General features: G+C 36.2%; 10 protein-coding genes and 4 pseudogenes across 12 annotated transcripts; 9 read left to right on the top strand and 5 right to left on the bottom strand.

Moving 5' to 3' along the window:
* Positions 1–417: 417 nt before the first annotated feature.
* Positions 418–6,719, top strand: LOC143598176 (NAD-dependent malic enzyme, mitochondrial-like; annotated as a pseudogene).
* A 2,201-nt stretch (positions 6,720–8,920) lies between these two features.
* Positions 8,921–15,266, top strand: LOC143598177 (phragmoplastin DRP1E-like). Its single transcript, XM_077076466.1, has 15 exons — positions 8,921–9,061; positions 10,149–10,212; positions 10,322–10,429; positions 10,619–10,720; positions 10,875–10,925; positions 11,012–11,073; positions 12,173–12,263; positions 12,346–12,410; positions 12,520–12,714; positions 12,810–12,929; positions 13,017–13,087; positions 13,202–13,427; positions 13,511–13,561; positions 14,126–14,599; positions 14,937–15,266. Exons 1-15 carry the CDS (start codon positions 8,921–8,923, stop codon positions 15,063–15,065), a joined length of 1,950 nt encoding a protein of 649 aa, XP_076932581.1. The 3' UTR covers positions 15,066–15,266.
* A 10,346-nt stretch (positions 15,267–25,612) lies between these two features.
* Positions 25,613–29,326, top strand: LOC143598170 (protein DETOXIFICATION 24-like). The gene is made up of 8 exons (XM_077076460.1): positions 25,613–25,869; positions 26,679–27,220; positions 27,544–27,630; positions 28,222–28,278; positions 28,379–28,617; positions 28,794–28,912; positions 28,989–29,075; positions 29,158–29,326. The coding sequence occupies exons 1-8, from the start codon at positions 25,621–25,623 to the stop codon at positions 29,218–29,220; spliced, it is 1,443 nt and encodes a 480-aa protein (XP_076932575.1). The 5' UTR covers positions 25,613–25,620; the 3' UTR covers positions 29,221–29,326.
* A 5,073-nt stretch (positions 29,327–34,399) lies between these two features.
* On the bottom strand, positions 34,400–41,008 carry LOC143598164 (3-hydroxyisobutyryl-CoA hydrolase 1-like; annotated as a pseudogene). The gene is made up of 14 exons (XR_013147063.1): positions 40,991–41,008; positions 40,308–40,388; positions 39,307–39,375; positions 39,150–39,201; positions 38,409–38,488; positions 38,242–38,325; positions 38,084–38,168; positions 37,300–37,385; positions 37,064–37,188; positions 36,864–36,924; positions 36,641–36,739; positions 36,099–36,200; positions 35,886–35,926; positions 34,400–34,638 (listed from the first exon to the last, which is right to left on the bottom strand). The product of XR_013147063.1 is annotated as a 3-hydroxyisobutyryl-CoA hydrolase 1-like (transcript).
* Positions 41,009–52,438: 11,430 nt separating this feature from the next.
* LOC143598165 (benzoate carboxyl methyltransferase-like) lies at positions 52,439–64,171 on the top strand. Its single transcript, XM_077076454.1, has 4 exons — positions 52,439–52,737; positions 57,925–58,084; positions 59,140–59,391; positions 63,854–64,171. The coding sequence occupies exons 1-4, from the start codon at positions 52,439–52,441 to the stop codon at positions 64,037–64,039; spliced, it is 897 nt and encodes a 298-aa protein (XP_076932569.1). The 3' UTR covers positions 64,040–64,171.
* A 6,331-nt stretch (positions 64,172–70,502) lies between these two features.
* LOC143598166 (uncharacterized) lies at positions 70,503–71,825 on the top strand. The gene is made up of 3 exons (XM_077076456.1): positions 70,503–71,222; positions 71,612–71,732; positions 71,797–71,825. The coding sequence occupies exons 1-3, from the start codon at positions 70,503–70,505 to the stop codon at positions 71,823–71,825; spliced, it is 870 nt and encodes a 289-aa protein (XP_076932571.1).
* A 2,007-nt stretch (positions 71,826–73,832) lies between these two features.
* Positions 73,833–74,360, bottom strand: LOC143598171 (22.7 kDa class IV heat shock protein-like). The gene has a single exon (XM_077076461.1). The coding sequence runs from the start codon at positions 74,358–74,360 to the stop codon at positions 73,833–73,835; it is 528 nt and encodes a 175-aa protein (XP_076932576.1).
* Positions 74,361–81,553: 7,193 nt separating this feature from the next.
* LOC143598167 (uncharacterized) lies at positions 81,554–84,269 on the top strand. Its single transcript, XM_077076457.1, has 2 exons — positions 81,554–81,874; positions 84,198–84,269. The coding sequence occupies exons 1-2, from the start codon at positions 81,554–81,556 to the stop codon at positions 84,261–84,263; spliced, it is 387 nt and encodes a 128-aa protein (XP_076932572.1). The 3' UTR covers positions 84,264–84,269.
* A 4,809-nt stretch (positions 84,270–89,078) lies between these two features.
* On the bottom strand, positions 89,079–92,113 carry LOC143598172 (uncharacterized). Its single transcript, XM_077076462.1, has 4 exons — positions 91,794–92,113; positions 89,736–89,894; positions 89,546–89,654; positions 89,079–89,438 (listed from the first exon to the last, which is right to left on the bottom strand). Exons 1-4 carry the CDS (start codon positions 92,076–92,078, stop codon positions 89,212–89,214), a joined length of 780 nt encoding a protein of 259 aa, XP_076932577.1. The 5' UTR covers positions 92,079–92,113; the 3' UTR covers positions 89,079–89,211.
* A 1,209-nt stretch (positions 92,114–93,322) lies between these two features.
* Positions 93,323–94,022, top strand: LOC143598174 (putative germin-like protein 9-2). Its single transcript, XM_077076463.1, has one exon. It carries the CDS (start codon positions 93,351–93,353, stop codon positions 93,966–93,968), a length of 618 nt encoding a protein of 205 aa, XP_076932578.1. The 5' UTR covers positions 93,323–93,350; the 3' UTR covers positions 93,969–94,022.
* Positions 94,023–97,135: 3,113 nt separating this feature from the next.
* Positions 97,136–97,798, top strand: LOC143598175 (putative germin-like protein 9-2). The gene has a single exon (XM_077076464.1). The coding sequence runs from the start codon at positions 97,174–97,176 to the stop codon at positions 97,795–97,797; it is 624 nt and encodes a 207-aa protein (XP_076932579.1). The 5' UTR covers positions 97,136–97,173; the 3' UTR covers position 97,798.
* A 697-nt stretch (positions 97,799–98,495) lies between these two features.
* LOC143598178 (putative helicase CHR10) lies at positions 98,496–102,465 on the bottom strand (annotated as a pseudogene). The gene is made up of 12 exons (XR_013147064.1): positions 101,721–102,465; positions 101,470–101,629; positions 101,255–101,386; positions 101,022–101,184; positions 100,806–100,944; positions 100,624–100,741; positions 100,340–100,537; positions 100,045–100,248; positions 99,170–99,927; positions 98,942–99,087; positions 98,690–98,851; positions 98,496–98,614 (listed from the first exon to the last, which is right to left on the bottom strand). The product of XR_013147064.1 is annotated as a putative helicase CHR10 (transcript).
* A 15,812-nt stretch (positions 102,466–118,277) lies between these two features.
* Positions 118,278–122,612, top strand: LOC143598168 (uncharacterized). Its single transcript, XM_077076458.1, has 9 exons — positions 118,278–119,397; positions 119,772–119,859; positions 120,173–120,251; positions 120,400–120,526; positions 120,758–120,831; positions 121,523–121,626; positions 121,780–121,867; positions 122,050–122,148; positions 122,309–122,612. Exons 1-9 carry the CDS (start codon positions 118,278–118,280, stop codon positions 122,402–122,404), a joined length of 1,875 nt encoding a protein of 624 aa, XP_076932573.1. The 3' UTR covers positions 122,405–122,612.
* An 840-nt stretch (positions 122,613–123,452) lies between these two features.
* On the bottom strand, positions 123,453–125,445 carry LOC143598169 (uncharacterized; annotated as a pseudogene).
* Between the last annotated feature and the right edge of the window lie 1,599 nt (positions 125,446–127,044).

A 127,044-nucleotide genomic window follows, 5' to 3' on the forward strand; every position in this document is an offset into this window, starting at 1 on the left:
ATTTTCATGTTAGTTTTGCAATGAAGTATAATAAAAGCTAAGGTCAATCGCTTTAGATTGCTTGCTTGCTTTTGAGGCAACCTATTTTAACACATGATTAGTTATGTATTCCATTATCTAGAGTTGAAACAAAAAACAAAGTGAAACTATTAATTTTAATATGAAGGATAAAGTTACAAATAACATTACAAATATTGTATACAAAGAAATATTTAGAGATTTACGACTCTTCAACTTTTTATTTTCATATTATGTATTGTATAATTTATTCGATCATATATTATATCTTTATATATATTGAACATACTTTTTATATTTCAAGTTGTGTTATTATTTAATAATTTTATTTATTCTAACCCGTGTTTTACACGGGTACCTAATCTAGTATTAAATAAATAGGCGTCATGTGTCTGACAGGGTTCCCTTAACAAATTTACTGACTTGATTCCGTCAAAATAATATAATAAAATTTACAGCGACAGACGTGAAGAATATCGAGTTAAATGCTCGTGACGGGGATACAGTTTCTTTGGCCAAGTGGCGAATACTTAATCGGCTACATGACAGAAACGAAACTATGTACTATAAAGTGAGTGACTCGTAAAAAGTTATTTAAGGGAATATTAGACACACACAAGGTTCTTTTCGGGCCTGTGACCGTTAACATTATATCTACGTTACGACAGATTCTTATAAACAACATAAAGGAATACGCCCCGGTAGTGTACACTCCAACAGTAGGACTTGTTTGCCAGAAATACAGCGGATTGTTTAGAAGACCACGAGGGATGTATTTTAGCGCTGCTGATCGTGGCGAAATGATGGCCATGGTTTACAACTGGCCTTCTGAACAAGTATGCAAATTTTAAATACCTACTTTTTTATTATTATTATTTTTTTGTATAAATTTTTATTAAACTGAAAAGTAGTGATTATATCGAAACAGAAGGCAAGCGGGCAACAAGTTGCGCCGCTCCCTTTAAAATATTTTTATTTTGTAATAATAATATTTTATACTTTGACAGGTTGATATGATAGTTGTCACTGATGGAAGCCGAATAATGGGCCTTGGCGATCTAGGAGTTCAAGGGATCGGTATTGCAATAGGAAAAGTGGATCTATATGTTGCTGCAGCTGGAATAAATCCGCAGCGAGTAACATTTATCACATTATCCATTCCAAGATTTTGTGTGATCGTCTGTCACCGACTTTGTTTCTTTTAATAGGTGCTTCCTGTCATGATTGATGTCGGGACCAATAACGAGACGCTTCTTAAAGACCCCTTGTGTAAGGTTCTTATATTATTCTAGAATTTATATAGCATTTATAACTTATGAATATTTTTTTGTAGATTTGGGATTGCAAGAACACCGGCTTGAAGGTGACGAGTATGTATCCATTATTGATGAATTTATGGAGGCTGTGTTCAATCGTTGGCCCCACGTGATCGTGCAGGTATTAATGCCTGCAGTTAGGTTCAAAGGTTCTAGATGTGATGGTCTGATAAGTTGATAACATTTAGTTGTTTTCACATTCATTGGTTTAGTAATGAATGTTCCATGAAGATGCTTATCGCGTGCGATTTTATTATTTTAGTTTGAAAACTTTCAAGGCAAGTGGGCCTCGAAGTTACTGCATCGGTATAGGAATACTTACCGAATGTTCAATGACAACGTCCAGGTGAACACCTAGCACTTTTTAGGGAGAGTTTCCAACAAAAATCACCTTTAACTTGAAAACTCGTGAAAATATGTAGATTTTGCGGAAGTGCACATATGCATCTCATACAGGGTAAATATATGTAGATTACGAGCTACATATATGTACTTTCACAAGCTACACATTTTTTTAATTTCCTTTTTATTTTGGTAAAGTTTAGTAACATATAAAAACACAATGATAAATTTGAAATTAAAAAAAATAATGTCTAAAAGCAGGGCTGGCAATTGGCCATTGGGTACCTGCTTGATACGATAAGACCTATTTAGCAAAAAAAAAAAATACACTATACAATTTTTTATACTTTTTTAAACATATTTAAAATTAGGAGGCTAGAGTTTACCATTTCTCCTTCTTGATACATGTTGTTACATGAGACATATAACTGTCACGCTCAAACCACCAAAGCGAAGTGTTAAACGAGTCGTTTTCATGTTTGACACTAAAAGTGGTTTTCACAAGTTTTCAAGTATTATTAGTAATGCTATTATTATTTGTTAATCTAGTTTCATTATTTATTAATGTTTAGGGAACAGCAGGAATAGCAGTTGCTGGTCTTCTGGGAGCTGTACGAGCACAAGATAAGACGTTGATCGATTTCCCTAAGCAAAATATTGTCGTTGCGGGTGCCGGAAGGTATGATATTTGATGTATATATTTGAATCATTGAATTCCCATAATTATTCTTTTTGTTGCTTTTGTTTTTATTTTGTTATTTCTTATTTAGCCATAATATTCTGCAAGTGCAGTGAAGGACTTGGGCTGCTGAAGGCAGCCAGACGAACAATGGCACGAATATCGGGAAATAATAAACATGCTTTCGAGAGTGCAAGGAGTCAGTTCTGGGTAGTTGATGTCAATGTATGTATGCCATTTAATCATTCATTGATCCATCAAGCATCATACATATTACATGTGGCAATTTTGATCCATTTACATCAAAACATATCAACTTGGGGTGTGTTTTATCTTTTATCGGGTCAAACTGGTTGACATTATTTGAGAGTAAAGTAGCAAACTGCGGTTTTCATCTTTGCGGTTTGTCCAAATCGGCGGTTTTAGTCAAATAGTTTCAAATTTGCGATTTTCGTCTCTGTGGCTTCATTTCACTCACAATTAAACCTGAATTCATCAACCCGTTAAGTCTGGTTGTTAAACCCATCAACATGCCCCTCACGTGAGGGGCAGCTTTATCCTTTTTCTCCCCAAATAACCCCAGTCTTAATTCGCAAGCCCCCTCACCTGAGGGGCTTGGGTGTATTTGGGGGGAATTTGGAAAAAAGGACAAAACCCCCCCTCACATGCGCTGATGAGTTTAACGACCAGACTTAATGGGATTAGTGAATTCGGGTTTAATTGCAAGTTAAATAAAACCACAAAAACGAAAATCACAAATTTATAACTATTGGACTAAAACCGCATATTTGTACAAACCATAGATACGTCACTCTTTATTTGAAAAGTCGTTAATGCTGTTTCATTAAGAAAAAGTTGATATTTTACTATAATCATATTTAACACATTAATTATTTAAAAAACATAAAAGTGCTCACGGATCATACAGGGCCTGATCACAGAAGAGCGTAATAATATCGACGACGATATCAAGTCATTTGCAAAGAAGAGCAAAGAGATTAAGCGGCGAGGACTCAGTGAAGGAGCAAGTTTATTAGAAGTGGTGCGTATCACATATAATATATATGCATACGCACACGCACTTGTTTTTATTCCACTATATGTGCACAATTTATTGATAAGATATTGGATATTTTGTGGTACTCAGGTGCAGGAAGTGAAGCCTGATGTACTCGTCGGGTTGTCTGCAGTCGGTGGCTTGTTTACTAATGAGGTATAATCTTATATCTACTTTTCGGTTTTTTGTTTCGTTTTGGTCGGTTTGTTCAGTTTTGTTTCAGTTGGGTTCCAGTTTTTTAGTTTCGTCTTGATTAATTTTTCAGGTTCTGATCAATTCGGTTCAGCTTTGGTTTTTTGTTTCGTTTTCGTCGACTTTTCGGCTTCAATTCGTTTCTCGGGTTTTTTTTTTTATTTTTTATTTTTGTAACGAGGACAACAAAGGAAAGGTTTTAGTTTTTTACTTTTTTTGTTTTTGATTTATATTTTGAGTTATGATTTTTTTATTAATTTTTTTGTTTTTTTTCTTTGGAGGGGTTTTTGATCTTAATAAAAAACCCTCAAAAAAATTCAATAAAAAAAACCATAAATCAAAATATAAATCAAAAATGAAAAAAAAAACAAAAACGTTTCCTCCGTTGTCCTCATTAAAAAAAAAACACCCGACCTGAAACCTGTTTTGACCCATTCCGACCCGGCCCATTCTGACCCAACCTGTTGACCCTAACCCGTTCCAACCCGAGCCAAAACAACCGTTTTTTTAATTGACCAAATCCAGCCCTAACCCGTTTCGACTCTAACCCGTTCCAACCCATGACCCGTTTCGACTCAACCCATTTGCCACCCTTAGTATTTAATAACTAAAAGTCTAAAACACGTTATGAGGTATAACTGTATAAGTACAACATTCCATTTATAATTTCATTTATTTATTTTTGCGTAGGTATTGGACGCGTTGAAAGGTTCGACTTCAAGCAGACCGGCAATATTTGCACTGTCAAATCCCACAACAAAAGGTATGTTTAAAAGTTAAAACCATTAATCAACATGACCTGTATTATGAGCTTTTAATGTTTCAAAATTTTGTTACATGACAGTTGAATGCAGCCCTGAAGACGCATTTTCTATTGTGGGTAAACACATTATATATGCAAGTGGAAGCCCGTTTAAGGATGTGGATCTTGGTCTGTTTTCTAACCTTTTTCTGATTTAAATTTCATCATTTTAATTTCTGCATGTTGTAACACGAAAACTTGATTGCAGGAAACGGAGAGATTGGATACTGCAACCAGGGAAACAATATGTATCTCTTTCCCGGGTCAGTTCATGATATCTCCAGTCACTATTTATAAAAGTGCTTTTTTTTATTGCTTTAACTACTATTTATCTGACTAAATCTTGAACTGCAGCATTGGTCTTGGTACCCTGCTGTCTGGTGCGAGAATAATCTCAGACGGCATGTTGCAGGCTGCAGCCGAGTGGTAACTTTCTTGTTGGTCTGTTTTGTTAATTATACTTTGTTTTGATGTGCTAATTTGGTAACTATAAGGGGTGGCAAATGTTACCCATTGGGTTGAATGGGATGTAATAAAATGCATATAATGGGTCAGGATGGGTCAAACTAAAAAAAGAAAATGATTGAAATGGGTCAAAACGGGTTGACATTTCTTGAGTTTTTTTTTAATGGAACGAGAAAAACGGAGGAAACTTTTTAGTTTTTTTTAGTTTTTGATTTATATTTCGAGTTATGATTTTTTAATTTTTTTTTTAATATTTTAATGAGGGGTTTCTGAAATCTCAACCCATTTTGACCCATTTCAAAAACCCCTCATTAAAAAATTTTAAAAAAAATAATTAAAAAATCATAACTCGAAATATAAATAAAAAACTAAAAAAGTAAAAAAACTAAAAAGTTTCCTCCGTTTTTCTCGTTTCATTAAAAAAAAAAACTCAAGAAATGTCAACCCGTTTCAGTCCTTTTCTTTTTTTAGTTTGACCCATTCTGACCCATTATATATATTTTATTACAACCTATTCAACCCATGGGTCACATTTGCCACCCCTAGTAATTATGGACGGTCGAACCGGTTAAATTGTCAGTTTATCGAAATGACATTTTTTAATTTTCATAAATTTTTATTGCATTTCACACTCCAAAAATGCTTAATAACACTGTTGTCAAACCTGCAGCCTAGCTGAGTATATGACTGAGGTTCACAAAGGAATTATATACCCTCCGATATCAAGGTACGAAGTTATGAACTCTAAACAAACGGGACCTTATTTTGTATAAAGACAGTTATGATATACATTATACAATATGTCACATTTGCACTTCAGAATACGCGATATAACAAAAGCTGTAGCTGCTGCTGTGATTAAGGAAGCAGTAGAAGAGCACCTAGCAGAAGGATATCGCGAAATGAGCTATCGCGATCTCAAGAGGCTAAATAAGGTATCTTAAATTTTTGTGTGTAATCATTTCAATATTATTATAATAATGATCTAAATTTCTGAAGGCCTGCAATCCTTTTTGACTGTTTAAAATAAGTAATGCATGCTGGCATGGTGCATTGCAGCATTGGTATTTATGTTTAAAAATATTACTATATTATTATTATTATTATTATTAGGTATATTAGTTTTTATTAATCCCAACTATCGTCTTTTGGTCACTACCGGTCCCAACTAACGAACTTGCCACGGTCCCAGCTTTTAACGTATTTGTTCCTAACGGTCTGCAACTAACAGAATCCTAACGTCGTTAGTTTCAAGTCGCCGGAAAAACGTTTTTTACCGGAAAACTCAATTTTTCCCCGAAAACTCAACAGTTTCGTCCCAAACATCTTGGTAACTTTGTACCGGACCTTTAGGAACCTTTTTCTAGTAAAAGCCCCAATTATTGAGGTCGCCGGAAACCCTAGAACCATCGTCGGAATCGGTTGATGGTGCTCAAGTGGTGGTAGTTGGTTGGCGGTGAGTCAATTGGTGGTGGTTGCAGTGTTCAGGTGATGTTTTTCGACAACAAATTTGGCTTTTCCGGCAAAAACGTTTTTCCAACGACCTGAAACTAACGGCATTAGGATTCTGTTAGTCCCGCACCATTAGGAACAAATACGTTAAAAGTTGGGACTGTCTGCAGCCAATTCATTAGTTGGGATCGACAGTAACCAAAAGGCAATAGTTGGGATTAATAAAAACAATATACCTTATTATTATTATTATTAAGTACACAACTAACATAAGTACTTAACTATATATTTGCCATTATATGATGTGATTTAATTTTTCAGGAGGAAATTCTTTTGCATGTTGAGAACAATATGTGGCAGCCTGATTACCCAACATTGATATACAAGAATGATTAAACATTAAACACTACATCAATCCACAACACAATAGAAAACAAACTGGAAATAAAAGCCGGTGAATTTTGTATCATTAGTCTGAAACCGGTTGCAGGATGCATAGAAAACAGCCCGGTTGGTTCCATGACGTTTCTTCGCAACGATAGTCATACTTCCTTGGGTATGATTTACTAGTAATTTACATTTTTCGTGCATATGAAATAATCTGACAAACGGGTTTGGTAACGGGTCAAAATAAATAACGTTTTGTACGGGTCGTATGAGGTTGGATTGATATGAAATACTTTGTCTACAATTAATATTTCTTTAATAAACAAATAGCTTTCATTTTGAGCTATTTATCATTTTATTTGTTAACCCATTAGAGATAAAATATAACCTGAATTGACCTGATGCACAGTCTCATATTATATTATTTCTATTTTAAAAGTTTCATAATTTATGATATCGGTCTTTTTTAACGCAGCAATGGATGAGCATTCGAACACAATCTTCAAGGCGCTAGAGAGTAAAGACATTCCTTTGATTGTATTTTAAGATGCATTTTTAATGTAAAACTTCTATCTAAATGAAAGTTATGCCTTTTACAAGGTTCAATTTATGTTTGAAATGATATAATGGTTAACCATGGCTTCTACTTTGAAAAAAAATTATTTCTTATATCTTTATTAAGTGTAATTATTTTGATTTTAAAAATGCTCACTTGTTTAGTACGTTATTATTGTCATACATGTATACGAGTTGTAAAAGACGTTACCTGTTCTTTTTTACTCTTCAAGGATCGGGTTTTTGTTACTAAGCTTTTAATATCATGAATTTGGTCTAGATATGATAATTACTAACATTACCGGAAATGACACGAAAATACTTAGGTTTTGGTTTATCGTTTATAACTAACTAATTAAAGAAAAATACAAGCAACATTATATATGTTTGAACTTTGTGTTGCATACCTATACATTTAATAATTTATTATTATTTTTTTATGTATAATACGTTATAACTTTTTTTTAGAACGACGTCTTTCTTTTTGTGTTTAGGTTGTTGCATTCTCTAATTTGAAAAGCTCCGTTGCCCTGCTCTGGCCAGACTATGTTGTCTTAACTGGACCCACACTTCAGAGTTTGGCTTGAGCGTTCTCTTGAGAAACCATAATGCCGGTTGTCACTTGGCAGTGCTGTTCCGCCACAGCATAACTCTCTGACGTAACACATGGTGGGACGGAAACTCAGGTGGGCTAGGGATCTGAATTGATATCCTCTCAAGGTCTAGCTAAAAATTTAATTGTCAATATCCACCCAAAATGACACAAGTGAGAATCGAACTTAAGTATTCGCTGAAGAATCTAAGTCTTCCTGCCACTAGGCCACAAGAAAGATATATTATACCCGATCAAAACTCGAACCCGACCCTCAGCAAAACCGATAAAAACTCAGTAAAATCGGCAAAACCAGGTAAAAAGTTTGACCATATCTAAATCAGTTCCTACCTTATCTGATTCTTGACTTTATTGACCAAACAAAAAACTAGTTCATACCCGATTCTGGTTTCTTAAAAACTCCTTTGCCAACCTCTACATCAATGTTTTCATAACCGGATCAGATAGCGAACCGGACAAGAGGTTCACCGGTTCAACCGGTTGAACAACTTTTCTCCTAAAAACGATTAAGGCTGAAAAATAAATTTTTTTAAAAAAAATATATCTTTTTTCATAATAATCCGGTTCAATCGGTCCGATTTCAGAGTTAGACCGGTGAACCGGTTCAAACCAGCCGGTTTTCTAAAAACCGAACGATCTACATACAACCGAATCCCGGTGAGCTGCCCCGATCCGGTCTCAATTATATTTCTCTACATCTTATTAAGTCCTAAAATGAAATTATATAAAAGGTGGACCCACCCGACCCGAGCCTATGCCAATTCAAATTCAAAAAATATTCCAACCATTCGGAGTCGGTATCCAACCCAACCCAAATAATATAAAATAAAAAGAGTAAAAATTTTATTTCAAAACCCCCAAAAACACACACACTTCCAATTCCAATTCCAATTCCAATTCCAATTCCAGTCATACATACCTTTTGTATTCGATTCCATTCCATCACGACCAATTCTCCTTCAATATCTCTCTCTCTAGATTTCATCAACACAATTAAAATCTTATAGATCTCATCTATCTCTCTCTCCTAGGGTTTCCGATTATGGCGACTATGCAGAGCTTGATCGGTATGGTCAACCGTATACAACGAGCTTGTACTGCTCTCGGTGACTACGGCGGCGGCGACTCTAGCTTCGCTTCGCTTTGGGATGCTCTTCCGTCCGTTGCCGTTGTCGGCGGTCAGGTATATTATTCTCTCTGATCTCGTTTATTCGTAATTATTGTTTAATTTTAGTTATCGATACTGTTATACAGGTGCTTTTGTTTCAGTATGTGAAATTATAGATTGAAATTGTTCGATCCGGTTGATTGAGTTTAATTAGGCTTTAGTTAGGTTTAGCTATCGGTTGTCTAGTTGTTTTTGCTGAGGATAGAGGTTTGATAGCTAAACGTTAGGCTGTGAAGTTAGTAAACGAATGAACGTGAGCAAAGTGTTTTGTTGATTTAGTTGAACGGACGGAGATAGGCATATGTTTTGTTGGTTCATTTATGTTTGTGAACGTGAACGTCAGTTTATGTTTGTTTATTTATTTATGAAGTTAGTAAACGAACGGACGTGAACAGAAGGTTTTGTTTAATTAGAAGGATGGAGATAGACACGTTTTGTCCGTTCGATTATGTTCGTGAACATGAATGTCTGTTTATGTTAGTTTGTTTTTGTTTGTTTTTATTTTAATAAATATATAGGTAGTTATGCTTAAGTAAATATAAACGTAAAAGGGGCTTGTGATGGATTAGACTTGTTTGTTTCATCGTTTGTGTTCACTAATGCTAACTTATGTGTTTGGTTAATTAATAATTATGTTCATTGGTGTTCGTTTGTGTTTGTTCAATTATGCTTGTTTAAGTTTGTTTGTTTATGTTCAATTTTGTTTGTTTACGTTCACGAACTTTTCGTTTAGGTTTTAAACAAAGACATGAACATATCCATTTTCTTAATGAATGAACATGAACAAAACAATTTGTTTTATTATACGCTTGTCTTCGTGCTTGGGTAAAGTTAAATGTTTGTGTTCGTTAGGTTCGTTTACAGGCTTATTGACAACGGAAGATGATAACATGTTATACTGTGACACTTGAGAGACTGTAAATTTAGCAGTATTAATGAAGAAAGCATAAGTGAAAGTGATTTATTTAGGAAAATTGGATATGAAACTTTTGTTCGAGTTTAAGTTGTTTTTATAACCAAGTGTAGCTCATTTATGTAGTTTTATATTATCTAATTGTTTTGTGTTTACTTGTATATTAATCTGCAATTGACCTGATACTAGAGTTCTGGAAAGTCTTCGGTGTTGGAGAGTATTGTGGGGAGAGATTTTCTTCCTAGAGGATCTGGTTAGTTGTTTACTTCACATTTTGTATACGTTTTATTGTTTTAATGGTCTTATTATTAACTTTGTCGTGTTCATTGATGCATTTAATCAGTATTTTGTATCTGTTTTAGGGATTGTTACAAGGCGTCCCTTGGTGTTGCAGTTACACCAGACAGAAGGCAGGCAAGAAGAGTATGCTGAATTTGGTCATTTGCCGCGCAAGCGTTTCACTGATTTTGGTATGTTACTGATATGGATTATTATTTTTTCTAAATATGATTGTGTAAACATGTTCTGTGCATTGTCATTAGCTTGCCATGTTCTTCACTATCACTTTTTTTTAAAGACAGTATTATACTTTAATGTCTTCTGCATGTTTTTTATGTTAGTTTGAGATGCTGATGCGTTATTATTTAACCTTATTGCAGCTTTGGTACGTAAAGAAATTCAAGATGAAACAGACAGAATTACAGGGAAGACAAAGCAAATCTCTCCGATCCCAATTCATCTCAGTATATACTCGCCAGATGGTGCGTTTGTTAAATATACATTATGTGGGCTTGTACTAGTATTTTTCATTTGTTTTAACCTTTTCAAGCGCTTATCCTGAGCCAACCACTGGTTTTGGCATATTTGTTTTTTTAATAATGCTAATGTTTCAACGATCTTTCCCTATTCTTCCAGTTGTTAACCTGACCTTAGTTGATTTACCTGGGTTGACGAAAGTTGCTGTTGGTATGTTCTCTCTATCTTTTTTTGTAATTATTGGATTATATGGTTGCACCGAGCCTCATCTGATATGAAATGCACTTTATTTTCAGAGGGACAGTCTGAAACTATAGTCGAAGATATTGAAAATATGGTTCGGCTTTACGTTGAGAAGGTATGGCTAATTTATGATTTATATGTGACAAGTATTACTGGTTCTTTCTTTTATACATCTATGTGGATGCTTCTTTGAGTACAATGAGTCTAATTTTGCTTTGTGTCAGTTGCATGAAGATATATATACATATATATATATATATATATATAGGGGAGGGATATTTTGAGAACCATGTTGAGTTTTAAGAACTTAAGAACTCAATTCTAGGCCACACATTTAATTAAATGGATTGGAATATGTGGTTGAGATTAAATCTGGCAAAAAAGTCAAAGTAGGAGAGAGAATAAACATGTAAGTGGTTACACTAACTTTTACGTCCGTTAAACATGTGTAAAAAGTCGACTCGGTGCGTAAAAAATTCTGTAATTTTTTTACGAGTATGTAACTTACATATATTACGCATGTGTAAAAAAAATTCGAAAAAAAAATCGTTACACTGAGTTCTTTCAAGTTCTTAAAACTCAAAGTGGTTCTTAATTGACATCTCCCCTATATATATATATATATATATCCTATATATATATATATAGTTAACTAATTATATGTAATCAATGTGGTGTTGTAGTTGTAGTTGATGATATCATTGTAATCAATTCAGTGCTCATGAAGCAATTATCTTTTCAAAGGAATATGTGTCATCTGGTGTGCAGAATGACCAATATTCAGTTATATAGATTAAAGCTTGTGCAAGATATGTACATTAGGTGGATGATTAGTGATACTCTCATATGTCTTCCTTTATTTCTTTTTCTTTTTTTAGGGTTTTGTGAAGTTTGAATAAACTTGTCTGGTATATCAAGTAACTAGATATTTGCTAATATAGTAATATGAACAATCATGGATAATGATTAATATATAAATAACTGCCGTTTTGTTTCAATTGATTTTTTGACTGATATTTGATGTTGTACAAATGTTGAAATTGACCCTTAAAGAGTTAGTGATGTAAACTATGGACTGAAATCAGAGTTATTAATTTTATTCAGTGGTTACTAATAGGCATATGCGTAAATTAACATAAGAAGTTAAAAAAACTTGCGAAAAAGGAAGTGGCATTATTTTTGGAATGGAAGAAGTAATCAATTGTTTTTTACAGCCAAACTCTATCATACTAGCAATATCTCCTGCTAATCAAGATATTGCGACATCTGACGCAATTAAACTTGCCAAGGAAGTGGACCCTTCAGGTATTTTTTTAATTCACTGCTGGTAGAAAAGTCTGTTTTTCATAATTTTCTTTTCATTTTGTGTGTTTCTTAACTTGATTAGGTGAACGGACCTTTGGTGTGCTGACAAAGCTTGATCTGATGGACAAAGGAACTAATGCTTTGGATGTGAGTTATTATCACTCTGAATTATATTTTTAACTTTTTGAGTTTATTGTCGAATTAAAAGTTTGTTTCACTTAATGTGGTTCTGATGTTGATATTCTTTTTATATAAGGTTCTTGAAGGCAGAGCTTATCGTCTACAACATCCTTGGGTTGGGATTGTGAACAGATCCCAAGCTGATATCAACAAAAATACTGATATGATGTACGCAAGGCGAAGGGAGCGTGAATACTTTGCTACAAGTCCTGACTATGGTCATTTGGCCCATAAAATGGGTTCAGAGTATTTGGCAAAACTTCTATCTCAGGTATACTTCACTGATATTCAGTCTATGATCTTTTTCACTAGATGGTGAAATTGTAATATTTGTAACTAGAGATCATAATCCTTTCTTTTTTGTAGCATTTGGAAAAAGTAATCAAATCAAAAATACCAAGTATTACTTCCATGATCAACAAAGGTATTGAGGAGATGGAAGCTGAGTTGGACCGTCTTGGTAGGCCAATTGCAGTAGATGCAGGGGTTAGTAGCTTTTTAACATGCGATTGATTAACATTATAGTAGCGTAATATACTTTTTTTTAAATTCTTTTTAACTGCTTTATTTCAGGCACAATTGTACACCATCTTGGAACTTTGTCGTGCTTTTGACAAAATATTCAAGGAGCATCTAGATGGAGGGTAGGCATAGTTATTAACTTCAAGTTTGGCCAAATATTGGTCAATATGGGTTATTTTTATGCATAATATATGTAAGTTTGCATTTGATTGAATTAGTGTTGAGTGTTATCTCAGGCGGCCTGGAGGTGACAAAATTTATGGAGTGTTTGACAACCAGCTTCCTGCTGCTGTGAGGAAACTTCCATTTGATAGACACCTTTCTCTACAAAATGTTAGGAGAATTGTTTCAGAGGCAGATGGTTACCAGCCTCACTTAATTGCTCCTGAGCAAGGTTACCGACGCCTTATCGAGGGCTCATTGAATTATTTCAGAGGACCTGCTGAAGCTTCCGTTGATGCAGTAACTAACTTTTTTTAACCTCAGATTTTATATATTTTAATGTTAACGTTGAACTACACTACTTATTCTGGAACATTCTGTAGGTACATTTTGTCCTGAAAGAACTTGTTAGGAAGTCAATTGGAGAAACTGAGGTCAGACATAACAAGCTTATTATTTATTGTTGTTGGTTATTATTGGTTTTGGTAAAACACTAGTTGCATTCTTCTTAAGAGGTGGCGAAATGGACATGTTAATATTTATGTTTTTAATGAATAAATACTTTGCCGAATATGATTGCAATTTATGTAAAATATTTCAATAATAATCTAATTTTTGTTATAACAATGATTTAGGAGGCATTATGCTGTAAACGAAGCGAACAAACACAAACAGAGCATAACTTTTAACCGAACACACGATTGAACAAGCAATTGTCACATTCTTGTTTGTGTTTGTTCACTAACAAAATGAGTGTGTTTGTTTACGTTCTTTCGTTAATGGCATATTGAATGAACATAACTAAATATAGATGAAAGGACATAACATGAACACCAATTACTGAACGTCTGTTCGTTTGCAGGACAACTCTAAGAATACTCTGGGCAACTTTTGAGTCGCTTTTTAGCTAATGTTTTCACTTTAAAATGAATTGTAAATTGCCACTTTTTAAGTCTTGTTTAAAAGGTGACAATCTTTTAATTCTTTGGTCGTAACAGGAGTTGAGGCGGTTTCTGCAATCTGCTCTTGCTGCAGCTGCTGGTGAATCACTGGAAAAATTTCGTGACGAAAGTAAGAAGACGGTTGTTCGTTTGGTGGAAATGGAATCTTCATACTTAACTGTCGACTTCTTCCGCAAACTACCTCAAGAAATTGGGCAAGTAGGACCTGCTGGCGCTCCCCCACCGGGTCCGGGAGATCGGCGGGCCTCATCTGCAGACCGTAAAAACCCACCTCCACCACCTCCAGAGCGTGGAATTCCCGCTGCAGATCGTGCAAATGCAGTTGACCCGTTAGGGGACCGTTATGCAGATAATCATTTCAGGAGGATAGGTTCAAATGTGTCTTCTTATATTGGTATGGTGTCAGATACACTCAGGAGCACGATTCCGAAGGCGGTTGTTTATTGCCAAGTTAAAGAAGCCAAGCAGAATTTACTCAATTACTTCTACACCCAAATTGGGAAAAAGGAGGTATTATTGTTTTACATCTATAACTTTTAATAATCCTAGTGAGCACTTGTGTAAATGCGTTTGATTTGAAACTCGGGTTATATATATATATATGTTGTTACAGACTAGGCCTCGTTATTAACTTTTACTTTTTAATTATTGGAGTTCATAAATAATTATATGAATGGTAATAATCTATTTAAGAAAGCAAATTAGGAGGTTTTATTCATTCGACCCGTTAGTTATAATGGGCCAAAAAGGTCGATCTGTATCACACACGATTGTTTTTTTGTTTTTGTTTTTTTTAAATTCATCTTTGTTTATGAAGCTTAACTATGCAAAATGTTTTTTTTTTCAGGGTAAACAGCTTGCAGAATTACTAGACGAAGACCCAACTTTAATGTCAAAGAGACAAGATATTGCAAAAAGGCTCGAATTATACAAGGTGTCGAGGGACGAGATTGAAGCGGTATCATGGGTACGCTGATTATGATGTTAGGGGGAGGGGTAAAAACCGGTTCTTAATTTTTGTTGGTCATTGTTTCACACTTATTATTCTTGCGTTGGGTTTGGGTATGCGACGGTTGATTCTGTATTTCGTTTAGACTTAAGAGTATGTGTAGTAGATCTATAGAAACGTTATCATTTCCTGATCCATTGGTTGAATGTGTCAGGGGAGTTATACGAAATTGGTTTGTTGGAGTTCGCGGTGTAGCGACGTTAAAAACCTTTAGTTTAGTTTCTACCTGTTTTGTTGTTGACTGTTTTGGAGTTTTATGAACTCCATGAATAGCTCAGAGGTAGTGATGGACACCTTTGATCTCAACGTCTCTTAGCCATTAATGATAATAGGAACGAAAGGCGGGTCGGTGCAAGAGGGAAATGTTTAGGTCCGTTTGACCCATTTGGATCCTTTCTGATATTAAAAGGTCCACAACAAAGTTATCAGTGCTTTGGTTTTACCAGCCATGCAAGGGTAATATGGTCAATTGGGTGTAATCATTAATTAAACTTAGCAAATCGCAAGCATGTTGAGGTCCATGACTCTGCTCCACGATATACTTTTTACCAACCATGCAAGGGCAATATGGTCAACTTAGCAGCATGTGATGTGTCACTTCCAAAACTAACCTGGTTAGTTTTGGGTTAAAAGCTGTCATTTTGCCAAGGAGGTAAAATGGAAATTTTGTTTAACTTATATCTTAACATTTCCGGTCATTACCTATCTCTGATCTCCAAAGGCTCCGAACCAAGCCACCACCACCGCTTGTTCATGTTTATTTGTCAAGCTTACACCTTATGTAGCTTGCCAGAAACGCATGGGTCGCCAGAGGCAGCTTTTGATGTCACTGGTTGTCTGAAATGATAAATAATGGTGGTAGTGATACGCAGGGCTGTCTCTGAGAATCCCTTAATGTTTTAGGGTTTGGCACGAGTAGAAAAACAGGCTCTTAAAATCGTGTTCTCAATTATAGGTAATTTGACAATTTTACCAATATTGTTGTCTTTCAAAAGCCCAAAACAATCAAACAATAATAAACATGTTATCAAAATGATTCATATAAAACATAAATGAAATTTTTTTCTATATAAAAAAGGAAACAATAGTTGTGAGAATTGAACTCATGACCTTTGTTTCCATAGTTTAGAACATTTTTCATTCAACCAAATAGTTATTTTGTGCACTTTTGTGTTAAAACAAAATTAAATATAAAATATAAATTGTATTTTTTAATAATTATGGGCCTCTCGCAAAGCGGGCCTGGGTCTGTCGCCTAGAGATGTTCAAAACGGTTTGGGACTAGGAACCGGAACCGGTTCCTAACCGGTTCCTATATTCAAAACCCCCTTTAAAACCGGTTCCAGGCTCGAACCGGTTAGGGAACCGAACCGGTTCTCCAACCCTCGGACCCCTAACCTATGGAACCGGTTCTTACCGGTTCCTAAACCGGTTCCTGTACCGTAACCGGTCAAAATAGCATTTTTTTGACCCCAACGGTCAAAAAAAACGGCCAAAAAAAACGGTTAGGAACCGGTTCCGGTTCGGTTCCGGTTCCTACCCGCCCACACTCAGAAATGCAAGAACCGGTCACGGATCATCGGGTTGAATCAGATAGGGTCCGGTTCCTACAAAAAACGGGTAGGAACCGGTTCGGTTCTGGTTTGGTTCCACCGGTTCGGTTCCAGGAACCGGTTTTTTTTTGATCGTCTCTACCGTCGCCCTCCCCGCCCTCCCCTTGGGCCGGGCCTGGTGATACGTCTCTGGCGACTAAAAAGGTTGCCAATGAATGTTTCAGGTGAGTTGATGGAGTGTAGTAAGTTCACCAAATAAAAGTGAACCGATGGCGGCGGCGGCGATGGCTTGTTTCTGGAGACTGGAGATGTGTAAGGAGTGGAGATGACGGTTAAGGGTGCAAAAAGGGTAGTGTGGTGGTAGAAATGTTCGCTCGAAAACTTGCAACTCGTCAGATGTGGTGTTAAACAAAATTTCCATTTTACCATATCAACTTCACATAATGACACTTTTTACCCCAAAACTAACTAGGTTAGTGCTTAGTTAGTTTAGGAAGTGACATAGGAAAACAAGTTTAAAGTATGGGGTGTAGGTGACCAACTCGTTAGGTGGTCAACTAATTAACTATTGTTACTAAAAAGAAAAAAAGAAGAGTCGCTTTTACATTAATTGACTAGTGCAAAGATGAATGAACATGAATAAGGTAGATACAGAAAGAAAGTTGATGCATATACACTAATTAAAAAGTAAAGTTTAACACGGATGTGACTTGTGAGCAAATTATGTGCATATTGAGAAAGTGCATAAATGCATAAACATAGATGCACACACGTAAATATGGTGGGTTTTCTAGTTATGTAATTTAATTTCTTCTAATTTATAAACCTTATTTATTTTCTTATATTTATATAAGTCTCAAAACATTTTATTTGACCAATTAAGAGATAGTATCTGAATCATTTTTGAAACTTACAAGGCTTTATAAACCATAAATAGATGTTTTTTTAATAAACCAAACACGATTAACCTTGATTGATTCAAATGTGTCATATCCATAGAATCATTAAAGAGAATACCAAACAACCCCTGAAGCAACTAAAAATTAATTAAGATGAGCATGATAAAAGCCTAAGTCTACAAGTTGTACTTGTATTAACAAGCTAAGTTGCGATGAAGAACAACCAAAAGATGGTAAAACATCCGCTGACAACGAGGCACGATTGTTGTATTTAAAAAAGAGCCAAAAAAAAAAAAACCGGTTTCAAGTTTCCAATCATAAAAAAAGTATTAGATTAGTTTGTCAAACTGTAAATCATAAAAGAAATAAATCTCAAACCAACCTAACAAATTGATTTAAAGTTTAATAAGTTCAATCTTGTAACGATTTAAGAGATCTTTTTAAAGAGTCTTATCGTTTTTCGGTGGAGATAGGAAACTCTTCATGGTAGGGTGACAAATTGAGGTTGCATGGGTTTTGGCGATTCCACCATACGAGATGACGGAATTGAGGTGTGACTTCGCAAAGAGATCCTACTTGGCATTTGGCAAGTCTTATTTGGTCAAATACCTAGCGAAAAAACTTCTATCTTCTTTTTATTACTGTATTTCTAAACAAGTTCATGAAAAAAAGTTTCAAAGTTTTTGACGATAAAACTAAATGATTTGCAAGATTAAGATTGCTTCATCAAATAGAGAATCTCATCCAAGTTTACCACATGTCCACTCGGGACTACAAAATTTAAGTTTCTACTCAAATGGCAAATCCACCATCTCGTAAAGACACTGACAGACTCTCTCAAAATGCCACCTCATCATTAGCCAATTCCATCAACGGTGATTTCTGAATCACCATAATCATTTCAGCAACAATGTGCACCCCAAAAAAGGTAAAAACCATATGAGTTTGCAACTTCGCATATTATCATTTTCAGAACTCTTAAATTTATATATGTATAAATATATACTCTCTCCGTCCTTTATTATATCTCATGGGACCCAAAACGTACAAATTAATAAAAATCTTATCATTTTATTTTATAAGCTTTAAAATGACAATAATGTCCTCCAAGTTTAATGACAATAATGAGCTTTAAAATGACAATAATAGTAAGAACAAAACTGGAAATTGAATTTATATGCATAGAAATGACATTTAAATTGGGACAACCAAAAATGGAAAGATGGATATTTAAATGAGACGGAGGGAGTGTGTGTGTGTATATATATATATATAAGTATAGTTTGAAAACCCTCTTAAAACTTAAGAACCATGTTGAGTTTTAAGAACTTAAGAACTCAATTCTAGGCCACACATTTAATTAAATAGATTGGAATATGTGATTGAGATTAAATCTGACACAAAAAGTCAAAGTATGAGAGAGAATAAAGATGTAAGTGGTTACACTAACTTTTACGTCCGTCACACATGTGTAAAAAGTTGACTCGGTGCATAAAAAATTCTGTAATTTTTTACGTGTATGTAACCTACATATATTACGCATGTGTAAAAAAAATTCGAAAAAAAATCGTTACACTGAGTTCTTTCGAGTTCTTAAAACTCAAAGGGGTTCTTAATTGAAATCTCCCATACATATATATATATATATATATATATATACATATACATATATATATATATATATATACATATACATATATATATATATATATATATATATATATATATATGTTTTAGTTCAGGAGAGAAATGAGATTACTGCGAGAAATACGAGAAATGAATATGAGCCACTATTTTATTTTAGGTTTTAAATATTTAAAAATAAATGAAAAAATATAAATGCAACAATAAATGTATTTTCACTCTTCAATTAATATAACCATAATAAATTACTCTTTGATTGATATACATAACTAATTTAACTGTAATAATTAAAAAGATAAAAACACTAATTTAGTTTTATATATAATTTATTTACCCCCTCTTCATTTATCCAACAAAAATACAATTTAGTCATATAATATTATTTTTTTATTAAAAACAATTTATTAGCATATATCAACACGTAATTTTTAGCAATAAATATCAAAACATAATATTTTTTTTCAATTGATATATTTAGAAAAATTATTGTGATAAATAATAATAAAAAATATCATGCAAATGTGTCCATTAAATATAAACAATAAATATACAAACTACACAAAATTATATAACCTCCACTTGTTAATGTATAAATAAATTGTATTTGTTTAGGATAAAATTTTTGAGTGTAGGTTATATGTTTTCGTGTGTAGGTTATACGTTTTCGTTTGCGTGTGTAGTTTATTGATGCTGAATTTTGTGTGTCGGTTATATGTTTTTCCTATGTAGGTTATATGTTTTCTTATTATTATAACAAGTGTAGGTTATATGTTTTTGTGTAGCTTGTGTACTTTTTTGTTGATATTTAATGCAAACACGTGCAAGATAGTTTTTTGTACCATTTATCGCAGTGTAACTACGTGTTGATAGATATAAATATATTGAGTTGGAAGAAATTGGTTTTGAATAGAAAGAAATTTTAATGCATGAATAAATTGTATTTGTGTAGGACAAAAATTTAAGAGAGAAAAAATAAGTTATAAAAATAAATAAATTCTTAATATTTTCCAATTATAATAATTTGATTAGTTATATTAATTGAAGAGAGAACATACATTAATACTTTTTTCATTTATCTTTAAGCATTTAAAATATAAAATAAAACTAGTGGATCATATTCATTTCTTGCGATAATTTCATTTCTCTCATGAACCATCCCCTATGTGTGTGTGTGTGTGTGTGTGTGTGTATAAAGGGTTCTACTAGGGACAACCCGACGCCCCCTATAGGCCCCGTATAGGGGCATTGAGGCTATATGGGCCCTATACGCTCCTTATAGCCCTATACGGATCGCATTAATGGGTTTTTTTAGCAAAATGGGCCGGTGTCCATAGAATTCCCTATATAAAACCTCTTTTCGAAACAAACTTTAGTTACATGGGCTAAAGTGACAACTTACCATAATCCAAGGACTAAAGCATGCATCATAAATTCATAATTATGGTATTGTAATGAACATAACGAAAACCGAAAGAATTCGCGTAGACTCACAGCTTCCACACCGGGGACTGACAACGTTCGGGTTTTACCTACACAGAGTTTAGCAACCGTGCCACCCCATTGATCCACCTCATTTTTTTTGTTTTTCAGCTCCGTACCATAACGAAAGTAGATGAAACCGACGAATTCGTGTCGAGCTATCGCCTCAAAGCCTGAAACTGACACCGCTTGATTTTACCGCCGTCCGGGTAAAATACTAGTTTTATACATAAATTTTTCAATCTTCTTCGATTTTGACTGAACAACGATTAATCGAAGACCATCGATTAATCATCGCATATGTATACGCGATTGTTGACAAGTATGCTTAAAGCATTCCCAGCCCATTCCTGTCATATATCCATATATATAATATATATCATATAATTACGCTAAAAATCACTGTATTTCTCTCTCTCTCTCCTATTCAAATAAATAATATTTTTTATACCTTTATCATTATATTTGATCTCTCTCCTTCATTCACAACAACTTTCAGAAAATATTGAAAAATTATGCAACATGAACAGTGAAAATCCAAATTTACCTTTCCCATATAACATTTTCCCTCTCATGTATTCACAACCTATAGAGTTAATGCGATAAAAAATCGGATAGCGGTTAAGGGCCGCTATTTGAGATATAGCTTATCGTAGTGGATAGCTGTGAGAAAACAGTAATTTTAATATCATGCATCATATATATATATATATATTAATAGTAATATTAAAAGTAAAAAGCACAAAAGTATCAATAACTGAAACATGATTCAATCATAAGCATTGAAATCTTCTCTCGAGTTTACATCAACCAAGGAATCACTATATTACTCATAACCATGATTCAATCAAAACTAGTTATAAACAAATAAAAGATCAAATTTAAAATTTGACCTATTTTGGTTTTTTCTTAATTTAGCCCAAATATACCAATCTTGAAAATCGGTGCTATGACCGTTGTTATGAATAAAAAATCGGTCAAGTAACGGCCAGTAGCGCCGCTAATAGCGGTTCCGCTATTATGAACCGCTATTGGCACAACTATTTTGTAAAAGTCTGCTATCCGCTATCCCACTGTTATTGACTGCGTAGCTCACAACTACTCATAAGCATAACAATATATCATATAGTTTACAAATCCCCCTCATATATTTTTAAGTAACTGGTCGAGAATGCTCTTATAGGGCCTAAAGTTATAATTTACCATAACCCAAAGGACTCATGCATGCATCATCATAAATAAGTTCAATATTCACACACACCCACCTATCTAATAAATATCCACCCTTGTCACTCATTTCCGGCCGACTCAACACCGTGACGCCAGCATTCCCACTTCCATCACTATTTCTTCACTCTGCTTCCACTAAGTGACGTCATCATCCACCACCGGAAATCATACTTCCCATACGTAAGCCTCTATTTATATCTACACAATATACTTGCCGATACTAATTACTTGCTAGACGTTAAAATCGAATACGCATGCATTGAATGATATGTCCATGTGCTGTGGAGAATTGAAATGCAATTGCAGGTTTACGTGACGATACACTGATAATAACTGATTGCTAGTTTATGCATTTGTTAAATGATATACATTCTTCGGTAGGTATTGGTATTCGTTTTGCTTGTATTTCGGTGTTCCTACCGCTCTTCGGTTTCGGTATTTTGAATGGTACCGGTTTACAATCAGTATCGGTATTCGTTTTTCATGTTTTTGGTGTTTGAGGTATCGACACGGTTCAGTTTCGGTGTTTTTAATGGTACCGGTATCAATATTCGTTTTTCATATTTTTGGTATGGATACCTTTCGATTTTGGTATTTTTAGTGGTACCGGTACCGATCGAAGACAGTCAGTTCTGTTATCGGTTTTGTGTTTTTCGGTATTGCTACTCTTTGGTTTTGGTATATTAAATGGTACCGGTTTACAATCACTACGGGTATTTGTTTTTCGTATTTTTGGTGTCGACGTGTCCACATTGTCCGGTTTCAGTATTTTTATTTGTATCGGTATCAGTATTGGTTTTCATATTTTCGGTATCGATACCATGCAATTTCGGTATTTTAGTGGTACTGGTACTGACTGAACACAATCACTTCCAATATCACTATTCATTTTTCATATTTTCATATTTTCGGTATCGATATCATGCAATTTTGGTATTTTTAGTGGTACCCGGTACCGACCAAACACAATCAGTTCCAATATCACTATTCATTTTTCATATTTTCGGTATCGATACCATACAATTTCAGTATTTTTAGTGGTACTGGTACTGACCGAACACAATAAGTTTCGGTATCAGTACTCATTTTTCATGTTTTATGTATTGATACCGTTCGGTTTCGATATTTTCAATGATACGGGTGTGTCCGGCACCAAACTGATAAAATCAGTTACGTATTCGGTAGTAGTATTTTTCGTGTAGGATACACACGAGTTGAATTTACCGGTTTAATACGAAGTTTATAATCCGATATTTTGAAGGACGGTAGGTGTGGAGTGTGAGTTGGTGCAATATAAGTTTGTTAGATGTACAAGTGAAGTTGCATAGGGTACAAGTAAAGATATGGGATCTTTGTTTCCGCTATTTTTGGGAGTTTTGTTAGGATAGAGACTGATGATGAGTGAGAGAGAGTAAATAGCAAAATAAAGATGATGATGAGTAGGAGTCTGTTGTAAAACAACAGTCTTACACGTGACCCCTTAATAAATTGCTAACAACCAAACTTATTAATAAATATTATATATTTAAGATTTAAGATAAGATTTTGTTTTTCTTTTTTTAAATCTTTATCATGTATTTTAAATATTTAATAAAAATTAATTATTAAGTTAGTCTAAAAGTTATGGTAACATATTATTTTTTAATATACTTTTATTCTAGACCAGTTTAAAGATTTTGATATAGCTAGTGATGGGGGAATAATCATTAGTTTGGTCTAGTGGTAAATATGGTCTTGCTTGAGACATACTTAAAAGGGGAAAGTAAATACGGTGCTGTTAGCTGTTTAAGCTTACACGAAAAACCAATCAAAACTACGTAGTTTTGATTAAAAGCCTATCATTTTAACTAAAATCCCTTCCATATTTACAATGATTCCGGAAATGAAGGTTACAACATGTCAACTCTTTTGATTATAACTTTATAAGGTTTGTTTGGGATTTCCATCCCAAAAATCAAGTATCTCAAGGTTTGTTAAAGAGGAATTAAATTGGCTATTATGATCTAAAACTACAAGTTTTGCAGGTTTTGAAGATGAAGTGTGTTTTCTTTTTTAAATTTGTTTGTCATTGTTTATAATTGAAGTACTCTATATGACATCATAATTGAGAATAATACATTAATACAGAACCTAAAGTTGGAAAGAAAAAAAAAACAAAACTTAAGTAATCCAAGAAATCAAAAGCTACCGATGTGATAAGAAAAGTTTGCAGATTTTAAATGAGGTTGTTGTGTTTTTATTTTTTAAATTTTATTTTTCATTCTTCTGTTATTTAAATTATATATAACCTCATTGTAATTAATACATAACTTAAAATTTTTAAAGAAAAAAAATTAACTACTCCATGAGTACGAGCAAGATCCAAGAGTTTGAAAGCTAACTTATGTGTTTTGTGGTGAAATTTGAGATTCGTAAATAAAGATTTTTGTTAAAAAGGGAAGGTATTTTAGTTAAAATGATAGGCTTTTAATCAAAACTACGTAGTTTTAATTTGTTTTTCGTGTAAGCTTACACGACTAACAGCACCGTATTCACTTTCTCCATGGTTGGATTACGAAGATATAATATGCTTAGACAGTTAAACGAGGTCAAAATTGCGTATTTAAAAGTATCTACAAGGAAATACTCTACTTAGTTAAATCATTAACTCTTTCATTGAGAAGTGTGGCTGGACTAGCCTCACTTAGCAATCCGAGCGGATCCAGCTCTGGCTCTAGATTGGCTCAAGCTTGGCTTGTAAAAAGCTTGAGTCAACTTATTTTTCCAAATTAACTTTTATTACACGCAAGTGGAGTTTATAATAATTTATAAATAGATTCAATGCAAGAGAAACAAACGAACCAACGAACTAAGATTAACGTAAAAATTGGTCTATAATCTAGGTTATCACCTATAAACTTTTAAAATTGGGCTTAATTTAATGAGCTAAAAAGCGCATTTACCTTGGCACGAGCTCGATTCGTTTACAATCAGGGTGTGAAAACCGGACCAGTCATAACCAGTCTTCCCACGATCGCTTTTAAGTGAATTAGTAAAAACGGTGGAAAACCACCTATGTTTGCCTTCCCTTAGCATTGCATTTAGGGTGTGGGTTTAATCCTGATCTTGTTAGTTCGTTAAAGATTAGTTAAACTTTGTTAAGAAACTTACTTAGTTAGTATACTTAGGGCCTAAACTGTGACTAGTAAGTAGTTTGTGTTAAATACATCGCATCGTTTGGGAACAGTCTCCACGATTCAAACTAGAAATCAATAAATAAAATTCGTTCTTATCATTTGTTCGATTGTTTTATATTCATTGATCCAATCAAAGGGGCCTTTATAAAGATTTTAAAACATACTGGTAGACCTATAGAATAAAAACATGCTGGCTGGATATTGATGGTAGACCAATGGGAATTTTTGTTCATTCTGTTTTGGCCTGCTATTTGTCATTTATAAAAGTTGTAATGACAAGTATATCAGCCTATAGACAATTTTGTATTTTTTTTCTCTAATAAACATGTATGTAGAGTCTGATGTTAATGATCAGGTACTAGAATGTTTTAGTTAACTTTCAAGTAATAACTTTACTTGATCAGTCATCGTTTGCGTGATTAAAGTCTTATAAAACTTTGATCTAGTCTAGTAACATTTTTAGTTAATCTAAAAACAAAGGCAACATTACTTTGAGATCCAAACAGTTATAATCCTTGTATGATCAGTTTAAACAACAATCATGGAAGATAGAATTCAAACCAAGTTACTTAGACGCGAAGAAGAAGAGGAGGAAGGAGACTTGAAAGAGAGGATATGGGACGAATCAAGAAAGATATGGAGGGTCGCGTTGCCAGGTGTCATATCAAGAGTATGCGCATTTGGTACCATTGTTGTTACACAGTCATTTATCGGCCATATAAGTGACATGGATCTTGCTGCCTATGCACTTGTTCAAACGCTCAGTGTCCGCTTTGTCAACGGAATCCTCGTAAGTTCCTTATTTTAGTTGTTTAATCATTAATGTTTAAGCTAAGTTGAGCTAGTTACACCTTTTGTGGGACCCACATGGGAATATCCCAAATTAGGGGTGTGAACTTCGGACACGACCCACACCTAACATGCAATTCATGGGCTTGAGTTTTGTATAAATGGCTTCGAGTCAGTTTTCGGTCGACCCTCCCCCCCCCCCCCCCAAAAAAAAAACGTTTAGCTAAGCGGATTTATAGGTTGCCCGCTTGACCCTTTTTTATTTTTATTTTTTATAAAAATGCGTTTTATGTAATAAATTAAATTGAAACTAAATAGAAAACTAGATTTTAGAATTAAAACGTAACCGTTTTATATAAATTTATATTTTTGTTGTAAACTTGTAAATTTACAGTACTAATATATGAAAACAAGAAAAAACAAAAACTTTTGGGTCGTGCTCAGTTAACCTCGCAAATATGCATGTGTTGTTTGGGTTCATGTGCCTTACACTATTTTCTGGTTTGAGTTCTGTGCCGGGCTGGACTCGCAAAGCCGCAAACACAACCATTTAAAATCGTTATCCTACTTGAGTCAAACTGAAGGAATTTGTAAAATGGGCCAAATTTATTGTAAATCAACCAAAGTGTGGTTTTAATGCATAGAAACTCAATACTCCTACATCCTTGCAATACAAATTTTGATTATCATCAAAGTAACGAGTTCATGTAATCATATATTAATCTATTAATTATTATATAGACTATAGTTCTTTTGGGGCAAAAACTACCATGTTTGACCGGAATTTACATGACCCGTTGTAATATACAGTTGGGAATGTCGAGTGCAACCGAAACTCTTTGTGGCCAAGCCTTTGGAGCTGGTCAACACCACATGATGGGAATCTACTTGCAAAGATCATGGATCGTTGACTTACTGACTTTAACCGTCTTACTCCCGATTTTCATCTTCACTACACAAATCTTCAAACTTCTAGGCGAAGACGAGGCAGTAGCAAATACCAGTGGTTCCATCTCTCTATGGTTCATCCCTTTTGTCTACAACTTTGTCTTCAGTTTAACCATACAAATGTACCTGCAAGCACAGTTAAAAAACATGGTGATCGCATGGCTTTCGATCTTCCAATTCGTGATCCACATTCCTTTGTCTTTGCTTCTTGTGTATAAGCTGAACCTTGGAGTTGCTGGTGCAATGATTGCACTGTCCATGTCATCATGGTTTCTTGTGATTGGAGAGTTCATTTACATATTTGGCGGTTGGTGTCCTTATTCTTGGAAAGGATTCACAGTTGTTGCATTTAAAGATCTGTTTCCGGTTGTGAAGCTTTCCATATCTTCTGGTGTGATGGTCTGGTAAGCAAGCCACAAACTTTTCTCAAATATGTGATTTATTTTGTAAAAAGTTAAAAACTTAGCAACCTTTTACATATTCTGGTAAGCAAGCCACAAACTTTTACCAAATATTTGATTTTTTTGTTTGATAAAAACTTAGCAACCTTTCTTATATTCTAGTAAGCAAGCCACAAACTTTTCCTAAACATGTGATTTTTTTTTTGTTTAATAAAAACTTAGCAACCTATTATGTTCTGGTAAGAAAGCCACAAACTTTTCTCACATATGTGATTTTTTTTGTTTAGTAGAAACTTAGAAACCTTTTATATATGCTGTGTATGTAGCTTGGAGTTATGGTACTATGCTGTGCTGGTCTTGCTTGCGGGTTGCATGGCAGATGCAGAGGTTGCTATATCTGCGTTCTCCATATGGTATTAAATCTTTTTGGTAGTTTTTATATGGAATTAGTTAGGGGTGTGCATAAAACTGAGCAAAACAAAAAAACCGACATGGGACAAAAAATGATAGTTAGGTTTTATGTTTTTGTAAAAACCGAACTTACATGGTTTTATGTTTTCGTAAAAACCGAACTTACCATTCGGTTTTGGTTTTGCATGTAATAAAAACCGAAAAAACCAAACCGATTTCCATTTTTTTATTTTTTATTTTAAGTATATTATAAGAATTTAATAAATATTTTATTTTGCTCGAATATGTTAGCTCAAATGTATAATTATCAATTAGTTATTAGTTAACAAAATGGTTTAGGCCCAAATTCATTATTTTGGGCTAAATTTTTTTTTGCTCCATAATTTTCAAACTGAAATGGCAACCAAACTGAACCCAATCGGAAAACCGTAAAACCAAAATAACCGAAAACAAATGGGTTACAATATATCCGAAACCAAAGTTTTGGTTTTTGGTTCGGTTTTAGCTTGAAAGCTACCCAAACCGAACTGTGCACACCCCTGATTTCAGTTCTGTCTTTTCTGAGAAATTGCCAAATTGTTGATACTTTGCAGCCTGAACATAAATGCATGGGAGTTCATGATCAGCCTCGGTTTCTTAGGTGCTGCATGGTAAATGTACAGCCAAAATCTTTCATAAATATCGTTTCATTTCATGATTTATCATTAACATTACATGGGGTTTTGCTATTTATTATGTCGTGTTGTGCAGCGTTCGCATTGCAAATGAATTAGGAAGAGGAAACGCGAAAGCAGCAAAGTTCTCGATTAAAGTCTTGTTAGGGACTTCTATTGCAATTGGAGTGTTTTTCTTTGTTCTCTGCTTGATATTTGGAAGAAAAATTGCCTACATGTTCACTAATGATGAAAGAGTAGCCAATACAGTATCGGACCTTTCATTTCTGCTTTCCTTTTCGGTTTTACTCAATAGCATTTATCCTGTTCTCTCAGGTAACTCTTTCGACCCATTTACTTTTAAATGAGTTGATTTACATTATTTATTTTCACACATGCCGTGCAACCTTTTCCACATATCATATGGGCCGTAGGTGTCTTAATGGTGTTTGTATACAATGACCCTATAAAGAATGCTTGTGAATCTAATATATAAATGTTGTTGTGATCAGGGGTGGCGGTTGGAGCCGGAATGCAGGCTACTGTAGCAATCGTTAACCTCGTCTGCTTCTATGTAATTGGTATTCCAATAGGAGCATTGCTCGGTTACTTGACCGACCTTCAAGTAAAGGTATACAATCTTCAGATGCAATTTCTTTTCAAGCGTTCTTAGTTGCTTCAGTTATGAAACGCGGGTTACTTGACAGGGAATATGGATTGGAATGATCGGTGGTGTTGTGACACAGACGATTGCACTTGTATACATGGCATGGGCAACCGACTGGGATGATCAGGTAAATATGTTGTGACGTTGTGTCTATTTACATTTTCTAATATTGTGGACAAACAAACATATGATTTGCTTGGGTGTTGTAGGTTAGGAAGGCTTCGGAACGGTTAAATTGGTTTTATGTGAAGTCCTCTGAAAATCCAGAGTAAGTGCATATTATGTGTTCTAGGGGACTTTGGTATTTGATATCAAGGGATTTTGTAGTTATTTGAGTATGAGCATTATGTTCTAATAATGCAGGACTGTTTTTTTTATATCTTTGTACTTATTATTAGTTTTCTAATTGTAGTTTCTTCAAAGATTTATTATCCCTATATATCGAGTTTTTATTGTAATTCATGCTAATCATTATTCGAGGCATTAACCGCAAAGTATGATAGCTGCCTGGTAAACCAGACACCCAATCGCTTGATAAGGAGCTGCACTAGAGCCGTTGTTATAGGGCCTGAGAAGATGCATGTCGATTGTTGCTGCCAAATCATCAAGAATCCCCCGACGGGGTATTGTTGCTCAAGAATCACTTATCAAACACGTAACGTCCGTGTCAAAGCTAATAATACACATCCCAAATGTCTAGTTGATAGTTCACTCACTTCGATCATCCACTTGATGTGACTAATCCTGATATTCTTTCCCGATATAAACCGTACGTGTTAATGGGGCACGATTACTAGATGAATAAGCCGAAGTTAAGCTATCCGAGGCCAAAAAAGAAAATTATGTTATGTTAAATACTTAAATGATAAACTCCGTCAATGTAAGGTAGTGTTTAGTTTATGAGTATGGGTATACGTTGTGGACGCACGATGAGGAGATCGTCATCGAATTCCAAGTAGGCAAATGTAATTTTTGATATCGGACACAACGCAATAATTTTGTAATTTTTTATATTGGGATGCAAACGAATTGTGTAGTGATTAGGATTGAAATTTTGTGAAGGGGATCGAGATGGACAGGAGCACCGCCCCCATTGCCATCGGCACCATCCCAAAATGGCGTCCCGATGCCACTTTGTTATACCGTTAGTCGAATCTCTTATCGAATATCAGTAGTCACGAGAGAACAAATTTAATGCTAACTAAATAAAGTGTATCATCTTATCAGTTAAAATCGAGTTACATAGAATTTATAATCCATAAGACTTTATGTTTGTGATCAAAAGAACATCAAATGTTACTACTTATTAAACTAGGTTGGTAAGAGTAGTGTTTAGGTGACATTAGTATTAGCATCATTTTTTTTGAACGGTTACATACCCATTTATTTCTATTCCTAAACTACTTGAAAAAAATCTATTCCCATTCCAAAGTTGAACCATCGTCTTCACTCCCAAAGGCAAGAACCTTTACAACCCAACCAAAGCTGGAATGGCGCATAGTATTAGCATTTGAGGTGGAAAAATAAACCGGCTAACAGAACCAACCCAAAAATCAAACCTAAACCGAATCGGTTTGGAAGCGATTGAAACCGTAGGTTTGAAACCGGTTTGTAGTTTTCTCTACCAAAACTGGTTCCAAACCGGTTAACCGAACGAAACCGGCCAAAGTAGGGCAAAAACCGGTCAAAACCCGAACTGAAAGCGATCAAAACCTGAACCGAAACCGATCATGACCTGACCAAAAAACCAGTTTCAACCTAAACCAATTTTAAGTTTTAAACCGGTTTATACACCTCTAATTAACATCATGATCAGAACAACCCACATGGTTGACTTTTAAAATAAACACATACCACCAGATATAAAAGAAAAAAAAGGGAAAATCATCAATATAACCAATTGACCAAACATTTTAACAAAAATGAACATGAACTCTATCATTTTACAAGTTTATTTCATCAATAGCATAAAATGTCCAATTCTCGTTGATGTGGAGAGGAAAAAAAGTAAAATTCTTGCCAAAAAAACCCATAATAATAATATTTTATTACATTTTCGTCTGAGACACAATATAATATGACAAATTCTCTCTCTAGAGAGAAAGTACGTGCCATATCAGAAAGAAATTATAGAATATTCTTGCCCAAACGAGAATTTGAAAAGATTCATTTTCATAATAATAGGTGATTAGCCAGCATAACCTTAATTTTCCAAAAAAATAAAAATAAAAATAAAAATAATAATACCATACAAAATTAGAAAATAAAATTTACTTCGTTCCAGCTAAAAGTCTAAAACATAACCAGGTGAGTCACTCACAGCTGAGTCAAAGTCAAACATGATAACCTTCACCGGAGCAGCCAGTTTTCCGGTCACAAATTCAAGCAACGGTGCACCACTACCACCGGACCCACCACCACCACCACCTCAAACACCTTTGCTATCAGTCCCAAAGCCATCTTGGATTGTTAAAACACAGGTAACACTTTCTTAATTAATCATCTATTCTCATACTTTCTTCTTTTGTTGTTGTTGGTTAATAAATAGTTTTAAGACCAAATCAAGTTGGATACTTTTGGTTTATCTCGGGTGGGTCGGCTTCCTCTGGTTTGAGATTTCTAAATCTTGAACCGAAACCCGACCCTAATCTCCCACGGTTTTTCGGGTTTGGGTTTTATCAGTTGGGTTAATTAGGTTTCGAGTATTTTTTTTAGAACGACGACTTTCTTGTGTTTAGAAGCCCCGGTTGCCTATTCTGGCCAAACTATGTTGTCTTAACCGGGGGATTTAGAGTTTGGATTGGGCGTTCATCTAGGAAACCATATAGCCGGCTGCCACTTGACATTCGTGGTGCCACGGCAAGATTAGAACCCTCTGGCGTAACACATGGTGGGACGAAAACACGAGTGGGCTTGGGATTCGAACTGCCAACCTTGATCTAGAAAACTAAAAAAAATATATAAATATTAAATATTTGGCTGAATGTTGAGACTTGAGAGCAAAGATGGATACAATCGAACAAAACCTGTAGAATCGAACGAACTTGAAATCGATTGAACAAAAACATGTAGGATTTTTGTTGACAAGCAATTTAAAAGTGTGAAATTTGTGGCATTAGTTGAATAAATAAGCAATTAGAATTCGATGGAATACCAATCGAAGAGTCGAATGAATCTGTGATGGAATACTAAACAAATGAACGCGCACTATTGGCAGGGCTGCCTTCGAGAATCGCGAAAAATTTTTGGGCTGAAGGCGAAAAAAATCCGGGCCTTAAATTAGATGAGTAATTGGGTTTAAACATTAAGAATACATATTTTTTTTTTCAAAAAAAAATATATATAATTTAAATAAAAATAAAAGTTCGGGCCTATCGGAGTGTGGGGCCAGGGTCCGTCGACCACCCGGCCCTGCCTCATAGCTGGCTCTGACTATTGGGTATAAAACGCAGAATGGGGTTTTCGGGTTGACCCGAAACCCATAAACGAGTAACCAGCAACCGAACCGAATTAGAGCGGCTGGGTTCTGTTAGCGTGAGTTCCGGTTCCGGTTGCGGTTCCATGGATACGACTACTTTCGGGTTCGGGTTAACAGTTTCTCGGGTCGGGTTTAGGGTTGCTGATTAAAGTGACAGGCCTAGTTAAAATATTATATTTTTTTTCCAGTTTCTTGTAGGATTTCAACAAATTTAGCTCAAACAGTGCTTGTGTTTTGTTGGTGTTTTTTTTTCTATTTAATTATTATGATTTGATTATATATACTGTGTGAGTGATTTTAAAGAATAATCAGTATTTAAAATTACTCTCTTCATTTGGCAGTCTAATGTTAGATTAGAGAAAAGACCGAAACCAGAACCTTCATGCGTCGTTTGCAGAGGCAGTGGCAGAGTCGATTGTTTTGATTGTTCCGGAAAAGGTCACCCTTTCACTCTATTCAAGTTTTATAAACCGGTTAGATATTAACATAAATGCTAAAAATGAAACGTGTCAAAAGTCGCTAAACGTGTTTATCATTTGAGTTTGTGCGGTCGTGGATTTTGATCCCTGGAAACGAAAAATAAGTTTTGAAGTGGTCCAAGTTAGTGGTGTAAACGGGCCAAGCCGAAGCTCAACTAGGCTTGAGCTCAGCTTACTAGAGCCTGGGCTCGACTTGTTTCGAGCTCTATTTCTAAATCTCAAGCTTGGCTTGTTAACGATTTTTTTTATCAATTTATGCACATATTTAATTTTTTCTTATATATATTTTGATTATAATTTTTATGTATAAAGTAATTATTATAGTTATTCTATAATTATATGTTAAAGTATCTAAATATATATTAAATTAAGTTAAATAAAGAATATGCTTGTTTAGGCTAGTGAGCTAGCTTGATAAGCGAAACTCGGGCTTGGGACCAGGCTCGTTTATTATAACAAGCTTATTTTTAGGCTCGGGCTCACTTAAGCTCAGTTCGATTCAAGCTTTTAGTGAGCTGATCTCGAGTGGCTCACGACTGGCTTGGCTTGAGTTAGGTCGGAAGAATGGTGTTGACTTAGCAATGCTACCGAATGGCGAGTGGCCAAAATGGTGAGGTATCCCCTAACCTCGCGTTTTTTTCAAATATGTGCAAACCGAGGAATATCAAGTAACATTTTGGTGTAGGTGCAAGACTTGTGGTGGTAGCGGGCTTGCTTACTGTTCGCGTTGTCTTGGGACGGGAGAATATCGGTATTTAATGGGTTTTCAATTCATGAAAAAAGATGAAGCTGAAGGTCGAGAAAATATGAAGGTTTGTGATGTGCTACGAGCTCGCAAAAGTGCAGAAGATTTTCTCCCGAATGATGAAATATCTTAAATGGACATGTCGAAAATGTACATCGTTTAAGGCTTCGACTCTGGTGAGTTGATTATCAAAAGCTATATGTATACATTTGATTCTTTTAGGTTGGTAATTGTTACTAGGTTTGGCATCGTTGCATCATTGCTAACTGAATTAGAGCATTCACATTGGAATCCTTTTTCATATGCATATAATATAACTAAAAGAAACGTCTTTATCCAGAAAATTTGAGCATCTTTTTAAAAGTCTCCGATATCTAATCCCTCGTATCTATCTCTATTCAATTAATTATCTCTATTCAATTAATTAATATATATATATATTCTTGTTACATTTTCTTTCTTTTTTTCACTCACAAAAAATATATGAAATAAATATATGAAGTGTATAGTAATTCATATTTTATATGGAATCAATATTTAAGCAATATATCTATATCATATCATATTTTAGAAAATTCTAAAATATTGGATGAGTTCAAAATTTGATAAAAACCTTAAAATTTTAAGGATGGGAATGATATATGAATTGCAATCATTAATCAACAATTTAAACCATATTATAAACTTATTATCGGTTATTACAATGAGGTGATCAAACGCAGTTCCAAACATGCCTCTAGAGAGATCATAAACTTATTATTGGTTATTACACATAAGTTGTAAACCGGATTATTCTTTTGGCACCAATCATCGTAAGTATGAAGCCACTAAGGTACAACACAAGTTTATCTCACAGCTTAGAAATTGCATATGAAGTTAAGTTTGGCCTAGCAGGGAGTTTGAGGTCTTGCCAATCTTGATCATCTAGTGGTGCAAAGTAATAGTCAACCATCTCGTCGCTAACAAGCTCGAGTTTTGAAGGTTCCCACTAAATCAAGAAACCGAAACAAAGAAAATGTCAATTGCGGTGTCATTAAATCGAAAGTTTATATTGTTATCGTAATAATATAGTTTTGTAATCATATTTAAAAGGACTATTGGTTTTTATTGGTCCCAAGTATTTCATTTTTTACGGCGCTGGTCCCAGCTATCACTTTAACTGCCAACGGTCCCAACTTTCACACATGTGTCTGCCACCAGTCCACGACTAACCGAGTACTAACTCCGTTATGTTTTAGCTGACGTGTCCATCCTACGTGTTAAAAAACGTTGACGTGGCTGCCTGCGTGTATATTAATAACAAAAAACCCAATTTATAATAATAATAGAAACCTGCAAAATATGTGTCTATCTCTTAAACTCATCTCCGACCTAGCTAGTACCACCACATCGGCCCCAACCACCATTAGCCTCTGTCACTACCACCACCACCACCGGCATCCGTCACTACCATCACCGCCAATCAATCAATTAACGATATTGGTAAGAAGAAGGTGTATCGATGGTATGGTGGCAGCTCCGGCGAGTACAAAAGTTAGCCTCCTGAACAACTCACCGTCCCCTAATTAACACACTAGTTAAGCTAAGGTAGGTTACCTGCCTGAACTTCTTCACCGGCGGTGCGTTCACCGAAACCTGAGAGAATTTCCAGTCCACCGGTGGCGGCGGTGGACTCGATATGTGAGGTGGTTGTTGGCCGATCATCGGAATCGCTAAGTGGTGGTGGTAGGTGGATTAGGTAGAGAGAGTTTAGAGAGAGAGAGAGAGGATAGAGTTTACAACAGTGGTTGGCGGCCAGTGACGATTGGCAGTGGTAGTGTCGTCGGCTGATGGTGGTTTGGGGCTTGGTGCAGATGTGTGGTATGAATCTTGAAGATAGCAAAGTTGAATTATTATTATTATTATTATTAAATTCACTGATGGTTTTAATTTAAGATTTTTTGTTATTAATATACACGCAGGCAGCCACGTCAACGTTTTTTAACACGTAGGATGGACACGTCAGCTAAAACATAACGGAGTTAGTACTCGGTTAGTCGTGGACTGGTGGCAGACACATGTGTGAAAGTTGGGACCGTTGGCAGTTAAAGTGATAGTTGGGACCAGCGCCGGCAAAAATGAAATACTTGGGACCAATAAAAACCAATAGTCCTATTTAAAACAACATATCTGAACCCATTTTGACCTCTCACACAACCCGTTTGACACACTCATATTTCCATTACTATGTTTTACCTTTGGATTCAAGCTTTGTCAGTCAGCAATGACCTATATCCCTGCAATAGAAAGAGTTACCGTGCCATTTATTTTGTCAAGGTCATTAAGATATATGGTTAATAATCAAATACTTTGAAACTTTTTAGTGGAATAAATAATAATCAATCATCGTAATCAATAAATCTCATAAATAACAAAACTATGGAATAAATAAAAGTTATAAATCAGTACCTCAAAAAAATCCTTGGAGTATACTGCTTGCATCCCTTTACAAGTTATTCTGTATTCACGGATAAGACATTGAGCCACACCTTGAAATCTCCCTTCTCTAATCTGCACATCAAAACTTCAGAAATTCATAAAATTTTCTTTAATTTTAACCATAAGAAATTGAGAAAATTTATATCCGCACGCTATAGACGATTTGTCCCAACTGTCATACTTGCGTTCACCATTTGAGCCCCGCTTATAGACTCAATGATGTTTCCTCTCTCTCTCTCTCTCTCTCTCTTTGCAAATTTGATTTATTAATTTCTTTTTCTATATTGAAAACACATTTTTTTAAGTAATTGACGCAGTTTTTAAGACGATTACTTCCAATATTTTAAAATATAGCTCGACGTGCCATGTTTAGACTTACCGCATAAAAAGGGGTTAGACGTAATGGGTTCAACATTCAACAATATATCATCTATTTTTAAGATTATTTTGTCTATTATTCTATCTTCCACCCTGCGACAATATTTAAAATGAAGGGAACAGTAAATAATTACAGAGCGAAGAGTAATTTTGAGACCCGTTGGTGATGCTTTCTTTAGGGCCTTGATAGTCCACAAGATCCAATCATCCATATTTCTATTAGCCTCTTTCTGCTAGCAAGGGTGGACAAGTTTTATCACAAAAATTTAAAGAATAACCGATTTTTACAAAAGAACAAAAGTTTAACTTCATGCAAAAATGCATGAAACATGTACACTTCACGTTCTTGGAACTTACAAGTGCAGAGATAATCTCTTCAATAGATCTTCGAGAGAAACACCTGTCGATGGTTTTTAACCTGCGGCATAGGGTAACAAAACTCATCAGCTTTCAAGGGGTGACACAATGGTAACTGTTAGCAGTCTATTGTGGGGTCCAGTAAATTCATCATGAGTTTTCATGGTTAACATAAAATATCTCAACTCAAAATGAGATACCGTAAATATTGACTATTTTCTTTCAACTTAGGATTTTTGTTCGAGAAGTCATGTATAATATTATCGATAATTTCTGGATCCCTCGTGTTTGCTTTGCATAATGCATCTTCTAATGAGGATAACTTCTGTGTATAGACAAAATACATACATGTCACTAATCAGTCATGCTTTAGTAACATATTTAAGCTAAAGAGATGAAGGAAGACATAAATCTTGAATAACAAAACCGAACGAACCTCCAACGGGACAAAGTGTGTTGCAAGACCACATACAAGCATTTCAGCACCATCCAATCTCGCACCCGTAAGACCCACATATTCTCCTGCCATCATATCAACTTAATAATCGAAATATCGCCCAACATTCAACTAAAAAGAACATTACATTGTTATTTTGTTGGTTTATTGGTTTTTATTAATCCCAAATATTGCTTTTTGGTCACTGTCGGTCCCAACTAATGAATTGACTACTGATGGCCCCAACTTTTAACGTATTTGTTCCTAATGGTCCGTGACTAACAGAATCCTAACGCCGTAAGTTTCAGGTCATCGGAAAAACGTTTTTGGCCGGAAAAGACAAATTTGTTGCTGGAAAACACCACCTGAACACCGCAACCACCACCAATTGACTCATTGCCAACCAACTACCATCAACCGATTCCGACGACAGTTCTAGGGTTTCCAGCGACCTCAATAATCGGGGCTTTTACTAGAAAAAGGTTGCTAAATGTCCGACACAAAGTTACCAAGATGTTTGGGACGAAAATGTTGAGTTTTCGGGAAAAATATTGAGTTTTCCGACCAAAAACGTTTTTCCGGCGACCTGAAACTAACGACGTTAGTATTCTATTAGTCGCAGACTGTTATGAACAAATACGTTAAAAGTTGGGACCGTCAGCAGCCAATTCGTTAGTTGGGACTGGTAGTGACCAAAAGACGATAGTTGGGATTAATAAAAACCAATGTACCTATTTTGTTTTATGTAAGAGTGTAAGACACAATGAGAGTAAGAAATATTTACCAAAGAATCCAGGTAGTCTTGATAAGAAATAAGAGGCACCTACATCCGGGAATGACCCTAATGCAGTCTCTGGCATTGCAAAAACCTGCAAAATCATACTATCCAATTTGTTAACCGTGAAAAAGAACGTGGTCACTCTTATGAACAAATATACGTACCGTATTATCAGTAACAACTCGAAATCTACCTTGCAATGAAATGCCTGCACCGCCTCCCATAACAAGTCCTCTAAGGAGTGATACCTTCAAGTATATATGTACGCAAAGACTATTATACATAAATATGAACTTTGTGGTAAATGCAAGATTTTACTACTTCGTGTTACCTGGATTTTGGTGTAAGTTGCACTCAGATAATTCAATGTATATGCTGTTTGGAAAAAACTTTCACGTTGTTTCGAGCTAGCTGATACAGTTATAAAATAAAATTTTCATTAGAAAACAACAAAGCATCATCATGCAAGTAATAAGTTGTATTTATACTTGTGGTATCGTTTTTACCCAACTTGATTAAGATGAAACCCGAAGGTAGTATTTGGTTAAGTAATTGGGATAAATAATTTTTCAACCGGCTAACCCTATTAACTTTAGTGTACATAAAAAAACGTCAATTTTACGTACATAATCAATAAAAAAAGTCTAGTTTTCCATCCATCTGTTATGTTTTTGTTGTATGTATGCATGTATGATGTTTTTTTATCTGAATATGATGATTTGACGTTTTCTTTTTAGTTTATACTATTGGTTTATACGCTTTGGTTGGCAATATGCTTATTATATCTGTACTACATGAGTTTGAACGAAAGATCATATTGTGAGTTTTTATATTTGACATTTTGTGCTTATTATTTAATGAATACCATGCTAAGTTAAATTGTAAAGTAAGCATTCCAACTTGTACTTATAAACTTGATTACCGATTAACCCAGCCCAAATATACTCGAAACCATAAACCCTAAACCAATTAACCGGACTCTTATATGGGTTGGTTAACGGGTAGGAATCCTATAACATAAAACTCGAAAAACTCAAAACCCGATTTAAAATCCGACAACCCCACTTTATACCATTAATAACAGCTGGAATATCACCACCAACGCTAAACGCCTTTCCTTCACCCTGCATCCAAATTTTGGTGTAAGCCTTAATAAAAAAGATGAATTACGAAAAAAAATTAATATACTTCTGCCTTTACATATATATTTTGTTGGGATGAGAAAGTACCTTAACAATTATCAGCTTGACACTAGGATCCTCTTCATAGGCACGAAAGAGTTCCAAGAGCCGAGATTCCTAGAATGATATAGATAAGTTATCATGTTTACCTTTCATTCATGCAACTTTAATTCAGTGTCACAAACTTTATTCACACTAGAGTAAAATATATACGGAGTATTTAGACTTTCTTGTGCTAGAACTTTAGCTAGTAAGCACAAAAGCTATACATGCGTTTTTGAAAAGATTCTTCTCAAACCAAGTGTTAGGGGTTGGGTGTGTGTGCGTGTGTTTTCTTTTCTTTTTTTTTTTGGAAGGAGGGGGGGGGGGGGGGGGGGGGGGCCATCAGCCTTTCAAATCACAACACTCCCTTTATTAGACCAAGGCGCCACACCTTCCCTCCATCTAGCCATCTGGTAACGTCCAAGGGACTAAAAAATGGTGTCCACCCCCATTTCGGCTAATCATTTTTTTTAACAACTAACCAAACCACAACACTCTTGTTAGTCTTAGCGTAGTGGGGTTGTGGGTTTTAGGGCGATGTTCGACTACCCCACCCACCCACCCCACGATAGGGGGTGTGGGGTTGACATAATTTTTGTCACCGGTTGGGTTAAAAAGAAAAATATTATTTTATTAAAAGGACTAATAGACCGGGGGGGGGGGGGGGGGGATTTTGGACTACAACACCACTACCCCTTAAAAGATGAAAATAGTCTCTCTACTGACGTGGTGTCACATGTCGAAAACTCCCCTATTTTGTAACCCTCCACTACACATAGCCTTAGAGAGATGGTTAGTAAAAATCCACTGCCAACATGGGAGTGACGGGATGCTTTAATAAGCCCCTCCACAACACATAGCCTTAGAGAGATGGTTAGTAAAAATCCACTACCAACATGGGAGTGACGGGATGCTTTAATAAGCCCCTCCACAACACATACTCTCATTACTGATAGAAAACTATGGCGGTAACTAACACCTTTAATGCATTCCATATCATATTTTACCATTTCAAAGGAAAGAGCGTTTAGTTGCTTAGGCCTGTTTAATTTGATGGTTCTAACGTTTGAGCTCTCTGTAACCAATATCTGGAATATAAAGAGTTATAAATAATTAATCACTAATTCCAAAGATAATTAAATCATCACTCGTCAAGCTATTAAAAGTTAATCCTGTAGCACTTATGAATTAACTGGTCACCATCATGTGTGCACATACATGCATGCTGCTAATGCATATACATACATGCATACAAACATATAGATGATAGATGTATATACATGTATAACTGTATAAGGGGAGGATGATTTAATGGTTTTTAGGAGCTGCACACGGGAGTATCACAAACAATTCACAACATGGAGTATATATATGGGCATAATGGAACTTGGATGCTACATTTCTTCTCTTCATAATCAGATTACGGTTAATGATTTAATAGTTTTTAAATGGTTCTCACACGATCCGAATCATATATATACATATATATATATAATATTTAAAGAATTGTTACTACTATTTCTTATTCGTAAAATTATTTTGAGATTTGGAAATCCGGAGTGTTACAACTACAATGAAGAACTTTAATCAGCGATTAAAATCAATTTTAGTTCTATTGATCTAGATAGAATTAAACTAATAACAATGTGCAATTTCGTTATATAAAAACCCAAATATATAAAAACAGTACCTGACTTGTTAGCGTCATGATCATCAACGATTAGTGTTAGCAAAACAAAAAAAATATTAAAGAGGAACTTATATAGCAACTTTTGTTTTGCTTTATGTGAATATAGGTTTTCCATTTTTGGGATGCCATATTTATGGAACCCGTGGTGGTATCATATTGACCAAAAATGACTTTTCTTTTTGAATCCAGACTCCAAATATTTGTGAAATATATATATTGAAAAACATTCAACAAAATACATGTGGAATGATAATCTAACTTTAATTTTTTCTCCTATTTTCTAATCTCCACTCTCCTTAATCCATGGGTTATGGGTTTAATTGATATGACCCATTAGTTGTAACATATAAGAAAAAAAAGTATTTAATGTAATTTAAATAACAATAACTTTACTAACTCATTGCATCTAATTTACTATTAGATATAGGGAATTTGACCATAATTTCTAAAAAAAAGCACATAACCCGTTGAATATCTATAATAAGTTTAAAATTAAACATTGAATTATTAAATTAGTTAAATACTGATTTACAAACCATTATCGTATAATAATTAATGACATATGTTTATAATAGATATTTAGTTATGTGTGTACTTCAAATTTCGTTGAATAAATACAATATTTATAATCTTACAATTTGTAAGATACTATTTAACTTACATTCATATTGATCATAAAAATCATCTTTAATACTGTTAGGTACCAATAATTGATTTTATATCATCTTAAAACATTATTTCAATCTTAAGAAAATGTAAAATTTAAATATGTGACGTTTGAAGTGTGTGTGGTTATATTAAAATTAATCTATAAATTCAAAAGAAAATCCCTGTATTACATATGATTAAATACCTAAATTTCGACCATTTGACAAATCCCGTGTAATACACGGGTTCAAAAGCTAGTTAATAATAAATCAAAATTACATACACTTTGACACATCAAATTAGCTGCAATTAAGCTGTTTACAATATCATTAATCCCTCACTAATAACCAACCGTAAGGCAAATTGAATTAAAATAATCATATCTTTTCTATATTGGCCAATGATAATCTCGTCTGAGTTATTTACCACCAGTAGTCGCATCTTTTTCATTTTTTTGTTTATGGTCCCCTGTTAAAATAGGTAACGACGTTAGTATAATGCTGATGTGGCTTGATGTGTTGGCAATTAAAAATCCCACCTGGCTAAAATCTTGATTATATGACTTTATTAATTTTGGGGTTCTATGCTCTAAATTTTGTTGCAGACGTAAAATTAGGGCTACATCCACATAATATAGCTAAAGGCAATAATAATAATAATAATAAGCTACATCACATGCCAACACATCAAATCACGTCAGCATTATACTAACGTCGTTAGCTTTTTTTTAACGAGGGATCATAAACCAAAAAAAATTAAGAAAGGTGGGACTACTGATGGGAAATAACTTAGGTGAGATTATTATTGGTCAATATAGAAAAAGTAGGATTATTTTAATCCAATTTGCCTAACCGTAAAACCGATAAACAATCCAAGAATTCAACTAGTCATCAAAACCTAGGTAACTTTGGGATGTTTAGCCAACAATCATGATCAAGAATGAAACAAAAATAATATAGATATTACGATTCATTGGAAAAAAAATAGCTAAGCTACTATCCTACTTGATTAAATTCATTCACGTGTATGTGTGCTTGCTTGCTTGTTATTTGTACGGCTCAAAATTAATAGGAATGCTAGCTTGCTTGCTTCTTTCGCTAATGTTGCTTTCTTCTCAAACGGCCTTGCTTGAGTAGTGATCCAAATCTTCATGACCTCCTCTTAATGATGACAACAACGGGTTAAAAAATAATCAAAATTGTCATGGCCCTCTTTTATCTTTAACCTACAAGTTACTCTCATCACGGTTAGTGACGGATCTAGACATAAATCTCAGGGGTAACGTTTAAATTTTGTTTTTTTAACCGTATTTCGTACATTGTAAACGAAACAAAAACATATTTCAATGGTTGCGATTGCAGCCGGTAAAACCAACGTTAGCTTCAATATTCGACGAATCAAAGGAAAAGTGATCATACGCTTTTCGGTTTTCACTCTTACATGAGCAAAGTCACACATTCCACTCAATTTTGCAAATTTATCATCTTCCTTTGAAGTGTGCTAAAAGGTCATACGATCACCCGAAATACACCATCTTTCTTCATTACTAAAATCATTCAGATACATTTCTGAAAATGCCACTATCTTATATATGTCAAACTTGGAAAATGAATCTTATAGATTTAAACAAGAAATATTTTCTAACAAACTAGTTAAGGCATCATTGAATCTATTTTCAAGTTCTTGAATTTGCATATCTAAAACCGTATTAAAAGTTTCAACCTCAAAATGATGATTTTGTTAAGTCTGTTTCTGTTAGACGTTTCTCGTTCTAACAAAAGAAAAAAAAAAGGTCAATGGTTTCTATTTGCTTTAGACATTTTGTTTGGGTTTTATTTGATTTGAACTTTTACAAAATGATGATTCTGGTTGAGCATGTTTCTGTTTAATGTTTCTCGTTCAAACGAAAGAAAAAAACGTCAACGATTTTTATTTGCTTTGGGCTTTATTTGATTTGGACTTTTAAATTAGTTGAACTTTAAACAAATAAGGGTAACGTAATATTTTTTCAGGGGTAGCGAAATACGAAAACCAACCCAAATAAAAAAAAATCACTAAAAGTTAAAAGGTATCGGATGCTACGCATGGTCATATCCAACCCAATTAATAACCGTGTTCTATCTTTTCCCGAGTCACTTTACTCCCCCTTTTCTTTTGCACTAAGGCACATATCTTCTATTATTTAATTTTCTTGGCTGCAAAAAAGAAATGAATAGTCTGATCAACTAGAGGTGTTCAAAAAAACCGGTCCCCGAACCGGTTTGCCGGTTTAAACCGGAAACCGGTTATTTTAAAAACCGGTTTTTTTAAAACCGGTTAGGCCTGTTTACAAACCGCCGGTTTGTATATCGGTTATACTTTTTAGAGCCCAAACCGGTTTTGAAACCGGTTATAAAAAAACCGGTTTTTTTAATTTACCGGTTACTAAAAAACCGGTTAACCGGTTTTTTTAAAAAACCGGTTTATGACCGTTTTAGAAAAACCGGTTAACCGGTTTTTTAGTAACCGGTTAACCGGTTTAATGCCGTTGAGAAACGGCTATATAGCCGTTTTTTTCAATTTTTGACCGTTTTTTTTTATTTACCATTCTACCCCCACAAACATCTATATATAGTTTAGGTTGGGTATTGGTTAGAACACACTCGATTATACAACTCCAAACGCTCCAAACGCTCTAAACGTTTATTTCATACGCGATTATTTTGTTATCTCACGCTCTATTATACCACATTACCACTCCATACGCTCTTATTTCGTAGTCGATTATCATGGCCTCCCAAAGTGCTACTTAATCCGTCAACATGGGTGCCTCGAACACGGGAGAAACGGTCGTTCGGGTCATCCCCACGAAACGAAACCAAGATGTTTGGCAACATTTCGACCTATGTGAAATGTCTAACGGTAGCCAAAAAGCTCGATGCAAACATTGTTTGAAGTTTTATGGCAAAGATGCAAACTCCACTTTAAAAGCGCATGTACAAAGGCCCTTTTGCAAGGCCTTGAAGGACGAATCGGGAAGTAGTTCGTAGCCGGAGATGACGAATCAAGGAACGGTGTTTACGTACGACCTTGAAGCGGTACGTCAAAAGTTTTCAAACTTTGTGATTCAAAATACACTTCCTTTCAACCACTTCGACAACCCACAATTCACGGAGATGATGCAAAAGTATGTTCAACCACGCTACCAACACGTAAGTCGTTCGACCCTTAGAAGAGATTGTCTTAAAGCTTGGAAAAACGCTAAATCCGAACTAATTTCATACTTTTCAAACTTACAAACTGGTGTAAACTTAACAACGGATGTGTGGTCGGTACCTAATGGTTCGCCCGACTCATACATTTGTGTGACGGCTCATTGGGTTGACCCCGAGTCGTGGCAAATGATGAAACGAACCGTTGCGTTTCAATTGTTTGATTACCCGCACACGGGTAGAAATATTTTTAAACTCTTGGATAAAGTCATTCGACAATACAAGATTGAACATAAAATCTTTTCAATTTCGTTTGATAACGCGTCCAACAATACGGCCGCGGTTGGCCATTTAAAATTAAAGTATAAACCTATTTGTGATGGAGCGTTTTTTCATAGCCGATGCATTGCACATATTATCAACTTGGCCGTGCAAGATGGGTTAAACGTGATCGAAACGCAAAGAAACAATTTTAAAAGAATGTTACGAGATGTTTTTAGCAACAATAAAACATTTTCAAGATACAAAAAATTTTGTGATGAAGCTAATTGTCAATGGTTGGGGCCCAATTGGGATTGTCCAACAAGATGGAACTCGACTTGTGATATGTTTGAGAAAGCCATCCAACAAAAAGAATCACTAATTGCGTTTCATCAAATAATGTCAAGTAGGGGTAAATGTGCACCGTACGATCCTAGAAACTGGTTATTGATTGAGATCGTTACGGAGGTCCTTCAAATTTTTAAATCTTGCACAACTAGTTTATCCGGGGTTTACTATCCAACAAGCCCCATTGCTTTACCAAAAATTGCTGTCATGTGCACAAAGTTGAGTGAACTTCATTGTAGGGGTGCACCTTATTTTGATATGGGTGTAAAAATGAAAGAAAAATTTAGAAAATATTTTCAACAACTACCCGCTGTTTTGACATGTGCTGCTGCGTTAAACCCTTGCATAAATGTTGGTGGTGTTGAATCTTTAATAGAAAAAATTTGTGATGAGCTAGAGTTAAACGAAGATCAAAACCCCTATTATAACCAAACTTTAAAGAATGCTTTCAACACCACCTTGTCTAACATGTATGATGTTTACCTTACAAAATACGGGTCGTCTTCCCAAATTCATGACTCGTTAAGAGCTGTTGCCCAATCCCAATCCCAAACCGACCTTGAAATGGGGATGTACTACATGATTTGGGAAGACGCCGGTAAACGTCAAAAGGTAAACACCCCAAGCAGTGAACTTGGAAGGTATGGTGGTACCAACTTTGTGAAACACATGACTCCAGATGAATTTAGAAGTCTTGATTTGCTGGCTTGGTGGAGAGGTAAGGAGGATGAGTTTCCGATCCTCGCCGCCATGGCCAAAGATTTACTAACGGTCCAAGCTTCCACGGTAGCTTCGGAGTCTGCTTTTTCTGTTTCTGGCAGGGTTATATCGATTAGGAGGACTCGACTCACTCCACCAGCTGTAGAGATGTCTATTTGCTACAAGGATTACTTGGACTCTTTAGATAGGGCACAACATCAACGCTCACTCGAGGGGGAAATGGACTATGAGGCGGGCTTGTATGAAGACGAGGTCAATCAAGGACACACCCAACCAATGACCGATGAAGAAGCCGCGTACGACGATTACCTAAGGAATAGCTCGGGATCGGGTAGCGAGGAAAATAATGAGTAAGAAACAGCAAGTTGTTAATGTAATCGTGTCTAAGCATTCTTTAATGTTTGTATTTTTGAGTTACGAATATGCGATAACGATTTAATGTTTGTATTTTTAATGTAAAAGCTATAAATGAAAGTTATGTATTTTTGAGTTACGAATATGCGATAACGATTTAATGCTTGTAGTTACCGGTTTGCCTTGTAGTTACCGGTTTGTTTATACTGTGAAAAAATAATGGTTATTTAAAAAAAAAAAAAAAACCGGTTAACCGGTTATTAAAAAACCGGTTAATAAAAAAAACCGGTTTATTAACCGGTTCTAACCGGTTCCTAAACCGGTCCTAACCGGTTTGACCGGTTATGGTTTTCATACACAAAAACCGGTTATTAACCGGTCCGGTTATTAACCGAACCGGTTTTTTTAAAAAAACCGATTTGTGCACCTCTATGATCAACCAAATAATTGAATCCAAATATTATATTATTCCGTGGCCAAAAATAATTTTAACTATTATCTTCTTATTAATATTTAAGTTGTTTAACTCAACGTGATTCCATTTCCTTTTCTTTTCTATTTTTAATTTATTTTTATTATTTATTTATATGTTTTGTATTGGTTGTACCCCCAATTATTCAGACCTAACCCAATTATTCACACTTAAACCTTTTTGTCTCTGAAAAGGTATTTTGTCATGCAATCAGAATCAGAAACTGGTTTTCAAAATATTTAAGTTATTTAATCAATAACAGATAAATGCAAGAACCATGATTCCAAGTATTTTTGTCCACTTGAACCCAACCATTGAGAAATCAAGTCTCCCAAACCTTGCTTAGCAATTAAGTTCAAACATATCAATAAATTTATGAGCCCCACACCTAGCAAGCCACAACTTCACCAACCCTATCTCAAGTGTTTTTAAGCAAGGGCCAAAACAAACTCCATCCGAACTCGATGGGAAAAACCGAATCCTGATGTATTTGGGACGGGTATTACCCATCCCATTAGGGTATGGGACGGATTTGGGCTGACTCTTGAAATTATTCATGGGTTTGGAACGGGTATGAGATTTGTAATATACCGATTACCCGATAACATAGCTCTATTTACCCGATTATATACCCAAGTAACCTGACATAACTTTCGGTCATTTATATATTTATTTATTTGTTATACAACTTAAATGTATATAAATGAAACCTTCATATTTTCTTTTAAGCCACCAAATTGCTTTATTTGTAAATAGTGATTTCTCATGCATTTGACCTGAATTCACGGGTATTGGTATCACCAAACCTAGATAGTCATTAAATGGGTTATAACATCAAATTATATTAAAAAATAATCTCATCAAATATTTGATATGAAAATTCTATAAAATAGGGATATACTAAAAATAATATCCGATTTTTTGTTAAAAAGATGTTATTTATATTTATGAAACAATTTTATAGTAAAAAAATTAAATAGGGTCTCATCAAACCCAGATAGCTTTCAACGTTTCATTAAAAAATGAACATAACCTAACATAAATTAATCAAAATAGGTTCAAGTATATTACTAACTTCTTACAATAAATAAACTAAAATTTAAAAAAATACATTCACAATATTAGAAAAGAAAATATTATAAACCAAAAATTTAAACAACCCCTGTAATATGAAGAATAAAAACTAGTATATATATAAAATAGCGCCCATCTTTTTTCTTTTTTGCTTTTGTATTATCGTGAGTTCTTATTTCAATATATAAACAAGACATAATTTTGGGGATGTTGATAAAAAGCTATGTTCAAAACATGTATTTTATTTTTCATCCCACGTCGCCCGTAAAGTGAACAAGCAACATAAAATTATTCATATATCATGAGAAGCTTCTGTAAATAAATTAACTTATCCAGGTTTCAACTTTGTTGGCCCATGCTAACCTAAGAAGCAAATTGATTGGTTTAGTTTGGTTCAAGACCACGCTTTAGCTATTTTTACCATGGCTGTAAATAGTGGCGGATCTGTACTATAATTTCAGGGGTAACGTTAAATATATTTTTTTTACCGTACTTCATACAACGTAAACGAAATTTTTTTACCGTATTTCATACAATAATTGATTTTTTTTTTATGATATTTCATACAATAGTTTTTTGTTTTTTCTTTAACTTGCCTTTGGACCGATATTATCATTTTCTTGTAATTTTCGTTTAAAAAGATTGCTAATAAGACTTTGTTGTTTCAGCTTACAAGTTCCCTAATTTTAGAAGAGACCAAAATTTAAACCATAAGTCTATAATCAATTTCAATTTACACATAAACCCTAAATCCCTAATCAATTACAATTTTCAATTTATATTATCCGAATATCCAACAATCCACAATCAATCATTCAATTGCTACCAATGGGGTGTCGTTCCATTGTCAAAGGCAAAGCCTTTAAAACACCTGGGTTTGGATGGGAGGTCTTGGATTCAAATCCTAAAGACAATAAAAATTAAAAGAAGTTCACTGTTAAAAAAAATTAATTATTTGCCCATAAACAATTCCAAAATAACAATTTATATAAACAAATAAACAATTACAATTTTAAGTAGAAGTAAAATAATATCTAAATTGAACAAGTAGAATTAAAACCGTGGACGAGGGAGTGTGGGACTGAAGGAGCACCGATCGTTGGCTACTTGGCTGCAACATGCAGGGGGTTGGGGCAGTGTAGGTGAAAGTCACGACTGAATGGAACTTTGTTTTGTTGAATGTTGATTTCCGACCTAAACCAAACGTTTAAGCATAAAGGAAAAGCATACAAATGGTTTGATTTAGTTTGTGCTTAAATTTGGATGGGCTTTAATTGGCTTCGGCTTTTAATTTGGTGAGCTTTAAACAAGTAGGGGTAACGTTATATTTTTTCAAGGGTAACGAAATTCAAAAACCGACCAAAACATATAATATTTGTACTACCGGCAAAAAGTTGAGGGGTAGAGTATGAACTTGTATATTTAGTTAATATCATTTTCTTGGACCTTAATTTACTCGATTTATGCCAAAAATAAGTTATTTGGATGCTAAAAACAAATTATGAAACAAAATAAGCTATTTAATGAGAAAATCTAGTACAATACCTAACAAAATTTGGCTTGGTCACCAAGAAAACGAAATTGGACCAGCTATAACATTTCTTGGAGTTTAATTTTCGTTAATTTAATCGAAAATAAGAAAGAATTGGCAAAACTAGTCCATGTAGTTCCCGAAAATGCGATTTTTAGCAGTTTTAAGCGATTTTAAAGGTTTCTAAGGGCTCTTTGGCATAATTGAAAGTTATGAAATTATAAAATAAGTTAAACCAAGTTAACTACCAATAAATACAAGTTTTAAATAGTTCGGAAGATCCAAATTACGTTCCTGAATCGATTTAAACTTAAACGAATACAAATATGAAAAATCCGAGATGTTATAAGAAATTTGGTGGCTTACATAAAAAGGGGGGGACGACCACATCGCGACACATAAGATTTTTGGGTTTTCGTTTATATATATGTTATAGATAGATAAATAGATATTAATTTAATAAAATAACTTTTCATATATTTTATTAATCAACGTAAGTTTTATCTATGAGCCAATTTACCCATTGAATGATTGAATAAATAGTTCTTTAAATTATTATTTGGATTCCAGAAAGTCAGATGCTGAGTCATGCTGTATTAGTGTTTTATTAACTAATGAAATTATTAGTTTTACTTTATGAACTTCAAGATTACATGTGGAGTTTTATTGTCTGTTTATAATAATACGTTAGTTTTAAAAACCAAAAAGTACGAGTCACCAACTACTTGTTTTGAAATATTAATTGAGTTCGAGATGAACGGACTAGGTTTTCTTGTTCTTTGTCACTATAAAAGACAAGAAAATGCTAAGCAATTTTGTAAAGTTATGTATAAACATATTTGATAAAGTTATATTTAAAAGCTTTTTGCTTCTTTTTTTCTTTTTCTTTTTGGCAATTTGTTAACTACAATAACTGAAATCATAATTATCATATGTATATTTATGGTGTGTGTTATTTAAAAAAACATTTAATTTATAATATACTTATTGGCCACCTTACTTAGACAAGTTATTTTGATAAAGACAAGATGACTTTTTTTGGATCTTTAAGAGTCTGAAATTCCTTTTACGATATCAATAATAGTCATTTTTTTCTGTATATATCTTAATTTTAAATCTTAAATATATATATAAACGAAACTTTTAAAGGCTCTCTGGTTGCTTCCTACATTCTCTCAAGCCATCAGATTGTTTTATTTGTAAATAGAGGCTTCTCATGCATTTGACCAGAATTCACGGTATAGGTCTCACCAAACCCAGATAGTCTTAAACGGGTTATAACATCTCATTAAATTAAAAATTAATTTCACCAAATATTTGATATGTTAATCTTATAAAATAGGGATATACTAAAAATTAATATCAGTTTTTTAAAAAGATATTACTTATAATAAAAAAACAATTTTATAGTAAAAAGATAAGCGGGTCATTGGTCTCACCAAACCCAACTAGCGTTTAAATCGGGTTATAGCATCTCATTTATTTGTGAAACATTTTCATCATCAAACCCCAAACCCTAAATATATTATTAACTTCATTACAATAAATAAAATTAAAATCCAAAAATTATAAATATTATAAAGAAATAACGTAAAACAATCCCCGTAATACCAGGGGGAATCTAGTTAATCATAAAGTTGACAAGTAATTAAATATATATTAAAGGTGTGTTTGGTATGAGGTAAAGGAATGAAAAATGGAATGGAATGAGTGGGGTAATGGAATGAACAAATAAATGAAATGGATCATTACCATTCTATTGTCTTGTTTGGTTACCATAGGAATGAAATTAATCATCACTTCATATTATTTTTTTTAAATAGTAAACTACACATGCATGCTATTTTCATCAATTAATAGAGGAAATAACATAACAATGATATAATAATATAAATATAATTATAATTATAACAATAATAGTTATATTATAATAGAAAAGTAACATCGATAACAAAATAATAATGATAATAATTATATTGTAATATAAAAAATAATATTGATAATAAAATAATAGTTATAATATTAATTATTATTTTTGTTATTGTTATTACTATTATTATTATTATCATTGTAGATGACTTTTTTTCAAGAAAAAAAAAGCACCTTATCTTAAGGAATGAAAAAATCTATAAATGGAAGGAATTACATTCCTTTGCAATGAACCATTTTCATTCCAACCTCCATTCATTTATACCAAACACTTCCTAATAGTTTAGAGCAAATGATATTAGTATTTATTTTCAAACCAATATCATCTAAGGGATTGCTTATTTCATCAACTTATAACTTATTAACTTTTTGAAAAGTAATAAGGTGTTTAGGATTGCTTTTAATGTGAGATGAAAAGTTTCATTAGTTATAGTGTTTTAACTTATTAACTTAATAAAAGGTTATAATGGGGTAAAATAAGGAATCACAAAAACCCCCTAATTAATGAAAACTAGGGAGGACACAATTAAAAAAAGTTAAAATATTCTTCAGCTGTAGCTTATCTTGTCCTATCACATAAAAGTCATGTATACCAACTTCCGAAGCTAATTCAAATTTTAAAAGTAAACTTATCGTTTATATATCTAGCATGATAATTAATAAGGAAACCAACCAGCTTCCAGCAAACAAGAAATCATGTTGATTGAAGAGGTCTTCCACATGAAAACCGGGACCTGCGACTCTACGCAACCAACTCTCGTCTTCAGGTACGTAAATTTTTCGCATGACTTTACTAGAAAACAAGGGCTTCACCGAGGGACACGTGATCATTATATGTGTTTGATGTTGTTGGTTATTTTAGTATTATTGGATAGTGTGAACAAGCACACTAAAAAAACATGTTTTGCATGTGATAAAAAATGACTTGTACATTTGTGTTCATCTTGAGATTTCAATTTCAGGGAAGTGGATTACAGAGATCGCTTCCTATATTGCATGACACAATTAACAGAATCACTAACGATTTCAATGGCCTCCCACTATGCTTTAAGATAGCAAACCTGGGTTGTTCTTCTGGGCCGAACACCTTTTTCGTCGTAACCAACATTATTGATAGAGTCCATGACATATGTTTAGAAAATAATTGTCAAGTGCCTCAATTTCAAGTGATCTTAAATGATCTATTTGAAAACGAATTTAATACCGTATTCAGATTGAAGTTTGGTAACCAGAACCGAAAACATAAACGATATTTAGATCATAAGCTCAATCTCGTAATTTTCATCGAAAATTACAATACAATGATATAACCCATGTGCTCGGGTATATATACTAGTTCAAACATGAAAACCTAATTAGACTAGAATACAAACTCATATCCTACTCAAACACTAATTAGTAAAAACATATTTAAACTCAAATAACTTGTACCCAAGTAATGTGCTCGACTTGGTACTCAAGATACCGATCCACCATAGGCTCGATGGACAGGCCCAAACCAAATTATGGCTAACAATCACCCCTCTAATTTCGGTTTGTCCTTCGAGAGATCATCCACTCCAAGTAGCTTTTGCATCTCCGCAAACTTTATACGAGCTAGAGCCTTCGTCAACGTGTCGGCTCGTTGTTCACTGCCGGGAATATGTTCCACTCTAACATCCTCGTTCTCGATACAATCTCGTATGAAGTGATACTTCGATTTTATATGTTTACTTCGACCATGCCACACCGGGTTCTTCATAAGTGCAATGGATGATGTATTATCAACATATAATACTACGACTTCTATCGGCCATCCCGTTACTTCACTAAGTAATTCTTGGAGCCAAACGGCTTAACCCGCAGCCGCGGTTGCTGCCATAAACTCCGCCTCACACGAAGATAAAGCTACCGTTGGCTGTTTATGAGTACACCAAGCAACCGGGGCATCATCAAAGTAGAAAACATACCCGGTAGTACTTTTGCCATCATCATCATCAACTCCGTGGCTACTATCGGAATACCCGTAAAGGTGACGACTTCCACCCCTCGAATATTTTAAACCATAAGACACGGTTCTTTTAACATACCGAAGAATATGCTTAATCGCATTCATATAAGATTCCTTTGGCTCTTGCATATACCGACTCGTTATTCCAACAGAAAAACTCAAATCCGGTCTTACATATAACAAATACCTCAAACACCCGATTATTCTTTGGTAGACGGTAGCATCAACGGGTTTCCCCTTCTCGTTTTTTGAAAGCTTTGTGCTCGGTTCAAGTGGACACTTGGTAGGATTACGAATCTCCATATTTGTTTCTTTCAAGATCTTCTTGGCATAGGCTTCTTGCTTGATCTCGATCCCGGTTTCGGATTGTCAGACTTCTATTCCGAGATAGAATGACAATAAACCCAAATTGCTCATCTCGAATTGTTCCTCCGTTTGTTTCTTGAACTTAAGAATTTCGTCCTTACTTGAACCTGTGACAAGTAAATCGTCAACATACACACATATTATAAATATATATCATTCTCTATATATTTTTGATACACCGCCATTTCACTTCGACATCGGTAAAAGCCAAGCGACTTCAACACTTTGTCGAGTTTCACATTCCAAGCTCGCGGGGCTTGCTTTAACCCGTAAAGGGCCTTCTTTAATAAATAAACTTTGTTTTCACTTCCTTTCTTTTCGAAACCTTCCGGTTGACTAACATACATGGTCTCGTCAAGTTCACCATGTAAGAACGCCGACTTCACATCCAAGTGATGTACTTCCCACCCCCCTCGGGCGGTTAAGGCGAGTATCAATCTAACCGTTTCAATTCGAGCAACGGGAGCAAAAACTTCATTGAAATCCACACCGAATTTCTGAACATAACCCTTCGCCACAAGCCGTGCTTTGTATTTTACTATTCTACCCATAGCATCATTTTTAATTTTATAAACCCACTTCAAACCGATCGCTTTAAACCCGTTTGGCTTGTCAACAAGTTCCCACGTTTTGTTTCGTTCAATAGTTGCAATCTCCTCGTTCATTGCATTATCCCCTTCTTTTACTCCGGATGCCTCGACATAACTCGTCGGCTCACCATCTTGAGTAAAAAATAATTCTTCGTATTCAAACACTTCATCCCTTTCTCCCCCCCGTATGGAACCTCAGCGCTTAACACATAATCATTGAACTTTCTTGGTAATATTGAGGTTCGGTTTGACCGTCTTGGGGTAGATGAACATGGGTCAGCATGAAAGTTAAATGAACCGGGCTGCTGATTCTGACCTGGTGGGCTGAATGGGCTGATTTCGCTGCTATTCGGGTTGATTTCGGTGCTGTTTTGGCTGAAATCAGTGCTGTTTGGGTGCTGTTTGGGCTATTTTCGGTGCTGTTTGGGCTGTTTTGGTTGTTTTGGCTGCTGTTTGGGCCGAGTTCGCTAAGGTATTTTGGTCAAACAAGTTTATAGCGTTACCAACTTGTTCCAAACTTACTACTAAATTTTCAGCCGGGTTTTCACCACTTTTAGACCAATTCCAACCTTGTTTCTCATTAAAAATAACGTCTCGAGAAACATGAATTTGGTGTCTAACTGGGTCATACATCCGGTATGCTTTTGTCCCGTGTTCGATACCGAGATAAGCCATAGGGGTACTTCGGTCGTCAAGCTTTTTAACTGAAGTAGTTGGAGGTGTTTTCACATAACCGACACACCCGAAAACCCGTAAATGATCAAGATTGGGTTTTACACCTTTATAGGCTTCATAGGGAGTCTTCTCCGGTAGTGATTTCGTCGGTACTCGGTTTAGGATATAAATAGCATGTCTCGCCGCTTCTCCCCAAAGCCGTTTTGGAACTTTTGTGACATGGAGCATGCTTCTAATTGTGTCAATAACGGTTCGATTTCTCCGTTCCACCACACCATTTTGTTGAGGTGTGTATGGGGCGGAATAATGTCGGGTGATTCCTTCACTTGTGCAAAATTTTGAGAACTCACAAGATGGAAATTCTCCTCCGTCGTCGGTTCGAAAAATTCCAATTTTGTATCCGCTTTCACCTTCAACAAAACTTTTATATTTTTTAAAATAATCACAAGCCTCGTCTTTTGATTTTAGAAAAAATCCCCACATGTACCTTGTGTGATCATCAGCAATAAGAAAAATAAATTTCTTACTTGACGGTGTACTCGGTGAAATTGGACCACATAAATCGCCATGAATCAAATCAAGTGGTTTCTTGTCTCGAAAACGTGTTTGATCGGGAAACGGTTTCCGGGTTTGCTTACCTACTAAACAACTATAACACGGATTAGTATAAGCAATAAACGAAGGAACACCACGTACCATATCCTTGGTTGTTAGAAGTTTCATTGACTCGAAATTCAAATGGCCTAAACGCGCGTGCCATAACCAACCCGGATCTTCAATGTTTGATAATAAACACACCGGTGTTCCAACCTAAAGCCACACCTTATACAACTGATTCCTTGATCTAACCGACTTCATTATTACCTTTCTCGATCTATCAAGCACTAAAAGTTGGTCATCTTCCATTATCACCTTGCACCCGTTTTCGGTTGCTTGCCCCAAGCTTAAAATATTGCTCGTTAAACTTGGGATAAAATAAACGTTAGTGATTAGCCTCTCAACACCATCATCACAAATAGTAGTTATCGAGCCTTTTCCCTTTATGTCTACACATGAACTATCACCGAAACGAACCTGTCCAGCAACCGTTTCATCTAAATCAGAAAAGTAAGTTTTCATACTCGTCATATGATTGCTCGCCCCATTATCGAGGTACCAAACGCCATCCTCCTTCGGTTCCGACTCGTACCGCTTCGGATGCACGTTTTCTTCGTCCAAGAAAACTTCTTTATTAATACTTATCTTTATTAAAACTTCATTCCTTGTTGCTGGTTCCTTTGCTTCGGTTAAGTTTAATTCGGGACGTCCTGCTTCGGCTCGTTTTCCTCTTCTTTCCGGGCATGCCGAAGCGTAGTGACCCATCTCGTCACAACGAAAGCATTGAACTCCCGAATAATCCTTTTTCTTACCCGAATCACCTTCTTTGTTCCGGTTGTATTTGCCTTTTGATTTGTCTCGGGATTGCTCTTGCCGTTTTCCTTTCCCTTTTTTCCCACACTTGGAGTTGCTCGGAGAGGAAGATTTATTAAACAAGAGTTTACCATGATCATCGTCCATATCATCGACACTTTTCACACGGTCCTCGTAGGCTTTTAATCTACCTACCGCTTCTTCATACTTTATGGTTTTCAAATCAATAACCTGTTTTATTGAGGCAACAACGTTTATAAAACGTTTAGGCATGCTTGTAAAAAACTTTCTTACTAGCCTTTGTTCATCGAGTGCAGAACCGAGCGAGGCGAACTTTGAGGCTAAACCGGATGGTCTCCCGGAAAAGTCATCAATAGTATCGGTGTCCTTCATCCTCATGGCTTCAAATTCAGTAATTAAGGTATGTAGGCGAGCCTCCTTAACCCTCTCTTCGCCAACATAACGGGTCTTGATCGCATTCCAAATTTCCAAGCGGTTTCGTGTTGGGCAACTTGGATGATTTGTTCTTCCGGAATTGATTCAAACAAATATGCGATCGCAGCACGGTTCTTCTTTTCATCTACTGCATCTCCCGGTCTCAGCTCAACAACATCCCACAAATCATGGCTTGGAACACGGCTTTGACTCGAAGTGCCCACTTGGTGTAGTTGTTCATCGTGAGCATCGGACAGAGTAAAGGAATTGAAGAATCTCCCGTACGGTTTGAAGATTCAGCCATGACTACTCTTCTTCTTTGTCGATTGTAGGTTTGCAAAAACCTAGGATCGATGTTGAAAACGATGAATAAACAGACTCCTTGGTGTCTTAAACAGCAAAAGGAAGAAACTCAGATGAATAATTGTGGTGAACAATTAAGTAATGAAAATATATCCCAAATTCCTTGGTGGTTGGTGGACTAGACAAGACGACAACTGATGAATTGTATTGGTGGACACAGTCTGGGAATTAATTGTATTTTAATAATGAAACCTCCCACCGTGATCTGAAGTCAATCTTCAAACGTGATTATATAACAAACTCGTGTTTAAACCGAGCTCTGATACCAATTGAAGTTTGGTAACCAGAACCGAAAACATAAACGATATTTAGATTATAAGCTCGATCTTGTAATTTTCATTAGCTCGAAAATTACAATACAATGATATAACCCATGTGCTCGGGTATATATACTAGTTCAAACATGAAAACCTAATTAGACTAGAATACAAACTCATATCCTACTCAAACACTAATTAGTAAAAACATATTTAAACTCAAATAACTTGTACCCAGTAATGTGCTCAACTTGGTACCCAAGATACCGATCCACCATAGGCTCGATGGACCGGCCCAAACCAAATTATGGCTAACACAGACCTCTGCCTGCATTCCATTCAAAGTTGAAGGAGGGCAAGGGAAATAAATGTGGATCTTGTTTTGTTTCTGCTATTCCTGGTTCTTTTTATGGTGGACTTTTTCCGAATGAGAGTATCCATCTTTTTCATTCGTCTTATGCTATTCATTGGCTTTCTCAGGTTAGATACCACCCACCAATTAGATTGATATACACACATATACACATACACATATATGGGAGCAGTGCTTTAAAAACTGGTTTTTTACTTGTACCGGACTTGGTTAAAAAATGATACAACCGGTTGAATCGGATGTATCGGGAGGTTCAACCGGGTTAAATAGCTTACCCTCTAATTCCATATAAATATAACTTCAACTCAAAAAGTAACCCAAAAATACATTTATAAACATCACATATAAACCAAACATCACAAATGAATAATGATCGAGTCAAATAGAAAGTTTATACTTTGTATACGAATTTAATCAATTACAAAAGATGTGAAGAAAGTATTCTTGGATTTTCAGGATACAAAATTGGTTGATTAACGAATTGTCGCTTATTGTGTTTATTAGTTTAGATTTTATCCATTAGGTTAAAAGTCATTTTTAAAAACTACCAGGGCATTTTAAAGAAAAAAACCGACGGTAAAATGTTCTATCAAACCATCCAAAAATACCGGGGTCTAAATACCGGCTGTCTTACCGAAATCCGGTATAACAGGTTCAACTGGCCGGTACGCACCGGTTTTTAAAACATTGTTGGGAGAGTTCTAGACAGAACATGGTTTTTCTTTTAAAAGAATAGGAAAATAAATATTGCATTTTTAGTGTTAAAACATTTTAAAATACAAAAATGGTTAATATTTATATTTATTTACTTTGACAAGTTTATTCATCTCTCGTAACATTAGAAAAATATTAACAAATTTTGTTTGTCATCTATGCATAATCTACGTACATACGTGTTGTTAAATGTTTACGTATAAAAAAAATAATAATAACATATGAACTAGTGTAATATTTATTTACGTACATATATAGCATACTCAAAATAAAAATAAATGAACTATTGATAAAAAGAAAATGAATGATTTTTGTTCTTACTGTTCTCGCAATAGTATACTATCCGTAATGAACATCGCCCTATATACACACACAATCATTAGTTTTGATAATGGCATTGTAACATATACCATTTTTGGTAATATATGCTGCATGTACTTATTTGTAGGTACCTCAAGGCCTTAAAAACAACAAGCTTAATATATGCATGGCAAAAACTAGTCCAACAAATGTGTTTGAAGCATATAGGAAACAATTTGATAAAGACTTCACAAAATTTTTAGCCATGCGCTCTCAGGAAACGGTAAGCGGTGGGCGTATGATTCTAACACTTGCAGGTCGGAGTATCACTGATCCAACCAGCAAAGATTGTTGCGCTATTTGGGAACTTCTAGCCAAATCACTTGACATGATCAAAGAGGTATATGGTCTACTTTTAATTTTCTACCCATGTTTAGTGTTCTATCTTCGGGTTTGTTTTTTGGGTTTCGGGTTTCAAAATTTTAATTTTAGACCAAAATCTTTCACGGCTTTTTCATATTCGGGTTTTTTTTTGGGTTTGGTTAATCGGGTTTTGGATATCTAAGAAAACAAAAAGAAAATAAAAAAGTAAAGAAAATATACAACGCGATTACGCGAATACTAAAGCAACATAAGCATAACCCGGTAAAGCAACATTTTCTTCTATTACGGCTGTTATTAGAATATATATATATAAACAATAAATAATCGATCAACTATAATAGGTGGAATAGAAACAAATGGAATATGTAGAGTGTTCCGTATATTATGTACATACCTAATATTAATATCATGTAGTTAAACAAATTGTTTATTCAGGTTTTCTCGGGTTGACACGAAACCTAGAAATCAGACCCAAGTAGGGGTGCAAACGAGCTGAGTTGCTCGTGAGCTACTCGAGATCAGCTCATTAAAAAGCTCGATCGAGCAAGCTGAATCGAGCCCGAGCCGAGCTTGAGCCTAAAAGTAAGATCGTTTAATAAACGAGCCCGAGTCTGAGCTTCACTTATCGAGCTCGAGCTGGCTCGCGAGCCTAAACGAGCATGTCATTTATAAATTTTTTTAAAATATATATTTAATAATTATTAATTAATATATATAATGCTATGAAAAAATAAATAAAAATAACTAAATAATATTTATTATTTTATACATAAAATTATAATAGAAAAAAAATATATAAAAAATAGTTATAATTATATAAAAAATAATTGATAAATAGTAAGCGAGCCAAGCTCGAGCTTAAAAATCTACACACGAGCAGAGCCCGAGCTTTGAAAACATAGCTTGAAACTAACCGAGCTCGATCCCTGTGTAAACTACACGAGCCGAGCTCGGCTCGCTTGCACCCCTAGACCCAAGAACCAACCCGAATTACTTCGGTTCAGATTCGGGTTGGCATTTTCTCGTGTTCAGGTTTTTCAGGTCGGGTTAGTTTAATGTAACAGTATATTCTACTACAAGGCTTGGTCCAAGAATCTAAAGTTAATTCGTTTAATGTACCACAACATACACCGTATGAGGGCGAGGTTAGGGATGCTATCAAAAAAGAGGGTTCGTTTTATCTTCATAGTTTGAACGATTTTGCGCTTGATTGGTGCAACACCCCACCCCACAGAGTGGTGACGTGTCACTAATCATAGTATTCAAAACATAAGACATCATTCCACTATTAAACGTTAAAAGTAGAGAGCCTTAGGGTTAATTATTTATTACATATTATATAACCGTCAAATCTAGCTGAACTAGAGTATGCTACAAAATTGACTATCATTTTATATTCAAATCCTAGAGCTCAATTCTTTTTCTCTCTTCACAGCCCACCCGAAGTAACCTGTGAACCTGCTATGAAAAATATTTTTACAGAATGAGCCGAATACCCATTATGGATAAAAGGCTCCAGTAAAATATTAACAATAATCAAGTAAGTACGTAAAAGATTAACAATAATTAAGTAAAAAAAAATTATTTATAACAACATTAAAATATAATATGTCATAATGTAAAATGATACGATACAAGTATGCAAGCCAATAAAGTAAATCGTATCACATGAATGATACCCGGTGTTTTAAAAACCGGTTCAAATCGGCCGGTTGAACCGATTAAACTGGATTTCACACAGCAGACCGGTATTTTAAGCCCGGTATTTTTGGCCGGTTTGCTAGAACATCGTACCAGTGGTTTTTTCTAAAATACCGGTTTTTACTAACAAAACGGTTTTCTGTCGAAGAAATTTTTGATATTTACGGCCCATATTTTATCAAAATTACTTTTAAGCTAACAATTAATATTTAAACGTGTAAACTTTATGACTGTTTTTTTAAAATTGAGTGCTTTTTTATTATTTTTTAATATGAATTAACTTTTGGATTATCTTTTGTTATGAAATCATTTACTTTTGGGTTATTTTTGGAGTTAAAGTTGTATTTATAGAAAACTATAAGGTAAAATTTTCAATCGGTTGAACCTCCCGGTATAACCCGATTCAACCGGTTGTACCACTTTTTAGCTTAATCCGGTACGAGTAAAAAACCGGTTTTTAAAACATTGATGATACCCACAAGCTGAAACGTATAACATTCCAGTGGGACTACATAGGTTGCAAACTATGTACCCAATGGTACAATGGTGGGTGTTGGCATACACCGACCACCCACAAATATCAAATACATATAACCTAGGATCGATCCATACGCTTCCTAATAGCTATTGGCCACACTTGCCCTTAAGAGACGCCGTGAACTAATCTCTCCGTCACGGAAGGAGCACACGACATCGATGCCACAATGTTGTGCCTGTGGGACACTCCACAGGAAGCGTAGAACTCAGGGTACCAGAGTATAAGAAAATAAAGGTAACGCGCTCAAAGTAAAAACAATGCCAACAAATATCTATACCGTGTAACAAGTAATAGAACATGCGATATTGAGTACAAACTTAAAAAATTATCGCATGCGTACAATATAAATCTATATTTGAGTTCAAACGACCATAACCGGATCTTGAAGCAAAATAAATTTGGATCCGATTAATATTCCAAAGACGTTTAGGAGTGCCAAAAGAACGCGAAACATCAATAGGATTTAAACAATCGAGCACGATAATAACAAGGGGAGGGGTAAGAATCCATACCTTTTCTGTTAAGTTGTGGTGAGTTTTGTAGTGGTGAAGCTCCTTTAAATTGTTTGTACACCTACATCGTATTTATATTATTAACTAGATTACATACTGTTTGTGTTGGTTTAACAATAATGTGTTTTACTCAGGTATGAGTTTTAATATATTTATTTTTTTATTGTAAGACTATTCTTAATGCCTTCCTACAACTGATTAGATTTTTAAATCGACCAAATATCCATGTTTTAAATTCATTACTTTGTACTGTATTTTATCATAATAGTTCAACACATATGTCTATCAAGATTTTAGTTAAAACTTATTAGTATACCTTCACATTATATACCCAACTTATTTCATGATCATATATATATATATATATATATATATATATATATATATATATATATATATATATATATATATATATATATATATATATATATTGTAAAAGCAAAATCTAGTTAATATTTCTTCTTTTCTGTAAAAGCATACAAATTTATGATATTATAATAAAATATATGTATATGTGTAATAATAAAACATATGCATACCATTTGTAAATGAGTGTATTTAACTAAATATGTCATGGCCGGCTAAAAGAGTAAAACAAAAGAAATACATAGGATAACAAATATATGACTTTTCTCTAACAGCCTTAAATATTGGCATTTATAAAACTTAGAAGTTATATGTACGCACTCGTTTTTCTTTCTTCCTCCTTAATTTATATTACATGTTTTGGTGGGATATTTTGATGATAGATGTTAACTACGAATTTCCCTTACATAATGGTATTTCCCTTACATATTTTATTATTATTATTATTAGCTTTTATATTGCGGTTAAACTGCGACCTTATTATTAATATTATTATAATTAGTAGTAGTTTTTTTTTTTTATATAACTGTTAAACTTTTTTTTTTTTTTTTTTTTTCATACACATGTTCTTAGAGCCGAGGGTCTCTCTGGAAGCCACCTCTTTATTCCTTTGGATAGAGGTACGGTGTGCCTACATCCCACCCTCCCCAGACCCTACCTATAGCTCTGCTGTCGGTGGGATTTTACTGGGTATGATTGATTGATTGATATGTTAACTACGAACAAACTTACTTAACACGTATAATTCAGTTTCATGGTCAGATCGTAGATTACCTCGGCTGCAAAGGTTAACGAATCTGAAAAGCGGGTGTCGCCGGAGAAGTCGTGGATCCCAGGAATGTGTGCTCTTTCGGTATTTGGGTGTCGCCAGAGATGGCACGCGGTAGAGACCGTACACAGTGCCGTTGGCCTTGGATTTCGCTGTGTCCGTTCACTCGTCGAGAAGAGAGTTGCTCCACAGGAAACCGGAAATTAAAAGTGTGGATAATAAGATTTGAGTTAGAGAGTGTTAGATAGATGATGGTTCAAAGGAACTAAGTGTTGATATATATAGCTGGCGAGATATGGTATGTGTTGCAGTGCATTTAATGCAAATGCTCCATATTCTTTACCTTTTATTATATTAATTTTTTTATTTTTTTATTTTTTTTTGTTTCAGTTTCCTTCTTTCTTTATTTATTATTGTTTTAATTTATTTATTTTTTTTAAATTAGTTTTTTATAACGACACTCTTTTTTTTTTCTTATATTATTACATGTATAGACTTTTTTTTTCTTCTTATATTATTATTATTGATTGTTATTATTAGTAATAATTTATATTAATATATATATATATATTTTGTTTCCGGATATTTCAATTGGCCCACGCCAGGGATAAACACTGCATATTTCATACGGGCTATTATCGAGCCAATGATGGCAGCTCATTTTGGGAATACCATAATGGATGTGTTATTTGAAAAGTACCAAGAGCATGTGGTTGATCATCTGGCTACCAACAAAGGAATGAATTATAATTTAGTCATTTCGTTGATTAAACGTTAAGTTTTTATTGGTGTATGCCTTTAAGAATCTGCTGTAAAATTGAATAAGGTGGGGTCAACCCGAACCAAAATAAGCCTGACTTGGTAATTTAGTATTTGAAAGGTTCCCAAGTGTTTTAAGTTATGTAGTAGTGGAGCAGTTAACCTTTAATCTTCTGTTTAGTTGTCACAACTACTCACAAGTCACGACCTCGTTGGTAACCGCATAAAAGATATTATTATGTAGCGACTCAAAATTCGCTAGAAAAATAAAACTCAAAATCATAGAGAGTTTACTTGAAATTGGCTCGGTATGAAAGGGAGCCAGAGTCGAGTCAAGCGTCGTAAACGAAATGAGTTCTAGTCAAGGTTGGCTTTCTTAAATTTACTCCAACTTTTAACATTTTATTCTTGGTCAATGCTTGTATATTGTATATCTCTAGTTAGTTATGATTGATCGTTTCCTTATTTCTCTCATTGTATTTGTATTCTAACTAGTATCAGAATATCAGATGTGCTTATATTCCCGTCACGTTACTCTAAATCATAAGACAAGCGTTAAAACAAATAAAATATTTAAAACGATATTTATTTGGCCAATAAAACCCGAACATTGGTAAACCTGAGCGTTGTTGGTACCCGGCGTTGTAGCAGTTAGTCGACACGAATTTGGTCGGTTTCAGTTACGGTACAATATAAACAATGTTGGTAAAACCTAAGCGTTAAAACCCAAAAAATAAATTCATCAAATTAACACATAAAAGATCTAAAATGGCAATTATTTGGTCGATAAATCTCGGGCGCTAGTAAAACTCGAGCATTGTCGATCCCGGCGTTACGGCGGTGGGTCGACATCAATTCTGTCGGTTTCGGTTACATTATTTATGGTTCCGGAACTAAAACAAAAATGCCCGTAAAATCCAGTCGTTGGTAGATAATGCACGTTGTCTGTTCCGGGTGTTGTAGTGGTGAGTCGACGCAAATAGCCGTTTAATCATTAAAACAAAAAACATATATATAATATACTTGGCCCAATCAGGTGCCGCTATATGGACCAATCATAGTCCAGCAACGTCAAACTCCTTTTTTATTATATATAATAATAATAATGAGATCGTTTACGACTCGATACCTTTTATGGCATCATAGGCAACCTAGGTCTCATGTTACGATGACCAATGGCAAGGAGTCTTCGCTAAAACCAGATACTCCATCTTGTATATATGGTTACAAATATTCAACATAAGCTACGCGTTTTGGATGAAACGGGAGTATCTTATAATTCTTATTCATCGGTGGCACTTCGCCTTTTGCAAATACCGATTATAAAATATGATGCTTGGGTCATGAAGATTGATTCCATTGTTTTACAATGGATCTATGGGACACTTTTGGATTACCTTCTTGTTTGTGTTCTTGAAACAGAATTCACTACTTTACTTGATGAAAAGATTATAAATGTGATCATTACCTTGCTCACCAAAGAGTCATTAGTGAAGAAAATTAGTACATATAGTCTGTGGGGGATCTAAAACACAATTTCAGGGTAAAGTAAGATTTTTTTTTTACTTGTTTCACGAGTACGGGCACCTGGTAACACATTTCGCGTATACCGACGACTAGTCATTAGCGGTGCTACCCCTCCCAACAAGCTGCATCCTTGCATATGGTTACAATAGTTGTAAATATAGTACATTTTGGTTTAAATTCCGGTTACATTAATAAACAACATCTAAATTTGGAGTAGAGCAGGATTAGATTAGAGCTGATAAAAATGAACTCTAAAACAGTCGTGCCTTATGGCCTTATGGTTATTTATGGTTATGGCCTCAAGCCACTCTAAACCGACTCATACTAAGTGAATCGATACAAGCTAAACAATCAACCACGAGAGCTCTATTGTGTAATTGGTTCATAATTCACAAGAAATTGATTACAAAGAAGGGGATGGGTAAAAAGAATGATATTATAAAGAGAAGGAAATGAAAGACAAGGATTTCTTCTAAAAACTTATTCATACCCTAAACTCTATTCTAACCATCCTTATATCATGCAATGATGCAATTGTAAATTTGTAATCCTTCATAATTTGTTGGGCTTACAAACTCTTAAATTGAGCTGCCTAATTTGGTCCATTTTGTTTATGGTGTCATGCATGTGAATTGGGCTTGGGCACATAATATTCATAAGTTCATAACACCCACAGTCACACATAGGGCCATTCACGAAACCGAGCCGAACGGAACGAAGGCTTGCTGGTTGCTTGGCTCGTTTACAACCGAACCAAACCGGGCAGCTGAAATTCGAATGGAGCAAAAATTGAATCGAGCCAAAATTGATCGAACATCAAGCGATTTTCGAGCATTATTTATTTCTTTTTCACTCTAAAAATTCCAATAAAAAACAAGTTTTATGGGTGTAAATAATATACTTTGTAAAAAATTATTAGTTTTTAGATAAACGTATAATATGTTGTAAAGTGTTAGGAGAAGTAAGCTTAAAGTGAGATATAATGAGTATGTAAACAAACTTTTAGTATTCTAAAAACTTAAATCACTAATGAAACGATAAAATTAACGGAATAGGAACAATTTAAAAGGGTTTAAAAAAGTAGTATACTTATATTTTATGTGTGTTTATATATTTATATATTTGTTTATATATAATTATATATAAAATAAATTAAAATTATTCGAGCCGAACCGAATCGAGCAGACCTTTGCTCGTTGCTTGGCTCGTTTACAAACTGAACCAAGCAGAGCGGCTCGTTTACAATCGAGCGAAAAAACAAGCGAGCATTTTTCGAACAATTTTACGAGCAAGTGACGAACGAGTTCGAGCGGCGAGCGGTTTGCACGTCCCTATTCTTACATGCCCCTAAATTGGCTAAACACAACTGGATATCTCCATTAACGCTTATAGAAAAAACAGCTACATTTTCATTCCTTATTTGTTGTTATTCTCATATGCATACAAGTGTTGAATTTTATATGTACTTGACAAATATTTTTATTGTTGCAGCTTTCTTATTTTAGAAATGTGCATAACTTATTTTAGAAATATGCATAAGTGCAACAAAGATTGTTTTGTCTACACATTTGCATGAATACAGAGAAACATTTAGCACACAATCCTATACATGAAGGCACAAATAAACCAGCAAATCTATCTAGTTGATTGGCAAACACTTCACACAAGTAAATTGTGTGACATCTAATCCATTAAATTTATTTATTTTTATCTATATAGAAGGTCAAACTACTGTAAGATTAAATCAAAATTTTTGTTAACAAGAAAATGTTTTTTATTCATTAAGAAGTAAGAACACTTACAGTAAATTAAATTTACAAGTGATTTTAAGTGTTAGGGGTTCAATTACTCTGAATCTTCAAAAACACGTTTTCCATATAGGACGTCATGTGATTGGTCACATTCTTCTTATTGAATCTCCATCGGTTTCCATCCCTTCCAATTTGACAAACTTTTAAGTTTTAAGTAATTTGGTAATAATAATAATAATAATAAGAGTTAAGTACGATTTTAGTACATGTGCTTTGTCCAACTACGCAACTTTAGTACCTATTTTGAATTTTGTGCAAATGGCTACCTCAGTTTCAAAAAACTTGCATTTTTAGTACTTTTTTTTAACCCCGTCAATTTTCATCCGTTAAGTCCGGGGTATTTGCATAATTTCATTATATAAATCAGAGGTATTTAGGTAATTTCATCATTATATTTTTCCTTTTCTTTTCTCCTTTTCTCTCTCCGATTAACCCCTTTCCCCTAAATTCATTCTCTTTAAACCCCTAATAATTCCTCAAACTAATCGAGACCGAAAATTCAAACTAATATAAAAAGGGAGAGAACTAATCAAACTGGTGATTCACTCGCATACCGTCGTCATCTTCGTAAATTTTCATTTGTTTTCTATTTCGCTGACCGGACCATGATTCATCGGATTCCTTTTGCGGTGGATCGTCTTCGTCGTCACTAGCGGCTACGTATCTCCGATTGCGCATTTTTAGTGTGATTCTTTAGTCTGCGTCAAGAGAGAGCATGGGTTGGGTTGTCAACTGGTGATTCAAATGTATACCATTTCCATGGGTTCGGTCCTTAAACTAATCAAGCGTCCGTGAAAACGTTCAGGCGAGTGCGAAGGCGTTAACTCTCTGCAACGGCTCGTACTACGCCTCGTTATTCTCGTCCATCAATTTCTTGGCGTATGATCGAACAATCTCATGTTTTCTCGAACTCACCGGGATCTCGTTAACTATCGCGAGCATTTGATGAAGAGCACGTGCCACCTTGTAATCTACCATCTCCGGCGTTTGTACACTTACCGTATCCACCGGAATTGAAGTATGAGCCGGAATTGAAAGAAGAAGAGATGAGGTTGAGGAAGAACATGAAGACTGTGATGATGATGATGACGATGATGATGATGATGTACGGTGTCAATTATTATTTTGGTTCAACAATATAAAATGAGAGAAAAATAAAAGAATAAAACAAATAATAATGAAATTATGCAAATACCCCGGACTTAACGGATGAAAATTGACGGGGTTAAAAAAAGTACTAAAAATGCAAGTTTGTTGAAACTGGGGTAGCCATTTGCACAAAATTCAAAATAGGTACTAAAGTTGCGTAGTTGGGCAAACCACTTGTACTAAAATCGCACTTAACTCATAATAATAATAATAATAATAGGTTTTCTCATTTGATTAAATAATGCGAATCAAGTTCTTTAGTACATCTAAATGTCCTTGGTAGTAGGTTGGTACCCACATACCACCTATTGTGGACTAACTATAGGGCGCCTTAACGCCTTTGACACCGCGCCCCTTCAAACAAAGAGGGCGTCAAAAGGGCCTTTCCCCTTCTTCACTAGTGTATTAGCGTCAATGCACCAGTCAATTTATTTTTCCTTTGGCTTTCTTTCTTTTATTTAATTTGTAGTTACTTCATAAATCACAACACATTAATTAAATGGTTGGTTTTTTAACAACTTTCTACCCACATGACATTAACATGATGTTTTTAACTAAGACTTTACGGTTATCTCATAACACATTACCTAAGAACATTTCTTTTTGCTATTTCTATATGATTCCTTAAGCCCAAAAGTGAACTCAATACTTTATATTATACTAATCACATGATAACCATTTTTAAAATTCCATACACCAATTACAAAACACGCTTAAAACTCCATGCCATCATTAATAAAAAAATCATCACAACCATATGTTAATTAAAACAAAAACAAGTCACTCCTAATTTTATTCATATTTTATCAACCACCAAGAACCGGTCCACTTTATACCCCACAAACCACAACAAACCCCATTGATACCGCCCCAATGGCACACCAAGTAAATACCCCCCTTAGTAAGGACAATATTGTCATACAAAAATATATTTTCATATCCTGCCTACACCACAATCTCTCATTTCATATCAATGTATTCATACACGGTCTGGACATTGACCCGGACGTCTTACCGGGTTAAAGATCGGACCAATCCGGAAGGACGGACTAATATTTGACCCGAATGACATGATAAGTAAATTATATATATATATATATAATTCATATATATAAATAATAATAATAATAATAATAATAATAATAAAAACAAACTTTAATTTTATTTATATTTTTTACATTGTTTTTTAAATGCATATCATTTATGTTTGATAAACAAATATATCGATGAAGCTTGATAGGTTGGCTAATGTGGTAATTATTAAAGCTTGTATCTCAAAAATGATTCAAGTTCGAATCCCGACATGCACACTCATTGTGGATTTAATAAAAAAAATGGGTATTACTGGTTTACCCACAGGTCACCGGGTCCGGCCCGACCGCCACCCCGGCCGGGTTTTTAGAAAACGGTCAAATACCCTGAACCGACTTGATATAGGGGTCCGACCGGCCGAGCCAAGTTTCAAAACACTGGTTTATATCTTTTTCGAGCATGCTCGGGATTGAGTTTGAAAACACCTTATTGACTTATTGGCTTTCCAAAAAGTCAATAAGTTAAAAGATGTTTGGCCATTACAAAATTTTTTTTATTTTAATCTTTTAATATAATTAAAAAAACAGTTTTTTAAAAGCTTTAAATCCTATCTTTTTAAAATAAAAAAACTAATAAATGTTTTCAAAACCAATGCTCTTCTTATTCATCTTATTATTAACCATTCAGTTATCATATAATAATATTAACCCTCTGAATCATTCCTCATATTTTCTCTCATCCTCCAAAACCCTAATTTTCTGATCTGTGTACATCTTCTCAATATGTTCTCATCAGTTTTTATTATTTCAATTGATTCAATCTGTTCATCAGATTCAATTCTCTGTGACTGTGTATGATTCAGTTGACAGAATCTGTTCATCAGTTTTGGATGACTCGTGACTAAAACAACAAAGCTTTTGAAGTTTTATTTGATTCTGCTTTGATTGATTCGTGTTAGGGTTTATGGCATCACCTGCACCAGCAAAATCACAACCGCTTCACAACTTCTCATTACCGCATCTCAAATGGCGTAACCACCGCACCGGCCGGAACAGACTCGCCGGCGACACGTCATCATCGCCGCCGTCAACTCCATGGCGCGAATCTTCATCTCATCAGTCAGCTGCTTACGTGTCACGCCGGCCATCACCTCTACACACTCAGTCCCGTTCAGAGTCAGAATCTGACCAAAACGGCGTCGTTCGGATTATGAAACCAAAGGTATTTACAAAGGTTATAAAACCGATGGATAACAGTAAAGGCAAACGAGCAAATAAGAAGATCTGTATTCGTTTCCGGAAGAATGACGTGAAACATGACGTCACCGAGGACAACCAGCAAAACGGCGTCGTTCAGTCAACCGAAGAAGAAGACACGTTACCGAAGATATGGAACCTCAGGCCTAGACGGCCGTTGATAAGCAACAAGCAGTCTAATATTGGCTCGTTAGCATTACCGGAGAATAATAGATATTATTCTCATGGATGTAATAATAGCAATAATAATAATAATCAGACTAATAAAGAAGAGTGTAGTATTCCGATGACGTCATCAAGGAAGCATAATAAGTTATCGATTTCGCTTACGCGTGATGAGATTGAAGGGGATATGTTTGCATTGACCGGAGCAAAGCCTTCGCGCCGGCCGAAGAAGAGGCCGAGGACTGTTCAGAAACAACTCGATGTAAGTTTTCGCTTTTGCGGGCGTATTAACCGATATGGTAAGTGTACTCGGTTTTTTATGTTTTCGGTATTAATACCCTTGGCATTTTTTTGGTGTTTTCAATGGTACCGATACCGATCTGTGCCCAACCGAAAAAATCGGTGCCGTATTCGGTACATGGTTTATGTTATTTTCAGTATCGGTATTTTTCGATGATATTAGATTCGGTGTTGTACCGAAAAATACTGATATCGAAAACAACTAAAACCATGTACCGAATACCGTACCGATTTTTTCGGTTTGGCACTGATCGGTACCAGCACCATTGAAAATACCGAAAAGTTGTGAAAACCGAAGGTACCGCTACTGAAACCATGATAAACCGAATACCATACCGTTTTTTTTATAAGGCAACGATCGGTATCAGTGCCATTGAAAAACCGAAAACAAAGGGTGTTGATACCGAAAACATGAAAACCGAATTCCGGCACTTATCGTGTTCTTTATCGATTATATTCGGTATCGGTAATGGTATTTGGTAAAAAAAAATGCTCTAGCGCTAGAATTAGTTTTTTTTTTTTTTTTTGTTTTTCAGAATTAATGATTTTTGGATTTACTGTTTAATGGCGTATGAATTAAAAAGTAAAAAGTAATTTGTGGATCTAACATATTTGCAGAGTGTGTTTCCTGGATTGTGGCTGGGTTCAATAACCGCTGATACATACAAAGTATCTGAAGCTCGTTCAAAGGTATAATAAAGTCTACACATGTGCAGGATGATCATAGATGGAGGATTGTTCTGGTACAAGTTTGAAGATTCATAATTTGTATAGATGGGTTTGGGAATAATATTAATAATCTTATCTTCTTGTTATGGGTTAATCTTAATTCTTGTTTCGGACGTAATTTCTTTTTTAATTATGGTCTTATTTTTTATTATAGTTTTTACTACCATTGTTGCTGATTTTATATATTTTATAGTTATATAAAGATGTTAGGATTAAACGCACACACGAAACCGAACACACACGCGAAAGCAATAAACAACACGAGGATTTAACGTGGTTCGGTATAAACTGACCTACGTCCACGGGTGACAACTAGGTATTCTTTATTGAGTGACAAGGGATTACAAGTACATAACATCATATATATAGAGAATAAACAAGAAATCTAAACCGGGCCGGGCTTCGGTCTGGCCACCCTACACCCGTCTGCCATTTGGACTTTAAATAATAAACCGGGCCTAAACAAAAGGGCCTACGAACCCAACAAAAGATTCGTTTACGATGTATAAATAATTTATAATTTATATTTTAGTTTTTAATATCTTTTCTATTAAAAATAAATGACGGAAAACCTCAGATCGTGTATGTTTTCATGACTTAAGCAGATCTTTTTGTGTGCAATAAGTTTGCGGTGTAAATTCAACCTTTGTGAGTGCATGCATTATATATCCATATTTTTCTGGATATGCAGTTACTAAATAAACCACGTGTACCATTCATTTTTTTTTGTCATATAAACAATAAAATTTTCATCATCATCATCATCATCATCGTACTCAGTATATCCCACCAATAGCAAAGCTATGGTAGGGTCTGAGGAGGGTAAGATGTAGACAGCCTTACCTCTACCCCATGGGGATAGAGAGGCTGCTTCCGGTGAGACCTCCGGCTCGATGGTAGTTTTGCATCAAGCCTTGGACATATTACATAAGGCACATAGCACTCAATCATCGGGACGCCGGCTGATTGGTGCATGTACCCTTGTCTTTCGGCTATCAACGCCACCACATGATGCCTGATTAACCTTCCATCACTTTTAACGTTATTTTCACAAAATTAGTAAAATAACGTCAAAATTAGTGCAATTTTACTTTTGCCCACCCGAGGGTTCACACATATATACATTATATGCGCGCACCGCAAGCAAGGCGCATAAACAATAAAATTTTATTTTTCACAAAAATAATGAGCGATGGGTATATTAATTTAATTGACAAATAAGTGGTGTTAATAAAAGTCTGAAGGGCTTAACTGTTAAATATGCACGGTTTTGTTCACGATTCGGTTTCGATTTAACATTTTGCCAGTTTACGATTGAAAACGTGAAAAACGGTTTGATTTACTGCTTGGTTTTAATATTTTGCCGGTTTACAGTTTGAAACGTGAAACTTGTTGTGAGAAGATAAGCCGTCTAGCATTTGTTATACTTTCTTTTCTTCTTTTTTTTTTCATTTTAAGAATAAAATAAAATCAAATGTATATAATATATTCATAAATCAATTTTCTAAATATAATGCAAAATTGTGCTTTTTAGTTGTTCTTATGTCAATTTTCTAATATAATGCAAATTGTGCTTTTTAGTTGTTCTTCACATTTTTTTTCTAGTCAAACTATAAACCAAATAACCAAAAGAAGTCAACCAACCAGCCAACCACACATCAGTTATCATTTTCCATAAGCAAAACACAATTAGTTTATTTCAACAACTTGTACATTTAATCCGAGATTACAATAATAATCACATACCATATTGTACCATCACATTCTAATATTTAACACATCAAAAACAACCAACATAATAACATGTTATGTTTAACAAAACTATAAGCAACTTGAATTCATTTCAAACAGCATCCTTTGTTGCCTTAATATTCTCTCCAAACCCCTCTTCCTCCACAATATCAATAACCTTAGCCTGCTTCTTCTCCTGACCCGATTTCGCAACCTTAATCCTCAACACACCGTCTTCAAGACGCGCCGTTACCTTCTCCATATCCGCATTCATCGGCATCCTAAACTGCCTCCAAAACTTGCCACTTGTCCTCTCCACTCTATGCCACTTGTCACCTTCTCCTTCCTCGTTCGCTTTTCGCTCTCCACTCACTCTCAACACTCGGTTCTCCTCCACCTCGATCTTAATATCCTCCCGCTTCATCCCGGGTACATCCAATGTGATCAAATGATGCCCCGAAGTCTCCTTCCAGTCGGCCCGAGCCAGGTTGAGAGTTTGGAGGTTTTTCGGGACATTGAATGGGTTTTGTTCTAGTATCTTGAATGGGTCTTCGGGCGGAACCATTAAGTCGTATAGAGGCCGGTTGTAAGGGATTAAAGCGTCGGTTTTTGTCGGGAAGGCAATCATTGTTAACGACATTGTTGTTAACACGATGAAAATGCACGTCTTTGTCGACATATTTGGTGAAATTAATAATTCGAGTTGATGTGTATATGACAGTAGGGGTGTTCAGAAAACCGAAAATAAATGTGTCACGTTGGCTGAATTCAATGTGTTGGTTAATGAAGGGGTGATTGGGTTTATATATTATTGAAAAGGGATTTCTGGAGTATTCGGTATTCCGTGGGAATGAAAGATCGGTAAGTTTCGAGATATTGCAAGACGTGATAATAATGGATATGGAAGCTTCTAGGCTACATATATGTTACAACACAAGCTTTTCCTTTTGTGAAATAATATTAGGCAAACATTTATATATGTTTGTTGGTGGCATTGTTTGTTATTTTAGTTTTTCATGGGAGATATCAACTAATAGTAATTTTAGAACCGAACAAAATATTCATATATTGTGTTGATTACGTACTATTAGATAGGACGACGTATTTGATGAAAACTCATTTGAGTTAATAAAAATTCATGAAAACTTAAAGTATTTATATATTGTGTTGATTATATATTATTATATAGCCAATGTATAGAATAAAAACTCACTTGAGTTAAGAAAACCCATGAAAACTTTACGTAACATCATTTTTTTTTGTTTCTTTTACATATGTAATATATGTTGTTGCATTTAATACACATTGAAAAATTTAAAAAAAAATTGTTTTGTTATTTTTTTACTAACTTTTACATGTATTTTCAAGAGAGAGGAAAAATTATTTTTACCTTTATATTTTTTTATTAACTTTAATTGTGAACCGTAAGATTCCAACTTTAATTAAAAACATGTGGTTGAGAAAGAGTTTCTAGAATTTTCACACCTCAAATGAGTTTTTTTATCCTAACCCCTATTAGATATATTTAAGATAGAAATCATATGTTACCGACATAGTTGGATAAAAATATACAATATATTATTTATATTATATGTGTTTGTCATTTATAAATGTGGCACAAACTCATTTATCCATTTCACTAATATTTAATTCTCAAACACATTAGGGTTATACTTCATTCTTCACTGCTCTAGATCATTCTGACTGGGCAAGAGGGTGCATGAGCCGCGTGGGCTGGACCATTAGGCCTCTGACATGGTGTTTCAGTTGGCTCACATGAGCCACATCGGTATAGCTTATAGCCTTATAGTTTTATATATTATTTATTTGAGAATTACTGAGAATTAGAGTTAGAGTAGAAAACGAGTTTGTTTTAGTATAAACAGAGGTTATGTGTCATTGTATATCTTGGTGGGTTCAAGTTTTCATACGAGTTAATAATATTGAGAAAGTCATTATAAGTTCAAAAATATTGTGTTCTTGGTGCTAATTTTCGGGACATGATTTCTAGCAGTTTTTTGTTATGTATTTAGTCACATCTATTTTCGTATTACTTAACATAAACTTTTGTATACCAAAAATGCATAGATTAGTCATTTGCTCAAGGAAACTACATTTTGATTGTGAGGCATATATCGATTTGTTATTGAGTGAATGCTCTTCAATTTATTTTATGTCGAACTTAATTAAGAAAATATTTTGTGCCAATGTAGCATAAGAAACTTAATTAGGAAAATATTTAATATTGATTCGTTGATATTCGATTAAAAATAAGAATTTAAGTAATGATTTGCTATTCAATTTCTTATTTTAAGTTGTATGACAATATATCTGTCTATCTATATAAATCTATAATCTATAATATATATAAACGAAACTCCTAAAATCCTAGGTGTCGCGATTTGGTTAGTCATCAGATTGCATGGTTTTTAAATTGAGACCTCTTATTGATTTAACCAAAATTCAGGGGTATGAGTCTTATTAAAACCAGATAGCTCTTAAATGGGTTATAACATCTCACTAAATTAAAAATTAATCTTACCAATTATTTAATATGAAAATCCTATAAAATAAGGATATACTGAAATTTAATATCCAATTTAAAAAGAAAAAGATATTATTTATAATTAATAAACAATTTTATAGTAAAAAAACATAAGCGGGTCATGGGTCACAAAATCCAGATAGCTTTTAAACGGGTTATAACATATCATTTATTTATAAAATCCTTTCATCATCAAACCCTAAGTATATTATTAACTTTCTTACAATAAAGAAAATTAAAATTCAAAAAATAAATATTAAAAAACGAAATATGTAAAACAACTATTCTCTCAAGCTATCAGATTGCTTTATTTGTAAATGAAGTTTTCTCATGTATTTGACCCGAATTCACGGGTAAAGGTCTCACCAAACCGAGATAGCTCTTAAACGGGTTATAACATCTCATTAATTGATATAAAAATCCTATAAAATAGGGATATACTAAAAACTAATATCCTATTTTATTTAAAAAAAGATATTATTTATAATTAAGAAACAATTTTATAATAAATAAAATAAACAGGGTAATGGGTATCACCAAACCCAGATAGCTTTTAAACCGGATTATAACATATCATTTATTTGTGAAACCATTTTATCATCAAACCTCAAGTATATTAATTATTAACTTTCTTACAATAAATAAAATTAAAATCCAAATATACATATATAAATATTAAAAACGAATAATGTAAAATAACCTCCGTAATACATGGGGTAAAATCTCGTATGCTTTATTTAAATTATAAGGATGAGAATGTGGTAGCTAAATAACATATAAACAAGCTATAAACAAGGTTTATAACGTAACTCGCTTGTAATTATATTGAAAAAAGTTTTAAAAGCTTAGTGCGAGCTAATTTGGCTCGTATAAACTTTTGAGCCGACTTTAATGTTCAAGCTAATGGAACGTTGCTCGAGTTAATGAAGTCAACTAAAACTAGTTGGAATAACGTAAGCCCATGTGTCCAGGAGGAGGCTCTGGTCTATTTAATCATCGTCGACGCCTTTACGTTTTTGTTTGTAACTTTTATTTTTAATTAATATCAAGGGCCTTTCAGTCATTTTGTATAACCTTAATTGAAAAAACTAACGTTCATAATTATAGGGACTATAAGTGTTACACTTTCAAACTATTGATGGCCATAGATACAATTTCTCAATATTAAGGACCAAACCTGCGATATGGACATACTATTGGGGCCGTCTGTGTAATTAGCATAATCAAATATAACCTCAACACATGTACAATGTAAATGAGTCAATATGCTTATAAAATACTTAGATTGTTTGTAATAAGTCTACTCGGTTCGAGTTTAAATGAACTTCGGGTCAAGTCTGATGGAAATCATTCACTTTGTTTTTTAACGACAATCTACACTGCTACTAAACTACACGAATTTTCTAATTTAACTCCATGTCCAATGATTGAATTAAAACTTTTCATTAAAATATATAAGCCTTTACCACTGAACCAAATATTTAAGTTACCCGAACTTATTATTAGTTATTTAATAGGTAGGCTAGACGAAGAGCTTGATATAATTAGTTTGCGAGCCAATTAATTACATAAACCTCATAATATATTCTACTTCTAGCATAACAAATATTATTATATTAAAACATAATAGAACCTAAACAATTATAAGACTAGTAATCGTGGATGAAAAACAAGTATCGTTAATTTATTATATTAAAACATAATAGACCCTAAATAATTATAAGGGATGAAAACATCGACGTTACGTCGATGCAGCAACCGTTTAACGTCGGGTACGCGACACTGCACTATTAAGGGGCCAACGCTTTCACTTGGCCAGTCACGTGTAAGATAATGAATAGATGGTGAGTCCACCCACTAACAACCAATCAATATTTTCTATTTGTTTATTTATTTATTTCATTCACCATATTACCATAATAACTAGCTAGTTATCAGCGCCGTCTCTGAGAACCGTGAAAATTTTTCCAGCCGAATAAAAAAAAATGGGCCTTAAATTAGTTAAGTAATTTGGTTTAAACATTAAGACTACATATTTTCTTTCCAAATAAATATATCTTACTATACTATTAAAGCAAAATATATTTTCCACATGTCATTTAACTAGGTTATCCACATAGGATGCCAAGTATACAATTTCTATAAATAAATTATCCACCTAATAAACAATTTAATTATAAACATTAACTCCTAAGTTGAAGAATGTTTCAAAATATAAATGGTCATAATCACCATTTATTGAGTAACAAAGACAATTAATTGTTTTTATTGTTATTTTCTAAAATTTTGAGACTTTGTTATTTATTTATTTATTTATTTGATTTTGGGAAATTATTTATGAACGTTTGGACTGGATGTATGGATGCTTGGATTGAAATGGTGGTTTAAGTCACGAAGTTTGGATTTTATTGTTGCTTTATTAATCAGTTTAATCAAAATTATAATTGTTATATCTCATTGTTATATTCATATTTGTAGCATTTTTTATGTTGTGTACTTATATGTTATATAATTTCGGTAAAAAATATTTTTTATAGCACACAACTTATGTTACAACATTTACATGTTTATGATTCGTAACTTACAACATATGATTTCAGCACATGATGAAGTTTTAATTAACATGTCTTTTTTTATTTCATGGTATAAATTAGAAATATGTTTTAATTTTATTTATCTATATTTTTCTTTGTATGTTGGATCTTTTTAATTAAAACAACAATATGTGTAACATCCTAAAATTTTAATGATGAATAAAGGAAGTTATGTTTAGAGATTTCGCGTAATTAACTAATATCGGGTAAGGAGCGGGTCTTGGACTTGGATTAATTGAGATGGGTTAAATGAGAATGGGATTTCAGGGATATAAATACCCCCAAAATCCCAAAATATCTTCATTTTTACCATACTCTCTAACACTTCCAAAACACGCACACCACACACCTCAACCGCCGGCGGCCGGAAGAGAGAGGCGAGATCCGAGAGTGTGAGAGAGAGTAGTTGTGATTAAGCAAATAAACAAGACCCAAACAAGCTCAAAAAGGTATGATTCTTGATCTTTGAAGTTTAAAGATCCGAGCTTTTAGTGTATAAACGACCGAAAATGGTCGGGAAGCGTAGTGGGTGATGTTGAACCGTAACAAGGGTGTTAAAATCGCTCGAAATGTTGGACAGAAACCGAAACTGCGGTTATCTGGGCAACTTCGCCTTCATCTGGGCAACTTCGCCTTCAAAGCGATGAACTTCGCCTGCAAGCCAAGTTCGCCTGATGAACTTCGCCTGCAAGCTAAGTTCGCCTGATGGCAACTTCGCCTAGAGCTAAGTTCGCCTGATGACAACTTCGCCTAGAGCTAAGTTCGGCTGAGGCTTAACTTCGCCTAAAGCTAAGTTCGGCTGATGACAACTTCGCCTAGAGCTAAGTTCGCCTGAGGCTTAACTTCGCCTAAAGCTAAGTTCGCCTGATGACAACTTCGCATAAAGCTAAGTTCGCCTAAGGTTTAACTTCGCCTAAAGCCAAGTTCGATTAGAAAATAAATTAAAAACCTAATGAAAAATGTGTTAAGACAGTTAATGGAAATAAAATTTTTCCAAGCTGACCTGGCAGCTCGACCCCAGCCAGGGGCTCTGCCCCTTGGACCCTGCTAGGGGCTGCCGCCCCTAGACCCCGCTGCCAGGGGCGCTGCCCCCGGACCCCCGTTCGTTGTGGGTCATATAAAGATAGAAATACATTATGAGAAGTGATAGTTAATTAATACGTATACTTGTTATACAGTCAGCCGTGCACAACTGAAGAAAGGGATTACGATTAACGGTGAACGTAACCGTGTTCAGATGAGTTTCTAGCCCCATTTATGTGTTACGTTTTCGGGGCTGTGTGCATACTCAATATGTTTGTTAATACACTTATCCTAAGAGATAAGTGTATGCCTTATGTGGATAATGTGAAATGTATGAATGATTGCTTGATGGTACGTGAACGATCTTCGGATATTGCATGTACTGTCAGGTTGTAACGCTATGTATAAGGTAAGTATGTTATGTATGTTTATGTGTATGAACATGATAGAGATAATAGAAGAAAGAAATGATAATGTATGGTTGTATGGTAACGAAGAGGGAATCGAACCCTACTAATATTCGAGAACTAGGGAACCGAACCCTACTAATATTCGAGGAAAGAGGGAAACCGAGCCCTAATAATACTCGTGGAAAGAGGGAAACCGAGCCCTAATAATACTCGTGGAAGGAGGGTACCGAGCCCTAATAATACTCGAGGAAGGAGGGTACCGAGCCCTAATAATACTCGAGGAATGTAGGGCGTAATGCTCTTTATAAAGTAAGATATGAAGGTAAGTTAATACAAAAGAAATAATGAAAGAATGAAAGAATGAAAGTAGGAAAGTATGAAAGTATGAATGAAAGAATATAAGTTTATGTGTATTGTATAGTGTATGATTAACTAGAACTCACTCAGCGTAGCTGACTTTTAGTATGCACGCAGGTGAGTAGGATGAGGCAGCTCGCTTGAGGAGACACGTGGCACTGAACAAGAGTCTGGCATCTGAAGACTTATGATGTTTTAATTTTAATGCTTTAATGTTGAAAGACAATGGATGTTTTGAGACAAGTTATGAATTATGTAATGTTTTATGAAAGTTTTATATTCCGCGTAAATGTTTTAATTAACTCTGATATTTAGAACTGTGTTTATGAGTAAATCCAACACGAAAGTAGGGCTACCGGTAACGGGGCCTTACAATATGATACCTTATATTAATAATGTTGGATGTTAGATTATCTGCCGTTTACAATTCATTAGATTGTATAACACATACGTACACACACACACACATTATATATATATATGTATGAAGTTTTATATATTTTCATCCGTATGTAACACGGGATCTAACCTAGTACATATATATTTAAAAAAAATTCAGGCTATTCGGGTGTCAGGCCGGGATCAATCAACCATCCGACCTTGTCTCGTAGCCCGCCTTACTAGTTATTGCTAGTTAATCCACAATGTGCTAGTTAAGAATGAGCTAATTAAAGTCTCGTTTTCTGTGTAACACTGTGCATTGCTAGTTAACCTACAATGTGCTAGTTAGACCGTGAATTCATCCAATCATATTGTGTCATGTGGCGCTGACTGGACCCAACCCTTGTCGGTCGCGCCACCAGTGAATTCACCCCGTTGTTGTTCGTGCCCGCTGAATTCATCCATTCACGAAACAACCCATCAATTTTCTTCGTTTAGCCCAAGCGAGCACACTAGCTCACCAATGCCGGTCACTCGCTTGCCGCAACGCTTAGTCTTAAGATTAAGAATGAGCCCCTTAAAGTCTCATGGTAACTCATGGTTTAACGACAATCAAATGGAGAAAGAGGCTAATAACACCAATGCCAACGGCGGTGTAGGTGGTTACTGGTGGTGGGCGGCTGCGAGTGGCGTCCAATTAGCTTGGGGCATATACTCCTTCCGCAAAGGCTACTCCGGCGACTCACGCCTCATGCCTGCTAAAGCTTTCGGCGTAGCTTCTCTGTTCGTCGGCGCCACCGCCACCGCCACCGTCGGAACCCTTAGAGCCTCCGGCATCCACTCGGTACCAATTCTTCTTCTAATTTTTACGATTATTTGAAAATTAGACAATCTGTATATATTATTTAAATCTGAAGCTCATTTAGTTTAATTGATAGTAGATTTTAGGTTAATGCGTATGTTTATAGGTAGACTATTTGTTTTGGTTGGGATCGTGCAAGTAGGGATGCAAAATAGCTGAGCCTGATCACGACTAGGCTCGAGCTCAGCTCGTTTTGACCTCTTTTTCCAGAGCTCGAGCTTGGCTCTTTTCTCAAGCCCTAGCTCAGCTCGTTCGTTTTTCTTTTTCTTATTTATTATTACATTTCAGTTATTTATTATATGATTTGAGGAAAACCTTAAATGAGCATAAGCTCGGCTCGTTTCGAGCTCTTTTTCCAAAGCTCAAGCTCAGCTCTTTTTCCAAAGCTCTTTTCTCTAGCATGAGCTCAGCTTGTTCGTTTTTTTTCTTCTTATTTGTTGTATATACACTTTAGTTATTTGTATAATTTGAGAAAAACTTTAAATGAGCCTAAGCTTGACTCGAGCTCGAGCTCATGTGATCTTTAACAAGCCGAAGATTGGCTTGAGCTCGGCTGTGCATTGTGAAATGAATACATAGAAGTCCAAAAGAGTTAAAATTTAAAAATACACTAGGCTCGTTAAGGCTTGACGAGCCTAAACGATATTCCCATCCAAGGCTCAAGCTCAATAACTAAACGAGCTTTATTTTCGGAAACAATATTCCCATACTAGTCTCGAGCTCAATAACTAAAGAGCTTTATTTTTGGCCCGGGATCGATAAGGCTTGGCTCATTTCGAGCTTTTTATCGATCTGATCTCGAATAGCTCGCACGCGGCTCAGCTTGTTTGCACCTGTATTGGTAAGCTACTGCCAGTAATTAACATGTATCATTAAATTTTTAGTTTAGTTTCTTCTTTGTGCTTGTGTCATCAATTCATCATGATTTATAGAATGATTCTTATGCAATTTAGGGTTATTGTAGAAAAAGCTTTACCTGAATGTAATTTTACATTCATGATAAATATGAACTGGTTTTATAGCAATAGAAGATTTTAACATTTCGTTTTTCTAAATGGAGCATCTACTTGCATTTGGTTAGAGCGTTTAACTTTACTTCAATCAACGCCTCTGCTTGTTTTTATTATATTTCTTGTGAACTCCAACTTCACGCCCTGCTTGCGGTGCGCACATATAATGTATATATGTGTGAACCCTTGGGTGGGCAAAAGTAAAATTGCACTAATTTTGACGTTATTTTACTAATCACGTGAAAATAACGTTAAAAGTGGCGGATGGTTAATCAGGCATCATGTGGTAGCGTTGATAGCCGAAAGACAAGGGCACATGCACCAATCAGCCGGTGTCCCGATGATTGAGTGTTATGTGTCTTATGTCCAAGGCTTGATTCAAAACTACTATCGAGCCGGGGGTCTCACCGGAAGCAGCCTCTCTATCCCTATGGGATAGAGGTAAGGCTGTCTACATCTTACCCTCCTCAGACCCTACCATAGCATTGCTATTGGTGGGATATACTGAGTACGATGATGATGATATGATGATGATGAACTCCAACTTGACATCACTTTTGTCAACTGATGCTCAAATATTGCACATATTGGATTTTGTTTAGGTCTCCATTTGTAGTTTTGAGTTCAATTCAACTCATCATGCTGCGTATGTTGATGCATGCTAGGTCTTTTATTAGTTGATCTGCATATGTAGCAAAACTGTTTAGAAGAAAAAGACTACATTAGTGATTTTGGACAAAGGAGGAAGGCTCAAATGTGAACAATTAGATATCAGGAACCAAAGGAACCGCTTTTTGGCCATTGGATCATGTTTGCAATGGTGTTTTCCTTTAAAAACCGAGTACGATGATTAGAAAAGTTATCCTTTAATTGTAAACGGGCCAGTCATAGTCTAACCAAGAAGTGGATTAAATTCAAAAATAGCTAAAAAGGGAACATGCCAATCGGGTTGAAAGTCGCCCAAATTATTATTAACGCGTACAAACTCTCCTGAATTACTTTATTCAGAAAGTTAATTTTTATTGTATTATTGCTTTTGTGATCACATTTAGCCCATTAGTTATTTAACAACCTGGACAATAAGTGTGCGCGTGTAAGCCAAATCTTTAAAACTCGTACTATTAAAATACCCATTTTGACCTTTACCCAACCTGTTTCCATGTCTGCCCATTTTGCCACCTCTGGCTAAAGAGGTGAATGACACACACACACACACACACTGTTGCTACATTATACTAAAGCTTTCTTTTAAAGCCTGGTTATCAGGATCAAGTAACTTATTTACTTTGACATAGGTAAACGATGCCATTGAGGCTGGTGCGAGTATAAGGTCTGGGCTCGGAGTCAAGGGCAGGGGATGAATGATTTTGATCACTATGGTGCAAACTTTATTGGTGCAAACTTTATTTTCTTGAAGAACTTCAAGACCAACAACTTCCGGATTTCACATTCGACATGGCATGGCTGTGTTGCTTTGAGATAGAGTATTTAATAATCTGATTATAATCAAATTAAATTAGAGAGAGAACAGTTTGATTGCAAGGCTGTCAATTATCTAAGCTGTTAGTTATGTTAATAAAAACCAAAACTCATATCAAAATCACAAGGACTGGTTATGCTTTACCATTATACACGTCTCCTGTTTACTAATCAATCTCCTATTGATTTGAGGACTAGGCTATACGCCCGCAAACCAGACCGACATATCTGTATGCCAGATCGAATGACTAATGTGGCAACGGGAAGGGTATGTTTGTAAAATCCCTCCTTATACCCGTATGCCAAATTTAATGATTGGTGGTGTCAAGATGTTGGAAAAAAGTGTCCCTCTGTAATGGACAAAATATGTAGATTTACAAGTAGATTAAAGGATGTATGAGTAATCATTCTGAAAAACATATTGCAGGACCCTATAAAACCACAAAAACTAATTCATCGCATATAACTACTTTTTTTGAACGATGAACGAACGCCATCCAAAAATCTACTAAAATACGCATGATGCCCACTTTGTGGGACTCGAACTTGCATCACTTTAGTGAAGATAAACACCTGATGTTACTAGCGTCGCATAGACGTGCACAAAAAAACCGGTTCCGGAACCTAACTGGTGGAACCGAACCGGAACCGGTTCCAGTTCCAACCCGGTTGGAACAATACCCGGTTTGGGTATTTTTGTACCCGAAAATCGTACCCGGTTCTCATATTTATATGTCAGTACCGGTTCCAACCCGGTTCCTACCCGGTTCTTAATTGGAACCGGTTTGGTTCGTACCCGGAATAACCGGCTCCGACGGGTTTTTTTGAAGGGTCAAACAAAAGTCAAACTAGCCGTTGGAACCGGTTCCAACGGTAATATAGCCGTTGGAACCGGTTTTTGGGCCAAACCTATATATAACTTGTTTCCATTACTTGTTTCACCACCAAACTCAAAAACAAACTACAATACTACTCCTTTAGCAAACCCGTTCCTTTACCCGACCATCCAACTAAATATTATTATGGCACCCATCAAAAAAACTAACAACAAGGCTAAGAAGAGTGTTTTTGTTGCCCCCGTTCCTGTTACGGAGGACCCAAGGGTTGTTACGGTAGTCAACCATAACCGCAACCAAGACGTATGGAAGAATTGGGATTTGATTGTGGATGACGAAGGTTATCAAAAGGCTCGTTGCAAACTATGTGGTTCAATATTAAAGCACGATTCCAACTCTACTTTGAGAAAGCACATCGAGAAGCCATATTGCAAGGCGTTAAAAGGGATTGGCGCGACCGATCAAATTGACTTGGGTAAAGATGGTACACTATTTCGTTACAACACGACTCAAGTTCAAGATAGAATGGCAAAGTTCGTTATTGGTTTGCCGTTTAACCACTTTGATGACCCGGAGTTGACGTCGTTGATTCGCGAAACTCTACAACCGAGATACACACATGTAAGTCGTACTACCTTAAGACGTCATTGTATCAGGTTGTGGGAGTGTGCTAAAAAAGAGTTAATCGAGTCTTTTCATTCTTTAGAAGCCATGGTTAGTTTAACTACCGATGTTTGGTCGGCACCACACGGGTTGCCCGAATCATACATATGTGTCACCGCTCATTGGGTTGATCCGGTGACATGGCAATTGATGAAACGCACCATCGCTTTTGAAAACTTCCCGTTCCCACATACCGCCGAAAAATTGTTTGAATTACTTGATGAAGTTATAACGACTTACAACTTGAGAAATAAAATATTTTCGATTTCGTTTGACAACGCTTCAAACAATACTAAGGCGGCTGAAAAATTTATCATTAAATATTCACCACCTTGTTTCGGGGATTTTTTTCATGTCCGATGTGTTGCACATATCATCAACTTGGTTGTCCAAATAGGTCTTGACAATGAACACATTTGTGATGATTTAAAATACTTTAGACTTATGTTACAAGATGTCTTCAAAAGTGGTAAAAGAAGACATCTTGAATATAAGAACTATTGCAAGTCGGTTGAAAGAAAGTATTTGGGGCCGAATTGGGACGTTCCAACTCGTTGGAATTCAACTTGTCATATGTTAAAGTGTGCTTTTGTCCAACGCCAAACTTTACAAGCTTTTCATAACAATCTTGTTGAAGAACGCGAGGCCGATATGTTTCCGGAAAGTGTTTGGGTCCAAGTCGGTTATTTGTTGGAGTATCTTGATGTGTTCAAAAAGTCAACAACAAAATTATCGGGAGTCTATTACCCTACTAGTTGTTGGGTTTTGCAAGAATTGTACTATATGTCTTGTGTTTTTAAAAGCTTTGCGGAGAAGAACAAACTCTTCGAAAATATTGTTGCGGTGATGAAAGAAAAGTTCATAAAATATTTTGAAATCATACCGCCGGTGTTTACTTGTGCCGCCGCATTAAACCCCTATTGGAATGTTAATGGGGTTGAAACAACGATTGAGGAAATATTCGACAACTTAGGTATGCACGAGATTGACCCGAAGTTGTCGACGGAAGCGAAGGACAAGTTCAACAAAAACCTTCAAGACCTTTATGACCATTATTTTCAAATGTATGGTCCAAGCACGAGATCGTCTTTTGTGAAAAAAACAACAACTGGTAGGCCGTGCAATGACCCACTTATAAACTTGATGAATGGGATTCGTGAATCGGCATCTAAGAGGCAAAGAGGAAACACACCAAGTAGCGAACTTGGTCGATATAGTGGAGCAAACTATGTTGAGGGCGCAACGGTCGACGAAATTCGCAATATTGATTTGTTGGCTTGGTGGAAAGGTAAACAAAACGAATTTCCCATTCTATCCGCCATGGCTCGTGATTTGCTTGCCGTACAAGCCTCAACGGTTGCTTCCGAATCGGTTTTTTCTCTTAGTGGGAGGGTGTTATCTATGCGAAGAACAAAACTAACTTCCGAGTCTCTAGAGGTTTGCATTTGCCTAAAGGACCATTTGGATGCGGTGGATCGTGTACAACACAAGGCGAACTTTGAAGATGAAATACCAATAGAGCGTCATATTCATGATGAGGAGGCGGAGGACGGGGTTTCTTCCGATAACGAAGACGAGGGTGAAGACGAGAATGAAGACGAAGAAGAGTTTTAATTATTTGTTTTGGTAAAATTATTTGTAACTTGTTCAACTAATATTTAGTTTTGATTTGTTTTATTATAATTACTTTTGTTACTTATGATTAATTGTTTGTTACTTTTTTAATAACGACGAACATTTTATTCATCTAAAAAATAACTATTACAAACATTATTAAAACATAAACGATACTAAACATAACAACTAAAACATAAAAAAACAAAGTCCGTCGTTTTAATCCGGGAATACTTATTTTTGGGTTGTAGAGCCGGACGACTCTCCCACTTCCGTTTTTTTAGCTTCCATTCTTCTTTTCTCTCGACAATACTTATTCGTATGTTTTCGTAATGTCGAGTTGGACGCTGCTTTAAGAAACTTCGAGCAATATTTGCAACGTGCCAACTCATGTGAGTCGGTCATGAGACACGAATCGTAATGAACCCAAACATCGGGGCATCTTGTTGTTTCGATCACCATAACAACGTCATCATTGGTTGCCATTTGTTGTCGGTTTAAGGTTAATTGTGGTTTGGAGTGTGTTTTATAGTTTTGGGAGTGATTTAACAAGTACACAAACAAACCTTGCTATTTATATTTATAGAAAGAAGATAACCTATTTATAGTTAAAAAACCGGTTCCAACGGTCAAAAACGGCTATATAGCCGTTGGAACCGGTTCCTAACGGCTATAATGTTTAAATTTCAAAAAAAACCGGTGGAACCGGTTTTTACGTAAAAACCGGTTCCGGTTCCAACCTACCCGGTTCCTAAAAGTTTGCATTTCTGGGCATCGGTTCGGGTCGGGAACCGAACCGGTTCCTGACTGGAACCGGTTTCATTTTCTACCCGGTGTGAAAAAAACCGGTTCTGAACCGGTTCGGGTTTTCAAGGTGAACCCGATTTGTGCACCTCTAGCGTCGCATTGCTTATAACTAAATTCTTGGGGCCCAAATTTGTGTTCTATGTTTTCCTACAAATTTGAAATGTGAATATGACAAGCAAAACGGCGTAAAAGCCAAGAAATATTCAAGTTTCCATGAGAAGTTTTAGCACCAGATAGTAACGCTTTAGCACCAGATAGTAACGCTATGACAATGGCAAATTTGAACTTTTGGCTTTACTTCGCTTGTTTGTCCTTTCAAAATCAGATCTTAACATGTTAAATCACGTTCGAAAATTAAAGTATATCTTAATATTTTTTATAGCCATAATCTTGAACTTGTTAAAAGCTTATTTAAATAATGTGTCGTAAAGCATGAGGTAGGTCCAGGCGATATCAGGCGAGAAACTGTACACTTCACACAAGTGCATGCGATATCATTAATTCATTATGCTTTCTCGAAGAGCTTTTGAGTGGGTGCGCGCTTGTGGGCTTTGGGTGGCTTTAGTGACGCGCCCTTATCTTTCTAATATGCACATAAAGATGGAAGTGGTTTGAACGACAAGCCAATTTTTTATTTATATACATGGTTCGTAACTTCGTTAGTTTTAGCGAGTATGTTGAAGTGGTTTCGATATAAGTTGAATTATAAACTAGTGATTCAATTACTCAAAACTTTGTTGTCCTAAAGACTCAAATTTGAATTTCACCTGTTTGAAGTAAAGCAATCCGATAAAGACTAAACCAGGCAGATACTGAAGAGTACCGATAACTGATTTATTGATATAAAACTACAATAAAAGCAAGTAAATATACTCCTTTTGTGTTTCAAATGACTTGGTAAATGACTCGTTTAAGACGACGCTGGCGGTGGCTCCTTGACCATCTCATTAGCTGTTGGTGAAGTGGGCATAGTAAGAATACCAGTATGTAGTGGACCACATAACTTGAATTCTTCAGTTGTATCTGACTTGTTTTCTTTTACTGTTCTCTGCAGTGTTGAGTATGCACAGTATTCTACTTCGTACACTGTCAAGTGCTCTGTTGTGTGTGCAACGACTGAGACCCCAACACCTTCACCTGCATCGCGTATATTTAAAATGACACTTGCTTATTTTTTTCACTTTTTATAAATGTAGCACAATATGAAAACTTGAATGATAGAAAAATAAGAAACGACTACTTACCGTGTGTAACAAGCAACAAGTTTTCATTAGGGTACTTATCAGCAAGGGTCTTGATAATGCTCTTGTACCTGTCTCTAGCGGCCTCAGATGACTCTTCCCACTTTGGCATCTGATGACATTTATCAAGAAATTAATAGCATTACTTGACTATTATAAGTGATCAAAGATTAGTGATCTTACAAGTTTTGACCTCTTTGTATCCTCGTTCTACACTTGAATCGACTGTTCCTTTTGGTAAAACAGCTTCACATTCCGAAATATTAAAAGCAAAATTTCCATCTTTAGGAGCGTTCTCAGCCCGTATGGCTCGCTTGTTCAGCATTTCACAAAGTCCATCCTCGACAGACGCCTGCAACATGTCAACAATGTCGAACCAATTGTTAACCAAACTTTCTGAAGATGTGCCATGAAACATTGAAGACAGTCATTCATAAAAGGTAGCTCTACAAAAACCACAGATCATCAAATCTTCAATTCTCATTTGCATTATGATCTAAACAGTTGAATTTAACAAGTTTTAAATATACAATATCCATATCAGATCATAGATCACTACTAAACCAAATTCACCTTAACTATCAGAAATACAATCATTTGCCTCTCACATCATCAAAAAGCAACTGTTTATTAGATCTAAAAACAAGGAATCAGTATTTGGAACTAAGATCAAAATCATCTACTCATTGATAAATGATAAAGATAAAGACATCAGAACTACTTATGTTAGAAGATGCACCATCATGCATGCATAATTCCACATCTCTAATCATTAAGGATATATCCAATAATATCCAAATCATAGATCCCTTTCTAAACCTATAGCATAACCACAAATTCACCTTGATTAGGGGTGCAAACGAGTCGAGTTGCTCGTGAGCTACTGGAGCTCAGATAAGTCAAATGCTCGAAATCAGCCGAGCTTTTTCGATCTCGAACCAAACCCGAGCCTCAAATAAAGCTCAATTAGTTATCGAACCCCAGCTCAATCCTCGTCTGGGAAGCTCGTTTAGGCTCGTCGAGCCTTAACGAGCTTCTGTGTTTTTGAAACTTTCCTGTTTGCGACCTCTATGTATTAATTTCACGTTGCACAACCAAGAGCTCGAGCCGAGCTTTGGCTCGTTTAAGATTTTTCTCAAAATACATAAAATTAATTTAAATGAAACTTAATTAACAAATAATTAACTAGCCGAGCCTAGCCAAGCCTGAGCTTGAAAAAACATATCACGAATCGAGTCCAAGCTTTAGAAAGAAAACTCAAAACGAGCCGAGCTCAAGCCTTGTCAAGCTCAGGCTCATCTCATTTGCACCCCTAAGTGTCCTTAATTACCAAATATATAATCATTTACCTCTCAAATCATCAACAACTGTTCACTAGATCTAAAAACAATGAATAACTGTCACTAACTAACATCAAAATCATTTCCTCAGTTATAAAACCAAACAGAAAATCACTATGCAAAAGTAACTAATAAGCTAAACACATTAGACCTAATTATATTAATAAATCAATCAATAATATGAGAATAATAACAACAAAATCAGCAAAATCATCTCCTCATTCATAAAATCAAACAGTAAATCACTACGCATCAGTAACTAATAAGCTAAACACATTAGACCTAATTATATCAGTAAATCAATCAATAATATGAAAATAATAACAAAATTAGCAAAATCGTCTCCACATTCATGAAAGCAAACAGTAATCACTAAGCATCAGTAACTAATAAGCTAAACACATTAGACCTAATTATATTAATAAATCAATCAAAATAATATGAGAATAATAATAACAAAATCAGCAAAATGATCTCCTCATTCATAAAATCAAGCAGTAAATCACTACGCACAAGTAATCACTAACATAAACACGTTAAACATAACTATATTAATCAATCAATCAAAATAATATGAGAATAATAATAACAAAATCAGCAAAATCATCTCCTCATTCATAAAATCAAACAGTAAATCACTACGCATCAGTAATCACTAACATAAACACGTTAAACCTAACTATATTAATCAATCAATCAATAACACGACCTTAAGCTTCGAATGATAATAATAAAAATAATAATAATAATAATAAATTAAAATTAGCATACAACATTAAGCTTATATAAACACATTACACCTAATTACGTTAGTGAATCAATCATAATCATAATCATAATCATAATCATAATCATAATCATAATCATAATAATAATAATAATAATAAAAATAATAAAAACTAGCATACGACCTTAAGCTTCGAAGGATCAATATCAACTCCATCAGCAGAGCTCATAACATTGGAACAATCACCAACGGCACACAGCGCGTGAATAACTTCCGATGCGGTCTGAAGGCAGCGTAGAAACAGCGATACGAACACACGGTGAATCGGAAACCCTAGGTTATTGCTCAGCTTCTTACCGGTGCAGAATGCCCTAACTTTGCCGTCTAATATCAACGGCGGATCCCACGGTCTCTCGGCTTTTTCGGTCCACAGCGGCTCGAAGTTGTCGATCCGGTCGCCGTGGCGCATAACGACGACGTTTTGAGTGTGGTTTTGGCCGGAAGCCATGGCGGTTAGTGATTAATGATTATTGTTTTTGTTATCGTTAAGTGAAGGAAATGGTCGATGTGGCTTCGTTGAAGGTTCCATTGAAGGTTCGTTCAAAAGACGTTGCAAGCAGTGACTCGTGACATGCACGTGTTTGTTGTTTTCTTTTTAACAACTTTTGGAACCGCCTCAGTACCCGGGTTAGTACCTGGGTGAGTGAGATGTTTTAAGACTCAGTATCGATAGTCCATGCTGATTTTGTAATCCCATCAACAAGAAAACCCGTCGTTGTAGGAAATCCTATATTGAGTCATGTTTCGAATTTAAGACGTTAATATCACAATTATTTAGGGATGGGGGCAGGTATCGGTAACCCACCAGGCCCATTACCAGTCGAGTATTCAGCATACCCGTTGGTATTTTCAAGTACATTTTTTTATCATTATAATTACTTTTATACTTTTTATGGGTTTGGATCAAATACAAATTAAATTAGCGTGCAATTATATATACAACATAGTGTAATTATAGTGTAGTGTAATTACAACGTAGTCTAATTGTACTAGAATTATTTACATAATTACACTACTTATATATGTAATTACACTACTTGATTCGCATAGTTAACGCATTAATTTAATTTGTACGTTAACTTTTTCATAGATAATTAGATGTTAACTTTTTCCTGGATAATTAGACGTGGCGGTGTGCCCTTATTATTTCAATAAATTAGATGTGAGCTTATTTTTTAATGGGCTTAGTTTTAGGTGGGCTTAATTTAGTATTCAAGCAAGCTTATATAGTTATATAGTCTATGGATTTATCATTTATAATGGGTTGTAGTTTTATAACTGTTAATTTGTAATTTCCAGCCTTGTAAAAGGAATGTTTTATTTATTGTGACATACCAATATTTTCATCTTTGTTTAATTGCTTCAAATAAAATACCAATGTTAATATGATATTATTGTCCAAGGTTTAACAAGAAACCGGATATATCATACAAAAACAGTTCACCATGTTTAGCTGTATGACATTGTTATTATCATCAACAATATAGAACCACTATGTGAATAAAAATGATCATATGATACAAAATTTACCGGCAATTTCGCTTTGTTCAACCGATAAAACCAACCGATCATGCATCAAATCTCTAGTTCTTTATGTATATATATGTTAACATCTATGAACATAAATGTAGAACAAGATATACATATTACATTGATCACTTTCAAGCTTTGATAAAAAAAAATGGCATCAAAGCTTCACCTTTTCTTACTACTTTCACTTTCATTCGCTTCGTTGCGGATATCAACAGCCGGTGATCCCGACATTCTTACAGACTTCATCCCTCCACCAGCCTTATTTGGCCCTCCGGGCGGAAACTACTTCACCAACACCGATTTTAGGTCACTTGTCGGCGCCCCCTTCCCGCCAACTTTCAAAGTCGTGAAAGCAACGATGGAGGAGTTTCCGGCTCTTGAAGGCCAGAGCGTTTCCTACGCTGCACTCTTGTTCCCTAACGGGACGGTTAACCCACCACACACCCATCCACGAGCTTCTGAGCTGTTGTTTGTGCTCATGGGTTCGTTACAAGTCGGGTTTGTTGACACGACTAATAAGTTGTTTTCACAAACATTGCAACAAGGGGATATCTTTGTGTTCCCTAAAGGACTTGTGCACTTTCAGTTTAATTGTGATGCCAAGGACCCGGCTTTGGCTCTCTCGGCCTTTGGAAGTGCGAGTCCTGGCACGGTGAAAGTTCCAAGTGCGGTTTTCAATTCGACCATCGATGATCAGGTGTTGGCATTGTCGTTCAAAACCGATGTTGCTACCATTCAAAAGATCAAATCCGGGCTTTCGGGCTAATCAAGATCAAGTACTTGCAAGAAAACTTGGATGTATGTTTTGTTTGGGGGGTTTTGGAAGTTAATAATTGTGTACCATTTGTAAGGTTACTTTAAAACAAGAGCGACAAGTCTAGTTTTTAAGTTTTATAACTAATAAAGATTACTTTTTATTGAGGCTATTTTGTATAGGCTGGTTATGCTATTGTACTAGTGTATGGTATTTTTAAGCGGACCAATCATATGATATACGGGTGCATAGTATTTTTAAACAGACCAGTCATACGATATTTGGATGTAAAGTCTTTTTAAACAACAATATACCTCTATACGAGCATATTTTGCATGACCTATATAGACCCAATTACCCACACGTACAAAATCCCTATACAAACGTATACAGTTTCATACAAAGCCCCATTTGGGCGTATACCAACAAACAATACACCCATGTATAGCCGTATAATATCAACTCAGTAGGGGTTGATTAGTAATGCAGTGGGTGTTCGTATAACCTCCCATTTCTATATTATACCTATTAATATTTAGAGTTAATGGCCATTTTCGTCCCTGTGATTTGCTACTTTCGCCACTTCAGTCCAAAGTTTGAAATTTTGTCAATTTAGTTCTTATACTTTTAAACATTAGCCAATTAAGTCCCCCGTCTAACGGCATCCAACTATGCCGTTAGTTTAAGGGGTATTTTTGTCTTTCTCCTGTTTATTTTTAGTTAATGGTCATTTTCGTCCCTGTGGTTTGATACTTTTGCTACTTCAGTCCAAAGTTTGAAATTTTGCAATTTTATGTTTAATTTAATTCAGTTTTTTTTCTTTTTCTTTTTTGTTTTTGTTTTTGTCTGTAACCCCTAAGAGCATAATCCAAGCCCAAAACCATCAAGCATTGACCAAAACAGGTCTACATTTACTCTGTTGACAACAATAATCATACCCTTCCCCATTGTATTTAGTTTCTATACATTTCCTAAACTCTCCCCCATGGTGGAATTCCAGGTAAAGCGGTCAAGGTAATCCCCTAAAACCGTATTATACCGATAAAACTAAAATCGTTTCTTTGGTTAATGTATTAAGTTAGGGTTTAGAGATTAACATATCGTAGCAAACATCTTGGCCGAAATCAACATCAGGAGGTCGAATATCTCGCATTTTCATGTTTGCTCAACAAATCGTTACACTAGATCGCATGTGTGTTCTTCAAATCATGGTGTTGTTCTTGAATTCTTCAAATCGACAACTCTAGGGTTGAATTCGACAAATTCAAGAACAATACCACAATTTGAAGAGCACACAAGAAATTTAGTGCATCTATTTCTTGAGCAAACATGGAAATGCGGGATATTCGACATCCTGATGTTGATTTCGACCCAGATGTTTGCTACGATATGTTAATCTCCAAACCCTAACTATTATGCATTAATCAAAGAAACGATTTTAGTTTTTTCGGTATAGTTCGGTTTTAGGAAATTACCCTGACCACTTTCCCAATGAATTCCATCATGGACTGAAGTAGCAAAAGTTGGCAAAAAAAAAAGAAAAAAAAACTTAACTAAATTAAACATAAAATTGACAAAATTTCAAATTTTGGACTGAAGTAGCAAAAGTATCAAACCACAGGGACGAAAATGACCATTAACTAAATATAAATAAGAAAAAGACAAAAATGCCCCTTAAACTAACGCATAGTTGGATGCTGTTAGACGGGGGGACGTAATTGGCTAATGTTTAAAACTATAAGGACTAAATTGACAAAATTTCAAATTTTGGACTGAAGTGGAGAAACTAGCAAACCACAGGGACGAAAATGACCATTAATTCTAATATTTAATAATCACATAAATTTCACCGTTATATTATCTCAACATACAATAGTTTTTGCTATGTGTGGAATTTACTGGGTATGATTGTTGTTGTTTATTATCCACCTCAACTTAACCACCAGGCTTGGCGTTTGACAATTGGACCTGGTTCGGTAAAGGTGCACAAATCGGGTTTTTTTAAATATCCGGGTTCGGGTATGACCAGGTATTGGAAATTCGAGTATTGGCAATACCCGGGCAGGTTCGGGTCCGGGTATTGTTTCTAAACACCATACCCTATGCATCGGGTTTGGGTCAGGTATAGAACCGGATATTCTAAAACCGGGTATTTGAATACCCTATTTTTCAGATATTGAATAAACTCTATTTTCAGGTTTTTTCCCGGGTATTTTTCGGGTATAGATTGGATTTTTTAAAAGGTTGCACATTTTAAGGGTATTTTTGGGTATTTTTCGGATATAAATCGGGTATTTGAAAAACCCGGTTTCGGGTATTGGAGAAACCCGGTTCTGGGTATGGAACCGGTTTTGGTTTTCGGGTATTACCGGGTATAAATCAGGTCCGGTTCCGGGTACGGGTCTTGGTACTAAAATGCATACCCTATCCGTACCCTACGGGTAGAGTCGGGTACGGGTTCGGGTATCAAAAGCCCGGGTATTAAAAAAACCGGTTCCGGGTATTTTTTTCGTGTCCGGTTCCGGGTTCAGGTTTTTTGTGCACCTCTATGGTGCGGTGGCAGACATGATCTATGCACTAAGTTTATTTCTACTCATGATAGTCTAAAATCTAACTGAAGAAAGAATACTTATACACTCATCGAAACCTGGCTAAACATCGTCGCGCCAAAACTCCACCATACATGCATAAGGCAAACAAATTTCCAACCATTTTCACAACCAAACAGTCCAAAAATAGAGACAGAAAGAGGGGAAAATACCAACAAGAACATAAGCAGCCGCAATTATTCAATGTCGCAACCACCTAACATGAAGGTTTTAAGCGACCACAAAAGGGCATATGCAACCCTTCTAATCGCACAAATGATGGCCTTTTAGTAGTTTTTATATGAAGTTCAAATAAATGAAGATATAATCATGAATCCCTGTGCAGATAAAATATAAGATGTATAAAATTAAAATAAGACCTATACTCCTATACTGTGTGAAGTAACCAAGGCTTCTTGTTTCTACTCCTTTGGCTCAACCATGAGTAACAAAAATGATCATATGATACAGAATTTCTTGCTTCGTTCAACCGTTAAAAACAACGATACATCAAATCTTTGGTAACAAATCATCACAGGCATTAACTAAGCATATTCTTTCACCACCTTAATTGATCCATCTCTATATATATATGAGTTGACATCTCTGCACAAAATGAGCAACAAGATATGTCAAAGATGGCTTCAAAGCTTCACTTTTTCTTACTAGTTTCACTTTCATTCGCTTCGTTGCGGATATCAATGGCTGGAGATCCCGATATTCTCACAGACTTCATCCCTCCACCAATGTTTTTGGGCCCACCGGGAAACTACTTCACCTTCACCGGGATGAGGTCACTTGTTGGCGCCCCCTTCCCGACAACTTTTAAAGTATTGAAAGCAACCATGATGGAATTTCCGGCTCTTGAAGGTCAGAGCGTTTCTTATGCAGTACTCTTGTTCCCTAACGGGACGGTTAACCCACCACACACCCACCCACGGGCTTCCGAGCTGTTGTTTGTTCTCATGGGTTCGTTAGAAGTAGGGTTTGTTGACACAACCAATAAGTTGTTTACGCAAACGTTGCAACAAGGCGACATCTTTGTGTTCCCAAAGGGGCTTGTTCACTTTCAGTTTAATAGTGATGCTGAAAACTCGGCTTTGGCTCTCTCGGCCTTTGGAAGTGCGAGTCCTGGCACGGTGAAGGTTCCAAGTGCGGTTTTCAATTCAACTATCGATGACCAGGTGTTGGCATTGTCGTTCAAAACCGATGTTGCTACCATTCAGAAGCTCAAAGCCGGGCTATCAGGTTAATTAAGATCACTGACATGAAAAATTGGGTGTAGGTTGTTTGTGGGTCAATAATATGTTGTTTTATGCAATGACAGCTAATAATATCATGAAAGTTTGGATGTATGCTGTTTGTGGATCAATAATCGCATGAACCCGGAAAAAGAATAAATATTCAAGTTTTCAACACTTGACCATGGTTTTATCATTTACGCAGTGACAGATAATAACAGAAATTGTCACCCTAGATTTAAGTATCTAATGGGTCACACGGTTACACGATCAAACTCAAAAATCCAAACACTAAACGTTCAGCCAAAACTTCACTGTACATACTTTATACATGCTACATATATCTTAAAAAGGTTTTAAAATGCGTACCGTCATGTTACAGATAAAGTCGTATAAAGCCCGTGTGCTGACTGCCTATTCAAGTTACGCTGATATCATCATACTTACCTCCAGAATCCAATAGATAGCTTCGTCTCTACTCTTAGGAGGATCGACGGAAATAATACCTGCATATTAATTATGTTCTCACTTGTCAATTTCAATTCATGTTTCCATAATACTTATAATCTTAAGTTTCGATAATATTATCATTTATAATTTAAAAAATACAGACATAGATTCAAATCTAATCAATTTTACTAAGTTTTGAAGTTGAAAAGTCAAATTTAGGATCTATTTTTAAAACTGTTTTTGTACAGCAAAGGAAGTACTTACACGAATATCTTTATGGCATATAAAGCGGCATATTTCCTAACAAGACGTTCAACTGAGTACCATTCTGACCGGTCAGAACCATTTTGATAACTAATTCGCGGCATGTGGATCGAAGCTATTGTTTAAAAAAATGAAAAATAAATCAAGTGAGTTATCAATAAGAATTAAATCACGTCGGTACCACACATACCAGACTTTTGAGCAGCTGAAAATGCAGCCTTTGACAAGCACTGCTCCAGATCAGGAATAGAGATACTGCTACGAGGCACTTTGCGCCTCGGATTATATGTTTGAACCACAGCTAAACCAACCCACTGACCAGCATTAGCCACTTTATTCTCATCATCTTCACCTGCTGCACAAATCGGCCTTTATAGTTTAAATGCTAACAGACACTCTAAACAATTGCATTAATAATAAACTTAAATGCTAAGAAACTAACCAGTAATTTCTATAAGATGCAAATCACCAAGATGAAGATCCCCAAATTCAGAAGCGCGCTCATATGCATTTGGAATTTGTGATGAAAGTCTAGCTAGTGCATCAAACATGCCACCATGACCCCATTCTCCCGAATCATCAACACAACTGCAATAATACATACACAAATGAAGCAGCATGGTAATGAGATAAATATGTAAACAAAAAGAAAAAAGAAAAAACTACCTACCTAAATATTATACATGGCTCTGATGGACAAATTTTGGATGGTTGAGTGCAGTCCCCATAAACTAAGTTTACCGAACCTGAATCTGATAAAATATTGTCATCTTGTGGGCAGATAATGTCTTTGACCGACATTGACTTGTATCCGTTAGCTTCCCATTTTGCCAATTTCTTCTCTTCAGCTTTCTTCCTAACAGACTCAGCTTTGAGACGCTTCTCCTCGAGTTTTGACCTCTTATTTGCCTCCTCTAATGCCACATCATCACGGGTTTCTGATGTTTCTTTAAGCTTCTGGACCCATGAATTATATGAAGCTTCATCAAGAACATGGTCGTATGACTTTCCACCTGATGCACTGTTTGAATTAACCTCAACTGTAAGATTCTCGACTTCTGATTTCCCTCCATGTCGGACTGCTATAACCTTTTCTACGATAGAGTTGACTTTTGACATGTCAAGTTGACCCGAACTCTCATTGCTTTCAGTAGTGGGATCAAACATACGTAACCCTAGTACAACAGATTTCAGATCACCAGCTTCGGCTCCAACTATATCTTTGCCTTCTTTATCTATGCTGTCATCACCTATGACATCATGGCTTAATTGCATCTTCCTCTCTGCTCTATGCATTATAACCTCCTCCACGGTCCGCTCCGTAACTAGATTTATAGAAATAACATGATTCATTTGACCAATTCTATGAGCCCGTTGTAGAGCCTGCTTATCCACCTGCGGATTCCAATCTTGCTCGTAAAATATAACCTGCATTTTGTTTCATCCACAGTGAGTAAATAATATGTGCATCTGTAATATTAATAAAGGCAACTGAAACTGATAAAGGTACAAGGAGAGAGAAATATAAGTATTGGGAGGGCTTACTGTGTCAGCAGCTACAAGATTCAAACCAACTCCCCCTGCTCTGGTTGAAATCATAAAGACAAATGCAGTGGCTGAATCAGGGTCAGAACTGGAATTTCCAGTAACAGACTGGCGGCTAAAACTCCTTATTGCAGCAAACCGTTCTTCAGCCCTAATGGACCCATCAAGACGCTCATAAGGATATTTTCTCAACTCCATATAGTCCTGTACTTCAAAAAATTTCCAACAAATTTAATTAACTGAAAATGTATGTTTGAGCACGGATGTCATTTTTTAACCACAAAAGAAAAGAAACCTGCAAGATGTCAAGTGTATGTGTCATCTGTGCAAACAGAAGAACACGATGTCCAGAACTCTCTAGCTTCTGGAGTAACTGGTCCAACAGTATAAGTTTGCCACTAGCCTGAACTAAGTGTTCACCCTCTTCATATGGTTCAGGCTCAATACCAGCAAAGAGGTAAGGATGGCTGCATGCTTTACGAAGCTGTATTACCTGCATAAAACAAGAAGCTTACGTCATCATATACTAATTTTAAAATACAAACAATAAAAAGCTTAACAAGTGAGAAGTTGGCTTACAATATTCTGCAAGGATTGGTGATTAGAGGTCCCAAAAGACAATGCTAGAAGCTTAGGAAGCTCCTTTTTCAATATTGACATATACACTTTCTTTTGCAATGTCTCTAAGGGAGCCATCCTACCAAAAGGCACTATTATAATTAAATTCAAGTTTTCACATAAAGTATCAAATTTCAACTTACAAGGTGATTTCAGTAAGAGGCGGTAAAGATAGGGTTCCAGTCTCAATAAGCTTAGATTTGGTTCTGCGAAGCATGAACGCCCCCAAAACATATTTTAAGCTTTTGAACTTATCCTTAACTATTGGTGCACCTTTACCTGCTTCAGAAAGCAAAGTAGAATAGTCAACATAAGGCCATTGTTAAAAAAATGCAATTCAAGGAATAAAGGATATTCACCTTCCTTGAATGTAGAAGAAAACTGGTCCAATGTCCCAAAAACCGAAGGCATAGAGAAATGCATGAGCGCCCAAAGTTCAGTAAGACTATTCTGAATAGGTGTTCCAGTCATGAGTAGTCTTCTTGGCATAATATAATGTTCTGTAAGCACATTATACAAAACCTGAAAAAGATCAACCGATCAAGAAGCTAGAAACTTGGCTTTTTAACAATTAAAATAATCTTGAGCCTACACTGGAGGGGTTTTTAAGTCTTTGCGCCTCGTCAATAACAGCATAATGCCATGGAATTTGGGAAAGAAAGTCCTGATCGATTAAAGCTGTATCATATGTTGTAAGAAGCACATCAAAAGGTAATGCCTGGACCTGCATAGTGCAACAGCACAAGAATTAATTAGTTAATATCCAGGTCAGCAAAGGCTTCCACTGCTATTTACTGGTAAACTTACATTGGGTGGTGATGATTGTTTTGTCACATTTTCATGCATTTCCCTTCTCAAAGCGCGCCTGCATTGTTGTCTCCAACATAACGCAAAGCCTTTAATTTTGGGGAGAATTTGGTAACCTCGGTAATCCATCCGTCTGTCACACTGAGCGGACATAGTATCACTGCATATACATCATACAATTAGTGATTTAAAATTGATCAAAATGCGGTATGATAAGATTAGCAGAACAATTTTCGTTTATTATTACTTACGAAAGGGTCCGTTCAATCCTCGACAAAACTTTAAATAGCTCAGGAAGGAGATAGCTTGCAATGTCTTTCCTAGGCCCATCTGCCAATAAATATTTTGAGGCTAAGTGCAAACACTTGATTATGCTCTATGTTAACCACTTAATGTTCTAGTAGTCAATGTAGCATGTTTAATGTAACTATATAAATTTGATTAAACTTAGTGTGTTTCCAGCCTCCATGTAAAAACGCAACTATACCTCATCTCCTGCAAATACAAATCAAAACCAATCACATTATTATTCTTGAGTTATTGGTAACACTGTGATGCAAAAGGATATATCAAGAGCTGCCATTATAGTCTGAACTTGAATTCAGTAAACAGTGTTAAAGGGACTTTTGAGACAAAAGGAACTTTTCATTCAGATCTATATGACCATGCGATTACTGTCACTACCCAAAGAAAAAGTAACATTAATTTCACTAAAACACTGTACTACTTTACTATGAAGTCAACCCAGAGTAAATATACAATTATACACTTATATAGAATCATCTACAGCATAAAAGTTCAAGAAGCCAGCATAGAAAGCACAATGAAGCTGACATACAAGTTGCGGCGTTTGAATAAGCTTATTTCTGGGCTTACTGAAAATTGAATAGCCCCGGTTGCTTATTTTTAACAGCTTATTAGCTTATCACTATCAACTTAAGCTTATCGCTTTATAAACCCATAGCTTAATCTGAAAACCTCACAAAACGTTAAAAATAAGCTTCTTGACATTCATCAAGCCCTTAAGGCGTAAGCCCAGAAGATAAGCCAAATGGATGAGTGTCAAAAGAGCATTTTTTGAACATGTTGAAACGAGTTGGGTCAATGGATTTTTTCTTTAATATTGGTAAGAACTAGGTGGGTCGGGTTATGGGTGAGAATTGGTTCGGTCAAGCGGGTTACGGGTTACATGTCGGGCTATGGGTCAGGACTGGGCGGGTTGGTTGATTCGGGTTCCGGTGTGCAACATTTACACCTTATTGAATTGTTACTTCTGTTATGCATATTTGTAAGTAGTAAAAAGTTCGGGGTTGGGGTTCTATGTTCTTAAAAAAATCAAGCGAAACCGTGATTAGTTTCGGGTTGGGGTTTGTTTCAGGTTGATACCACGAGCACATTTATCTAAATGGGTTGTGTTCGTGCTAGCTCTAGAGATTCATGGCTTGACCGATTTAACTTATTAAAATTTGCATTGCAAATTTAAAATTGTTTCAGTTTTTAAAATATTTATGAACCATTACTTTCAATTGCAGACACGGGCAGGCTGCAAGAGAACTAAATCAAAGGAAATGCATGGAAGCAAGCATTGATTTCTTTCTTTGAAGAAAGCATCGAGTGAGTGACGGCGTTAAAATGGTTCTCAGCAATTAAGCCAAATGACAATGCTTACCCAATCAAATTAATACAACAAAGGTAAATAGTGAATCTGTTCCATTTTTGTTTAAAGAGTCAAAGGATTAAAGCATCAATGAGTTTTTGTTGAACTTTTCCTTTTTCACATTAAGCAAAAAAATATTGTTTCTAAACTGTCTAGCTTAACTCTTTTAATTCAATGGATTTTCAGGTGTTCATTGTGTTTAATGATATTCCCATGTTGATGATCCCGTCCACCGGACGGGTAAAGCACTAGTTACTTGACGGTAGCGGTACAAACAAGCCGGGCTGTACGCAGGCTATTTGAGATATGTTTGTTAAAAAACTCAATTGAGTCAGAGCCCAAGCTCGAGTCTAAAAGTAAGCTCATTTAATAAACGAGCTTGAGCCCGAGCTTCACTTATCAAGCTCGAGCCGGTTCACGTGGCTAAACGAGCCTGTTATTTATATGATTGTTAAGAATATATATTTAATAATTAATAGTTAATATATTTTATGTTATGAAAAAATAAATAAAAATAACTAAATAACATATATCATTTTTATTCATAAAATTATAATAGAAAAAAGTATATACAAACAATTATAAATTATATAAAAAATAATTGATAAATAATAAACGAGATGAGCTCGAGCTTAAAAATCTGCTCACGAGCCGAGCTTGAGCTTTGAAAATAGAGCCTGAAACGAGCCGAGCTCGAGCTCTGTGTAAGTTAAACGAGCTTGGGCTCGGCTCAGATCGTTTGCACCCCTACCTGATGTGACCCGACCCGAAAGGAAAATCTAAAGATTCAATCGTGACGTTTCACACCCGGCCCTGAGCGGCGGAAACAGCCGGGCGCGCGCGAGTGGGGATTGATAATTAAGCACGGGCCATTGCAAACATTCAAAGATTTTCATTGCGCATGAAATGTTTAATACAAATACATTACATTGTTTAAAAATTACATAAAAACATCCAAGTATAAAAACTGTTGAAGATTTCCACGCCATATCCCCTTGCGCGGCGGGTACAACCACGCGCATCGAAGGGATAGAACTAAAATCTTCCAAAAAGCTAGTTTTAGATGTTCAGCGTGAGGTGCTCTAAGTGTGACTCCATGCGCTACCTAGTTATCTCCTGAAAGACACGTAAAAACATTTGAATCAGTATAAACTGAGTGAGTTCACAAGTTTTAGTAACTTGATAAATCGTATTGCATCATAATCTTGATACAAATCATTCTGAAACATAATTCTGATAGCATCATTAAAACACATGCTTGGTAAAACATAGTCCTATCAACATATTCTGATAAAATCGTTCCGCGGGTTACGCGCGAACATTTCTGGGAACTGTGCTCGTCTGTGTAAGTGGCGCTGCCACTACGAGCGAAATAAGTAATACCGTCCCGCGGGTTGCGCGTGGACATTTCTGAAAAGCCGTGCTCGTCTGTGTAAGTGGCGCTGCCACTACGAGCGAAATAATACCGTCCCGCGGGTTACGCGCGAACGTTTCAGGAAAATGTGCTCGTCCATGCAAAGTGGCGCTGCCACTACGAGCTAATCAATAATTCCGTCCCGCGGGTTACGCGCGGACGTCGTGCCGGAAAACAAGGCGCTCGTCCATGCAAAGAGGCGCGACCCCTACGAGCGGGCTCAAACCCATAGTACTGCCCCATGACCATACTAGGCACTCGTCCATGCAAAGAGGTGCGACCCCTACGAGTGGGTGGATCAAACCAGCAGTCCCTACCCTTAGAGTTCCACTGGTAAAGTGATCACTTACTCGAATTCTGGCGCACATACATCGAAAACCATAGATACCGTTTGCATTGCTCGTAAATACACCATAATGAAACATTATTTAAACACATAATTGCTTGTATTGCTTGTAAGAGTATCACATAAAACATAGTTTTAAGTACGTGTCCCTCGCCCCGAAAACAGTTTAAAAACAGTGAAAACAGCGAGAATAGGGGCTGTGAGACTCACCTGTGGTTCTTGTTAAGGGATTAATCGAGATTCGGGTTTTCTTGGTGTTGGCCTCGGAATTGAAGGTCTAGAATACGATTAAATAACAAGAAGTATATATATTAAGATCAAGAAATAGGAGAATATAAGGGTTGGAAGGTAGATCTCAAGGTTATATTCTCGGCTTACCTAGTTACAGGATCGGATGCTTGGGAGATGATTAGTGCAAGTTTGCAGTTCTTAAGAGAGAAGTTTGAAGTGTGTTTGGGTGATAACTTAGGTTACATATTTATAGTCAAACTCAAGGGAACACAATCCTTTGCTTTAGGGGATTGTAATCTTTTCATATCTAGGTGTAATGATGATAAAGTATGGAAATTATTATTATTTATTTAAGAGTGGAATAGTGGATAAAAGATTTTGATTTGATTTGGTCAGGACATGCAGGTCTGGGGTTGGTGAGAATAGGGTGGCTGACAGTTGACTTTTCGTGTTACAGTGTGCTTTTTCAGGTACTTTTGTTAGTGTACAGTAAAAAGTGGAAAATCTCTGAAACACGCTACTGTTTCCTTTTGGGCGGGAGTAATCTCCTTACGTCTGGAGAATAGACTAAGTGTTCCGTGCGTATCACTTTGTGCGCATAGCTTTCTGCGTGAAGGACATTTCTTTGCTGCGGGTAGGTGCGTAACCTTCTCGCAGTTAGGGACATTGAGTTTCATTTGTAGATTCTCCAGGTGGTCTTGGTATTTCAACATAGTGATCAGTTATGTTGAAGTCAATTCCTTCTTGGAGCTTCAGACAAACTAGCTCTCAATGTTCCCGCCATGCGGGGAGGTTAGTTCCCTTCCGCACGCGCATAAATGATTTAGGGTGCACCCGCCTTAGCATCATGCGTGACGGTCAACCCATTAGACAACATATCGTTAAGGTACATGAAAACATAAAGCCAAAACATTCGCGCATGGCGCATATAACATATGCCCACGCTGGTTCTTAACATGGCGCGCTCGCGCAGGGCGCACATAATATGCCCGCGCTGACTAACATGGCGCGCTCGCGCAGGGCGCACATAACAAATGCACGTGCTGATTCTAACATAGCGCGCTCGCGCAAGGCGCATATAACATAATTACCTAATATTTAGGTTGATTACTTGGTTTAAGGGATTGGGAATTTACCGGGTGTCACATTCTCCCCCTGTTAAGCGAATTTCGTCCCGAAATTTAGGAGACGTTGCTGGCAGAAGCCATGCTCTGAAAGAGGTGTGGGTATTTCATACGCATCTGGTCTTCTCTTTCCCAAGTGAATTCAGGCCCACGCCTCGAGTTCCATTGAACCTTTACTAACTTGATTCTGCTTCTGCGTAACTTTTGTTCTTTCCAATCGGTTACTGCTATAGGTTCTTCTACGAAGTGCAGCTGTTTGTCGATGTGAATCTCTTCCAACGGCAAAATCAACGTTTCGTCAGATAAGCACTTTTTGAGGTTGGACACATGAAACGTATCATGAACTCCACTGAGTTCGGCGGGTAAACGGAGTTTATAAGCAACCGGACCGATCCTTTCCAGGATCTCAAATGGTCCGATGAAGCGCGGATTCAACTTTCCTCGCTTGCCGAAACGGGGGACTCCTTTCCATGGAGAGACTTTCAAAAGTACTTTATCCCCTACTTGAAATTCCAATGGTTTCCTTCGCACATCTGCGTAGCTCTTCTGTCTGTCGCGCGCTGTCTTAAGGCGATCCCGTATCTGAAAAATCTTGTCTGTTGTTTCTTGGATCAATTCTGGACCAGTCATTTGCTTGTCACCCACTTCAGCCCAGCACAGTGGGGATCTACACTTGCGCCCATACAAAGCTTCAAACGGCGCAGCCTTGAGGCTTGTGTGATAGCTGTTGTTGTAAGAAAATTCAACCAATGGGAGATGAGTATCCCAGCTACCTCCGAAATTGATCGCACACGCGCGTAGCATATCTTCCAATGTCTGGATTGTTCGCTCGCTTTGCCCATCCGTTTGAGGATGATAAGCTGTACTCATATCAAGGCGAGTACCTAGAGCTCCTTGTAACGATCTCCAAAACCTTGATGTGAACCGACTATCTCTATCAGAAATGATGGACACTGGGACTCCATGTTTTGAAACTACTTCTCGAATATACAATCGGGCTAACTTTTCCATCTTATCGGTTTCCTTGATCGGCAGGAAGTGCGCTGACTTAGTTAGCCGATCCACAATAACCCAGATCGTGTCGTAACCCCCAGGTGTCCTTGGCAGTTTGGTGATGAAGTCCATAGAGATTTGTTCCCACTTCCACATGGGAATTTCTGGCTGCTGAAGCAACCCTGATGGTTTCTGGTATTCAGCCTTCACCTTCGAACACGTCAGGCATTTACTGACATACGTCGCGATGGCGCCTTTAAGATTGGGCCACCAATACAGCACTTTAACATCTTGGTACATCTTGTCTGCGCCAGGATGTACGGAATACCGTGTCTTGTGAGCTTCGTTTAGTACTTGCTCGCGCAATCCTCCCTTGAGAGGGACCCATATGCGGTTAGCGAAATATAGATTGCCGTTCTCTTTAAGCTCCAAACTCTTAGTCATACCCCCAAGGCATTCGTTTTTAACAAACTCTGGTTTCAAGGCTTCTTGCTGAGCGTCTCGGATGCGGGTAGAGAGATCTGCGTGAATGGTCAACCTTAGAGCCTTGACTCGTAGCGTTTTTATTCGCTCCTTCCTACTTAGCGCGTCTGCTACCACATTCGCCTTTCCAGGGTGGTACTTAATTTCACAATCATAATCATTCAACAACTCCACCCATCTTCGTTGCCTCATGTTTAAATCCTTTTGATCAAATATATGTTGAAGGCTCTTGTGATCCGTAAAAATTATACACTTTGTACCATAGAGGTAATGGCGCCAAATCTTTAGCGCGAAGACAACCGCTCCAAGTTCCAGATCATGCGTTGTGTAGTTCTTTTCATTGGTCTTGAGTTGGCGTGAGGCATACGCTATGACTTTGTCTCGCTGCATAAGGACACATCCAAGTCCCTGATGTGAAGCGTCGCAGTAAACAACGATGTCATCCGTCCCCTCGGGCAAAGACAAAATTGGCGCACTACATAACTTCTGTTTTAACGTTTGAAATGCTGTTTCCTGACTTTCGCCCCAAACAAACTTCTTGTCTTTCTGAGTTAGCGCGGTCAGAGGTAGAGCTATCTTGGAGAAGTTCTCAATGAAGCGTCGATAGTAGCCAGCTAGTCCTAGGAATTGCCTCACCTCAGTTGGGGTTTTTGGCGCTTCCCAGTTTTCGATGGCCTTGACTTTGGAAGGATCAACGTGTATTCCTTTCTCGTTTACAACGTGACCGAGAAAGTGAACTTCTCTAAGCCAAAACTCGCACTTGGAAAACTTCGCATACAACTTTTCTTTCCTCAACAATTCCAAAATCAATCTCAGGTGTTGCTCATGCTCGGCCTTGGTCCGAGAGTAAATCAGAATATCATCTATAAACACAATCACAAACTTGTCCAAGTATGGTTTGCATACGCGGTTCATCAGATCCATGAATACAGCCGGCGCATTAGTTAGCCCGAAAGGCATCACTAAGAACTCATAATGGCCGTATCTAGTTCGGAAGGCTGTTTTCGGCACATCTTCCTCATGGACCCTAAGTTGGTGGTATCCTGACCGTAGATCTATCTTCGAATAATAACTGGATCCCTGCAACTGGTCAAATAAGTCGTCAATCCTCGGTAAGGGGTACCGATTTTTGACTGTCAGCTTGTTCAGTTCCCTGTAGTCAATACACATTCTGAACGAACCATCCTTCTTCTTAACAAACAGTACTGGAGCTCTCCAAGGTGAAAAGCTTGGGCGTATGAAACCCTTATCCAATAGTTCCTGTAACTGATTGGATAGCTCTTGCATCTCAGATGGAGCTAGTCGATAAGGCGCTCGAGCTACTGGCGCAGCTCCTGGGACTAAATCAATACGAAACTCGACTTGTCGCGGCGGCGGTAATCCGGGCAAATCTTCAGGAAAAACTTCTTGAAATTCGCGCACTACTGGTAAGTCTTCAATTCTTCGCTCATCTCCTTTCTTCTCTACGACATGCGCCAGGAAGGCGTAGCACCCTTTCCTTAGGCACTTACGCGCCTTTAGGCACGAAATCAGTTTCGTCGCAACTCCCCTTCTTTCCCCTTGAATTACCAGGGCTTCTCCGTTCAACAGTGGGATCCGAACCTGCTTCTCATGGCAAATAACTTCCGCGCGGTTCTTGACTAACCAATCCATACCTACCACAATGTCAAAACTTCCCAAGTCTATTGGCAACAAATTAATATTGAACCCGTGACCTCCCATGACTATTACACATTGTTCAGTTCTTTCGTTCGCGCATAACTGCCTACCATTGGCTAGTTCTATAGTATAAGGCGTGTCTAGCCTACTGGTTGCTAGGCCTAGGGAGTCTTTAAACTCAGCGGATATAAAACTTAGGTCAGCGCCAGTATCAAATAAGACAGATGCAAAATGTCCGTTAAGCAAAAACGTACCGGTTACCACATTCGGCTCTTCTTTAGCTTCGCCTGCGCCGATCACAAAAGCTCTCCCGCGAGCTTGGTTTCCCTTTTGCGGGCAATCCCGACTAAAATGCCCTGGCTTTCCGCATGCATAGCAGTTGTCACTCGCTCCAGCTTCTCTGACACGGCAATTCATCGTCTTGTGCCCTGGTCTGCCACATTTGGCACATTCGATTCTTGCGCATTCACCCTCGTGGTGATACTTGCATTTGCTGCACCATGGGCGAGGCCCGCTGTATCCTTTTCGTGGTGGCTCCGCGGCCTGAATCGCGTAAGTCCTTGCGCTCTCCTGCTTCTTGAACGGTGGCTGCTTGGAGTCGGACCCTCGGTGGTGAGAGTTCCATTTCCTCTTGGGATCAGAGGTTCGCTGCTCGATTCCGCGCGTAGTTAACATACCCGCACGGACCGTATCCCTTGTAAGGGTGATGGCCCGCGCTACCGCCTCATCAAAGGTTGGAGGCGCTGCGGCGTTGAGCGGAACCCTAACAACAGGAGGTAACCCAAAGATATACCTCTCGATCTTCTTTTCCTCCGTGTTTGCCATGTCTGGCACCAACTGGCAAAGCTCGTTGAACCGGTTGTTGTAGGCGTCGATATCCGTTCCTACCATGGTGTGGTTCCAGAATTCCTGTTGTAGACTCTGGATTTCTGCGCGAGAGCAGAACTTTCTCATCATCATTTCCTTCAGTTCCTCCCAGGTCTTGTGGAGAGCAACTTCTCGCCCCAAGGTTTTCACTTGAAGCTTCCACCAAGACGAAGCTGCTTCTTGGAACATGCAGGTCGCGTAAAGGACCTTCTGGTTCTCACTACATCCGCTAATGGAGAGAACTGTCTCCATCTTGTCAATCCAGTTGTAGAGCCCAATGGCCCCTTCGGTACCCTTGAATGGCCAAGGCTTACAGGCCATGAATGTCTTGTAGGAGCATCCTTTGTCCAAGGCTCCTGATTCGGGTTCTGGGGTCTCATTCTGACGACCCTGACTTGATTCGGCCTTGCTGGCCTCATGTGTTGCGATTGCTTGCGCGATTATTTCCGCGAGTTCCTCGGGTGTCATGGTAATTCCCTTGGCTCTAGCTGGAGGCATTCTCGCTTTAAAAGAGAAAATATATCAAACTTAGCGCATGTACTCTGAGCACATAATGTTTTTCTTTATTTACTACACTGTGTGACCCGTGTTCCTAAGTGTGTGTATAGTTTCTTTTGAAAATATTTTCTTTGAAAAATATTTCATGCGATTCCCCAACGGTTATAGTCTAGGTTAAAACTTCTTTTCCTAGTTCGCTATAACCAGTGCTCTGATACCAATCTTTCACACCCGGCCCTGAGCGGCGGAAACAGCCGGGCGCGCGCGAGTGGGGATTGATAATTAAGCACGGGCCATTGCAAACATTCAAAGATTTTCATTGCGCATGAAATGTTTAATACAAATACATTACATTGTTTAAAAATTACATAAAAACATCCAAGTATAAAAACTGTTGAAGATTTCCACGCCATATCCCCTTGCGCGGCGGGTACAACCACGCGCATCGAAGGGATAGAACTAAAATCTTCCAAAAAGCTAGTTTTAGATGTTCAGCGTGAGGTGCTCTAAGTGTGACTCCATGCGCTACCTAGTTATCTCCTGAAAGACACGTAAAAACATTTGAATCAGTATAAACTGAGTGAGTTCACAAGTTTTAGTAACTTGATAAATCGTATTGCATCATAATCTTGATACAAATCATTCTGAAACATAATTCTGATAGCATCATTAAAACACATGCTTGGTAAAACATAGTCCTATCAACATATTCTGATAAAATCGTTCCGCGGGTTACGCGCGAACATTTCTGGGAACTGTGCTCGTCTGTGTAAGTGGCGCTGCCACTACGAGCGAAATAAGTAATACCGTCCCGCGGGTTGCGCGTGGACATTTCTGAAAAGCCGTGCTCGTCTGTGTAAGTGGCGCTGCCACTACGAGCGAAATAATACCGTCCCGCGGGTTACGCGCGAACGTTTCAGGAAAATGTGCTCGTCCATGCAAAGTGGCGCTGCCACTACGAGCTAATCAATAATTCCGTCCCGCGGGTTACGCGCGGACGTCGTGCCGGAAAACAAGGCGCTCGTCCATGCAAAGAGGCGCGACCCCTACGAGCGGGCTCAAACCCATAGTACTGCCCCATGACCATACTAGGCACTCGTCCATGCAAAGAGGTGCGACCCCTACGAGTGGGTGGATCAAACCAGCAGTCCCTACCCTTAGAGTTCCACTGGTAAAGTGATCACTTACTCGAATTCTGGCGCACATACATCGAAAACCATAGATACCGTTTGCATTGCTCGTAAATACACCATAATGAAACATTATTTAAACACATAATTGCTTGTATTGCTTGTAAGAGTATCACATAAAACATAGTTTTAAGTACGTGTCCCTCGCCCCGAAAACAGTTTAAAAACAGTGAAAACAGCGAGAATAGGGGCTGTGAGACTCACCTGTGGTTCTTGTTAAGGGATTAATCGAGATTCGGGTTTTCTTGGTGTTGGCCTCGGAATTGAAGGTCTAGAATACGATTAAATAACAAGAAGTATATATATTAAGATCAAGAAATAGGAGAATATAAGGGTTGGAAGGTAGATCTCAAGGTTATATTCTCGGCTTACCTAGTTACAGGATCGGATGCTTGGGAGATGATTAGTGCAAGTTTGCAGTTCTTAAGAGAGAAGTTTGAAGTGTGTTTGGGTGATAACTTAGGTTACATATTTATAGTCAAACTCAAGGGAACACAATCCTTTGCTTTAGGGGATTGTAATCTTTTCATATCTAGGTGTAATGATGATAAAGTATGGAAATTATTATTATTTATTTAAGAGTGGAGTAGTGGATAAAAGATTTTGATTTGATTTGGTCAGGACATGCAGGTCTGGGGTTGGTGAGAATAGGGTGGCTGACAGTTGACTTTTCGTGTTACAGTGTGCTTTTTCAGGTACTTTTGTTAGTGTACAGTAAAAAGTGGAAAATCTCTGAAACACGCTACTGTTTCCTTTTGGGCGGGAGTAATCTCCTTACGTCTGGAGAATAGACTAAGTGTTCCGTGCGTATCACTTTGTGCGCATAGCTTTCTGCGTGAAGGACATTTCTTTGCTGCGGGTAGGTGCGTAACCTTCTCGCAGTTAGGGACATTGAGTTTCATTTGTAGATTCTCCAGGTGGTCTTGGTATTTCAACATAGTGATCAGTTATGTTGAAGACAATTCCTTCTTGGAGCTTCAGACAAACTAGCTCTCAATGTTCCCGCCATGCGGGGAGGTTAGTTCCCTTCCGCACGCGCATAAACGATTTAGGGTGCACCCGCCTTAGCATCATGCGTGACGGTCAACCCATTAGACAACATATCGTTAAGGTACATGAAAACATAAAGCCAAAACATTCGCGCATGGCGCATATAACATATGCCCACGCTGGTTCTTAACATGGCGCGCTCGCGCAGGGCGCACATAATATGCCCGCGCTGACTAACATGGCGCGCTCGCGCAGGGCGCACATAACAAATGCACGTGCTGATTCTAACATAGCGCGCTCGCGCAAGGCGCATATAACATAATTACCTAATATTTAGGTTGATTACTTGGTTTAAGGGATTGGGAATTTACCGGGTGTCACATGACGGTTTGGGGTTGATCAGTTTCGGGTTGATGTGTTGAGATCTTGAGATTCGTCAACCCTAACATGTCTTGTATAGTTATTCGTGTCGTGTCAACTTATTTATATTTGTGTAGTGCTTACGTCAACCCATTTTATGTTCATTTACAAATATGCTTTATGCCTATTGCCTAGTGATTTGATAACAACTTGAACAATTAATCAGTTCTATTAATATAAAACTTTTTGTAATTTGTGATATTTCAATTGTTTTTGTTTATTTATCTCTTAACCTCAGTTAGTAAACTTGGGTTTATAAATTTTGCTTGTTTGTTTCAAATAAGTGAATAATAACCGAATATAATCTAGTTATAAGTGTTTAAAAAAAAGTATAAGTTAATAGTTTTATGAAAAAAATAAATCAAACGTTTTAACTTTGAAATTTAACACTTCTCGTCTTTGAAATCAAAATATTAATTAACTTATAAACATGTAAAGTAACTTTTTAACGGGTTGTGTTTGGGCTAAGCCTGTAATAAAAAGGTCGTGTTAACTAGGGGTGTAAACAGGCCGAGCACAAACTGGGTCGTTTTGACTTGAGTCTTTTTTTATTTACTTTTTAATTATTTTAAATATTTTGATAGAACTTTAAACAAGCCTAAGATCAGCTCGAGATCGTGTAGTACCTTAAATGAGCCAAAGCTTAGCTTGAGCTTGTGGAAAGTTAATACATAGAAGTTTATAAGAGGTAAAACTTAAAAACACACAAGATTTATTAAGGTTCAATGAGTCTAAACGAGCTTCTCAAACATGGCTCGAGATTGGGTTTGACAATAACATGCTTTATTGGTGTGGAGGTAGGGTACACAAGGATAAATTCTCCGTTGGCGCGAAAGACCTTGTGCGAAGAAACATATATTCTTCACGGAGGGGATATTATTAAGCAAGGATAATCATTCGCATGATGTATGCTTCCCGCGGAAGAAACACTTAACAACTTAAGGAGTTTAGCGAAAGACATGTCATGAAAAAAGGGAGGACAACACGTGACAAGGAAAGGAAAGACTAATCACAGGTCGAGATCCATATAATGTTCACGATGGCACGATGGACCAATCATAGAAGGCTGGCGTTGCACCTGCCCACGCCAAAGATCTTCATGTGCCAGTTGGCCTCCCAATCAGGAGCCACTACCGTGCTCAACCATGATAATAGAAGGTTCCATTGAGCGGGACAACTGACCCAATCATTCTCCTTCCCATCGGCTATAAATACAAGAGATAAACCAACGGTAAAAGGATCCACAATCTTGTTATCTCGAAGAATTACTCATCACCTACTATACTAATTTTCATGCCAGAAGGTGGCTACGAGAAGACTCCCTATTCCCCTTAACGTAACCAGTAGGGATGGGCAAATTCGGTACCGGTACCGATTGGTACTGGTATCGATACTGAAATCGGTATCGATTCGGTACCGAATTGGTACCAAAGTTTTAAGTTTCGGGACCGGTACGGTACCAGTATTTCCCGAATTTTTACCTTCAATACCGGTACTTTCACACCCGGCCCTGAGCGGCGGAAACAGCCGGGCGCGCGCGAGTGGGGATTGATAATTAAGCACGGGCCATTGCAAACATTCAAAGATTTTCATTGCGCATGAAATGTTTAATACAAATACATTACATTGTTTAAAAATTACATAAAAACATCCAAGTATAAAAACTGTTGAAGATTTCCACGCCATATCCCCTTGCGCGGCGGGTACAACCACGCGCATCGAAGGGATAGAACTAAAATCTTCCAAAAAGCTAGTTTTAGATGTTCAGCGTGAGGTGCTCTAAGTGTGACTCCATGCGCTACCTAGTTATCTCCTGAAAGACACGTAAAAACATTTGAATCAGTATAAACTGAGTGAGTTCACAAGTTTTAGTAACTTGATAAATCGTATTGCATCATAATCTTGATACAAATCATTCTGAAACATAATTCTGATAGCATCATTAAAACACATGCTTGGTAAAACATAGTCCTATCAACATATTCTGATAAAATCGTTCCGCGGGTTACGCGCGAACATTTCTGGGAACTGTGCTCGTCTGTGTAAGTGGCGCTGCCACTACGAGCGAAATAAGTAATACCGTCCCGCGGGTTGCGCGTGGACATTTCTGAAAAGCCGTGCTCGTCTGTGTAAGTGGCGCTGCCACTACGAGCGAAATAATACCGTCCCGCGGGTTACGCGCGAACGTTTCAGGAAAATGTGCTCGTCCATGCAAAGTGGCGCTGCCACTACGAGCTAATCAATAATTCCGTCCCGCGGGTTACGCGCGGACGTCGTGCCGGAAAACAAGGCGCTCGTCCATGCAAAGAGGCGCGACCCCTACGAGCGGGCTCAAACCCATAGTACTGCCCCATGACCATACTAGGCACTCGTCCATGCAAAGAGGTGCGACCCCTACGAGTGGGTGGATCAAACCAGCAGTCCCTACCCTTAGAGTTCCAATGGTAAAGTGATCACTTACTCGAATTCTGGCGCACATACATCGAAAACCATAGATACCGTTTGCATTGCTCGTAAATACACCATAATGAAACATTATTTAAACACATAATTGCTTGTATTGCTTGTAAGAGTATCACATAAAACATAGTTTTAAGTACGTGTCCCTCGCCCCGAAAACAGTTTAAAAACAGTGAAAACAGCGAGAATAGGGGCTGTGAGACTCACCTGTGGTTCTTGTTAAGGGATTAATCGAGATTCGGGTTTTCTTGGTGTTGGCCTCGGAATTGAAGGTCTAGAATACGATTAAATAACAAGAAGTATATATATTAAGATCAAGAAATAGGAGAATATAAGGGTTGGAAGGTAGATCTCAAGGTTATATTCTCGGCTTACCTAGTTACAGGATCGGATGCTTGGGAGATGATTAGTGCAAGTTTGCAGTTCTTAAGAGAGAAGTTTGAAGTGTGTTTGGGTGATAACTTAGGTTACATATTTATAGTCAAACTCAAGGGAACACAATCCTTTGCTTTAGGGGATTGTAATCTTTTCATATCTAGGTGTAATGATGATAAAGTATGGAAATTATTATTATTTATTTAAGAGTGGAGTAGTGGATAAAAGATTTTGATTTGATTTGGTCAGGACATGCAGGTCTGGGGTTGGTGAGAATAGGGTGGCTGACAGTTGACTTTTCGTGTTACAGTGTGCTTTTTCAGGTACTTTTGTTAGTGTACAGTAAAAAGTGGAAAATCTCTGAAACACGCTACTGTTTCCTTTTGGGCGGGAGTAATCTCCTTACGTCTGGAGAATAGACTAAGTGTTCCGTGCGTATCACTTTGTGCGCATAGCTTTCTGCGTGAAGGACATTTCTTTGCTGCGGGTAGGTGCGTAACCTTCTCGCAGTTAGGGACATTGAGTTTCATTTGTAGATTCTCCAGGTGGTCTTGGTATTTCAACATAGTGATCAGTTATGTTGAAGTCAATTCCTTCTTGGAGCTTCAGACAAACTAGCTCTCAATGTTCCCGCCATGCGGGGAGGTTAGTTCCCTTCCGCACGCGCATAAACGATTTAGGGTGCACCCGCCTTAGCATCATGCGTGACGGTCAACCCATTAGACAACATATCGTTAAGGTACATGAAAACATAAAGCCAAAACATTCGCGCATGGCGCATATAACATATGCCCACGCTGGTTCTTAACATGGCGCGCTCGCGCAGGGCGCACATAATATGCCCGCGCTGACTAACATGGCGCGCTCGCGCAGGGCGCACATAACAAATGCACGTGCTGATTCTAACATAGCGCGCTCGCGCAAGGCGCATATAACATAATTACCTAATATTTAGGTTGATTACTTGGTTTAAGGGATTGGGAATTTACCGGGTGTCACAGGTACCGGTACCAAACCGAATATTTCGGTACCGGTACCAAGAATTTGTAAATTTTGGGACCGGGATTTTCGATACCGATCTCATCCCTAGTAACGAGCTCATGGTGTTCAGTTTTGCAGGTTACGCCTGCCAGAATTCATAACAACTCAAGTGAGAAGCCCACCCAGGGTTAGGCTAATATCAATCCATCATTGATCGAGACATTACGTTAAGACTACCCATTGTTAACATTAGTGTTTCTTCAATTTGAAGTTTGAGCCTAAAAAAATTCGGCTCATTTCAAGCCTTTTTATCAATTTGAGCTAATCCGAGCCCGAATAGTTCGCAAGAGCTCGGCTCGTTTACACCCGGGTGTAGGGGTGTTCACGGTCTGGTTTGAACGGTTTTTGGGTTAAACCGTGACCAAACCGTTAGTACCGGTTTTTGGAAATTAAAAACCAAAACCGAACCGTCAACAATCAAAACCGAACCAAACCGAACCGTTACTAACGGTTTGGTCTGGTTCGGTTTCACAGTTTTAAGTTTTAAACTTGTTATGTCTTTATAATAAAAACCCACAAAAGATAAAATAAAATATTATCCAAAATGCATAGAACAATCTTGTTATAAGAGCTTACTACCCGTTCATAATTATATAAATCTCATCATTTAGATAAAAGAAATAAAGTATAAAAACAACTATTTCATGAAATAAATTAAAAATACAAGTCTTAAGTTTATAACTACAGATTGTGGTCTGCTACTACACTTTGAAATTAAAAATAGATTTAGCCTATATTCGTATTAATTAATCGAATCAAATATTAAATATAGATAACTAAATATATGCATTATAAAATATATAACAAAAACTAAAATATATTATCTAATCTTATGGTCCGGTTTTATTCGAACGGTTTTTTGTATAAACTGTAAACCAAACCGTTCATTACGGTTTGAAAATTGACCGAAAGTTAAAAACAAAAACCAACCGCGAAACCAAACCGACGACCGGTTTGGACCGAACCGTGACCCCTACGAAAACCTTCAATCGGACTCCGTAAACCCTAATCATATCCCTCCCGTTCAAAATTCAAACCAACCTTCTAACCACCATCAACAATGGCGGGCTTCTCCTTCACCACAAACCCTACATCCTCTTCATCACCATCACCATTCTCATTCACTCCACCATCATCATCCTCATCTCCATTCTCGTTCTCCTCAAACCCTACCTCTTCCTCTTCACCCTTCACCGCTTCCTCATCACCTTCGCTATTCGGATCCTCCGCATCCGGATCCGGATCCGCTTCGTTCGGATTCAACTTCGCGTCTTCCTCATCTTCTACGCCGTCGTTTGGCTCCGCTGCAACAACCGGTTCAACCCTAGGGTTTGGTACGTCATCTGCCACGTCATCACTGTTTGGTGTATCTAGTACTCTGTTTGGATCCACCTCTGCTGGTACGTCATCTGCCACGTCATCGCCGTTTGGTGGATCCAGTAGTCTGTTTGGAACCACCTCTACTGGTAATGCTACTACTACTAGTTTATTCGGTTCTAGTGTTACGAGTAATTCGAGTAGTTCGAGTGGTTTGGTTTTAGGATCTGGCAGTGTTTTCGGAGCTACGAGTTCGACTGCGGATTCTACAGCTTTATTTGGTTCGGTATCAACGTCTGCAGCGTCACCGGCAACATCATTTCCTAATTTATTCGGCTCTGGTGCGGCATCTTCTAGCGTGATTTCGAGTTCAGCTTCGTCTACGACTACGACTCCTGGTTTTTCGTTTTCAAGTGCGGCCGCGTCAACACCGGCTTCTTCATTTTCGTTTTCGACGAATTCAGCTTTTGGTAATTCGACAGGAACCGGGACCGGGACCGGCACTGTTTCTGCAGCGACAACTCCGAGTTTGTTTGCTGGATCATCGTCGAGTACGGCTTCTAGCTTCTCGTTTGCGAATGTGACTGCAGTGTCTGCGGCTGTGACTACTGCTGCTGCTGCTGCTGCTTCTAGTTCAGCTAGCGTGTCGTCTCCATTTGCTGCGTTTGGTGGGACTTCGTCTAGTACTGCAGCTTCGACTGCTACTGGATCTTTGTCGAGTTTTGCGATACCGGCTGCTACCAGTGCTGCGGGTTCTACAGGGACATCGAGTTCGTTTTTGGGATTTCAAACAGCTTCTAAAAGTGCTGGTACTCCTGCACCGGCGTCTCAACCGCAGTCAACAGCTGCTCCATCTTTGTTTGGTGAGTTTGTTGATGTTGATCCTCTGATTTTATAGTTATTGTAACAAAATGCATTTGTTAATTATCACCGGTATATATGTTGGTTGTTTTCATAGACTGGAAATTTAATATTCACCGCGTTAAGCTCGCTTAAGTGTATTTAGAGTTTTAAATGTAAAAAAAGAAAACATTAACTTTTGTATGAATACTTAATAAGGAGTTAAGGATGAGGAGATTGCACTGTTTTTTTTGCAAAATATTGTTAGTCACCCTGACATTCTATCTGGCAGATCACATGACTGTAAATTCTGTAATACTCGATCTTTGGAATTTTGATAAACTTTTGATTGTCTTAACTTCTAACTGTTATTGTTTTGTTTAAATTATTTTTGCAGGTACCCCTGCTTCCTTGACAACCACTTCAACTGTTACAACCACCACTGCTCAGACGTCATCTGCTCTTGTTGTGTCTTCCAGTAGCGGGTTAGTCATATGTATAGTCTCAAAATGTTCTGTTTATTTTTTAGAGTTTCATGTGTACTATGATTCTATGAAGTACGATCTTGAAAAAGGGCTGAAATTCTTTTTGATATCGATTCTCAAGATACAAGTAAAAATACTCTTAATTTTGGTCATGCCAGATGATAAATATACAATATCTAAAAGCGTTCTTGTCAGCTATGTTGCCATTACAATGTTATTGCTTATATTTTCACTAGTACATTTTATTCTTTCCAAGATTCATCTGTTGTGCATCATTTCTGATCTGAGGCTCCTTTTGTTATTTTGCCACTAGGACAACTACAAGTGTCAGCACAGCCGTAGCTTCTGCTCCGAAGTTACCATCTGAAATTACTGGCAAAACTGTTGAGGAGGTATCCCTACCAAGTTTTTTTTTTCTGTTATTGATTGGTTATGTTGTTACTTCATTTCTCATGTCCTGATCACAAAATTGGTGTAGCAACTTTCAGTGTTTTCTGTTGCTGTTATGGTCTGATTTTTTCTTTCAATTTTTGTTTAAAGATCATCAAGGAGTGGAATGTGGAGCTCCAGGAGCGAACTAGCAAGTTCAGGAAGCAAGCTAATGCAATAGCTGAGTGGGACAAGAGAATCTTGCAGAACCGAGATGTTCTTCTTAAACTTGAGGCGAGTCATATCCACTGTGGTTATTATTATGTACTATCTAGTAAACTATTTAACTAGTCATTTAACTTTCTAGGAACCAAAGAGACACACGTTTGATTCAGATTAACCTTAGCTGTGCATTTATACTCCAATTAAACTAATTAACTCTAGTAGTTCCTTCACATATATAGTTAAAAGACAACCTTTTTCTTTGTTGCTTCCTTGTGTTTATTCTAAACTGCTTTTTTACAGGCAGAAGTTGCCAAAGTTGTTGATACCCAATCAAACCTTGAGAGACAGCTGGAGTTGATTGAGACTCATCAACAAGAGGTATTTTAACAAGGTTTTGTTTCTTTATCTTGTATCTCTGGTACTTTTAATCATGGAACTGCAGTCTTTAAACTCAAATCATTTTGTTTAATTGCTTTTTTTCTTATCTAAGAACAAAACATCCTGAATATGGAGTTGACTAACAAACACATATGCAAGAGTTTTGAGTCAAACTGTAAGCATGTATTGACAGATGAAAAAGTTTCATGTTGAAGATATTAGGATCGTTTAGAAAATGTATTTTTATTTGTAGAGATTAATTTTAACTATGCTTGGTAATTAGAACATGAGTTTCAAGCTCCAAAAATGGAAATCCGAGATGTTTTATTTGCACCCCAAGTTAGTGAAAGTAGATTGTTATTGGTTATGGTGCTATTGGTTATGTTTTATCAAGTTAGGCGGGTTAGCATCTGATCGGGGCGCCAACAAGTGTTTTTTCATAATTTAGTTTAACGGTATTGACTGATATGTACGTGGTCAGATCTTTTTGTTATCTCTAGGGCCCATCTAAGGTTAGTAATGAAGTAGATGTTTCTGTTGTTTCCATAAGTTTCCAACTCTATGGATAAGCTTTGGAGAGGTTGGTCATAGTATTTGATTTCTTTTGTTAGTAATTATAAGTTTAAATTAGTCATCTTTCCCGCTATTTGAAAATCGTGATAACATAGTTGTCACTTGATACAATTTTTAGGTTGATAAGTCTTTACAAAGTGTGGAAGAAGAAGCTGAGCGGATATACAAAGACGAGCATGGGCTACTTCTTGATGATGAAGCAGCTTCAACCAGAGATGCAATGTGAGTGGCTAGCTATTGATATTTTTATTACTAAATGTAATGTAGAACCATAGTTTTTTTTCATAATTTATGAAGTAGGAGCAGCACTTACTCTATATTGAAGTAGATTTTGTATGAAATCTCATTTTAAACATCATCATTTGAAATTCTCAGGTACGAGCAGGCTGAATTTATTGAGAGAGAAATGGAACAGATGACAGAACAAATAAAATTTGTTATTCAGACTCTTAATGCCAATCAGGTGCTCATTTATTTAAATTTGATTTAGCCCGAAATGAGAGGGTTGTTTGATCAGATGAAAGTGCTTTGAGCTTTAACCATAAATTAAATACCTAACATATTTTTTTTTATTAAATGACAAAAATGACATTGTTTTATGTTCGTACGGGTTGATGTTGATATTTATATATGTGCCCGTTCTAGGGTGGAGAACATGAAGCAACTGATGGTATGACACCACTGGATATTGTTGTTCGGATCCTTAACAATCAACTAAGTTCGTTAATGTGGATCGATGAAAAGGTTAGACTGTTTCATTTTTCATCAATAAATTTTTAGATCTTCCATTTCATAGAAATTCATCTTATATTGGTTAATGACGTGCACAATTTCTGTGAAATATACTTGAAAAGGCTGTACGTACATATTAATCTATTTTTATTAATCTTATCATTTCAATCAGGCTGAAGAATTCTCGTCACGTATTCAAAAACTGGCTAAACAAGGCTCTGGTGCTGATCGAGAACTGATGGGCCTGAAGTTTTGGCTGTCTCGATAGGTGTAAACTGTATTGTGTTACATTGTGGATTTGCTTTTAGCCAGGATATAAAATAGATTTGATGGCAAATGCAGCCAGTGAAACCAGTTTTGCTAGATCAAGCATCTAGCTTGTGGTTCCCCTACATTTTTATTTTTGAACATTTTATTATGTAAAAACGATAACTGGACTTTGTGGTTTGTGATTTTCGGTCTAACTTTTGGCTTTTTATTGTGGATTTCTTGTTTACATGGAGTATTGTTGTTGCTATTAAATAAAAAAGCTGTGACCATTAAGATGATGGAACTCTTCAATTCCTCTTTTGACTGTTATGATTTCTTTGATCGTGGAGTGATAATTTCTTTCTGACCTTTAGAACATGCCACTCTTATATCCACATATTGTCCAGACACCTTTATCGTCTTCTGTAACTAGGACCAATGCTCAATACTAGCTTCAGTCTGAAGGATTCTTTTGTCAGCTTGTGCTGGAATCTTTAAAGGTGGCATCTCATCAGCTGACTTTGTAACAGGGTTGTAATGGGATCTTCTTTTGGGATCAGTACTTGGTGGAGGTGATGGTTTGTAGGGTTGTGGTTTTGAATTTGTACACCTCACATGAATTTGATGGTTTACATTTTTTTTTGGGGTTTATGTATGGCATATTTTATTATAATTTGAATGAATTGCTTAGTACTCTTGAATCTATGTTTCAAAGTTTAAAAAATTGGATTTTTTAAAAAACCGGTTTTGGGTATGTTTAGGTTTTTGACCAGTAGAGGCGGAATTGGTTTTGGTGTTTTCTGTTTAGTTTTTAGAGAGAGATGAAAAAACTAGATTTTATAGAGTGATATTTGATGTGTAATAATTAATTTTAAAAAGTAAAAAGTTTATTAAGCTGTAAATCAGAGTCATAAATAACCAAAACTAGAGATTGAGAAAGAACAGTAAAAAAGAAAAAAAACTACAAATGGAAAAATGATAGAATGTATTTATTACTTTAATTTAAAACAAATGCATAAAATGTTAAAGAATAATAAGGAACAAATCGACCACAAATAATCAACATGCTACACAACGTTTGCGCCACCAAAGGCGGACCAACAACAATCGGTCCACTCTTCTAGATCCTTAGACTTCTCTTTTCATGGCCAAAAGGCCAAAATCCAAAGGCGGAGCTTGCTTTGCATCAAATGTCATGGTTGAGTGACTGAATTGATTGGTGTCATGTAATGCGTGCATTGTACTATCAAGAATCTGTTGATGAGAACTATATTGATTCAATAAATGCCCGGAAACGTAAGTTGCTCGGTTTGCAGCAATTAACTCATATAGTGCAGCGCTGCATCTAGAGGACAAGTCACCGGAAGATATCCAAGGTTCGGCTTTTGGTGTTGACAGAAGAGAGAGAGCACGTATGGGCTTCGACTGTGAGGATGATGGTGATAATGGTCCAAGTCGTTGCTCCATCGCGGAACTATTTTCTTTTGACATAAAGTTAAATTAATATAAATGACTAATAAGGTGACCCTTGAAGTTTTTTTTTCTTTTCTTTTCAAATGTGACTTCGTTTAACATATGTTTCACTTTGTGAAAGAAAAAGTTTGAAAGACTAGTTTATCAATTTTCTTGATAATTAAACTTTTGTTCATGATTTTTTTATTTAGGATATTGTTTATTTAAAAATTAATAAAAAAAGGAAAACTACCATGAGAAAGAGGAAAGTTTCGAGTGAGAGAATTGGAAATGACTCCCTTTCTTCTTCGTAGGTTATGTCCTTCTAATCGTCTTCTGCAACTCCTCTTGGCTTCATCAAACTCAATGATGTCATGAAACCTGCACACATGTCACATGTATAATCACGTATATAAATTTACCTTGTGCACTTAAAACTGGACAATTATATTATATTATATTATATTAAAAACTATATGTGGAAATAAAATGTGTAATTGTGATATATGAGGATAGAAAGTATACATTTCTCTTCTTTGGTTAAACTTTGTAATCTCAAGTTTTATCGGGTTTACCTCGTGCTAGATCTTGTTCATGTTGTTTAAGTCACGTTAGTTAGTCGTATCGTTTTATCTATTTTTCTGCTACATATCAGTGCGGCTTTTAGATTTATCAAGTCCTTTCTCGATTTGAAATTTTGACAAGCCATACCAAACACATTAAAAATCAAAATGTGACTAATTAACTAAATACAAAATCTAACGAAGTTGCATGTGCATATACATGAATTCCGAAATTATCTCTATATAATTAATACTTGTAACTTTTATTTTAATCATTTCTCTTCCTTTTAACCATTAATATTTTACTCCTAAATCTACCTAACCACTACAAATCATTAGTAATGTTTAATTACTCAACTTATTTAGGCCTTAATAGAACGCTATTTAACTATTTATAAAAAAAATTATCCATAAATATATAAAACCAAATTAATGATTTAAACCTGCTACATTGCTGACAGAACCGTTGTTGAAACCCCGACACGACAACCTTGGGAGCCTTAGAATGGATTTCACACACTTTATGTCTCTTGTAGTACTCTTTCGCATTACCAAGCGCCACGTTGCACCCCTCCACCCGGCATCTCGTTGCCGAGGTTACCCTCATCGGCCATCGAGTGGTGGCCGCTGGAGTTACAGTATCATATGGATACTGTAATTTGCCTCTTTTGTCCCTAACTGTCGTCACATGATTGTCAGGGACAAAAGAAGTATCCTCATAGTAGTGTCTTTTCCCCAGCTTCAAACACATCATGTGCGGGTCCCGCACATGATGAAAAGCAGTGTTATTGTTGGCGACACTGAAAAGAAGTGCATGGACAACACTCGCCTCTTCTATTGTGTCGGCGGCGGAGATGGCTGGACTTGTCCAATCATAATGTGTACTACTACCAGCATGAGGGGTAACAGTAGTACCGGTAGTAGTACTATTGTCCCATATATCCCATGCATTACTAGTAAAATTACCATTTTGTCCTCCGCTGACACCACCAGCACCGTCACCGCCGTCGCTGCCACTGAAAGAATCCCTCCACCCAGTTTCCATTTGTGTACTAGGGTTTAATGAGAAAAAATGCGTGGGGTGTTAATGTTGTATAAAAAGAAGCAAGCCTTGAGATAAAGAAAGATGTGTGGTTCAGCAATGGGTGGATGGGGGAGCAAGTGGTCACAAAAATAAAGGCTGCTAAATATTTCATATTTTTGTTTTTTATTTGATGTTATCATATGATTTAATTTAGGTTGATTTGTTTGGATCATTGATGCTATGCAAATCTAATATAGTTTGGCAGTGTTAACGACCATGTCGGCAGGATTAAAGCTGACTATCAACAATTGTTAAACAATAAAGCTTCTGCCTCATCAATCATGACCGTTTTCTGCAGGGCCGACTCAACGTCCTTAGAGGTCTAATACTAACTAAAATTTTGATGCTTTTTTCTCTTTTTTTCTTTATGCGTATAAGGCTAGAGAGTATATGCAGGTCCTCTAGATGGATCTCACAACTTGACTCGGATCAATCCGTGATGTTGGTTAGCGGAAATCACCAACGACACTCGGATCTCAGATCTTAGTTTGTTTGGTTTATTTGCTAGAAAGGAAGAAGAAGATAAATAGAGAGAAAACTTTATTTCCTTGAAGTTGTGAAGAGTTGTAGTTTGGAGAAATGGGTAAGCAACCCTTTTATAAGGTCCCCATTTCTCTAATACATATAAAATAAACGTACAAAATAACGTACCGAGTACGTACTACACCGACTAAAAGCAAACTAAAACGACATATACAATCCTGAAAACAATATAGAATATTGGCCATACAATCTCCCTCTAGGATTGAGTATGTCGAGGAACCTTCGTCAAGTTCTTTGCTTCGTCTTTATTTCTTGAAACTTAGTACTTGTCTTGATCCAGGATCTTGAACCAGATTGGATTTTGGACAAATCTTTATTTTCCGGTCTTGTAGACTTGAATTTCAATCTTATTTTCTGGGAATGATTGGCAAAAGCAAATTTAGAAACATCAGATGCGGGAGGCTCGACATCTAATTTTCTCTTGTTGACTTTCTTGTGCCAATTGATTTCTTTCCTTGTCTTCAGATAAAGTCAGTTCATTTTTTAGATTCAATCACCAACTTTCACGTTCTCGTTTTCTTTTAAGCGCTTCAGCATCTGCAACTTCAAGCAGACTTGATCTTGATCCACCTGTCTATGTACAACTGCACAAAAGCTAAAACGAATAAGATTCGTTCACAGACCCTCTCGAGGGTCAACAAGAAATCGTTAATAGGCCATCCCAATTTCAGTCCCTCAACTTGTAAATGATTTGTTTAAGTCCCAGATTTTCAACGAACTTTGCATGAACGACCTTGACAACAAAACACATGATTTTGAATGAAACAAAGTTTAACAAAATATGTACGAACATAATAAAAACTTAAAATCTTTTTGGCATTTTCATATATTTTAAAATTAACGAAAATATATACATAACATTTTGAAGTTGAAACTAAAATAAAACAAAATCAAAATAAACAATAAAATATAGGAGTAAAGATGAAATTAATATTATATATCAATAATATTTATAAAATTTTCTAATGATTTTAAATATTTTTTTGAGAAAGATCACAACATGGAATCACATTGATT

The sequence above is a fragment of the Bidens hawaiensis genome, unplaced genomic scaffold (assembly GCF_021521415.1).
Source record: "Bidens hawaiensis isolate Kalapana, Puna unplaced genomic scaffold, B.hawaiensis_p1.1 tig00049734_1, whole genome shotgun sequence".
In the NCBI taxonomy this organism is placed as follows: Eukaryota; Viridiplantae; Streptophyta; class Magnoliopsida; order Asterales; family Asteraceae; genus Bidens; species Bidens hawaiensis.

Coding starts and splice junctions, on each gene's coding strand:
- LOC143598175 (XM_077076464.1), top strand. CDS start 97,174: ATGTCAAAGATGGCTTCAAAGCTTCACTTTTTCTTACTAGTTTCACTT.
- LOC143598167 (XM_077076457.1), top strand. CDS start 81,554: ATGCCGGTCACTCGCTTGCCGCAACGCTTAGTCTTAAGATTAAGAATG. Junction 81,875..84,197: donor GAGCCTCCGGCATCCACTCG/GTACCAATTCTT, acceptor ACTTTGACATAG/GTAAACGATGCCATTGAGGC.
- LOC143598177 (XM_077076466.1), top strand. CDS start 8,921: ATGGCGACTATGCAGAGCTTGATCGGTATGGTCAACCGTATACAACGA. Junction 9,062..10,148: donor TTGCCGTTGTCGGCGGTCAG/GTATATTATTCT, acceptor ACCTGATACTAG/AGTTCTGGAAAGTCTTCGGT. Junction 13,428..13,510: donor CTGAAGCTTCCGTTGATGCA/GTAACTAACTTT, acceptor AACATTCTGTAG/GTACATTTTGTCCTGAAAGA.
- LOC143598168 (XM_077076458.1), top strand. CDS start 118,278: ATGGCGGGCTTCTCCTTCACCACAAACCCTACATCCTCTTCATCACCA. Junction 119,398..119,771: donor AGCTGCTCCATCTTTGTTTG/GTGAGTTTGTTG, acceptor TTATTTTTGCAG/GTACCCCTGCTTCCTTGACA. Junction 119,860..120,172: donor GTTGTGTCTTCCAGTAGCGG/GTTAGTCATATG, acceptor TTTTGCCACTAG/GACAACTACAAGTGTCAGCA.
- LOC143598165 (XM_077076454.1), top strand. CDS start 52,439: ATGACTTGTACATTTGTGTTCATCTTGAGATTTCAATTTCAGGGAAGT. Junction 58,085..59,139: donor CTATTCATTGGCTTTCTCAG/GTTAGATACCAC, acceptor ACTTATTTGTAG/GTACCTCAAGGCCTTAAAAA. Junction 59,392..63,853: donor CACTTGACATGATCAAAGAG/GTATATGGTCTA, acceptor GGATATTTCAAT/TGGCCCACGCCAGGGATAAA.
- LOC143598172 (XM_077076462.1), bottom strand. CDS start 92,078: ATGCGCCACGGCGACCGGATCGACAACTTCGAGCCGCTGTGGACCGAA. Junction 89,655..89,735: donor TAGAACGAGGATACAAAGAG/GTCAAAACTTGT, acceptor AAATGTCATCAG/ATGCCAAAGTGGGAAGAGTC. Junction 89,439..89,545: donor CTTGTTGCTTGTTACACACG/GTAAGTAGTCGT, acceptor TACGCGATGCAG/GTGAAGGTGTTGGGGTCTCA.
- LOC143598170 (XM_077076460.1), top strand. CDS start 25,621: ATGGAAGATAGAATTCAAACCAAGTTACTTAGACGCGAAGAAGAAGAG. Junction 28,279..28,378: donor GGTTTCTTAGGTGCTGCATG/GTAAATGTACAG, acceptor CGTGTTGTGCAG/CGTTCGCATTGCAAATGAAT. Junction 28,618..28,793: donor CATTTATCCTGTTCTCTCAG/GTAACTCTTTCG, acceptor TGTTGTGATCAG/GGGTGGCGGTTGGAGCCGGA.
- LOC143598174 (XM_077076463.1), top strand. CDS start 93,351: ATGGCATCAAAGCTTCACCTTTTCTTACTACTTTCACTTTCATTCGCT.
- LOC143598166 (XM_077076456.1), top strand. CDS start 70,503: ATGGCATCACCTGCACCAGCAAAATCACAACCGCTTCACAACTTCTCA. Junction 71,223..71,611: donor CTGTTCAGAAACAACTCGAT/GTAAGTTTTCGC, acceptor TTTTTTTATAAG/GCAACGATCGGTATCAGTGC. Junction 71,733..71,796: donor TATATTCGGTATCGGTAATG/GTATTTGGTAAA, acceptor TTTGTTTTTCAG/AATTAATGATTTTTGGATTT.
- LOC143598171 (XM_077076461.1), bottom strand. CDS start 74,360: ATGTCGTTAACAATGATTGCCTTCCCGACAAAAACCGACGCTTTAATC.